General features: G+C 43.7%; 1 protein-coding gene across 3 annotated transcripts; it reads left to right on the top strand.

The window, feature by feature from the left end:
* The first annotated feature begins 1,522 nt into the window (after window positions 1-1,522).
* Window positions 1,523-88,014, top strand: CCDC124 (coiled-coil domain containing 124). 3 transcript variants are annotated; one of them, XM_069767769.1, is made up of 5 exons: window positions 1,523-1,610; window positions 5,657-5,822; window positions 59,668-59,836; window positions 59,911-60,031; window positions 87,497-88,014. In XM_069767769.1, the coding sequence occupies exons 2-5, from the start codon at window positions 5,664-5,666 to the stop codon at window positions 87,696-87,698; spliced, it is 651 nt and encodes a 216-aa protein (XP_069623870.1). In that variant the 5' UTR covers window positions 1,523-1,610; window positions 5,657-5,663; the 3' UTR covers window positions 87,699-88,014. The 3 variants fall into 3 exon arrangements, with proteins under 3 accessions (XP_069623870.1, XP_069623871.1, XP_069623872.1); XM_069767770.1 differs by having other exon boundaries at window positions 1,552-1,639; XM_069767771.1 differs by having other exon boundaries at window positions 1,604-1,660.
* The last annotated feature ends 56,165 nt before the right edge of the window (window positions 88,015-144,179 follow it).

Consider the following 144,179-nt stretch of genomic DNA (forward strand, 5'->3'; position numbering starts at 1 on the left):
CTCAATTCCAGCCAATTCTGTGTTGAAAAAGTAAAATGGCACTCCTTCCCTTCCGAGCTCTCCCGTGTGCCCAAACAGTGGTTTACCCACACATATTGGGTATCAACGCACTCAGGACAAATTTGGGGTCCAATTTCTCCTTTTATCCTTGGTAAAATAAAACCAAATTGGATCTGAAGTGATTTTTTGGTGAAAAAAAAAGTTAAATGTTCATTTTTTTTTTTTGAATATTCCAAAAATTCCTGTGAAACACCTGAAGGGTTAATAAACTTCTTGAATGTGGTTTTGAGCACCTTGAGGGGTGCAGTTTTTAGAATGGTGTCACAATTGGGTATTTTCTATCATATAGACCCCTCAAAGTGACTTCAAATGTGAGGTGGTCCCTAAAAAATATGGTTTTGCAAATTTTGTTGTAAAAATGAGAAATCGCTGGTCAACTTTTATAACTCCCTAACATTTTGGTTCCAAAATCATGCTGATGTAAAGTAGACATGTGGGAAATGTTACTTATTAAGTTTTCTGTGTGACACATCTCTGCGATTTAAAGGGAACCTGTCACCTGAATTTGGCGGGACCAGTTTTGGGTCATATGGGCGGAGTTTTCAGGTGTTTGATTCACCCTTTCCTTACCCGCTGGCTGCATGCTGGCCGCAATATTGGATTGAAGTTCATTCTCTGTCCTCCGTAGTACATGCCTGTGCAAGGTAATCTTGCTTTGCGCAGGCATGTACTACGGAGGACAGAGAATGATCTTCAATCCAATATTTCGGCCAGCATGCAGCCAGCGGGTAAGGAAAGGGTGAATCAAACACCTGAAAACTCCGCCCATATGACCCAAAACTGGTCCCGCCAAATTCAGGTGACAGGTTCCCTTTAAGGGCCTGAAAATTGGAAAGTTGGAAAATTGCCATTTTTTCACAAATAGACACAAGTCATATCAAGGAAATTTTACCACTGTCATGAAGTACAATATGTCACGAGAAAATGTCAGAATCACTGGGATCCGTTGAAGCGTTCCAGAGTTATAACCTCATAAAGGGACAGTGGTCAGAATTGTAAAAATTGGCCTGGTCATTAACGTGCAAACCACCCTTGGGGGTAAAGGGGTTAACTGCAGCGCCCAATAAAGTGATACATCACTTGAAGCAAGGCCTCTGCCTCTGAAACATGCTGCTCTCAGATAAGGTAGCAAAAACCTGGTGAGAGATTGCCTTGAACTCACAAATAGTAGATATCACCCCCTTTAGCAGACCCCACAACGAATGTGAAAATATACAACGGAGGCCACCACTCATAGGGTGCCCTGGAAGAAAGCTGCCACTTGTGATAACTGCCCAGCTCGGGGCGTCGTCAGGAGGGCACTACTAGAATGAGTGCGGCTACAAGGAGCTCCACAAATGACTGTGTGCCAGTGACTACTGTGCCAGCTCGGTCCGACTCCGCACCAGGGAACACTAGCCATCCCACGTGTCAGGCCTCTCACATCAATGCGCGGCACTGAGCGGCGGGAGCGCGCAGCACGCTAGGAACACCGGAAGTAGCGTACGCTTGGTCGCGGGGCAGTGACGTCACAGGGCGACCTGAGGTGCGGGCGGAAGTTGGAGTCCCGGGTGTGTAACTGGCTTGCAGGGAATGAGTGGTAATGGTGGCATGCTGCGGGGTAGGACGTGTAGTGTGAGCTCAGGGGGTTACGGCGCTACCTCTTGTGCGGCGACTTGGGCTGTTCATCTCCCCATGCTGCAGATACCTGGCACTGTGTGTCACAGGAATGTGATGGCCGCGCACAGTGTGCAGGATGCACAGGGGCCAGAGGTGCAGAAGGCTGGTTGTGCGGTGTCTGTAGCATACTGTAGTCCTACGGCAAGCTATAGATAAGAAGTCACCGTGTGTGGCCCCAAGTGCCTGGGTGCTCTGTGTGCACAGTGTGATTTGTGCCCCATAATAGGTGCCCAGGGGCCATGATGCCGTGGGATTGCTTGTTTCGGCTCTGTTCGCATCTTGTTGTGGTTTGCAGCAGGCGAGGATCAGAGAGCAGTGTTCGGTGATCCGCGCGCAGAGAGCAGTGTTCGGTGATCCGCGCGCAGAGAGCAGTGTTCGGTGATCCGCGCGCAGAGAGCAGTGATCTGTGCTCAGAGAGCAGTGTTCTGTGATCCGCGCGCAGAGAGCAGTGTTCTGTGATCCGCGCGCAGAGAGCAGTGTTCTGTGATCCGCGCGCAGAGAGCAGTGTTCTGTGATCCGCGCGCAGAGAGCAGTGTTCTGTGATCCGCGCGCAGAGAGCAGTGTTCTGTGATCCGCGCGCAGAGAGCAGTGTTCTGTGATCCGCGCGCAGAGAGCAGTGTTCTGTGATCCGCGCGCAGAGAGCAGTGTTCTGTGATCCGCGCGCAGAGAGCAGTGTTCTGTGATCCGCGCGCAGAGAGCAGTGTTCTGTGATCCGCGCGCAGAGAGCAGTGTTCTGTGATCCGCGCGCAGAGAGCAGTGTTCTGTGATCCGCGCGCAGAGAGCAGTGTTCTGTGATCCGCGCGCAGAGAGCAGTGTTCTGTGATCCGCGCGCAGAGAGCAGTGTTCTGTGATCCGCGCGCAGAGAGCAGTGTTCTGTGATCCGCGCGCAGAGAGCAGTGTTCTGTGATCCGCGCGCAGAGAGCAGTGTTCTGTGATCCGCGCGCAGAGAGCAGTGTTCTGTGATCCGCGCGCAGAGAGCAGTGTTCTGTGATCCGCGCGCAGAGAGCAGTGTTCTGTGATCCGCGCGCAGAGAGCAGGGTTCTGTGATCCGCGCGCAGAGAGCAGTGTTCTGTGATCCGCGCGCAGAGAGCAGTGTTCTGTGATCCGCGCGCAGAGAGCAGTGTTCTGTGATCCGCGCGCAGAGAGCAGTGTTCTGTGATCCGCGCGCAGAGAGCAGTGTTCTGTGATCCGCGCGCAGAGAGCAGGGTTCTGTGATCCGCGCGCAGAGAGCAGGGTTCTGTGATCCGCGCGGAGAGAGCAGGGTTCTGTGATCCGCGCGCAGAGAGCAGTGTTCTGTGATCCGCACGCAGAGAGCAGTGTTCTGTGATCCGTGTGCAGGTCTTCTAACCCATAAGACTTCGTATGCATGTATTAGGCTATGTGCACACGTTGCGGATTTGATGCTGCGGATCTGCAGCTGTTTTCCATGCGTTGTACAGTACCATGTAAATGTATGGAAAACAAAATCCGCAGTGCACATGCTGCAGAAAAAAACGCGCGGAAAGGCAGTGGTGTTTTTTCCGCTGCATGTCAATTCTTTGTGCGGATTCCGCAGCGGTTTACACCTGCTCCTCAATAGGAATCCACACAAAAACCGTGATAAATCCGCGTGTAATTCACAGTGCTGTTTACCTGCGGATTTTGCAAAAACAGTGCGGAAAAATCCGCACACTAATCCACAATGTGTGCACGTAGCCTTAGGGTGGGAGAGTGGAGAGAGAGTCGCCCCATGGTCAGTCCAGCTACACGGTCCATACAGTTGTGTCCAAAAGTATTGACACCCCTGCAATTCTGTCAGATAATACTCAGTTTCTTCCTGAAAATTATTGCAATCACAAATTCTTTGGTATTATCTTCATTTAATTTGTCTTAAATGAAAAAACACAAAAGAGAATGAAGCAAAAAGCAAAACATTGATCATTTCACACAAAACTCCAAAAATGGGCCAGACAAAAGTATTGGCACCCTCAGCCTAATACTTGGTTGCACAACCTTTAGCCAAAACAACTGCGACCAACCACTTCCGGTAACCATCAATGAGTTTCTTACAATGCTCTGCTGGAATTTTAGACCATTCTTCTTTGGCAAACTGCTCCAAGTCCCTGATATTTGAAGGGTGCCTTCTCCAAACTGCCATTTTTAGATTGCTCCACAGGTGTTCTATGGGATTCAGGTCTGGACTCATTGCTGGCCACCTTAGAAGTCTCCGGTGCTTTCTCTCAAACCATTTTCTAGTGCTTTTTGAAGTGTGTTTTGGGTCATTGTCCTGCTGGAAGACCCATGAACTCTGAGGGAGACCCAGCTTTCTCACACTGGGCCCTACATTATGCTGCAAAATTTGTTGGTAGTCTTCAGACTTCATAATGCCATGCACACGGTCAAGCAGTCCAATGCCAGAGGCAGCAAAGCAACCCCAAAACATCAGGGAACCTCCGCCATGTTTGACTGTAGGGACTGTGTTCTTTTCTTTGAATGCCTCTTTTTTTTCTCCTGTAAACTCTATGTTGATGCCTTTGCCCAAAAAGCTCTACTTTTGTCTCATCTGACCAGAGAACATTCTTCCAAAAAGTTTTAGGCTTTTTCAGGTAAGTTTTGGCAAACTTCAGCCTGGCTTTTTTATGTCTCGGGGTAAGAAGTGGGGTCTTCCTGGGTCTCCTACCATACAGTCCCTTTTCATTCAGACGCCGACGGATAGTACGGGTTGACACTGTTGTACCCTCGGACTGCAGGGCAGCTTGAACTAGTTTAGATGTTAGTCGAGGTTCTTTAGCCAACATCCGCACAATCTTGCGTTGAAATCTCTTGTCAATTTTTCTTTTCCGTCCACATCTAGGGAGGTTAGCAACAGTGCCTTGGGCTTTACACTTCTTGATGACACTGCGCACGGTAGACACAGGAACATTCCGGTCTTTGGAGATGGACTTGTAGCCTTGAGATTGCTCATGCTTCCTCACAATTTGGTTTCTCAAGTCCTCAGACAGTTCTTTGGTCTTCTTTCTTTTCTCCATGCTCAATGTGGTACACACAAGGACACAGGACAGAGGTTGAGTCAACTTTAATCCATGTCAACTGGCTGCAAGTGTGATTTAATTATTGCCAACACCTGTTAGGTGCCACAGGTAAGTTACAGGTGCTGTTAATTACACAAATTAGAGAAGCATCACATGATTTTTCAAACAGTGCCAATACTTTTGTCCACCCCCTTTTTTATGTTTTGTGTGGAATTATATCCAATTTGGCTTTAGGACAATTCTTTTTGTGTTTTTTTTCATTTAAGACAAATTACATGAAGATAATAATAACAAAGAATTTGTGTTTGCAATCATTTTCAGGAAGAAACTGAGTATTATCTGACAGAATTGCAGGGGTGTCAATACTTTTGGCCATGACTGTATATGAATCGTGACATGCGGCCATCTGAGATTGGCCTGCTGCAAACCATAACAGATGTGAACCAAGCTGTACATGTATACATTCTGTATTATGTTGGTACATAGAAATGGTTAACTCTGTAAACCTATCCTGAAAAATATGAATTATTATAGCGCCATTTATTCCATGGTGCTTTACATGTGAGGAGGGGTATACATAATAAAAGACAAGTACACTAATCTTGAACAATACAAGTCACCGACTGGTACAGGAGAAGAGAGGACCCTGCCCGCGAGGGCTCACAATCTACAGGGGATGGGTGAGGATACAGTAGGCGAGGGTAGAGCTGGTCGTGCAGCAGTGTAGTGGAATGAGGGTTGCTGCAGGTTGTTGGCTTGTCAGAAGAGGTAGGTCTTCAGGTTCCAATGTATATCTCCATAGCCTCTGGAATTAGACCCCGTAGATTGAATTATTGAATGATTAACATTATTACTAGAAAAGTCAGAGCTCATGCCCATATGCTCCCTGTAACTACTCATTAATCACTGGAATAACTTTATTTCAGCTAAGGGATGCCCAAAAAGTTCCAGAGTGAAAATACCAAGTCTGCTGCTGCCCGTGCCAGAAAGGCTGAGGCAAAGGCTGTAGCCGATGCAAAGCGTCAGCAGGCACTGGAGGATGCATACTGGCAGGATGACGACAAACATGTCCAGCGGAAAGAGCAAAGGAAGGTGAGTGCTAATGAGGGCAAAGCAGATTATTAGGTTTCTCCTCTCGTCATTCATCTATAGAAGTCAGCAATTAGTTGAAAGGCTTGTATGGGCGGGCTACTGCACCCTATCACTTCCCTTCTGTGAGTCCCTTAACGCTGCTCTTTTGAGCTCTAATGGTTCTATTAGGTCTCTATTGCCATCATGAGCAACTGAAGCCTAATGGAATAAATGGCTGATTCTTATGTAGGCATAGCAAGTAAACCAAGCCGGCTTCAAGAACGATAAGAGCCCAATATCAGTCTCATTCTTAAACGACCAAAGCTTTTTTTCACTAAATTAGGGAGCATTGTTTTTTTTTTTGTTTTTTTTTTTAATTATAAAACTGTTTCATTTACCAGTCATCTTGTATATTTCATCCCCCTCTTTTTTCCCTCTGACTAAGCCATATGAAGGCTCATCTTTTGTAGGACCAGTTGTACTTTCCAATAGCACCATCCATTTTATCATTCGGTGTACTGAAAAATGGGAAAAAATTCCACGTGAAGTGAAACACAATTCCACGATTGTTTTTCAGGCTTTCTTTTTCAGTGTTCATACTGCAGTAAAAATGACATGGAACTGTGACTCTTCAGGCCAGTATGGTTATGATGATACCAAACTTGCATGTTTTTTTAAGTTGTGAAAAAAAATTATAAAATGTGTAGAAACTAAAAAAAACTTTAGCATGAGCTGCTATTTTCCAAAATTGGGAACATTTTTATTTTTGGTCAGTGGAGCTGTGTGAGGTCATGTTTCTTTTATGCACTGTAAGCTGATGTTTTAATTGATACTGTTTTGGGAGTAGAAACTTCTTATTGCGTTTTTTTGTGGCATTGCGGCAACCAAAAATTGCGGCATTTCAATTTTCTTTTCTCTTTACAGTTTTTACAGATCAGGTTAATTCATTTTATATTAAGATAAATCAGACTTTTCTGGACACATTGATATCAAATGTTGTTTTTTTTTTCGTTTTACATTTGTTTATTGTTAGTTGTGAAAAAGGGGGGATTTTTAGATCTTATTTTATTTTCTTACTTTTTAAAAAACTTCTTGTTTTACTTTATTTGTTAGTTGCCTCTCTTGTATCATATACAGCAATACTGCAGGCTGGACGTCACATAAGAAATCACATGGCAGGCACAGTGGCGTTTAGCTGACCCCCGGCTGTCATAGCACCCCATCAGATCAGTGAGATTGCATCCAAGGGAAGCAATTGGCTGCCCAAATCAATGTCTGGGCTAGATCATGGCTCTAAATGTTGTGGTCCGCAATTAAAGTGGGATTTAAGTGGTTAACAGCAGCGATCGTTAGGCTGTTAAAGGCAGATGGTATGTAACATAGCTGACTTCATCCATGTGTCCCCGTGTGGAGCAAGCTCTGCTTCTGAGTTCATGACTGGAGCACATTTTTTGTGGTGGCGCACATCAGCTGAAAGAAGCGCCAAATTAAATAGGAAGCACTTGCATCTTAATAAATAGCAGTGCACTGTTCATCAAGAAGAAAGGTAAGAAAAGCCGCAATGTACAATCCTTCCAGCTTACTTCTAGGCTTATGATGCACTACAATAACAGTTTAACAGTTTCCCGCCAAACCAGTCAGATTGATTTCTTTTTTTGTTTTGTTTCTATAGCATATATAACATTTTTAGTTTCCCATTGACGGAGCTGAATGATTGCATGCTTTTTCCATGGTGAGCTGGAGGTTTTATTGATACCAATATGGGATACATCTGATATTTTGATCACTCAAGAGAGATGAGGTGAAACAAAAAGCCTGCAAACCTACAGTTTAAATCTTTCTGTGGTGTTAAACATACCGGTTAATTAATTTTATATTATAATAGATCAGACTTTTACGGATATGTCAATAGCAATTTTTTTTTAATATTTTTCATGGGGGAGCTCACAGAAAAATCCCCAGTGCTTAATGGATAAAAAGTTACCTTTTATTGATTAAATTTAAAAAATCTCAATTAGTGCACTACATAAACCATCACCATAACAACAACATACCATAGAAAAGACTACACTCCACTACATGCACCCTACCTGCCAGCGGAGAGTGGCACCCTATCACCTGCACAAATGGCGCCCCCGCTCACTGTCGACTATCCCTTCTACCACTAATGGGCCCTAATGAGATGGGATGAGACAGTCTTAATCATACATACTGCCAAAGTGGCAGTCTGCCAATGTGGACTAAACAAAATATGATTGGGGTACAGTATGTATGATTAAGACTGTCTTATCCCATCTCAAATCCACATGGAGAGAAGTAGAACCGGAGAATAGAAGCCGCGCAGACCACAATAAAGGTATCAGAGTTACACACACACTCTGTTTATTAGCCTACGCGTTTCGTGGCCAACAGGCCACTTCATCAGGGCATCAACATTCATCAGTAAAAACAGGTATATATACCTACAAATACCTATTTGTATTTGTAGGTATATATACCTGTTTTTACTGATGAATCTTGATGCCCTGATGAAGTGGCCTGTTGGCCACGAAACGCGTAGGCTAATAAACAGAGTGTGTGTGTAACTCTGATACCTTTATTGTGGTCTGCGCGGCTTCTATTCTCCGGTTCTACTTCTCTCCATGTGGATTTGTTCTGCTTGCCGGGAGCTTGCTGCGACCATACGTGCTGATCCAAGGGAGTTGTGACCTGTCACAACCAGACCAGGTGAGTCTGTTTTGTGGGGGTCCACGTGATTGCGACACCTGAAGGTATTACTCTATGTGCGCTTTTTTTTTTTCTTGTTTTTAGTTATCCCATCTCATACATTAGTGGTATAAGGGATAGTCGACGGTGAGCGGGGGCGCCATTTGCGCAGGTGATAGGGTGCCACTCTCGGCTGGCAGGTAGGGTGCATGTAGTGGAGTGTAGTCTTTTCCATGGTATGTTGTTGTTATGGTGATGGTTTATGTAGTGCACTAATTGAGATTTTTAAACTTTAATCAATAAAAGGTAACTTTTTATCCATTAAGCACTTAGGATTTTTCTGTGAGCTCCCTAATGATACATCCCCAAAGATATTATTTTTTCTTTTCTGTGAATTTTTCATGGGGGTAAAGGTAGGTGATTTGGATTTTTCTCTGTGTGTATGTATGTATATATATATATATATATATATATATATATATATATATATATATATATATATATATATATATATATATATATATATATATATATATATATATATCTATATAATTTTTATTTTTTTTTTAATTTTAAAAAAGGTGTACATTTTACCTTAAATATTGCAGAATATAGGCCCTGTCAGGATGTAACCCATTGCTAACCAGCCACTGCTCTGGTTGCGTCTGTTGCACAGATGTCGGCTGTGCAGGTGTGGATGGCATCTTCCACATTTGGAGGGAGCTCTTTCCCTGTGTTTCCATAATACTTGCAGACCCCTGCCAAGGACATTTATTCATATCCCAATGCATTTAAGGGTTAAATATACTCATTTCCTCCCTAGCCATCACAGATAATAAACATAGAGGGGGGTCTCCCACGAAAATACACATGTGGTTTCTATGTAATACTGCCATGTTTATATGTAATACTGCCATGTAATGCCTTGTTGGAAAGTCATTGATGCAATAATGCAAATTTGAATTTTGGCTACAAAGTCTTTCATCATTAAATGGAATACACATCAAGTGGCTGTCACCTTAGGGTGTCATTTGCTCCCTTCCTGCCAACCTGTCGGCTCCCACGTACCCAGTTCATTCCTGTTTTGTCATTGCACGTTTATTTTCTTTAGTTTTCCTGTAAGATATGTAAGAGACCTGCATTCACAGCTGAAGTAAAAGCTGTCTCCATCCATGAATAAAACTAGATCTGGGTGTAGTGGAATGACTACACCCCAATATTACTCACCTCTTTACTTCCCTCTGCTCTGATACAGCTCTGTGGATGTGAACTTGAAACGTGTTCTAAAAATTGCATTGGGTGCAATTATACTTTCATTGCAACAGGACCTATTATTTATTGGTTTTAGTAACTGGAATGGATGTGTGACACCCAGTCATATATTTTTATGAGAGTAGTTATTACTGTGAAATTGAATAGCTGCCACTGCAAATTACTCATAAAAACACCTGTCTAAGGCAGTGATGGGCCAATCCTAGTCATAGGGACAAAAACTAACAATCAGCTGCTGTGCCGTGATTTATTTCCATGTACTTGATGCATGTGGGTGTTTATAACTCTGGCTAAATGTGTGGTCCTCCTGAATGCTGTAATTTGTCACTGGTCTCTGCTGCGGAGTGGGGAGAACAGACAGTGGCCACAAGTCACCTGATGAGAACCGGTATATGCTGATCTGTTAGTATGCCCTAATGGAAAAATATCTGGTTTCCACGCACAAATATTGCAAAGATCTCCACTTTTATTACAAACTAGATGGTGGCCCGATTCTAACGCATCGGGTATTCTAGAATATGTATGTATGTATATAGCAGCCACATAGTATATAGCACAGGCCACGTAGTATATAGGAGTACTACGTGGCCTGTGGTATATACCATGTGGCTGCTATATACATACATACATATTGTATACAGACAGACAGAAGTGGACCTTAGACAATTATATATATACTAGATGGTGGCCCGATTCTAACGCATCGGGTATTCTAGAATATGCATGCCCACATAGTATATTGCCCAGCCACGTAGTATATTGACCAGTCACGTAGTATATTGCCCAGCCACATAGTATATTGCCCAGTCACGTAGTATATTGCCCAGTCACGTAGTATATTGCCCAGCCACATAGTATATTGCCCAGCCACATAGTATATTGCCCAGTCACGTAGTATATTGCCCAGTCACGTAGTATATTGCCCAGCCACATAGTATATTGCCCAGCCACATAGTATATTGCCCAGCCACATAGTATATTGCCCAGCCACGTAGTATATTGCCCAGTCACGTAGTATATTGCCCAGCCACGTAGTATATTGCCCAGTCACGTAGTATATTGCCCAGCCACGTAGTATATTGCCCAGTTGCGTAGTATATTACCCAGTTGCGTAGTATATTGCCCAGCCACGTAGTATATTGCCCAGTTGCGTAGTATATTGCCCAGTTGCGTAGTATATTGCCCAGTTGCGTAGTATATTACCCAGTTGCGTAGTATATTACCCAGTGGCGTAGTATATTGCCCAGTCACGTAGTATGTTGCCCAGTCGCGTAGTATATTGCCCAGTTGCGTAGTATATTGCCCAGTTGCGTAGTATATTGCCCAGTTGCATAGTATATTGCCCAGTTGCGTAGTATATTGCCCAGTCGCGTAGTATATTGCCCAGTCGCGTAGTATATTGCCCAGTCGCGTAGTATATTGCCCAGTTGCGTAGTATATTGCCCAGCCCGCGTAGTACATTGCACAGCCCACGTATTATATAGCAATGTGGGCATCATATCCCTGTTAAAAAAAGAATTAAAATAAAAAATCTATATAATTGTCTAAGGGTCACTTCTGTCTTTCTGTCACGGATATTCATTGATCGCGGCTTCTGTCTGTCATGGAATCCAAGTCGCTGATTGGTCGTGGCAAAACGCCCACGACCATTGCCACGACCAATCAGCGACGGGCGCAGTCCGGCGGCAACATGGCCGCTCCTTCCTCCCCGCGGTCAGTGCCTGCTCCGTACTCCCCTCCAGTCAGCGCTCACACAGGGTTAATGGCAGCGCTAATGGACCGCGGTGTAACGCACTCCATTAACACTGCTATTAAAGGGACTCTGTCACCTGAATTTGGCGGGACTGGTTTTCGGTCATATGGGCGGAGTTTTCGGGTGTTTGATTCACCCTTTCCTTACCCGCTGGCTGCATGCTGGCTGCAATATTGGATTGAAGTTCATTCTCTGTCCTCCATAGTACACGCCTGCGCAAAGCAATCTTGCCTTGTGCAGGCGTGTACTATAGAGGACAGAGAATGAACTTCAATCCAATATTGCAGCCAGCATGCAGCCAGCGGGTATGGAAAGGGTGAATCAAACACCCGAAAACTCCGCCCATATGACCCAAAACCAGTCCCGCCAAATTCAGGTGACAGGTTCCCTTTAACCCTGTGTGACCAACTTTTTTACTATTGACGCTGCCTATGCAGCCTCAATAGTAAAAAGATCTAATGATAAAAATAATAAAAATAAAATAAAAAATCATCATATACTCACCTTCCGTGGCCTTTCCCGCTCCTCGCGACGCTCCGGTGACCGCTCCATGCAAGCGGCAGGTTTCGGTGGCAAGGATGGTATGCGACAAGGATCTTCCATGACGTCACGGTCATGTCACCGCGACGTCATCACAGGTCCTGCGCTCATCCAACCTTGGGACCGGAAGCTGCCGCCTGCACCGCACACAAGTGACAGGACTACAAGGGCTCCCTCGGAAGGTGAGTATATGTTTATTTTTTATTTTAAGTCTTTTTTAACCTGTTGCATACGTGTCTGGGCAATATACTACGTGACTGGCCAATATACTGCGTGACTGGGCAGTATACTACGTGGCTCTGCTGTATACTATGTGGCCTTGTGCTGTATACTACGTCGCTGGGCAATATACTACGTGGCTGGGCAATATACTACGTGGCTCTGTGCTGTATACTACGTGGCTGGGCAATATACTACGTGGCTGGGCAATATACTACGTGGCTGGGCAATATACTACGTGACTGGGCAATATACTACGTGGCTGGGCAATATACTACGTGGCTGGGCAATATACTACGTGGCTGGGCAATATACTACGTGGCTGGGCAATATACTACGTGGCTGGGCAATTGCGAGACCGCTACGTCATCATCTCGCGAGATCGCAATGCATGGGCTGGTCACCGGAGCATCGCGAGGAGCGGGAAAGGCCCCGGAAGGTGAGTATATGATGATTTTTTATTTTATTTTTATTATTTTTATCATTAGATCTTTTTACTATTGAGGCTGCATAGACAGCATCAATAGTAAAACAGTTGGTCACACAGGGTTAATAGCAGCGTTAATGGAGTGCGCGGCATAACGCGGTCATTAGCGCTGCCATTAACCCTGTGTGAGCGCTGACTGGAGGGGAGTATGGAGCGGGCACTGACTGCTAGAGGAAGGAGCGTCCATGTTGCCGCCGGACTGCGCCCGTCGCTGATTGGCCGTGGCAGTGGTCGTGGGCGTTTTGCCACGACCAATCAGCGACTTGGATTTCCATGACAGACATTGGCCACGACCAATGAATATCCGTGACAGAAAGACAGACAGACGGAAGTGACCCATAGACAATTATATAGTAGACTAGATGGTGGCCCGATTCTAATGCATCGGGTATTCTAGAATATGCATGTCCACATAGTATATTGCCCAGTCACGTAGTATATTGCCCAGCCACGTAGTATATTACCCAGCCACGTAGTATATTGTCCTGTCACGTACTATATTGCCCAGCAACGAAGTATATTGCCCAGCCACGTAGTATATTGCCCAGCCACGTAGTATATTGCCCAGCTACGTAGTATATTGTCCAGTCATGTAGTATATTGCCCAGCGACGTAGTATATTGCACAGCGATGTGGTATACAGCACAGAGCCACGTAGTATATAACAGCCCTCGCACTGTACAACACAGCCCACGTAGTATATAGCACAGCCCACGTAGTATATAGCACAGCCCATGTAGTATATAACACAGCCACGTAGTATATAACACAGCCCACGTAGTATATAGCACAGACCACGCAGTATATAGCAAAGACCACACAGTATGTAGCACAGCTCACATAGCATATAGCACAGCCCACGTAGCATGTAGCACAGCCCACGCAGTGTATAGCACAGCCCATGTAGTATATAGTACAGCCCACGTAGTATATAACACAGCCCGCGTAGTATATAGCATAGCCACGTAGTATATAGCACAGCCCATGTAGTATATAACCCATCCCACACACTGTATAACACAGCCCATGTAGTATATAGCACAGCCCATGTAGTATATAACACAGCCCACACACTGTATAACACAGCCCATGTAGTATATAGCACAGCCCATGTAGTATATAACACAGCCCACGTAGTATATAGCACAGCCATGTAGTATATAGCACAGCTCATGCAGTATATAACACAGCCCACGTAGTATATAACACAGCCACGTAGTATATAGCACAGCACACGTAGTATATCACAGCTCACGCAGTATATAACACAGCCACGTAGCATATTGCCCAGCCACGTAATATATTGCACAGCTACGTAGTATATAACACAGGTCACGCAGTATATAACTGCCCACGTAGTATATACCACAGCCACGTAGTATATTGCCCAGCCATGTATATTGCACTGCTACGTAGTATATAGCACAGCCCACGTAGTATATAACTCAGGTCACGCAGTACATAACAGCCCACGCAGTATATAACACATCCCATGCAGTATATAGCAATGTGGGCACCATATCCCTGTTAAAAAAAATGATTAAAATAAAAAATAGTTACCGTATATACTCACCTTCTGGCGGCCCCCGGATCCAGCCAAGGCGTTTAGCGATGCTCCTCGCGACGCTCCGGTCCCAAGAATGCATTGCGGTCTCGCGAGACCGCTACGTCATCATCTCGCGAGACCACAATGCATGGCCCGGAGTGTCGCGAGGATCGGGAAAGGCGCCAGAAGGTGAGTATATAATGTTTTTTTATTTTTTTTTATTATTTTTAACATTAGATCTTTTTACTATTGATGCTGCGTAGGCAGCATCAATAGTAAAAAAGTTGGTCACACAGGGTTAATAGCAGTGTTAACTTAATGCTTACACCGCGGTGTAGCGCAGCCATGAACCCTGTGTGAGCGCTGACTGGAAGGGAGTAGGGAGAGGGCACTGACGGAGAGTAGGAAGGGGCGAATTTGCGGCCGCACTGTGCCCGTCACTGACCAGCGACGCAGGATTTCCGTTACAGACAATCACAGACATATAAACAGACGGAAGTACCCCTTAGACGATTATATAGATAGATATATAAAGGAGCACACAGGGGGCTATTACTACAATTTCTTTGCATAGAATGTAGTTTGTGACCATCTCTTGGAATAAAATGTGGTTAGCATAATAAAGAGAAGTTGGGGACGCCTGCTGTAGACCAGCTAATTTATAGAGACAGGCTTGTAGTGCGGTAGTTGTCCACTAGAGGGTACTACATGTTAACATTTCATAGTTTATAATCCATAACCATATGCCATGCATGCAGTTACACTGACAACACAAAAATTCTGTGCATAGAGCAGCTTTTGCCCTTGAAGACTGTTGCCACTGATGAAATACAAAGACACCTACCGTACTTTTCTGAGAGGATGCCAAGTGATGGCTTAGTTCTGCTGCAGTGTCGCTGCTTGGAAAATGATCACATGGAAAGCAGATTCCCCAGGAATAACAGGTGAACCGAACCAGGTGCTTGGTCTGCCCACCCAATCATCTCATTGCTATCAGGCATGGAAAGCTAGTAGTCTCCTACCAAGCAATCAAACACTCAATACTAAATACCATGAACAGGGTCGTAGACACTGGATGAAGAGGATAAAATTATTATTTTTTATTTACTCATGCATAAAAGCATTTTGGAGTATGTATCCCTTTTTCAGACCAACTGATCAATTGAAATTATTAGTTAAAGGGAACCTGTCAGCAGGATTATGCACAGTAACCTACAGACAGTGTCAGGTCAGTGCCGTTATACTGATTACTGTGATACCTGGGTGATGAAATCCATCTTGTGGGTGTTGTTTTCTGTTAATGATATGCTCGGGCTTCTAGGGCGGCATGTGTAGGGGGCCTTCATGTGGTGCTCTGATTAGGTATTCATCAGTATGGCTTCTGACAGGTCACTGATCTTAGTGATCTGCCCCCTAGTTTACATAATGAATGCTTATATATAATCAGTACAGACCAAAAGTTTGGACACACCTCATTTAAAGATTTTTCTGTATTTTCATGACTGTAAAAATTGTACATTCACACTGAAGGCACCAAAACTATGAATTAACACATGTGGAATTATATACTTAACAAAAAAAGTGTGAAACAACTGAAAATGCTCAATAATGTTGAGGTCTGGGGATTATGGGGGCCAGATGAGATGCTCAACTTCATTAGACTGTTCCTCGTGCCATGCTTTAAGGATTCTAGCTGTATGAATTGGTGCATTATCATCCTGAAAGATGGCGTTCCCCTCCGGGAACAATGCTTGAACCATTGGATGCACATGGTCGCCCAAAATGCCTAAATATCATTGGCCCGGGATATCATTGGCCCGGCGGATCTCCACGAAATAGCACCCCAGATCATCACAGAACCTCCACCATGTTTTACAGTTGGGAGAAGGCAGTTTGGATGGAATGCTTCTTTCGACTGTCTCCAAACGTACACTCGGCTGGATGTCGGAAATAGGGTAAATGATGATTCGTCTGAGAATATCACGGTTCCACTTTTCGAGGGACCAATTCTGGAGGTTTCTACACCACTCTAAACGCTTGGAAACATTTGTCATTGAGAGCAGCGGTTTTCTAATTGCAGCTCTTCATGGAATCCAGATTTGTGCAGCTCCCGACGAACAGTTTTCGTGGAAACTGGGCTCTGTAGGTGGTCACTGAGCTCAGCAGTGATTTTCGGAGCTGTGGTCTTGCGATCCTCTCACAATTCGCTTTAGAGTCCGACGGTCTCTCTCAGTCAACTTCGACTTTCGGCCGGACCTGTACTTTGCTGCGGATGTTTTTCCTTCTCTTTCAGACGCAGTCATTACTTTGGAGACAGTACCTCTTGACACGCCAAGCATTCGGGCACTTTCTGTTACACTAGCACCTGCCATATGAACACGAACAATTTGGCCTCTTTGAAAATCTGAGAGGTCAGCCATTGGTATCAGGTTCTCATCAATGTGCTTACAATTATGCAAAACAAACCGTTTATTTACATACACATCACATAACACAAATAATCAACTACAAAACATTACCATATGTCACAGTTTGCATGTTTATCACATGTTCGAAGATTATGATGCCAAAACGTTAGGTGTTTCCATTATTTGGTCCAACCCCTATATATATACAGTTAGGTCCATATATATTTGGACAGAGACAACATTTTTTCTAATTTTGGTTATAGACATTACCACAATGAATTTTAAACAAAACAATTCAGATGCAGTTGAAGTTCAGACTTTCAGCTTTCATTTGAGGGTATCCACATTAAAATTGGATGAAGGGTTTAGGAGTTTCAGCTCCTTAACATGTGCCACCCTGTTTTTAAAGGGACCAAAAGTAATTGGACAATTGACTCCAAGGCTATTTCATGGACAGGTGTGGGCAATCCCTTCATTATGTCATTCTCAATGAAACAGATAAAAGGCTTGGAGTTGATTTGAGGTGTGGTGCATGCATTTGGAAGGTTTTGCTGTGACGTAAACATGTGGTCAAAGGAGCTCTCCATGCAGGTGAAACAAGCCATCCTTAAGCTGCGAAAACAGAAAAAAACCCAGCCGAGAAATTGCTGCAATTTTAGGAGTGGCAAAATCTACAGTTTGGTTCTTCCTGAGAAAGAAAGAAAGCACTGGTGAACTCATCAATGCAAAAAGACCTGGGCGCCCAAGGAAGACAACAGTGGTGGATGATCGCAGAATAATCTCCATGGTGAAGAGAAGCCCCTTCACAACAGCCAAACAAGTGAACAACACTCTCCAGGAGGTCGGCGTATCAATATCCAAATCTACCATAAAGAGAAGACTGCATGAAAGTAAATACAGAGGGTTCACTGCACGGTGCAAACCACTCATAAGCATCAAGAATAAAAAGGCTAGACTGGACTTTGCTAAAAAACATCTAAAAAAGTCAGCACAGTTCTGGAAGAACATTCTTTGGACAGATGAAACCAACATCAACCTCTACCAGAATGATGGAAAGAGAAAAGTATGGTGAAGGCGTGGTACAGCTCATGATCCAAAGCATACCACATCATCTGTAAAACACAGCAGAGGCAGTGTGATGGCTTGGGCATGCATGGCTGCCAGTGGCACTGGGTCACTTGTGTTTATTGATGATGTGACACAGGACAGAAGCAGCTGAATGAATTCTGAGGTATTCAGAGACATACTGTGTGCTCAGATCCAGCCAAATGCAGCCAAACTGATTGGTCATCATTTCATACAACAGATGGACAATGAGCCAAAACATAAAGCCAAAGCAATCCAGGAGTTTATTAAAGCAAAGAAGTGGAATATTCTTGAATGGCCAAGTCAGTCAGTGATCTCAACCCAATTGAGCATGCATTTCACTTGTTAAAGACTAAACTTCAGACAGAAAGGCCCACAAACAAACAGCAACTGAAAACCACTGCAGTGAAGGCCTGGCAGAGCATCAAAAAGGATGAAACACGGCGTCTGGTGATGTCCATGAGTTTAATACTTCAGGCAGTCAATGCCAACAAAGGGTTTTCAACCCAAGTACTAAAAATGAACATTTTAGTTAAAATTATTGAATCTGTCCAATAACTTTTGGTCCCTTTAAAAACAGGGTGGCACATATTAAGGATCTGAAACTCCTAAACCCTTCATCCAACTTTAATGTGGATACCCTCAAATGAAAGCTGAAAGTCTGAACTTCAACTGCATCTGAATTGTTTTGTTTAAAACTCATTGTGGTAATGTCTATAACCAAAATTAGAAAAATGTTGTCTCTGTCCAAATATATATGGACCTAACTGTATATAGGCCGGCCGCTACCAATCAGCGACTGGCACAGTCCGGCCGCGAATTCACCCCTTCCTACTCTCCGTCAGTGTCCGCTCCATACTCCCCTCCAGTCAGCGCTCAAGGCGGGATTTCCGTGACAGACAGACAGACGGATGGAAGTGCCCCTTATATATATATCTCTCTATTGGGAAAAAAACCCTTCTTCAGGCTGGCGCCGGCAGTGGCACCTGTGTTGCAGCATAATCACATGTGTAATGTGTATATAATTCATTTGTTTAATGTTATCCTGATATTCCTAAAGAGAAAAAAATCCATTTGAAAATGCGCCAGCCGTGCCTGCGCAGTAGCAGCTATCAGTGATCCGAAAGCTGCTACTTCTTCGGTATAACAGCGCCAAGCTGACACTGTAGGTTACTGTGCACAATCCTGCTGACAGGTTCACTTTAATTTGAAGGGCTACACACCCGAAAGCCTGTGATTAAATAAAAAAATGAATTTTATCAACCGGTGATTCTTTTTGATCTAGGAGCACGGCCCTGTTGACTTTCCTTTTTGTATTTATTCTGACCCTGGTGATCTTGAATACCTGAAGACCAAGGAAAGGAAATGTTCGCAATTTCTGAGGCATTGATCTTATATAGTTAGGTCTAGAAATATTATGGACAGTGAACGAAACTTCGTGATTTGGGCCTTGCATCCACTACAGTATTTTTTTAAATTAAAAATGATACAACTGAGATGCAATTTAAGTGTAGACTTTCAGGTTTAATTACCTTCTTCACAACCATCGATCTATATGGATGTCGAAGGTCTTGTCCCCTGCCTTTGATGTGGGCTCGCAGGCGGAGCCCACATCTTTCCCTGCACATGATGACTGTGGCTGTTAATTAAATCCCTGTGTTAATCACAGACAGGGATTTAGCACGTACTGGCCAGAAGCCCGTTCCGCCCATCAGCACCCCTATGACGTGATCGCGGGCACTGATAAACTATCACGACAGCCAGGGGGTCTGCTGATGATTATACTGATAATTGGATTTGAAAAACACTACTGAATCGAAGACCTGACTCAAACTTCCATTTTATTCTCTCATACATTAAAAAAAACTACCATTTTCTTCAGTATGCCTGATATTTTCACTCATTTTTGGTTTGTTTGTAAAAATAAACACTCGGACCAAAAATAGATGAAATCGAGAGTCTGTGTTGCATCTCATATGCGTCTCTCCTTACCTTTTATACCTATTAAATAGTAAATAATGGAGCCATAGGTGTGTTTTATCCATGACATGGATTGAAATCAGACATGGCTCCATCATTTGCAAACCCTTGGCGCCTGATTCAGTAAGGTCTTTATGCCTGAATTGTAGCGTGAAACACCTAGGTAGCAATGTTTATTCACAATTCTAAAATTGTGCAAAAATATTGCGATGTTTGGTGTTTGCATGCCAGTCTCGGCCAGCTACACCAGTATGGGTGGGGTGTGGCTATGCTCCTCTAAAATATTTGTAAAGTTATGCCTTAGGCGTAACATCAGAAATGTATTCCATTCCCTGAATGGAGCACATTTCTGGCTGAGGCGCACGCCGGGTAGCAGATGCTCCAAAATCATTAAGCGATATGCATCACCTAATGAATTTGGTGCATCTTTCTCCTGTGAATTCCTACATTAAGACCCACATTTGTTATACCGGTCTTAATGATTCGGCCCCTTAGTCCACAAAAAAGAACAGATGTCTGAACATCCCCATAGACTATAATGGATCCGTATATAATCTAGAATGCATAGAAACTCTACAGTAAGTAAATAGTAACATATGGGGAAAATATAAGGTACTTAGATTTTTTTTTTCTAAAAAGCATAAAAACCAACCATTTCACAGCAACAAGTTGTGCTCAGTTAAGAAGGTACCTGCTCTACTAATTCACCATGTTATATGCCAGTAGGCCCCAAAATAGACGGAGACAGAGTTGGGCCTGGTCTGCATATAGAAATCTGGATATATAAAGTGCACAGCCTAAAAGGCAGTCACACCGCAAAATGTGCTGAGTACAAGAAACTGAAGCAAAACCATAGACATGGCCAGCGCACCTGTCAGTACAAGTATAATACGTAGTTACACATGTACTCTGTGGCCATTAACAGAGAGCTGTAACCTAGAATAAAACAATGTATAGTGATCCTACAATAAGTAAATAGTAACACGTAAAAAAACATAATGGCCACAGTGTGAATATGCACCTACATATTACACTTATACTAATGTGTGTTCTATCGTGTAATTAGAGATGAGCAGACCCCTGGATTTCTGGGTTCGGCCTAACCGTTACAAAAAGTTCGGGTACCAGAACAGTATCCAAAACTTGGACCCCATTCACTTGAATTGAGGGCCAGAACATAGAGTGTTTGCCATGCTGTCATGTGCACGACAGCGCGGCAAATACCGCTTCTGAACGGCGTTAAAATCATCACCGCCGGTCGGACAGCCGCGGTTCCCATGCTGTCAAAAGACAACATGAGCCCGCAGCTTTGGTCAGAGGTATAACATTTACCTACTGTCACTGGTGACAGCTGAAGGGACTACTGCTCCCATCAGTCTACGCCTACTGCCGCTCATAATAGCAGAAGCAGGAGTGACTAATGGGAGTATTCATCAGCCGGCGCCTGCTCTGTAAATAAATTAATTTAAAAAAACTGGCTTTGATTCCCCTGTATTTTTGATAACCAGCCAGGCAAAACTCACAAATGGGAGATGCAACCCTCAGCTTTCAGCTTCAGCAGGGTTGGATATGAAGAATAGAGGCGTCCTCACTTCAATTTTTTTTTTTTTTTTTTTAAGCCTAAAATTATCAACCCGCAGCCGCCCCGACAAGGCACATCTATTGGAAACACCAGTTCTGGCGCTTTGCCTGGCTCTTCCCACTTGCCCTGTAGAGGTGGCAAGTGGGGTTCATATTTTTGTGGGGTTGATGTCACCTTTGTTTTGTCTGGTGACATCAAGCCCACAGATTAGTAATGGAGAGGCGTCTATAAGACACCTATCCATTACTAATCCTGCATTTATATGGTAAATAAAGACACAGCCAGAATAAAGTCCTCTATTTGAAAAAAAAAAACAACAATTTTCCCGTCTCCCATGACAGCACACCTGAGAGAGGGATCCGCCCAGTCGGGACAGGAAACCTACTGAAATAAAAGGGCGGTACCTCTCCCTCGCTTCAGTTGGGTTTCCTGTCCTGATGGGAACCCTTGTGCTGAATCACGGCGGTACTTTTTTGTTTTTTATTTTTTTGTTGATTGAAGATCCACTTACCCACTCCCGTCCCGGCACTTGAAGCGCAGGCAGGACGCCTGTATGTCGGCCTTCGGGATGCTGGTAGCGCCGTCCGCAGATCCTTCGGGCTCTCGCGCACGTGCGGGCGTCGGTCCAGCGCAGTCCGGATCTCTGGAGCCAATCTGCGGCTGCCACGCCGCTCTCTCCCCCTCTGCTGGGCGACTTCCGGGTGCGCGGCTGGCGTTCAGCTCAGAGCACGCTGGGTATGGGCGTGCCTGCGTGACGTCAGAGAGGCGCGCCGGATCCAAGATGGCGGCGCCCATGGATTCAGAACGCCGGTAATAATCTAAACTTTCCGGCAGTATTCTGGAGGGGGAGAGGAGCGATATTGATACCGGAAGAGGCGGGGAGTGCTGCGGAAAGACCCCTTATTAAGGGGGTGGCCACACAAGATCGCTGCTCGTTTCCATACACCAGAGATGGAAGATATGGAGCAGCAGCAGCAGCTATCACAGCAGCAGCAAGAGCCCTTGTCAGGTGATACGCCTGCCCACCATCATGCTAAGAAAGACAGCCGCTCAGGTGGAAAAGGCAGCGGTCGTCGAACGTCTCACGACTCTTCGGCATCCAGGAGGAATGTTCCCCGTGCTCCCAGTCCGCCTCGGAATCCGGTACCCTTTTATGGTCAGCGGGTGGTGAGTGATCTACGTGAATGTCACCCTGGTGGTAATGGGCTACATTTTCTGTTTAATTGGCAGGCGCCGAGGAAGGCTAGCTCCAATGCAAAGAATAAGGAATGTGCCCTCTGTAGAGTTCCATTGTCAGTCCAGTGGCAGAAAAGTCTGTGTGCAGATTGCATTCAAAAGACTATCCAGGAAGAGACCCCTGACTTTGCCTCTAGTCTTAGTGCAATAATCAGAGCCGAAGTGCAGGACTCTGTTAAAGCAGCCCTTAAGAAAAAGGGTAGTAAACACCCTGAACCAGTTTCAGCTTCTGAAGTATCTCCTTCTGAGGAGGAATATCAAGAGGAACCGTTATCTCCCTGCTCCTCTTCCTCTAAATCCTCGGGCTGTTCTTCTGATAGTGATGTGGGGGGCCGTCCGTGCTTTCTTACTGAGAACACGGACAAGCTAGTAAAAGCTGTTAGAGCTTCAATGGGCCTCAAAGATGAGAAAGCGGCCAAGTCCCTGGAGGACATAATGTTTGGGGGTTTAGAGGAAAAGAGGAAGCGCACCTTTCCAGTGAATTCCAGAATAAAGGCCCTTATAGAAAAAGAGTGGAGGAAGCCAGAAAAATCGGGTAATCTTCCCTCAGCTTCTAAAAGACGTTACCCCTTTGAGGATAAAGATTCAGAGATTTGGGATAAGGTTCCGAAAATTGATGGTGCGGTCGCTAGATCATCTAAAAAGTTGTCCCTTCCCTTAGAAGACTCTGGGGTATTAAGGGATCCCTTAGATAAAAAAGCGGATGGATTCCTTTGACACACCTGGGAAGCTACCGCAGGGGGATTGAAACCAGCAATTGCAGGGACCTGTGTCTCTCGCTCCCTTATCGTCTGGCTGCAGCAGATAGAGGAGCAACTGAAGTCTAAAGCCCCGAGAGATGAAATTCTAACGAATGTAACTTTGGCTAAAGGTGCAGCTTCCTTCGTAGCAGATTCCTCAGCAGACTCCGTAAGGCTGGCAGCTAGGGCTGCAAGTTTATCCAACGCGGCTAGACGTGCTCTCTGGTTGAATGGGTGCCCGGGTGATTTACCTTCAAAAAATAGACTTTGTTCTATACCATGTGACGGCCATTTCCTCTTCGGTCAAAAGCTGGAAGACATTTTAGAAAAAGCAGTAGACAGGAAAAAGGGGTTTCCTCGTTTTCCTGTGGACTTTAGAAGGCCTTATTTTCGGAGGGGCAAATTTAATAGGGGCCGCCCCCCGGAGACAGGAAGGGATCTGGATATATGTTTAAAGGTCCCTCAACATCGGCAAAAAAACCCTCCCAATGACGCCAGGCCGGAGGTGGGGGGAAGGCTTTCATCTTTTCTCCCAGCCTGGGTAGACATCTCCCCCAGCCATTGGACTCTAAAAGTCATCGAACATGGCCTAAAAATAGATTTTGTTTTTCCACCGCGACAAACTTTTGTTTTAACACCCCAAAGAAAAACCCCGGAGGAACAGCTAGCCTTGGAGACAGAAGTACTGGAGCTCGTGTCAAAACGGGTTCTAGTGGAGGTCCAGGGGGAAGAGCAGGGAAAAGGTTTTTACTCCCCTCTTTTTTTGGTACGAAAACCGGATGGGTCTCTGAGAACCATTGTCAATTTAAAAAATCTAAATCGGTCAGTGGTAAACTGCTCCTTCAAAATGGAGTCGGTAAACTCGGCAATAAAACTTTTGTTCCCAAATTGCTTCATGGCAGCCATAGACCTAAAGGACGCCTATTACCACGTCCCAATTCATCAAGACTACCAAAAATTCCTAAGAGTGGCGGTTTATGTCCAAGGTTGTCTCAGGCACTATCAATATGCTGCTCTACCATTCGGCCTATCAATAGCACCGAGAATTTTTACAAAGCTGATGTCAGAGGTCATGTCCTTCCTCCGCTCTCAGAATGTAGTTATTGTTCCGTATCTGGACGACTTCCTTATTATAGGGAACTCGGCACCACATTGCCTGACACAAATAAAAGAAGTCATAGCGACGCTAGAGCGGTTGGGGTGGAAAATAAATCTTGCCAAGTCAAGGTTGACGCCGGAGCTAGTGCAATCTTTTCTGGGCTTAGTTCTAGACTCCAGGCGTCAGCTTTGTCTTCTACCAGAAAACAAGCTGGTCAAAATTCAAAATCTTGTAGAGTTGGCAATTCATCACCCCGTAATGACGTTGAGAAAGGCAATGTCCCTGTTGGGTTCTCTGACGTCCTGTATACCCGCAGTAAGATGGGCTCAATTCCATCTGAGACAGTTACAATGGGAGGTCCTGTCAGCGCAGAGGTGGTTAAAAGGGCATTTAGAGGGGAAGCTACGCCTTTCATTAGAGGTAACAAGTTCCCTAAAATGGTGGACCGTGAGAGATCATTTGGCGTCGGGGGTTCAGCGGATAACTCCAATAGATCAGATCATCACCACAGATGCAAGCGGTTCAGGATGGGGAGCTCATTTGGGGACACTCTCAGTTCAGGGATCCTGGTCCCAATCTGAATCTCAACAAGCATCAAACCTAAGAGAGTTATGGGCCGTAGAGAGAGCTGTAAAACATTTCCTTCCCATCCTTCAGGGCCATCATACCAGGGTCATGTCAGACAATCACGCAGTAGTTGCATATATCAATCACCAAGGGGGGACGAGATCCCCTTCCCTGATGAAGTCAGCGTCTGTCCTCCTACAACTAGCGGAGCGCCACCTACTATCCCTCTCGGCTCTCCACATAAAGGGAGTCGAAAATATGAAAGCAGACTACCTAAGTCGCAAGACACCGAAACAAGGAGAGTGGTCTTTGAATCCCCAGGTGTTTCAACAAATAGTGCAGGCCTGGGGCTTACCTGTGATAGATTTATTTGCCACCCTAGACAACAGGAAAGTAGAGAGCTTCTGTTCATTAAACCCAAGAGAAAAACCTTTCGCGGTAGATGCTCTCCAAATACAATGGAATTTCAGTCTCGCGTATGTGTTTCCACCAATAGCGATGATTCCGACAGTAGTAAGAAAAATCTGAATGGAGCAGGCGAGAGTAATTTTGATTGCTCCATTTTGGCCAAAAAGACCTTGGTTCTCCCTCCTGAGACAAATGTCAGTGACCGATCCATGGATTCTGCCAGAAATTCCGGACCTGCTTACTCAGGGTCCAATATGCCACTCTCAAGTGAAGGGCTTCCATCTTGCAGCCTGGAATTTGAGAGGGCATTACTGAGTAGGCAGGGGTTTTCACCAGGGTTAGTCTCCACCCTGTTGAAAAGTAGAAAACCAGTTACATCAAGGATATACGGCAGAACATGGAAAAAGTTTCTAGATTTTTCGGGGCAACCTTTAGGGGACAAGGCTCCTGTGGGTACTATTTTAGAATTTTTATAGGCAGGGTTGCAGTTGGGATTAGCAACTAATACGCTCAAGGTACAAGTGTCGGCATTAGGAGCCTTGTATAACTGTAATCTGGCCTCCAATAGATGGGTGTCCCGCTTTATTAAATCGTGTAGGAGGTCTAGACCAGTGGTAATTCAGAGGGTTCCTCCATGGGATTTAAATCTGGTGTTAGAAGCTCTGACTAGTGATCCATTTGAACCTTTGCAGGAGTCCTCAATAAAAATACTTACACTTAAGACAGTACTTCTGGTAGCATTGACATCAGCCCGTAGGGTGAGTGACTTGCAAGCCCTGTCCATCTCCCCTCCTTATACACAGATATTTGATGACAGAGTACTGCTCAGACCGGATCCGGCATATCTGCCGAAAGTAGTTCTTAAATTCCATAGGAGTCAAGAAATTGTGTTGCCCTCTTTCTGTAATAATCCCAAGAACCCAGGGGAAGATAAATTTCATACGCTTGACGTAAGAAGAGCTATTTTGCAGTATATATCTCTGACTAGTCAGTGGAGGAAGGATCAATCCCTATTTATAGCTTTCCAGGGTAGCAGGAAGGGATATGGGGTATCCAAGGGTACTATTGCTAGGTGGATTAGGGAGGCCATTTCCTTATCCTATGCTTCTCGTGGTGCCCCGATCCCTGAAGGCATCAAGGCTCACTCCACCAGAGCCGTGGCTACTTCCTGGGCAGAAAAAGCAGAGGTATCGATTGATCAAATTTGTAAGGCCGCTACCTGGTCCTCACCGTCTACCTTCTTTAGACACTACCGGCTAGATCTATCCTCCTCAACTGACCTTACCTTTGGTAGAAGGGTGCTGCAAGCGGTGGTCCTTCCCTAAGGTGTTTCTTCTCCAAAAATCTCTCAGGTGTGCTGTCATGGGAGACGGGAAAACACCAAGGTTACTTACTGGTAGCCGTTTTTTCCGGAGCCCATGACAGCACCTGTATATTCCCTCCCTTTTTTCACCCTTTGGTGTGCACTTTTAGTTGGGTGTTTTTGTTATTATTATGATGTGGTGGTGGTTTACCATGTGTACTAACCAAGGAGGCCTCTCATGCTCTGAAAACCAACTGAAGCGAGGGAGAGGTACCGCCCTTTTATTTCAGTAGGTTTCCTGTCCCGACTGGGCGGATCCCTCTCTCAGGTGTGCTGTCATGGGCTTCGGAAAAACCGGCTACCAATAAGTAACCTTGGTGTATCCCTCACATGTCCATCTTTCTGTCCCACGCCGTAATCCATGTCTGAGGGATAAACCGTTTTCAACCTGGACGGTGCCAAGATGCAACTGTCCTGGCTTGAGAACCACTGGTGAATGAGCTTTACTGTTCGGGTTTGCCCATCTCTATAATGGGTACGTGTTCCATCCGTAGATCACGTTTGTAAAAAAACAGACCTGTGATTGAGGTAAGAGTCACAGGATACGTTGTCGGCTTCAAGTTGTGCTGTTGCTGGTTTACGAAGCTGAATTGTGGAACTAGGATTGATTATTCCATAGCTTTCTTCCTAGCACTTAAGAGTTAATAGAATTTAGGACATTTCACAGCTCAAAATATTGAGGGTTTAACTGGGACACAGTCATCTGCTGCAGGGCACCATTATAGCAGACAAATTGGTATATTGTTTGTCAGACTTGTGTTCTAAGACTTTCTGGACTAGAGGCTAATGAATAAGCATATACTCTGGCCATTCAAGGGGACACAATTTAAGAGATGTTTTATCTCTAACCCCTTGGGGTGTTCAGTTTTAATCCATATAGCTTAATTTTCTGCATGGAGAAAGCTTTCAGGATTTCCCCATTGCCTTGTAGTTTTTAGATGTTGCAGATGTGTAAGACCCTTAGAGAAAGGACATTGCCTATAGCTCAATAGTTTATCCCCCACCATTTTTAAACAAGTTAGCATTTTTTCAGCTTCTGCGCGTGATGTTCAAGCCTCTAATGCAAGGATGTCAAACTCAAATACTCAGGGGGACAAAATTAAAAGCTTGGACAAAGTCGCAGACTAACCTTGATATTTATTCAAAAAAATGTCTACAATTTAAGTACCGGTATTTCCTTATCAAATATAACAATGAATATTTTCGTATGGAAACACGCTTAAAGGGACTGTCCCATGAACAAAGTACATTTTAATTACCGTATATACTCGAGTATAAGCCGACCCGAGTATAAGCCGACCCCCCTAATTTTGCCACAAAAAACTGGGAAAACTTAATGACTCGAGTATAAGCCTAGGGTGGAAAATGCAGCAGCTACCGGTAAATTTCAAAAGTAAAAATAGATACCAATAAAAGTAAAATCAATTGAGACATCAGTAGGTTACGTGTTTTTGAATATCCATATTGAATCAGGAGCCCCATATAATGCTCCATAAAGTTTGATGGGCCCCATTAGATGCTCCATATTAAAATATGCCCCATATAATGCTGCATAAAGGGTAATAAGGGCCTCATAAGATGCTCCATAGAGATATTTGCCCTATATAGTGCTGCACAAGCGTTATGGCCCCATAAGATGCTCCGTACAGTCACTTGCCCCATATAGTGCTGCACAAGTGTTATGGCCCCATACAGATGCTCCTTATAGTCACTTGCCCCTTATAGTGCTACACAAGAGTTATGGCCCCATAAGATGCTCCGTACAGTCACTTGCCCCATATAGTGCTGCACAAGTGTTATGGCCCCATACAGATGCTCCGCACAGCCACTTGCCCCATATAATGCTGCACAAGTGTTATGGCCCCATACAGATGATCCGCACAGCCACTTGCTCCATATAATGCTGCACAAGTGTTATGGCCCCATACAGATGTTCCGCACAGCCACTTGCCCCATATAGTGCTGCACAAGTGTTATGGCCCCATAAGATGCTCCGCACAGCCACTTGCCCTATATAGTGCTGCACAAGTGTTATGGCCCCATACAGATGCTCCGCACAGCCACTTGCCCCTTATAGTGCTGCACAAGTGTTATGGCCCCATACAGATGCTCCGCACAGCTACTTGCCCCTTATAGTGCTGCACAAGTGTTGTGGCCCCATACAGATGCTCCTCACAGCTACTTGCCCCATATAGTGCTGCACTAGTGTTATGGCCCCATAAGATGCTCCGCACAGCCACTTGCCCCATATAGTGCTGCACAAGTGTTATGGCCCCATAAGATGCTCCGTACAGTCACTTGCCCCATATAGTGCTGCACAAGTGTTATGGCCCCATACAGATGCTCCATACAGTCACTGCCCCATATAATGCTGCACAAGTGTTATGGCCCTATAAGATGCTCCGTACAGCCACTTGCCCCATATAGTGCTGCACAAGTGTTATGGCCCCATACAGATGCTCCGTACAGCCACTTGCCCCATATAGTGCTGCACAAGTGTTATGGCCCCATAAGATGCTCCGTACAGCCACTTGCCCCATATAATGCTGCACAAGTGTTATGGCCCTATACAGATGCTCCGCACAGCCACTTGCCCCTTATAGTGCTGCACAAGTGTTATGGCCCCATACAGATGCTCCGCACAGCCACTTGCCCCTTATAGTACTGCACAAGTATGGCCCCATAAGATGCTCCGCACAGTCACTTGCCCCTTATAGTGCTGCACAAGTGTTATGGCCCCATAAGATGCACCGCACAGCCACTTGCCCCATTTGATTTTGCTGCCATAAAAAAAAAATCACATACTCACCTCTCTTCGCTCAGGACCCCGGCACTTTTACATGCACTTTTTCCCCTCCCCGTATACTTACCTGGTCCTGGCGCTGCGTCTCTGCTTCTTCCCCGGCGCTGCATCTTCTTCCTGTATTGAGCGGGCAGCGTTACCGCTCATATACAGTAATGAATATGCGGTTCCACCCCTATGGGAGGTGGAGCCGCATATTCATTTCTGTAATGAGCGGTGCCATGTGACCGCTCTGTACAGGAAGAAGCTGCAGCGCTGGAAGAAGCAGGGGCGTCCAGGGACCGTGCCAGGAGCAGGTAAGTATAATTAGACCCCCTCCCCTGCCGACCCCCGGGTATGACTCGAGTATAAGCCGAGAGGGGGACTTTCAGCCCAAAAAAATGGGCTGAAAATCTTGATTTATACTCGAGTATATACAGTAATAGATCTTAGAATAAAGTATTGGAATAATATGTTATGTAAGAGCAGTAAAAAGCATATGTCCCAATGGCCTAATTTAAATATGCAATAACAAAGGATAAAAAACCTTGAATAATAAAAATAATAAAGTACAATGCAAGCAAAACTGCCCCCAAACATCGTATGATTCCTCCACAGTACCCTCGACGTGCAGTGTATGGCGACCCCATCACAGTATGATTTTCCATCTGTAATCCCCATTCAGTCATCCATACAGTATAGTGGTCCCATTAAGCCCTCCATACAATATAATGGCCACAGAAAGTGCTCTATACTGTATAGTGGCCTCCATGTAGTGCATTGTCTCTCCATACAGTATAATGGCCTACCTAGTGCTTCACACAGTATAATGGCCCCACATAGTGCTCCATACAGTATAATAGCCACACATAGTGCTCCATACAGTATACTGGGCATCATACAGTATACTGGGCAACACACAGTGCTCCATAAAGTATAATGGGCATTACACAGTGCTCCGTACAGTATAATGGGCGCCACACAATGCTTCATATAGTATAATGGCCCCACCTAGTGCTCCATACAGTATAATGGCCCCACATAATGCTCCATACAATATAATGGCCCCACATAGTGCTCCATACAGTATAGTGGACATCACACAGTGCTCCATATAGTATAATGGCTCCACAGAGTGCTCCATACAGTATAATGGGCACCACACAGTGCTCCATGCGGTATAATGGGCACCACACAAGATAATGGCCACACAGTGCTCCATACAGTATAATGGGCACCACGCAGTGCTCCATACAATATAGTGGCCGCACTTTAAAAAAAAATACTCACCTCTGCCCGTTCCCCTGCTGCTCCGGTCTCTTCAGTGTCTTCAGATGCTCTGCACATCTCTGTACAGCGGGTGCGTTATAATGATGTCATCGCGCCTGCCGCACTGAGTTGTCAGATACAGAAGGGCAATGATGGGTGAGGGAGTGTCACCTGACACCCCCTCCTTTATCATTGCTTTGAAGTGTACGGCATCTAGGATGTCAATCTACTATATAATTGTCTAAGGGTCACTTCCATCTGTCTGTCTTTCTGTCTGTCTGTCCCGGAAATCCCACGTTGCTGATTGGTCCTAAGTCATTAAGCGACATGCATCACGACGGCACAGTCTGGCCGAGAATTAGTCCCTCCCTACTCCCCAGCCATCAGTGCCCGCTCCATGCTCCCCTCCAGTCAGCGCCGACACTGGGTTAATGGCAGTGTTAACGGATCACGTTATGCCGTGGTGTAACGCAGTCCGTTAACGCTGCTATTAACCTTGTGTGACCAACTTTTTACTATTGATGCTGCCTATGCAGCATCAATAGTGAAAAGATCTAATGTTAAAAATAATAAAATAAAAAATAGTTATATACTCACCGTCTGTCGGCCACCCGGATCCAGAACAGGCCTTTCCCGCTCCTCGCGACGCTCTGGTGACCGCTCCATGCATTGCGATCTCACGAGATGATGACGTAGCGGTCTCGCGAGACCGCAATGCACTCTTGGGACCGGAGCGTCACGAGGAGCATCGCCTGGATCCGGGGGGACGACGGAGAGTGAGTATATAACTATTTTTAATTTTAATTCAAAGAAAAGAGCACGGTCCCTACAGTCAAACATGGCGGAGGTTCCCTGATGTTTTGGGGTTGCTTTGCTGCCTCTGGCACTGGACTGCTTGACCGTGTGCATGGCATTATGAAGTCTGAAGACTACCAACAAATTTTGTAGGGCCCAGTGTGAGAAAGCTGGGTCTCCCTCAGAGGTCATGGTCTTCCAGAGGTCTTCCAGCAGGACAATGACCCAAAACACACTTCAAAAAGCACAAGAAAATGGTTTGAGAGAAAGCACTGGAGACTTCTAAGGTGGCCAGCAATGAGTCCAGACCTGAATCCCATAGAACACCTGTGGAGCAATCTAAAAATGGCAGTTTGGAGAAGGCACCCTTCAAATATCAGGGACCTGGAGCAGTTTGCCAAAGAAGAATGGTCTAGAATTCCAGCAGAGCATTGTAAGAAACTCATTAATGGTTACCGGAAGCGGTTGGTCGCAGTTATTTTGGCTAAAGGTTGTGCAACCAAGTATTAGGCTGAGGGTGCCAATACTTTTGTCTGGCCCATTTTTGAAGTTTTGTGTGAAATGATCAATGTTTTGCTTTTTGCTTCATTCTCTTTTGTGTTTTTTCATTTAAGACAAATTAAATGAAGATAATAATACCAAAGAATTTGTGTTTGCAATCATTTTCAGGAAGAAACTGAGTATTATCTGACAGAATTGCAGCGGTGTCAATACTTTTGACCACAACTGTAGTTAAAAGTGCAATGCCGAGCAGGGGACCCAGCATGCATGGTATTCACATGGTGTGCGAGTGTTGTATCTCTGCCGTGCCTGATATCCCCAGGTGTTCACTGATGCGGTCTTACCTACATACTAGCATCCTTTTTGCTTGGGGAAGCTCCTTTCATATATAGAATCTTAATTATCTTTTTTGAACTACCGTAGCTCCTCCCTTTTGAGCTTATGCTGTTTGATCACCTGGGGATTAACTCCAACATCAAATATGGAGGTCCCCCACCCTCTTTTATTTGTTTTCTCTCCCTGTGCATAATTTTGTGCGTCAGGTCCATCTGTCTTTTTCTGCCCCATTATTTACATTTAATGGGGCGATATTGCCTTCTATGTGGGTGATGCATTGGTGCTCCATTAACCCCTTTCTGACATTAGATGTACTATCCCGTCGAGGTGGGGTGGGCCCGTATGCCCACCGACGGGATAGTACGTCATACGCGATCGGCCGTGCTCACGGGGGGAGCGCAGCCGATCGCGGCCGGGTGTCAGCTGCCTATCGCAGCTGACATCCGGCAATATGTGCCAGGAGCGGTCACGGACCGCCCCCGGCACATTAACCCCCGGCACACCGTGATCAAACATGATCGCGGTGTGCCGGCGGTACAGGGAAGCATCGCGCAGGGAGGGGCCTCCCTGCGGGCTTCCCTGAGACCCCCGCAGCAACGCGATGTGATTGCGTTGCTGCGAGGGTCTCCCTACCTCCCTCCCTGCTCCAGGCCCGGATCCAAGATGGCCTGCTCAGAGCAGGCGCTTGGTAAGCCTGCAGTGTTGTAAGTAAAATCGGTGATCTGACAGAGTGCTGTGCAAACTGTCAGATCATCGATCTGTGATGTCCCCCCCTGAAACAAAGTAAAAAAGTTTAAAAAAAAAAAAAAAAAGATCCTAAATAATGAAAAAAAATATATATATTATTCCCATAAATACATTTCTTTATCTAAATAAAAAAAAAAACAATAAAAGTACACATATATAGTATCGCCGCGTCCGTAACGACCCGACCTATAAAACTGGCCCACTAGTTAACCCCTTCAGTAAACCGTAAGAAAAAAAAAAAGAGGCAAAAAACAACGCTTTATTATCATATCGTCGAACAAAAAGTGGAATAACACGCGATCAAAAAAACGGATATAAATAATCATGGTACCGCTGAAAACGTCATCTTGTCCCGCAACAAACGAGCCGCCATACAGCATCATCAGCAAAAAAACAAAAAAAGTTATAGTCCTGAGAATAAAGCGATGCAAAAATAATTATTTTTTCTATAAAATAGTTTTTATCGTATAAAAGCGCCAAAACATAAAGAAATGAGAGGTATCGCTGTAATCGTACTGATCCGAAGAATAAAACTGCTTTATCAATTTTACCAAACGCGGAACGGTATAAACCCCTCCCCCAAAAGAAATTCATGAATAGCTGGTTTTTGGTCATTCTGCCTCACAAAAATCGGAATAAAAAGCGATCAAAAAATGTCACGTGCCCGAAAATGTTACCAATAAAAACGTCAACTCGTCCCGCAAAAAACAAGACCTCACATGACTCTGTGGACTAAAATATGGAAAAATTATAGCTCTCAAAATGTGGTAACGCAAAAAATATTTTTTGCAATAAAACGCGTCTTTCAGTGTGTGGCGGCTGCCAATCCGCCAATCCGCTAAAAAACCCGCTATAAAAGTAAATCAAACCCTCCTTCATCACCCCCCTAGTTAGGGAAAAATTAAAAAAAATGTATTTATTTCCATTTTCCCAGGGCTAGGGTTAGGGCTACGGTTAGGCTTGGGGCTAGGGTGAGGCTAGGGTTGGGGCTAAAGTTACGGCTAGGGTTTAGATTACATTTACGGTTGGGAATAGGGTTGGGATTAGGGTTACTGGTGTGTCTGGGTTAGAGGTGTGGTTAGGGTTACCGTTGGGATTAGGGTTAGGGGTGTGTTTGGATTAGGGTTTCAGTTATAATTGGGGGGTTTCCACTGTGTAGGCACATCAGGGGCTCTCCAAACGCGACATGGCGTCCGATCTCAATTCCAGCCAATTCTGCGTTGAAAAAGTAAAACAGTGCTCCTTCCCTTCCGAGCTCTCCCGTGTGCCCAAACAGGGGTTTACTCCAACATATGGGGTATCAGCGTACTCAGGACAAATAGGACAACAACTTTTGGGGTCCAATTTCTCCTGTTACCCTTGGGAAAATACAAAACTGGGGGCTAAAAAATAATTTTTGTGGGGAAAAAAAAAGATTTTTTATTTTCATGGCTCTGCGTTATAAACTGTAGTGAAACACTTGGGGGCTAAAAGTTCTAACAACACATCTAGATAAGTTCCTTGGGGGGTCTAGTTTCCAATATTTGGTCACTTGTGGGGGGTTTCTACTGTTTAGGTACGTTAGGGCTCTGCTAACGCAATGTGACGCCTGCTGACCATTCCATCTAAGTCTGCATTCCAAATGGCGCTCCTTCCCTTCTGAGCCCTCCCATGCATCCAAACGGTAGTTCTCCCCCCCCCCCCCCCCCCCCCCCCCACATATGGGGTATCGGCGCACTCAGGACAAATTGGACAACAAATTTTGGAAAATACAAAACTGGGGGCTAAAAAATAATTTTTGTAGGAAAATAATTTTGTTTTATTTTTACGGTTCTGCATTATAAACTTCTGTGAAGCCCTTGTATATCAGTCTGAATATCTGATATATGTGGTCATTTAAACTTTGAGGCACCCCCCTAGGTTATGGACATGCTGCTTATTGGATATTTTTCTGTGTATGTCCGGGATTGGCATCTGCACCGTCGCAGCTACAGCCACAAAATTTTGCACAGTCACACGTCTGGACCCCGAGAGCATCATAGGCTATGTTGTGAGGAAAAATTTATCCGCGCGTTCCAATTCACCGAACAATTTAGCCCCTATCTATATAATGGGGAAAAAGTGAAAGGAAAAGTGTTGGAGGCAAATTGACAGCTGCCAGATGTGAACAAGGGGGACTTAAAGAGTGAGAGTGATGGCGCCAAAGAGTATATACCATACAGTTGCTAAGGTGGGTCCCCGACATGGGATACTCAACACACACGGGGATATGAACACACACACAAAATGCGCCACACACTACCACGTGCTTAAAGGGACTCTGTCGCCTGAATTTGGCGGGACTGGTTTTGGGTCATATGGGCGGAGTTTTCGGGTGTTTGATTCACCCTTTCCTTACCCGCTGGCTGCATGCTGGCTGCAATATTGGATTGAAGTTCATTCTCTGTCCTCCATAGTACACGCCTGCGCAAAGTAATCTTGCCTTGTGCAGGCATGTACTATGGAGGACAGAGAATGAACATCAATCCAATATTACGGCCAGCATGCAGCCAGCGGGTAAGGAAAGGGTGAATCAAACACCCAAAAACTCCGCCCATATGACCCAAAACCAGTCCCGCCAAATTCAGGTGACAGAGTCCCTTTAAACACATATACCACCCTCAGCACACATTTCACCACACATACACCAACCTCGCCACATAAAAGTCGAAACACAAAAGCCGCCGCTCAAAACTCGCCACGCGCAGAACTCACCACATGCAAAACTAGGCTCACGCAAAACTCGCCACAAGTGCAAAACTCACCTCATGGAAAACTCGCCACACGCAAAACTTGCACACGCGGGAAAATTGCCACATGCACAAAAGTTGCAACACATGCAAAAGTTGCCTCACACAAAACTTGCACATACTCAAAACGCACCACACACAAAACTCGCCATGCGCATAACTTGCTGCACACAACTTGCTACACTAACCTGTCACATGCAACTCGACACAGAAAGTTGCTACACGCATGTCGCCACACAAAACTCAACACACACAAGTCTGGTATTATCCTTCAAAAATAAAAATCTGATTAATAAGCAGACAAACTACAAGAGCAACAACTGTACCATATAGGAAATACGGCAGCTGTCAGTCACATGACCTGTCTTTTATGTGTATGTGTGAGCTAATATATACTGCCAGGGGGGAGGGCTTCCTGTTGGCTTTGGATTTATCAGGCTGCCAATTTAGCTTACAAATACTGAGGTAAAAATACTGAGCAAATAACTTGTGAACGAGGTTTAATACAGGGGAGATGACACACAGGTATATACTATATACAGGAGGAGATGACATACAGGTATATACAGGAGGAGATGACACACACATATATACTATATACAGGGGAGATGACACACAGGTATATACTATATACAGGGGAGATGAAATACAGGTACATACTATTTACAGGGGAGATGACACACAGGTATATACTATATACAGGAGATGACACACAGGTATATACTATATACAGGAGGAGATGACATACAGGTACATACTATATACAGGGGAGATGACACACAGATATATGCTATATACAGGAGGAGATGACACACGTATATACTATATACAGGAGGAGATGACACACAGATATATACTATATACAGGAGCTGATGACACACAGGTATATACCATATAGAGGAGGAGATGACACACAGGTATATACTATATATACTATATACAGGGGAGATGACACATGTATATACTATATACAGGAGGAGATGACACAGATATATACTATATGCAGGAGCAGATGACATAGGTATATACTATATACAGGAGGAGATGACATACAGGTACATACTATATAGAGGAGGAGATGACTTACAGGTATATACTATATACTGGAGCAGATGACACAAAGGTATATACTATATAGAGGAGGAGATGACTTACAGGTATATACTATATACAGGAGGAGATGACACACGTATATACTATATACAGGAGGAGTTGACATACAGGTATATACTATATAAAAGAGGCGATGACACATAGGTATATAGAGGAGGAGATGACATACAGCAGGTATATACTATATACAGGGGAGATGACATACAGGTATATACTGGAGATGACCTACAGGTATATACTATAGGAGGAGTTGACATACAGGTATATAGTATATACAGAGGAGATGACACAGGTATATACAATATACAGGAGGAGATGACATACAGCAGGTATACTATTTACAGGGGAGATGACATACAGGTGTATACTATATATAAGGGAGATGACAAACATGTATATGCTGAGGGGAAAATGAGAAGTGTGAGGTGAAAATGAGGGGTGTGAGGTGAAAATGAAAAGGTGTGAGTGCAAAATGAGGAGTGAGGGAAAATAATGGAGTGATCGGAAAATGACAGATGTGAGGTCGAAATGACAAGTGTTAGGGGGGAATGAGAGGAGTGAGGGGGAAAATGAGAGGTGTAAGGGAGAAAATGAGATGTGAGGGGGAAAATGAGAGGCGTGATGGGAAAATAAGAGAAGTGAGGTGCTCATGTGACCGCGATGTCATCGAAGGACCTTCACTCACCGCATTCTAAGGAACGGAGGGAGACGCTAGCAGCGCTGTGAGCCAGGGCCCGTCCGAGGGTGAGTATATCCATGTTTTTTATTTTTATTCTTTATTTTACACATATCTTTATAGTACACATATCCTTATAATGGACTAGATGGTGGCCCAATTCTAACGCATCGGGTATTCTAGAATATGTATGTAGTTTACAGCCACGTAGTATATAGCACAGCCATGTAGTACAGGTCCTTCTCAAAAAATTAGCATATAGTGTTAAATTTCATTATTTACCATAATGTAATGATTACAATTAAACTTTCATATATTATAGATTCATTATCCACCAACTGAAATTTGTCAGGTCTTTTATTGTTTTAATACTGATGATTTTGGCATACAACTCCTGATAACCCAAAAAACCTGTCTCAATAAATTAGCATATTTCACCCATCCAATCAAATCAAAGTGTTTTTTAATAACAAACAAAAAAACCATCAAATAATAATGTTCAGTTATGCACTCAATACTTGGTCGGGAATCCTTTGGCAGAAATGACTGCTTCAATGCGGCGTGGCATGGAGACAATCAGCCTGTGACACTGCTGAGATGTTATGGAGGCCCAGGATGCTTCAATAGCGGCCTTAAGCTCATCCAGAGTGTTGGGTCTTGCGTCTCTCAACTTTCTCTTCACAATATCCCACAGATTCTCTATGGGGTTCAGGTCAGGAGAGTTGGCAGGCCAATTGAGCACAGTAATACCATGGTCAGTAAACCATTTACCAGTGGTTTTGGCACTGTGAGCAGGTGCCAGGTCGTGCTGAAAAATGAAATCTTCATCTCCATAAAGCATTTCAGCCGATGGAAGCATGAAGTGCTCCAAAATCTCCTGATAGCTAGCTGCATTGACCCTGCCCTTGATGAAACACAGTGGACCAACACCAGCAGCTGACATGGCACCCCACACCATCACTGACTGTGGGTACTTGACACTGGACTTCAGGCATTTTGGCATTTCCTTCTCCCCAGTCTTCCTCCAGACTCTGGCACCTTGATTTCCGAATGACATGCAAAATTTGCTTTCATCAGAAAAAAGTACTTGGGACCACTTAGCAACAGTCCAGTGCTGCTTCTCTGTAGCCCAGGTCAGGCGCCTCTGCCGCTGTTTATGGTTCAAAAGTGGCTTTACCTGGGGAATGCGGCACCTGTAGCCCATTTCCTGCACACGCCTGTGCACGGTGGCTCTGGATGTTTCCACACCAGACTCAGTCCACTGCTTCCTCAGGTTCCCCAAGGTCTGGAATCGGTCCTTCTCCACAATCTTCCTCAGGGTCCGGTCTCCTCTTCTCGTTGTACAGCGTTTTCTGCCACATTGTTTCCTTCCAACAGACTTACCATTGAGGTGCCTTGATACAGCACTCTGGGAACAGCCTATTTGTTGAGAAATTTCTTTCTGGGTCTTAAGGTACCGTCACACTTTAGCGACGCTGCAGCGATACCGACAACGATCCGGATCGCTGCAGCGTCGCTGTTTGGTCGCTGGGGAGCTGTCACACAGACAGCTCTCCAGCGACCAACGATCCCGAGGTCCCCGGTAACCAGGGTAAACATCGGGTAACTAAGCGCAGGGCCGCGCTTAGTAACCCGATGTTTACCCTGGTTACCAGCGTAAAAAAACAAACAGTACATACTTACATTCAGCTGTCTGTCCCTTGCCGTCTGCTTCCTGCACTGACTGCTGGCCGTAAAGTGAAAGCAGAGCACAGCCACAGCGGTGACTCACCGCTGTGTGACTCTCCGCTGTGCTGTGCTTTCACTTTCACTTTACGGCCAGCAGTCAGTGCAGGAGCAGACGGCAAGGGACAGACAGCTGAATGTAAGTATGTACTGTTTGTTTTTTTACGCTGGTAACCAGGGTAAACATCGGGTTACTAAGCGCGGCCCTGCGCTTAGTTACCCGATGTTTACCCTGGTTACCAGCGAAGACATCGCTGAATCGGCGTCACACACGCCGATTCAGCGATGTCAGCGGGACCTCAACGATCAAAAAATGGCCCAGGCCATTCCGACACGACCAGCGATCTCACAGCAGGGGCCTGATCGCTGGTACGTGTCACACATAGCGAGATCGCTACTGAGATCGCTGTTGCGTCACAAAACTCAGCGATCTCGCTAGCGATCTCGCTGTGTGTGACTGGGGCTTTACCCTCTTGCTTGAGGGTGTCAATGATGGCCTTCTTGACATCTGTCAGGTCGCTAGTCTTACCCATGATGGGGGTTTTGAGTAATGAACCAGGCAGGGAGTTTATAAAAGCCTCAGGTATCTTTTACATGTGTTTAGAGTTAATTAGTTGATTCAGAAGATTAGGGTAATAGGTCGTTTAGAGAACCTTTTCTTGATATGCTAATTTATTGAGACAGGTTTTTTGGGTTATCAGGAGTTGTATGCCAAAATCATCAGTATTAAAACAATAAAAGACCCGACAAATTTCAGTTGGTGGATAATGAATCTATAATATATGAAAGTTTAATTGTAATCATTACATTATGGTAAATAATGAAATTTAACACTATATGCTAATTTTTTGAGAAGGACCTGTATATAGCACTGAGACGTAGTATATAACACAGCCCATGCAGTATATAACCCAGGCCATGTAGTATAGAGCACAGCCACGTAGTATATTGCACAGCCACATGGTATAGAGCAGAGGTCCCCAACTCCAGTCCTCAAGGCCCACCAACATGTCATGTTTTCAGGATTTCCTTAGTCTTGCCCAGGTAATAATTGCATCACCTGTGCAATGCAAAGGAAATCCTGAAAACATGACCTGTTGGTGGGCCTTGAGGACTGGAGTTGGGGACCTCTGGTATAGAGCACAGCCCACGTATATTGCACAGCCCACGTATATAGCACAGCCACGTAGTATATAGCACAGCCACATAGTATATAGCACAGACATAGTATATAACCCAGGCCACGTAGTATATTGCCCAGCCACGTAGTATATTGCCCAGCCACGTAGTATATTGCCCAGCCGCGTAGTATATAGCACAGCCCACGTATATTGCCCAGCCACGTAGTATATAGCACAGCCACGTAGTATATTGCCCAGCCACGTAGCATATAGCACAGCCCACGTATATATCCCAGCCACGTAGTATATTGCCCAGCCAAGTAGTATATAGCACAGCCACGTAGTATCGGAAGGTGAGTATATAATGATTTTTTATTTTTTTTATTATTTTTAACATTACATCTTTTTACTATTGATGCGACATAGGCAGCATCAATAGTAAAAAGTTGGTTACACAGGGTTAATAGCGTTAACGGACTGCGTTACACCGCAGCATAACGCGGTCCGTTAACGCTGCTATTAACCCCGTGTGAGCGCTGACTGGAGGGGAGTATGGACTGCGGGCACTGACGGCAGGGAAGTAAGGAGCGGCCATTTTGCCACCGGACTGTGCCCGTCGATGATTGGTTGTGGCCTTTTTGCCGCGACCAATCAGCGACTTGGTATTTCCGTGACAGAAAGACAGACAGACAGAAGGACAGACAGAAAGACGGAAGTGACCCTTAGACAATTATATAGTAGATGGTTAAATAATGCAATAGTTGTCTAGGATTTACCGTATTTTTTTGGACCATAAGACGCAAAGGACCATAAGACGCACCCAGGTTTTAGAGGAGGAAATTAGGGGAAAAAAATCTAATTAAAAAAAAGTGGTCAGTTTTGTACTTAATATCCCCTATCCTGGTATATATGGTCCCCTCATCACTATCCTGATGCGCAAAGCCCCCTCTGATGGTGTCATGCATACCAGGATGAAGGTAGAGGGCAATTAGAAGGATGGGGCCATGCATACCATGACCGGGGTTGGCGGCCAATCATACCAAGACGCTAGTAAAGAGAAATTAATATTCATTACAGTCCACACCCATGGGCTTGGAATGCAGTGAATATTAATTTCTCTTTAGCAGCGGGCACAGGAGTTAGCTGCAGCCGCCAGATCCAGCCTCCTGTGACCCGCAGGTTCACCAATGCCGCCTCCCCACCACAGCCATAGCTGGTACATCCAGACTGTAAGATGCACAACCCATTTTCCTCCACATTTTTTGGAGGAAAAAAGTGCGTCTTATACTCTGAAAAATAGAAATTCAAGAAAGTACCCTTCTTGTCTAGCTGACTGCAAAGATCTACTCTTAGTTTTAGACGTCGCACTGCTGGCACTAAATGTATGGCTCTGACTCCAACAGTTCATATGGCTATCTAGGTATAACAGACGGCAATGAAATGACAAGTTTTCGTAATCTTTCCTTGAGGTGTTTCCTGTACAGAACTTCCATTGCTTTTTGTCTTTTTAGATTTGCGCACTGGCTGTGGACTAGTAAATTATACAGATGATAAAATACATTTATTAATCAGATGTAAGTTACTATTATTGATGTCCTCTGCTGGATGGTTAAGAGGGAAAACTTAAACCTGCTCTCATTGTAATGTTTCACTCCAGGTGATACTTGAGACATGGAAATTGTGCACTCACTGGGGTCTCTTCTTTCCACTATCTCATTATACATGGCAATTAATAAAATGGCTGGAGGATGAACTCCAGCCGGGCTCCTAAAAGACAAATCAGAACGTTCACATGACTTAGCATGAAAAAGCACTTCCGACAACTCTGGAGTCTGGACGAGTAAAGGATGTGTTTTTCTGCCGTAATGACTGGTGTTTGTGGCAAACTCTTGGTATCATGTTTGTCAAGACACTTGCTCCTGCCATTTGCCATTTTTTGCATGATATGTTCTCTTCTGCTTGGGCAGATTTTTTCCAGTATTGAACATTGCTTACCAGATTAGTCATGTCATCGCTTCCTTTGTCTTCTTTAGGAGTGGAGCGTTTATTAAACACTTGATCAGACAGCTATAGAACTGGCATTAATAATTCAAAGGGCACATCATTAAGTGTGCATAGCAATGTGACACCAGGATACAGAGGGAAGTTAAATCACTTTTGGTCTTCCAAGCACAGCATGCTTTACAAGTAGTAAAAACCTGTATGGATTTCTTGATGTTTAGAGTTTATGAAAAAGATGGTCTCATCTGTCTTTTTTCATTTTTGTAATCCTCAAAATAAGATCTTCTATTTAAAATATACATAGTACAGTTCTCCACACTTATTGCCATGTCACTTCTGTTTGACATCATGGTCATTAAGCTCATTTCTTGGCTTCTGCTTTTAGGATTATGTGGCCAGAATAAAGCCCATCCGTCAGGTGGTAAATGATACTGTGTCCACATTATACAATTGTATGCTGCACAAACACATTAAAGGCAACCTGCCACTCGGTTTTTCCCATATAAAGTAGGACCAGCAAGAGTAAGCCCTCATATATGCATTTTAGAATGGTGTTTGTATTTCCATAATGCACTGTGCATAATACAAAAAAAAGACCTTTTTATTCTACTCCCCTACGGTGCAGTTATGATCAGGCGCCTCCTCTCTTCTTGCGATTGCCATCCTCCTTTTTGCTATGTGTGGATGACTCATCCTACGTCATCATAACTGTGTCCTCCATCACGCTCCTGGGCATCAAATAATGCAAAAAAAAAAAAAAGTTCATAATCATTTAGAAACAACAATACTAATGTTTTAACTCGGGAAGAGTTCAGAAATCAATACATATGAATCAAGCCGCATACAAGGTTACCCTGAAAAAACAGTTGAATCCTTCTGCTCAGGCAATGTTCCCCAACTCTGAGGACTGTTTTTTTCCAGCAGGACAACTCGCCATGCCATACAGCTAGGCCAATCAAGGTGTGGATGAAGGACCACCACATCAAATCCCTGTCATGGCCAGCACAATATCCAGACCTGAACCCCATTGAAAACCTCTGGAATGTAATCAAGAGGAAGAAGATGAATAGTCACAAGCCATCAAACAAAGAAGAACTGCTTACATTTTTGTACCAGGAGTGGCATAAGGTCACCCAATAGCAAAGTGAAAGACTGGTGGAAAGTATGCCAAGACGCATGAAAGCTGTGATAAAAAAAATCATGGTTATTCCACAAAATATTGATTTCTGAACTCTTCCTGAGTTAAAACATAAGTAATGTTGTTTCTAAATGATTATGAACTTGTTTTTTTTCTTGCATTATTTGATGTCTGCAAGTAATGCATTTTTTGTTATTTTGACTATTTCTCATGTTCAGAAAATAAATGCAAAATGTATTGCTTGGAAATTTGGAGACATGTTGTCAGTAGTTTATAGAATAAAAGAACAATTTACATTTTACTCCAAAATATACCTATAAAGAGAAAAATCAGACAAACTGAAATTTTTACAGTGGTCTCTTAATTTTTGCCAGAGCTGTACATATACTGTATATACTCGAGTATAAGCCGACCCGAGTATAAGCAAAGCCACCTAATTTTGGCACGGAAAACTGGGTAAGCTTATTGACTGGAGTATAAGCCGGGTATGTATTGTCCCCTCATTCCTATCCAGGTATGTGTGGTTCCCACCATCCTGTCCAGCTGTGTGTCTCCCCCGTTGTATGCATGGCTCCCCTGGTCCCATCTTGTATGCATGGCTCAGCTCTCCCCCTTCCTCCCATCCTTGTATGCTTGGCTCCCCTGTCCCATCTTGTATGCATGGTTCGGCTCCCCTTCTTCCTCCCATCCTTGTATGCATAGCTCCCCTGTCCCATCTTGTATGCATGGCTCGGCTCCCCCCCTCCCATCCTTGTATACATGGCTCGGCTCCCCCCCTCCCATCCTTGTATACATGGCTCCCCTGTCCCATCTTCTATGCATGGCTCGCCTCCCTCCCTCCCATCCTTGTATGCATGGCTGGGCTCCTCCGTCCTCCCCCATCCTCCTCCATCATACTTACCCTTACCCTTAAAATAACGCAAGGAAGTGGTACTGATGTGCGTAATATAAACACAAAATTCAATTTATGCAACAATATAAAAATAAGTAAATATCCCTGTGGTCCAATCTATAGAAAAAATGTAATTACCATACATCTGGTATAAATACATAGGAATATGAGAAAAAGGTCCATTATATACAGCCTAAAACATACTTAAATCATGAAAAAGTGCTTGTGCAACAAATGGAATGATTATATGTACCTACTGAGATGCTGATAATAATTAGAGGTTTTGTACCAAATAGGACCAAATGAACATAGGCACTTGACCAGGAGGTAGTTCAATATATTGGACAAAACTCGATTACATGAGACTCAGATGCATTTTCGTGATTGTCATCCTCAACAAGAGCATCTCCTTCGTATCGGAGGGATTGATCTTATTTATCCAGGCAATAGGAGAGGAAATCTGACTAAAGGTACCGTCACACTAGACGATATCGCTAGCGATCCGTGACGTTGCAGCGTCCTGGCTAGCGATATCGTCCAGTGTGACAGGCAGCAGCGATCAGGCCCCTGCTGTGCTGTCGCTGGTCGGGGAAGAAAGTCCAGAACTTTATTTAGTTGCTGGACTCCCCGCAGACATCGCTGAATCGGCGTGTGTGACACCGATTCAGCGATGTCTTCGCTGGTAAACATCGGGTAACTAAGCGCAGGGCCGCGCTTAGTAACCCGATGTTTACCCTGGTTACTATCGTTAAAGTAAAAAAACAAACACTACATACTTACCTACCGCTGTCTGTCCTCGGCGCTCTGCTTCTCTGGTCTGGCTGTGAGCGCCGGGCAGCCGGAAAGCAGAGCGGTGACATCACCGCTCTGCTTTCTGGCCACTGTGCTCACAGCCAGACCAGAGAAGCAGAGCGCCGAGGACAGACAGCGGTAGGTAAGTATGTAGTGTTTGTTTTTTTACTTTAACGATGGTAACCAGGGTAAACATCGGGTTACTAAGCGCGGCCTTGCGCTTAGTAACCCGATGTTTACCCTGGTTACCGGCATCGTTGGTCGCTGGAGAGCGGTCTGTGTGACAGCTCTCCAGCGACCAAACAGCGACGCTGCAGCGATCCGGATCGTTGTCGGTATCGCTGCAGCGTCGCTAAGTGTGACGGTACCTTAAGAGACTGGCTCAGATTGAGTGTAAATGGATAATTGTTCTGAAGAGTATGACCCCTAGGGGGCTAAATGAACGATGGGGTTTGTCCATCTTTCCTAAGATCCTTTGCCTGTGCTGGTGCTCCCAGACGAGATAATATAAAATATGTATATATCCTCTGTACATATTTTTTTTCTTTTACTGATTCCACCCAAACTTTTTAATGGGGTTATGTTTTAATTATTGTACAAATAAAATGTATCTATTTTTAAAGAATATTTTTTAAATCAGTGATGTGACACTGCAAATGCTGCTCTGTTGATGCATATGTCATAAGACAGTCCTCTGCAATGTGCATCAATAAAGTAGTATTTGCAATTCCACATCACAGATCTCTCAGTAGAGGGCAACAAACAGCCCTCTACACAGAGCCCCATATTGCAGTATACCTCTCCTCTCTTTTCTGTCTCTATATACAGCCATTCCTGCAGTTTCTCTTATGTCCCCTGTACAGCCCATTTTGCAGTGTGGAGTTGGTAAGCCAATTTCTCTGACTCCGACTCCCTCATATACATGGCTCATGTTTAAGTGACACATTTACTGTAGTAAAATGGTAACATCAGGCTTCTAATCACCATTATGATACAATAATCAATCTATTTAGATACAACATAAAATATATTTATTGGAATACAACTTTAGAACACAAAACACTTTAATAAATTGTAAATATGCAATACACTATGCAGTAAGGGTAAAAACAGTTTTCAACAAAAGCGTACTGAATTACATTTGTGCAGTCTATGAATTTGTTCTGATAAATAGTATCACCTCCATCAGATCCTCCTTCATAGATTACCTCAAATTTGATCTAATTATTTTAAGGTTAGAGAACAACCTTCTACACTAACTTGGGTTGGTGGCAAAGCCGTAACCACACGGGCAAAACATTTCTAACAATTTCAGAGTGTAAAGGAATTGCCTCGTGCACAGTCAGTTTTGATGAAAGGTTGAACTCTTCTACTTCTTTGAGAACAAGTGAAAAATTTTACTGAAATATGGCCAATATGTGTGTGATTTAGGAGTGGAATCTTCTTCCCTTCAGCAACTGTCGTCCAAATGCTTTTCAAAATTAACCCTTTCATCTGATGAGGCTGAAGATATGGTAGCAGTAGCACTGACAAGACCTAAGTCCTCTTGTTCTTGGCAGAAATGTAACCCACTCATCCTAACTGCTACTTCATTCAGAGCTTCTTTTCCTTTCGTAAGCTGTTGATCATCCAGACAGTACTACACAGCGCAGGCGCCGGATTTCATATGAAAACAGCGTGGAGGGGGCTGCGCCCCTGAAGATTTGAGTGACAGCAGTGTAGCGTTTCAAGCAGGGGGGTGAGGACCTGCCTCCCTGGCTAATGACAGGTGTTTTGGAGAAGTTATAAAATGCTTTATTTTGGGAATAAATGCACCAAAAACTAAAAGAGCCACCTTGTTAGAATGCAGCATTACTGCTGCACAAGGTGGCTCTTTTAGTTTATAACTGCTGGAGGGGGGTGACAGTGGCCCTTTAAGGGCTTCTTCAATCATTAATTTTCTAATACTTTCCCTTAACTTACAAACCAAGTTTGTGGGCCATTTCTCCATTAAGAGATGTAAAAGCTGGTCGTTCAAATAATGATAATGGTACACTGTCTTCACAACAAGCTCGATGAACTGTCTTTTAAACATATCTGCTGTCATTGTTACAGTAACTTTGTCACTTACAAAATATCTTGTAACTGATGTTTCAGACTCTTTCCTCCTCCTTTGCATGGCGAGAAATACTGTGCTCTGGTTTCTTGGTGTCACTGTGCTCTTTCACAGTCACAGCTTTGAAAGCTGAGTGTAAGCGTTGTAAATGCCTTTTTAGATTGGGAGTTCTTGTAGGAACATTTTTATAACTACCTGAATATGTACTGATTTGAGCTCACATCATTTGTTTTAATCTGTCATACACTGACACACAATATTTTTTTATATTGAGTTAATGAGAAATGCTCAAATACGGCTGACTTCATAGGAAGCTTCTTAGGCATTTTGTAATCATATAAATTCGCTCTCAAAATAATTTTGTCCTATAGAAAAAATAGCGTATCTTGTAATTCCTAAAAGAATAGGGAATCATGTATAATTTGGGTTTGAAATAAAGCAAACTTTGCATAAATCATTAGTACAGATGATGACAGATAAAAAGTTTGTAATATGTGTGATTGATATGATTAGATAGCTTTACTCAGAACTTTCAATCTTAGGTGTTTCTCAACGTACAGCTCAGTAAATGTTATACATTCTATGAAGAGGGGAGAAGGAAAGGAGCAAGTGTGTGCTGAATCATACTCCACAAAGAAACTGAAACTGCTAGCATGGCTAATAATAGCATGGCTAATAAAATGGAAGAGCATCAGAGCTACTAATCTCAACAAACATGAGCTCAGCGGAAAAGCAAACTAAAATATAAGTTTATTGAAAGTTTAGATATGCTTCAAGAAGTACTTGCCTTAATACTGTTTTCCTGTTCACATTAGAAGATCTTGAGATAAGTGCAGGGCTGTGGGCATTCGTTATCAGTGTCTTCTTGCTCTGATCTGTAGAGGAGGAGTTTTACTACTGAGCATGTACATGAAGTGCAGCACAGATTAATCTCAACCAAAAGCCAAAATCATTACATCAGAAACAGAACACATTTATAGGACATTTACGGTAATACCTTTCCCAAATTATTATGGAAAAATACTCAGCACAAACTGCACGAATTACTGTACCTAATTTATAATATATTTTAGGAGTCGATTCATTTTATAACAGCACCAAAATGGACTCTGACTCACAACTCCACAGCCCTGCCTGTATGTACAGGCCATCCAGTGGAACAACACTATTTTTAGATACCAGTTCATAAGCACTGCTGCTGTTTGGTACGAGCTCTTTTGTGACATCTCTCTCATTAGAAGCTCTGTTTTAGACAGGCATAGTTATACTAGCAGGATGCCAGCTGAGAGATGCTGCCCTGTCCCTTGAAAAACCTGGACTACAGGGCGGTTCCAATGGCAACAGAAGGTGAATGGAGGCTTGGAGGGAAATCCTTAGGGTATGTGCACACGATGCAGATTTAGTGCAGAATTGGTGCAGAACTGCAGCAGATTTTTCTGCTGCAGAAACGCTGCAGAACTGCACTGTGATCACAGTACAATGTAAATCAATGTCAAAAGAAAAAAGCTGTGCACATGGTGCAGAAAAATCTGCGCAGAAACACTGCAGATTTCAAAGAAGTGCACGTCGCTTCTTTTGTGCAGTTCTGCAACGTTTCTGCGCAGATTTTTCTGCACCATGTGCACAGCTTTTTTCTTTTCACATTGATTTACATTGTACTGCATAGAAACTGCGCAGAAACTGCACAGAAACTGCATCAAATCTGCAGATGCAGATTTAGTGCAGAAAATTCTGCACCACATTTCCTACGTGTGCACATAGCCTCAGGGTCCTTATGGGTTATATGTGCAAAACGGGGCAGATTTATAAAATGGTTATATTGAATACGAATATATATGTGTATATTATTGTAAGATCGCATTGTTATAACCCTTTAGTATATTTATTTCATACAAAGGCAGTTACAAAATGCAGATATTATTTTTATGGTTTTAGTTTTAATCAAATCATTTAATAGGTCTCTGATCAGGAGGCTTATGCAATATGTCTTACCAGCACTTGTGTTGTAGTATTCGGTGAAATTCCCTGAGCAGTGTGACTTGCTGGAGACACTACTGGAGCTATAGGGAACTGCCATTCAGTGTCTGCCTAGTAAACAAAGTGCGTGTGTGGAGATTTTCCAAGCTAAACATCGGAATTTTGGCATAGTTTGTGCCAGTGGTACAGCTTTGTGCAAAACGGGACATAGTTTGAGATGCAACATTGCCTCAACATTTCGGCATGGAATTAGCCAGTAGTTATTGAGGAGTTATGTGTTTTAACAATTTACCAAATTTAACATCCATCCATAATTATACATTTGTCTTATTTTAACCCCTTCTAGCCGTTCTAGTACTGTGCATGTCGCTTCTATCCCTTTGATGTCTGCTCCGGCGGTGAGCCCTCATCTTTCCCAGGACAGGTCAGCTGTTTTGAACAGCTGACATGTACCCGGAACACCCATGGGTGGAATCACAATCTACCAGCGACTATTAACCTGTTAAATGCCGCTGTCAAACTGACAGCAGCATTTAACCCGCACTTCCAGCCATTGGGCCAGAAATCTGTCCACCGGTGACCCCCGTCACGTGATCGCGGGTCACCCGTGGGTTGGCATGACAACCAGAGGTCCCCTGGAGACCTCTATGGTTGTCACTTCTGGCTTGTTGTGAGTGCCGCCCAGTGGTTGGCGCTTAAAGCAAGTGAGGTATTCTGCTACATAGAGGCGATCTGATCATCGCCTATATGTAGCAGAGCCGATGGGGTTCTGGCAGCTTCGGAGACTATTGAAGCATGCCAAAAGTAAAAAAAAATGTTTAGAAATGTAAATATATATATATATATATATATATATATATTTAAATTGCCTCCCTTTTACCCCATTCAAAATAAAACAATAAAAAAACCAACATACACATATTTGGTATCGCTGCGTTCAGAATCGCCCGATCTATCAATAAAAAAAGGTTAACCTGATCACTAAATGGCTGAACTACATTTTTTTGGTTGCAAAGACATTGCATTAAAATGCAATAACGGGCGATCAAATGATCGTATCTGCACCGAAATGGTATAATAGAAACGTCAGCTCAGCACGCAAAAACTATGCCCTTACCCAACCCGAGATCACGAAAAGTGGAGACGCTACGGATCTCAGGAACTGGCGGAATTTTTTTTTTTTTTGGCAAAGTTTGAAAATTTTTTTCACCACTTAGATAAAAAAAAGAACCTAGACATGTTTGGTGTCTATCAACTCGTAATGACTTGGAGAATCATAATGGCAGGTCAGTTTTAGCATTTGGTGAACATGGTAAAAAAAAATTAAAAAAAACCCTGGAATTTGCATTTTTTGCAATTTCACCGCACTTGGAATTTTTTTCCCGTTTTTGAGTACACGATATAGTGAAACCAATGGTGTCGTTCAAAAGTACAACTTGTCCTGCAAAAAACAAGCCCTCACATGGCCATATTAACGAAAAAATAAAAAGTTATGGCTCTGAGAAGAAGGGGAGCAAAAAACAAACGCAAAAACGAAAATGGGCTGTGGCGCGAAGGGGTTCAAAAAAATATGAATGACTTTGACAAAGTTTTTTTTATATAAGCAATTCTCATTTAAAGATTTTTCTGTATTTTCTGTATTTTCATGACACACATGACAGTTTTGATGCCTTCAGTGTGAAGACACTGAAGGCATCAAAACTATAGATTAACACATGTGGAATTATATACTTAACAAAAAGTGTGAAACAACTGAAATTATGTCTTATATTCTAGGTTCTTCAAAGTAGGGTCCTTTTGCTTTGATGACTGCTTTGCACACTCTTGGCATTCTCTTGATCAGCTTCAAGAGGTAGTCACCGGAAATGGTCTTCCAACATTCTTGAAGGAGTTCCCAGAGGTGCCTAGGACTTGTTGGCCCTTTTGCCTTCACTCTGCAGTCCAGCTCACCCCAAACCATCTCGATTCGGTTCAGGTCTGGTGACTGTGGAGGCCAGGTCATCTGACGTAGCACCCTATCACTCTCCTTCTTGGTCAAATAGCCCTTACACAGCCTGGAGGTGTGTTTGGGGTCATTGTCCTGTTGAAAAATAAATGTTGGTCCAACTAAGCGCAAACCGGATTGAATAGCATGCCGCTGCAAGATTCTGTGGTAGCCATGCTGGTTCAGTATGCCTTCAATTTTGAATAAATCCCCAACAGTTTCACCAGCAAAGCACCCCCACACCTCCTCCTCCATGCTTCACGGTGGGAACCAGGCATGTAGAGTCTATCCTTTCACCTTATCTGCGTCGCACAAAGACATGGTGGTTGGAACCAAAGATCTCAAATTTGGACTTATCAAACCAAAGCACAGATTTCCACTGGTCTAATTTCCATTCCTTGTGTTCTTTAGCCCAAACAAGTCTCTTCTGCTTGTTGCCTGTCCTTAGCAGTGGTTTCCTAGCAGCTATTTTACCATGAAGGCCTGCTGCACAAAGTCTCCTCTTAACAGTTGTTGTAGAGATGTGTCTTCTGGTAGAACTCTGTGTGGCATTGACCTGGTCTCTAATCTGAGCTGCTGTTAACCTGCGATTTCTGAGGCTGGTGACACGGATAAACTTATCCTCAGAAGCAGAGGTGACTCCACCAATCCACCAAACTTCTGCTCAACACAACTGATCGTCCCAACCCCATTTATAAAGCAAGAAATCCCACTTATTAAACCTGTCAGGGCACACCTGTGAAGTGAAAACCATTTCCGGTGACTACCTCTTGAAGCTCATCAAGAGAATGCCAAGAGTGTGCAAAGCAGTCATCAAAGCAAAAGGTGGCTACTTTGAAGAACCTAGAATATAAGACATAATTTCAGTAGTTTCACACTTTTTTGTTAAGTATATAATTCCACATGTGTTAATTCATAGTTTTGATGCCTTCAGTGTGAATGTACAATTTTCATAGTCATGAAAATACAGAAAAATCTTTAAATGAGGTGTGTCCAAACTTTTGCTCTGTACTGTAGTCTAGCAATGCAACAGCAGGTTCCCCTTAGAGAGGTATTGGTTATTTCAAAAGGGTCTAGAGAAGGGCCTTTCAACCAGTACACTAAAAGTTCATGTCGCTGCCTTAGAAGCTCTGTTTGACCAAAAAATAGCTGGCCACCTGTGGGTGCATAATTTTATCAAAGCTTCTTTTCCGTTGAGATCAGCGAGGGGCCTTCAAGTAGCTCCCTGGGGCTTGAATCTAGTATTAAATGCCCTTATGCGGGATCCCTTTTAGCCAGTTTTATCTGCCATAGTTAGGGTACTCACCCTGAAAACAGTTCTTTTGTGGGCCCTAACCTAAGCTAGTCGGGTGGGTGAGTTACAGGCTATCTCCATTAATGCACCTTTCACAACCTTCCTGGAAGACGGGGTGATCACAAAAACATTTCCAGTTTTCATAGATTGCAGGAAATAGCTCTGCTGTCTTTCTGTGAGTATCTATACTCTCAGGGGGAATTAGTTTTTCATTTCTTTTGCTATCTTGAGGTGCCTGCTTAAATTCCTTTAAGACACGTGTCCCTGGGGTAAGTCCTTGCCAATGTTTGTATTGTTTCATGGTCCCAACAAAGCTAAGGGGGCTACAAAATCCACCATAGCTAGGTGGGTTAGAATAGTCATAATCTTTACTCACATCAGGTTAGAATCTTTCTCTGGAGATTGAGGCTCATTCTATAAGATGGCTACCATGGCTACCTCTTGGGCAGAGAGAGCTACTATCTTTAAACACTACAGGTTAGACCTCTAATCTTTCCTTTGGAATAAAGGTTCTTTCTGCAGTGGTTCCTCCCTAGGAATTTCTTCTATTTAACAAAACAAACCCAAATTGAAGAATACGCTTCCAAAATTCTCCACCATGCTCACAGTCTCTGTACAGTGCTGTCAGGGTGTAGGGAAAAGAGAATTACTTACTGGTAGTTGGATTTTCCCAAACCATGACAGCTTCGCACAGCACCTTATTTTATCTGGTGGTGGAAGGTCTTCCCCTTACTCACTTTGTGAAAAAAGATGGGATAGAAGGGGTATTTATATGGCACTTAGTTCCAAGTATGTTTTTTTGGTGTTTCTAACGGCGCAACTCCCTCTTATGCTTTGTAACCACACTGAGGCGCTTGGAGAGGCCCCCACTATTTATTCTGTAGGGTTCCTGGGAGGTGCATACTCTCTCTCCGTACGGTGCTGTCATGGTTTAGGAAAATCCAACTATAGGTTGCCATTTTCCATAAACACTTCTGACTTGGATGGGTCAAATTATATTGCTTATTTCCAGGCTTGTTCTTAAAAATAGCTGTATACTTTACTTGTCTACCGTACAACTTGAAATTATGAAATGAAAATAGATGGTAAGATATTCCCGGCCTACTTGGAAGTAAAGAAATCTACACAAATAGATAATGAAAGTGATGGGGACGATTTACCGTGTTCACCCTGTCGTGTTTGCTGCTGTATGTGTTTCTACTTTTCCTATTCATAGTATAATGATTAGAAACAGTTGTTACATTGAATATCTTATCGCTCTGATGGCAAACCTCACAACTTGCTTCCAGTTGTATCTCCTCCTTGAATCGTCCTTGGCCTTTCTGATTCCCTGAGAATAAACATCTGGCCTTGCTAAAACTGCTTTGCCTGCACTTCTTTTCCTCCTCTGCATTTTACTAACAATCGTTAATGCTACTATAAATATATATCACTCAAGGTTATTTACATTTTCCTTATATAATGCATCTGGTTCCACTGTCATTTTTAGGTTATTGGCAGATGATCCGGAACAGGCAGTGCTTTGGACCCAGCGCATGTTCGCTGCATCCAAAGTTATGCTATCTATTGAACACAGGTGAATCCGCATGTGTTAACTGAGCCGTGTGGATTCACCGCTTCCAATATATTGTACAACTAGCGTCTGCGCAAGACAAATTAACATGAGGTTTATAAAGACGCACCGCTTGTCTGACTCCGACATCCCATCCACTATGCTATAACATCTGGATGCTGCATGTTTGACGCTGCACAAGTACACAGCGTCCAACCCGCCGCATTGACTGATCATCTGCACATAACCTAATATGTTACATTACATTTTGTTTTACACATCATATGATCATGTAAACTTTTTTCATGAAGGAAAACTACATGACAATTTTCCTTCTTTTATTGTATATAGGTCCCATGTATTGTGCCATGTTGTGGTGGTCAATGATATGACTTGAACTGTGGGGAGATAATTCACTAATTTAATAAACAAAAAAGTCAAATTTATGACACTGAGAATTTAAACTTTATTTAAGTTTACACCACTATTGGCTGGCTTACTTTGTTAAAATATAAGCACAAATTTTGTCACACAGTGTCAGATCCCAAGCCATATCCCTCTTGTGTGTGAAGCTACCCCTATTTCCCACAGGGTCACAGCTGCTTGTCATGGTGCACAAAAAGTGTTTAAAACGCATAATAAATGTGTAGCAGGGTGCATTTAGCTTAGTAAATATCTCCCATACTACGGTAAGTGTTTTTAAGTATAAACGTCTACTATATAATTGTCTAAGGGCCACTTCCGTCTTTCTGTCTGTCCTTCTGTCTGTCCTTCTTTCTGTCACGGATATTCATTGGTCGTGGCCTCTGTCTGTCATGGAATCCAAGTCGCTGATTGGTCTTGCCAGCTGCCTGTTATGGCTGCCGCGACCAATCAGCGACGGCCACAGTCCGATTAGTCCTTCCCTACTCCCCTGCAGTCAGTGCCCGGCGCCCGCTCCATACTCCCCGCAGTCACCGCTCACACAGGGTTAATGCCAGCGGTAACGGACCGCGTTATGCCGTGGGTAACGCACTCCGTTACCGCCGCTATTAACCCTGTGTGACCAAGTTTTTACTATTGATGCTGCTTATGCAGCGTCAATCGTAAAAGGATCTAATATTAAAAATGATAATAAACAAATCATTATATACTCACCTTCCGCTGCCTTTCCCGCTCCTCGCGACGCTCCGGTAACTGCTCAATGCAAGCGGCAGGTTCTGGTGGCAAGGATGGTATGCGACAAGGACCTGCCATGACGTCACGGTCATGTGACCGCGACCTCATCACAGGTCCTGCGCGCCTGTGCGAGAAGGACCTGCCATGACGTCACGGTCATGTGACCACGTCATCACGGGTCCTGCGCTACCAACCCTGGGACCGGAAGCTGCCGAGTGCACCGCACACAGGCGACATGACTACAAGGACTCCCTCGGAAGCTGAGTATATGTTTATTTTTTAACCTGTGACATACGTGGCTGGGCAATATACTACGTAGCTGGGCAATATGCTACGTGACTGGCCAATATACTACGTCGCTGTGCAATATACTACGTGGCTCTGTGCTGTATACTACATCACTGGGCAATATACTACGTGGCTCTGTGCTGTATACTACGTCGCTGTGCAATATACTACGTGGCTCTGTGCTGTATACTACGTCACTGGGCAATATACTACGTGGCTGGGCAATATACTACGTGGTTGGGCAATATACTACGTCACTGGGCAATATACTACGTGACTGGGCAATATACTACGTGACTGGGCAATATACTACGTCACTGGGCAATATACTACGTGACTGGGCAATATACTACGTGGCTGGGCAATATACTACGTCACTGGGCATTATACTACGTCACTGGGCAATATACTATGTAACTGGCCAATATACTACGTGACTGGGCAATATACTACGTGACTGGGCAATATACTACGTCACTGGGCAATATACTACGTCACTGGGCAATATACTACGTCACTGGGCAATATACTACGTCACTGGGCAATATACTACGTGGCTGGGCAATATGCTACGTCACTGGGCAATATACTACGTCACTGGGCAATATACTACGTCACTGGGCAATATACTACGTGACTGGGCAATATACTACGTGACTGGGCAATATACTACGTGGCTGGGCAATATACTACGTGACTGGGCAATATACTACGTGACTGGGCAATATACTACGTGGCTGGGCAATATACTACGTGGCTGGGCAATATACTACGTGGCTGTGCAATATACTACGTGGCTGTGCAATATACTACGTGGCTGGGCAATATACTACGTGACTGGGCAATATACTACGTGACTGGGCAATATACTACGTGGGCTGTGCAATATACTACGTGACTGGGCAATATACTACGTGACTGGGCAATATACTACGTGACTGGGCAATATACTACGTGACTGGGCAATATACTACGTGGCTGGGCAATATACTACGTGGCTGTGCAATATACTACGAGGACATGCATATTCTAGAATACCTGATGCGTTAGAATCGGGCCAGTAGAATCGGGCTAGTTAGTAATAACAGTCCAAAACCACTTCACTTATAAGAAGTCGAAAAGGTTGACTAAAGGGAATATGAGGATTTTGGCACGCATGTACAGGGGCCCCCTTGCTGATTAAATCGACCTTGATTGCAGAAATCCGTTTAGCAGTTTCTCAGAAATCCAGCCTCCAAATTGTATGTAACATAGTAACATAGTTAGTAAGGCCGAAAAAAGACATTTGTCCATCCAGTTCAGCCTATATTCCATCATAATAAATCCCCAGATCTACGTCCTTCTACAGAACCTAATAATTGTATGATACAATATTGTTCTGCTCCAGGAAGACATCCAGGCCTCTCTTGAACCCCTCGACTGAGTTCGCCATCACCACCTCCTCAGGCAAGCAATTCCAGATTCTCACTGCCCTAACAGTAAAGAATCCTCTTCTATGTTGGTGGAAAAACCTTCTCTCCTCCAGACGCAAAGAATGCCCCCTTGTGCCCGTCACCTTCCTTGGTATAAACAGATCCTCAGCGAGATATTTGTATTGTCCCCTTATATACTTATACATGGTTATTAGATCGCCCCTCAGTCGTCTTTTTTCTAGACTAAATAATCCTAATTTCGCTAATCTATCTGGGTATTGTAGTTCTCCCATCCCCTTTATTAATTTTGTTGCCCTCCTTTGTACTCTCTCTAGTTCCATTATATCCTTCCTGAGCACCGGTGCCCAAAACTGGACACAGTACTCCATGTGCGGTCTAACTAGGGATTTGTACAGAGGCAGTATAATGCTCTCATCATGTGTATCCAGACCTCTTTTAATGCACCCCATGATCCTGTTTGCCTTGGCAGCTGCTGCCTGGCACTGGCTGCTCCAGGTAAGTTTATCATTAACTAGGATCCCCAAGTCCTTCTCCCTGTCAGATTTACCCAGTGGTTTCCCGTTCAGTGTGTAATGGTGATATTGATTCCCTCTTCCCATGTGTATAACCTTACATTTATCATTGTTAAACCTCATCTGCCACCTTTCAGCCCAAGTTTCCAACTTATCCAGATCCATCTGTAGCAGAATACTATCTTCTCTTGTATTAACTGCTTTACATAGTTTTGTATCATCTGCAAATATCGATATTTTACTGTGTAAACCTTCTACCAGATCATTAATGAATATGTTGAAGAGAACAGGTCCCAATACTGACCCCTGCGGTACCCCACTGGTCACAGCGACCCAGTTAGAGACTATACCATTTATAACCACCCTCTGCTTTCTATCACTAAGCCAGTTACTAACCCATTTACACACATTTTCCCCCAGACCAAGCATTCTCATTTTGTGTACCAACCTCTTGTGCGGCACGGTATCAAACGCTTTGGAAAAATCGAGATATACCACGTCCAATGACTCACCGTGGTCCAGTCTATAGCTTACCTCTTCATAAAAACTGATTAGATTGGTTTGACAGGAGCGATTTCTCATAAACCCATGCTGATATGGAGTTAAACAGTTATTCTCATTGAGATAATCCAGAATAACATCCCTCAGAAACCCTTCAAATATTTTACCAACAATAGAGGTTAGACTTACTGGCCTATAATTTCCAGGTTCACTTTTAGAGCCCTTTTTGAATATTGGCACCACATTTGCTATGCGCCAGTCCTGCGGAACAGACCCTGTCGCTATAGAGTCACTAAAAATAAGAAATAATGGTTTATCTATTACATTACTTAGTTCTCTTAGTACTCGTGGGTGTATGCCATCCGGACCCGGAGATTTATCTATTTTAATCTTATTTAGCCGGTTTCGCACCTCTTCTTGGGTTAGATTGGTGACTCTTAATATAGGGTTTTCATTGTTTCTTGGGATTTCACCTAGCATTTGATTTTCCACCGTGAATACCGTGGAGAAGAAGGTGTTTAATATGTTAGCTTTTTCCTCGTCATCTACAACCATTCTTTCCTCACTATTTTTTAAGGGGCCTACATTTTCAGTTTTTATTCTTTTACTATTGATATAGTTGAAGAACAGTTTGGGATTAGTTTTACTCTCCTTAGCAATGTGCTTCTCTGTTTCCTTTTTGGCAGCTTTAATTAGTTTTTTAGATAAAGTATTTTTCTCCCTATAGTTTTTTAGAGCTTCAATGGTGCCATCCTGCTTTAGTAGTGCAAATGCTTTCTTTTTACTGTTAATTGCCTGTCTTACTTCTTTGTTTAGCCACATTGGGTTTTTCCTATTTCTAGTCCTTTTATTCCCACAAGGTATAAACGGTATGTAATGAGCTGGAAGTGCTTCGGGGTGGGGCATTGCACTTAATGCTCTCCTGCCCTCACTTCCTATGTTCACCCCTAGGTGACCGCCTTCTGTGTCTGGCTGATAGGTCACTCTTGTTAAAGTGATCTACTTTCCCTACTGAGATCTCTAACCAGCGCTGTCAGTGCCTGTGGCGTAGTATGCACATATAGTCATGACATCGCAAGACTCAGTGTATTGAACTGTGTATGTGCCACCCCGAGCTCTGGCGGTGTTGGCAAAAGATCAAATTTTTTTGGGAGGTGCATATTAGTTTTAAGATGCACGAAATTTATTAAGCGGTATGTGGAATTTAGTGCATCTTACTCCAGCACTGCCTTCACAAAGACTGGCGTACAAAATACCATTCTTATTGATCTGGGGCCTCCATTGTTCTTTTTATTTTGCCTGGAATTTAAATGCTAATTTTTAAAATTGTCATGAAATATAAACCAAGTACTGCATGATGTGGCTCTTAACCATCAGTAGTTTTTGACACTTAACTTCATGCCATATGTCATCCATTTTGTTAGGAAGAAAAGGAAAAACGTCGCCTGGAGCTGTTAGAGAGAAAGAAGGAAAGCCATCGCTTGCTAGAAGAAGAGGATTCCAAGTTGAAGAGCAAACAAGCAAAACCTACACCGACAAAAGTGACACGAGCACAGATAGAAGAAACTCTGCAGAATGAAGATGTTCAGAAAGGTAAGCATGGCAGGTCATGTGTACTACTTAATCATGCAAACAATGCATTTAACTATGTGATTTTGTCTTCCTAGCTGTTGTTGAAAGCCCGAAGACACATCTAGAGCTGCCGCTGGAAGAAAACGTGAATCGTCGTGTGGTAGAGGAAGGAGAGATAGAAGCACGTTCAGTAGAAGAAGCTATAGCTGCTCTCAGGTTGGTAGTAGAAATAATGTTTCTTTACAGTTTTTAGGCAGTAAGTTTCTATATTCTTGTTGAAATGTCGACTTCAGAACCTGAAATAACAGTACATCTCTGCTATAACATAAAATTGCGATACAATAGCAAGGGGTTGAATTCTGTGCTGCCACGAATACCAATGGACACTGCGGAGAAAGAATCAGTATCCAGTATAAAGGAATGCGGTTTATTGTCGACGCGTTTCAAAGATATTTAAATCTCTATATAAATTGATCCTTTTAAGACATCTTCCCCATATGAGGCTCTTTGTTGCTTGATATGGCAGAGTCCTCCATCCTGGCTGCCATATCCCCTGATGAGTCCCGGTTGGGATGAAACACATCAGGAGGCGGTTAATTCTTAACTGGCACTTTCTTCTCATGATATGGATGACTGTACAGCGTCTTGATGTTCACAGCTCCACATGAGTGTCTGAAAACCTTTGCCAGAGATCCTAACGTTAACCTGAATTGGGTGAGATCATGTCATTGTATTACCGTATATACTCGAGTATAAGCCGAGATTTTCAGCCCAAATTTTTGGGCTGAAAGTGCCCCTCTCGGCTTATACTCGAGTCAAGGTGGGTGGCAGGGTCGGCGGGTGAGGGGGTGAGGGCGCTAAGGCATACTTACCTAGTCCCAGCGATCCTGGCGCTCCCCCTGCCATCCCACGGTCTTCTGTGCTGAAGCTTCTTCCCCTCTTCAGCGCTCACGTGGGACAGCTCATTAGAGAAATGAATAGGCGGCTCCACCTCCCATAGGGGTGGAGCCGCCTATTCATTTCTCTAATCAGCGGTGCCGGTGACCGCTGATAGAGGAAGAAGCTGCGGCAATGAAGACCAGCTGTGACAGGCAGAGGGAGCCGGACGTCGGGACCAGGTAAGTATGTAATATTCACCTGTCCCCGTTCCAGCCGCCGGGCGCCGCTCCATCTTCCCGGCGCCGCTCCATCTTCCCGGCGCCGCTCCATCTTCCCGGCGTCTCTGCGCTGTGACTGTTCAGGTCAGAGGGCGCGATGACGCATATAGTGTGCGCGGCGCCCTCTGCCTGATCAGTCAGAGCGGAGAGAGACGTCGGGATCGGACACCGGAACGAGACGCCGGGAGCTGCAATCAAGAGAGGTGAGTATGGCTTTTTTTTATTTTTTTTATTGCAGCAGCGGCACAGATTTATGTGGAGCATCTATGGGGCAGTATGAACGGTGCAGAGCACTGTATGGGGCACAGATATGGGGGCAGTATGAATGGTGCAGAGCACTATATGGGGCACAGATATGGGACAGTATGAACGGTGCAGAGCACTATATGGGGCACAGATATGGGGGCAGTATGAATGGTGCAGAGCACTATATGGGGCACAGATATGGGACAGTATGAACGGTGCACAGCACTATATGGGGCACAGATATGGGACAGTATGAACGGTGCAGAGCACTCTATGGGGCACAGATATGGGACAGTATGAACGGTGCAGAGCACTATATGGGGCACAGATATGGGACAGTATGAACGGTGCAGAGCACCATATGGGGCACAGATATGGGACAGTATGAACGGTGCAGAGCACTATATGGGGCACAGATATGGGACAGTATGAACGGTGCAGAGCATATATGGGGCACAGATATGGGACAGTATGAACGGTGCAGAGCACTATATGGGGCACAGATATGGGACAGTATGAACGGTGCAGAGCATATATGGGGCACAGATATGGGACAGTATGAACGGTGCAGAGCATATATGGGGCACAGATATGGGACAGTATGAACGGTGCAGAGCACTATATGGGGCACAGATATGGGACAGTATGAACGGTGCAGAGCATATATGGGGCACAGATATGGGACAGTATGAACGGTGCAGAGCACTATATGGGGCACAGATATGGGACAGTATGAATGGTGCAGAGCACTATATGGGGCACAGATATGGGACAGTATGAACGGTGCACAGCACTATATGGGGCACATATATGGGACAGTATGAACGGTGCAGAGCATATATGGGGCACAGATATGGGACAGTATGAACGGTGCAGAGCACTATATGGGGCACAGATATGGGACAGTATGAACGGTGCAGAGCACTATATGGGGCACAGATATGGGACAGTATGAACGGTGCAGAGCATATATGGGGCACAGCTATGGGACAGTATGAACGGTGCAGAGCACTATATGGGGCACAGATATGGGACAGTATGAACGGTGCTGAGCACTATATGGGGCACAGATATGGGACAGTATGAACGGTGCAGAGCACTATATGGGGCACAGATATGGGACAGTATGAACGGTGCAGAGCACTATATGGGGCACAGATATGGGACAGTATGAACGGTGCAGAGCACTATATGGGGCACAGATATGGGACAGTATGAACGGTGCAGAGCATATATGGGGCACAGATATGGGACAGTATGAACGGTGCAGAGCATATATGGGGCACAGCTATGGGACAGTATGAACGGTGCAGAGCACTATATGGGGCACAGATATGGGACAGTATGAACGGTGCTGAGCACTATATGGGGCACAGATATGGGACAGTATGAACGGTGCAGAGCACTATATGGGGCACAGATATGGGACAGTATGAACGGTGCAGAGCACTATATGGGGCACAGATATGGGACAGTATGAACGGTGCAGAGCACTATATGGGGCACAGATGGGACAGTATGAACGGTGCAGAGCACTATATGGGGCACAGATATGGGACAGTATGAACGGTGCTGAGCACTATATGGGGCACAGATATGGGACAGTATGAACGGTGCAGAGCACTATATGGGGCACAGATATGGGACAGTATGAACGGTGCAGAGCACTATATGGGGCACAGATATGGGACAGTATGAACGGTGCACAGCACTATATGGGGCACAGATATGGGACAGTATGAACGGTGCAGAGCATATATGGGACAGTATGAACGGTGCAGAGCACTATATGGGGCACAGATATGGGACAGTATGAACGGTGCAGAGCATATATGGGGCACAGATATGGGACAGTATGAACGGTGCAGAGCACTATATGGGGCACAGATATGGGACAGTATGAACGGTGCAGAGCACTATATGGGGCACAGATATGGGACAGTATGAACGGTGCAGAGCATATATGGGGCACAGATATGGGACAGTATGAACGGTGCAGAGCACTATATGGGGCACAGATATGGGACAGTATGAACGGTGCAGAGCACTATATGGGGCACAGATATGGGACAGTATGAACGGTGCTGAGCACTATATGGGGCACAGATATGGGACAGTATGAACGGTGCAGAGCACTATATGGGGCACAGATATGGGACAGTATGAACGGTGCAGAGCACTATATGGGGCACAGATATGGGACAGTATGAACGGTGCAGAGCACTATATGGGGCACAGATATGGGACAGTATGAACGGTGCAGAGCACTATATGGGGCACAGATATGGGACAGTATGAACGGTGCAGAGCACTATATGGGGCACAGATATGGGACAGTATGAACGGTGCACAGCACTATATGGCACAGATATGGGGCAGTATGAACGGTGCAGAGTGCTATATGGGGCACAGATATGGGACAGTATGAACGGTGCACAGCACTATATGGGGCACAGATATGGGACAGTATGTACGGTGCAGAGCATATATGGGGCACAGATTTGGGACAGTATGAACGGTGCAGAGCACTATATGGGACAGTATGAACGGTGCAGAGCACTATATGGGGCACAGATATGGGACAGTATGAACGGTGCAGAGCATATATGGGGCACAGATATGGGACAGTGAACGGTGCAGAGCACTATATGGGGCACAGATATGGGACAGTATGAACGGTGCACAGCACTATATGGGGCACAGATATGGGACAGTATTAACGGTGCAGAGCACTATATGGGGCACAGATATGGGGCAGTATGAACGGTGCAAAGCACTATATGGGGCACAGATATGGGACAGTATGAACGGTGCACAGCACTATATGGCACAGATATGGGGCAGTATGAACGGTGTACAGCACTATATGGCACAGATATGGGACAGTATGAACGGTGCAGAGCACTATATGGGGCACAGATATGGGGCAGTATGAACGGTGCAGAGCACTATATGGCACAGCTATGGGGAAATAATGAACGGTGCAGAGCACTATATGGCACAGCTATGGGGAAATAATGATCTATTTTTATTTTTGAAATTCACCGGTAAATGCTGCATTTCCACCCTAGGCTTATACTCGAGTCAATAGGTTTTCCCAGTTTTTTGTGGCAAAATTAGGGGGGTCGGCTTATACTCGGGTCGGCTTATACTCGAGTATATACGGTAATTTAATATGGATCTATAAACGCCCTATTAGGTTTATTCACTACATATCAGTGGTACTGGCATAGATACCGTATTTTTCGGACTATAAGATGCACTGGACTATAAGACGCACCCAGGTTTTAGAGGTGGAAAATAGGAAAAAAAAATATTTGAAGCAAAAAAAAAGTGGTAAAATTGAATAACATACCATTATATGTGGTGTTATTATATATACCGTATATACTCGAGTATAAGCCGAAATTTTCAGCCCATTTTTTTGGGCTGAAAGTACCTCTCTCGGCTTATACTCGAGTCAGATACCCAGGGGTCGGCAGGGGAGGGGGAGCGGGGGCTGTGTAGTTATACTTACCTGCTGCGGCGCGGTCCCTGCAGTCCCTGGCTTCCCCGGCGCTGCAGATTCTTCCTGTACTGAGTGGTCACATGGCACCGCTCATTACAGAAATGAATAGGCGGCTCCACCTCCCATAGGGGAGGAGCCGCATATTCATTGCTGTAAATGATCGGTAACTGTGACCGCTCAATTACAGGAAGAAGCTGCAGCGCCGGGGAAGCCGGGACTGCAGGGACCGCGCCAGGAGCAGGTAAGTATACGGGGAGCGCAGCGCTGCGCTATATTTACCTGCTCCTCGCTCCGGGGCGGATCCGTCTGCAGCGTCCTCTAGCAGTGACGTTCAGGTTAGAGGGCGCGGTGACGTAGTCAGTGCGCGCCCTCTGCTGAGCGTCAGTGCTGGAGACGGAGCCGCACGATGAGCAGGTAAATATTGAAAGCGCCGGGGGTCCTGAGCAAGAGAGGTGAGTATGTGATTTTTTTTTTTTATTGCAGCAGCAGCAGCAGCATTATATATGGCACAGCATTATATATGGAGCATCTATGGGGCCATAATCAACGGTGCAGAGCATATATATATGGGGCACAGCTTTATAAGGAGCATCTATAGGGCCATAATCAAAGGTGCAGAGCATATATATATATATATGGGGCACAGCTTTATAAGGAGCATCTATGGGGCCATAATCAATGGTGCAGAGCAATATATATGGGGCACAGCTTTATAAGGAGCATCTATGGGGTCATAATCAACGGTGCAGAGCAATATATATGGGGCACAGCTTTATAAGGAGCATCTATGGGGCCATAATCAACGGTGCAGAGCAATATATATGGGGCACAGCTTTATAAGGAGCATCTATGGGGCCATAATGAACGGTGCAGAGCATTCTATATAGCACAGTTGTATATGGAGCATCTATGGGGCAATAATGAACGGTATGGAGCATCTATTTTTATTTTTGAAATTTACCAGTAGCTGCTGCATTTCCTACCCTAGGCTTATACTCGAGTAAATAAGTTTTCCCAGTTTTTTGTGGCAAAATTAGGGGGGTCGGCTTATACTCGGTTCGGCTTATACTCGAGTATATACGGTAATAGTATGTTATTATATTGGAAGCTGCGGGTAGAAGATGGTGCTGCGGGACCACTGTGGTGTCTGTAAAGTATTCTATGAAGACGCTGGAGGGTGAGTATAAGGCTATGTGCACACGATGCGGATCCGCAGCGGATTTTTCTGCGCAGAAACACTGCAGATCCGCACTGTGATGTACAGTACAATGTAAATCAATGGGGGTTAAAAAATAGCTGTGCAGATGGTGCGGAAAAATCAGTGCGGAATTGCTGCGGATTTCAAAGAAGTGCATGTCACTTCTTTTGTGCGGATCTGCAGCGTTTCTGCACCCCTCCATGTTAAAAATCCGCAGTGGCGAAAACCGCAGAAAATCCACATCAATTCCGCATAAAAAACACACAAAATCCGCATAAAAACCGCGGCAAATCCGCCGCTGTGGATTCTGCCAGGAGATGTGGATTTTGTGCATAAAATTCTGCACCTCTTTTCCTACGTGTGCACATAGCCTAAGAATGAGGGCACAGGGCTTATATTTAAAGCACCACTCCTGAACTGAAAAATAACACTGGAGTGCTGCTTTAAGATCCCATTGGGAGAACTATAACTCCCAGCATGTCCTGCAGATCCTATGGCATGCTGGGAATCATAGTTCACCACAGGAGTGGCAGAGTGCTTTATTGTGTATTGTAAAGACTAACCTTTTAATTGTGCCAGCCAGCCAGCCACACTGTGGTGAGGTAAAAAGCTGGAGCATCCCATGACCGCACACACGGAGCCCTCCCTCTTGTTGCCTCTCCACAGCAAAGGTCTTGAGGAAGCCAGCAGATTCTAGTGGGGACAGCTTAGTATACATTTTTTGCAAAAAACGTATCAACCAAATACCCTGTTTTTTACATCTTTTACTAGCACTTGCGGATTACTGCAACATTTTTTTCAAACCGAGTGTTTTTGGTTTTACTATTCTCTTTTGTGTCTTCAGGTTTCTTGGTGGTGTGTGAACATGATCATACAGACTTGTTCACTGTGCAAGTAGCCCATGTGTTCCTGTTTCCATAATTGTTCTCTTGTGTCTACAAGACTGGGGAGTTCCACCACTCCTCTTGGGCTATCTGCACAAAAGCTGTTCTACCCTGTATGCACACATGGATTTTTCCTCTCTGAACCCTGTTCACACAGGTTATATACAGATGATCAGGTTTTTAAATACATCAGATAGGGATTGCATACATTAGTTAGGACTGCTCTGATAAGGGTATACCGTGAAGATTGGTAGAGCAGCTTAGTATACATTTTTTGCAAAAAACGTATCAACCAAATACCCTGTTTTTTACATCTTTTACTAGCACTTGTGGATTACTGCAACATTTTTTCAAACTGAGTGTTTTTGGTTTTACTATTCTCTTTTGTGTCTTCAGATTCTAGTGGGGAGTCTGAAGGACCTGTGATGACGACAAGAGGGAGGGCTCTGTGCTGCCATGTGACGCTCCAGCCCGCCCACTTCATGACATCACACAGGTCTTTATGTTCAGCACTCAGCATCCATCCCAGGCAGGTATGCAGCAATCTTGTCCCCTGGTTGGTTAACCCCTATCTGACCTCGGACGGGATAGTACGTCCGAGGTCAGATCCCCTGCTTTGATGCGGGCTCCGGCGGTGAGCCCGCATCAAAGCCGGGACATGTCAGCTGTTTTGAACAGCTGACATGTGCCCGTAATAGGCGCGGGCAGAATCGCGATCTGCCCGCACCTATTAACTAGTTAAATGCTGCTGTCAAACGCAGACAGCGGCATTTAACTACCGCTTCCGGCCGGGCGGCCGGAAATGACGTCATCGCCGACCCCGTCACATGATCGGGGGTCGGCGATGCGTCTCCATTGTAACCATAGAGGTCCTTGAGACCTCTGTGGTTACTGATCGCCGGTGGCTGTGAGCGCCACCCTGTGGTCGGCGCTCACAGCACACCTCCATTTCTGCTACATAGCAGCGATCAGCAGATCGCTGCTATGTAGCAGAGGCGATCGTGCTGTGCCTGCTTCTAGCCTCCCATGGAGGCTATTGAAGCATGGCAAAAGTAAAAAAAAAAGCTGAAAAAAATGTTAAAAAAATAAAAAAAATATAAAAGTTTAAATCACCCCCCTTTCGCCCCAATCAAAATAAATCAATAAAAAAAATATAAAATCTACACATATTTGGTATCGCCGCGCTCAGAATCGCCCGATCTATCAACTAAAAACAAGCATTAACCTGATCGCTAAACAGCGTAGCGGGAAAAAAATTAAAAACGCCAGAATTACGTTTTTTTGGTCGCCGCGACATTGCATTAAAATGCAATAACGGGCGATCAAAAGAACGTATCTGGACCGAAATGCTATTATTAAAAACGTCATCTCGGCACGCAAAAAATAAGCCCTCAACCGACCCCAGATCACGAAAAGTGGAGACGCTACGGGTATCGGAATATGGCGCAATTTTTTTTTTTATTTTTTAAAGCAAAGTTTGGAATTTTTTTTCACCACTTAGATAAAAAATAACCTAGTCATGTTAGGTGTCTATGAACTCGTACTGACCTGGAGAATCATAATGGCAGGTCAGTTTTAGCATTTAGTGAACCTAGCAAAAAAGCCAAACAAAAAACAAGTGTGGGATTGCACTTTTTTTGCAATTTCACCGCACTTGGAATTTTTTTCCCGTTTTCTAGTACACGACATGCTAAAACCAATGATGTCGTTCAAAAGTACAACTCGTCCCGCAAAAAATAAGCCCTCACACGGCCAAATTGACGGAAAAATAAAAAAGTTATGGCTCTGGGAAGGAGGGGAGTGAAAAACGAACACGGAAAAATGAAAAATCCCAAGGTCATGAAGGGGTTAAAATCAAATTTGCTATTCTGTATCGACACATTACAGAATATAACAGACTTTTTCCTCAGACAAACCACCAGTGCAGGACTGAACCCATGTGTGGGTTTAAATAAATAGTATTTCCCTACACATGAGTTTAGTCTTTCATTTTTATTATTCTTATTATTTGTTTATATAGCACCATTAAAGGGCCACTGTCACCTCCCTGCAGCCGTTATAAACTAAAAGAGCCACCTTGTGCAGCAGTAATGCTGCATTCTAACAATGTGGCTCTTTTAGTTTTGTGTTCAGGTATTACTAAAATAAAGCAGTTTGAAACTTTGCAAAAATACCTGTCTTTGTCCACGGAGGCGGGTCTGAAGCCTCCTCTGTGAAGTGCCCAACTGCCGTCACTCATCTCTTCTGGGGCGATAGTCGCCGCCCTCTCCGCGCTCTTTTCTTTTCAAATCCGGCGCCGGCGCTGTGTAAATATTTGTGGGGCAGGCTTGCAGACTGCGCCTGTGCGGGCAGTGCGGCCACCCATCTCTGTAATCCCTGCCCCGCACTGTGTTATGCATTATGCACAGTGCGGGGCTGGGATTCCTGGGCAAGCGCACTGCGTATGTCAGCGGGGGGACCTGGGTGAGTGGCTGACACACGCAGTGCGCATGCCCAGGAATCCCAGCCCCGCACTGTGCATAATGCATAACACAGTGCGGGGCAGGGATTACCGAGATGGGTGGCCGCACTGCCCGCACAGGCGCAGTCTGCAAGCCTGGCTGGGACGTCAGACGGCCAGAGCTTACTGCGCCTGCCCCACAAATATTTACACAGCGCCGGATTTGAAAAGAAAACAGCGCGGAGGGGGCGGCGACCATCGTCCCAGAAGAGATGAGTGACGGCAGTTGGGCGCTTCACAGAGGAGGCTTCAGACCCGCCTCCGTGGACAAAGACAGGTATTTTTGCAAAGTTTCAAGCTGCTTTATTTTAGTAATACCTGAACACAAAACTAAAAGAGCCACCTTGTTAGAATGCAGCATTACTGCTGCACAAGGTGGCTCTTTTAGTTTATAACGGCTGCAGGGGGGTGACAGTGGCCCTTTAATTCCATGGTGCTGTACATGAGAAGGGGTTACAGCAAAATACAAATATCACTTACAGTCAACAAAACTAACAATGACAGACTGGTACAGAGGGAAGAGGACCCTGCCCTTGCAGGCTTACATTCTACAGGATTATGGGGGAGGAGTCAGTAGGTCAGGGTTGCAGTAGCGCTGATGGTGTTAAGGTGGCCGCGCGGTCATTGCAGGTTGTAATCTTTTTTTTTGAAGAGATGGGTTTTCAGGTTCTGTCTGAAGGATCCAAATGTGGTGGATAATCGGACGTGTTGTGGCACAGAATTCCAGAGGATGGGGATATTCAGGAGAAGTCTTGGAGGTGATTGGGTGAGGAGCGAATAAGTGGAGAGGAGAGAAGGAGGTCTTGGGAGGACCGGAGATTACATGAGGGAAGATATTGGGAGATGAGTTCTGAAATATCCAGAGGAGAAAGGCTATGGATGGCTTTGTAGGTCAGTGTTAGTAGTTTAAACTGGATACGCTGGGAAATTGGGAGCCAGTGAATGAATTTCTGGTTTGTCCTGAGTAGAGATGGGCGAACCCGAATAGTAAAGTTCGGCGTCCATACCAAATACCTACTGTTCGGGCACGGACACTGAGCACTGACACGTACATCACCGGGAAGTCCGTATTACTGTTCGGGTTAGGCCCCACGAACATCGGGTGCTTGTCCAGCGCGGCAAACACCGCTTCTGATCGGCAGTAAAATTATCCCTGCTAAGACAACTGCGGTTCCCACGCTGTTAAGCGAGGTATAATGTTTACCTCCAGTCATTTGTGTCGACTGATGGGACTGCTGCTGCTAACAACAGTGAGAGCAGGAGCGGCTGAGCGGGAGTATTCATTAGCCGACGCTTGCGCTGTAAATAAATAAACGGTGTGAGTTCCCCTGTATTTTTGATAATCAGCCAGGCAAAACTCACAGCTGTGGGTTGCAACCCTCAGCTGTCCGCTTCTGCAAGGCTGGTTATTAAGAATAGAGGGGGTCCCTTCTCTGATTTTTTTTAAAATTATGTAAATAGACATTTTGACAACCAGCATAGCGTAAGCTGGGGGCTGGTATTCTCAGGCTGGTAAAGGGCCATGGATATTGCCCCCTTCCCCAGCCTAAAAATAGCAGCCCACAGCCGCCCAGAAAGTTATTAGATTTTTAGATACTATTAGATGCGCTAATTCTGGCACTTTGCCCAGCTCTTCCCATTTGCCCTGTTGCGGTGGCAAGTGGGGTTCATATTTGAGGGGTTGATGTCACCTTTGTTTTGTCAGGTGACATCAAGCCTACGGCATAGTAATGGAGAGGCCTTTATAAGACTTCTATCCATTATTAATCCTATAGTTGTGTGGTAAAAAACCCAAAACATCAGAATAAAGTATTTTATTTGAAATATTCAATATTCCATTGAATCCCTCTTCTCCTTTAATAAAACAAGGATAAAAAACCTACAATATCCCTAACCTGTCCGTCATTCTGTCCCACGCTGTAATCCATGTCTGGGGTAATAAACAGTTTTCAACCTGGACAGTGCCAAGCTGCGACCTTCCAGGCTGAGAACCACTGATGAAAGAGCTGCTGTAAGCGGAGCATCAGTGACCAATGAGATCACCGGTAGCACAGTGAGAAAAAGTCTCACAGTGCCGATAAACTGCAGTGAACTCTCCTCTACACCGGGAGTCTTCCTACTGTGCGAGAGGTGATCGCACCGATGTCGCTGCAGTTCATTTGCCCGGCTGGGTATGCAGCCTCAGTGACCAGCAGTAGTCAGGTTGCTAGTCAATGCTGCGCTCACAACAACTCATTCATCAGTGGTTATCAGCCTGGACGGTCGCATCTTTGCACCGTCCAGGTTGAAAACTGTTTATCCCCCAGACATGGATTACAGCGTGGGACAGAACCTCGGACAGGTAAGGGATATTGTTTTTTAATTTTGTTTATTACAGGAGACAAGGGATTCAATGGAATGGGCATTGACATGAGTATGGTTTAATTTAGTATCATTAACCCCCGAAGCTTTTTTCGGTTTTGCGTTTTCGTTCTTCGCTCCCCTCCTTCCCAGAGCCATAACTTTTTTTTATTTTTCCGTCAATATGGCCATGTGAGGGCTTATTTTTTGCAGAACTTTTGAACGACACCAATGGTTTTACCATGTTGTGTACTAGAAAATGGGAAAAAAATTCCAAGTGGGGTGAAGTTGCAAAAAAAGTGCAATCCCACACTTGTTTTTTGTTTGGCTTTTTTGCCAGGTTCACTAAATGCTAAAACTGGTTATGATTTTCCAGGTCATTACAAATTCATAGACACCAAACATGTCTAGGTTATTTTTTATGTAAGTGGTGAAAAAAAATTCCAAACTTTGCTAAAAAAAAAAAAAAAAATTGCACAATTTTCTGAGACCTGTAGAATCTCCATTTTTCGGGATCTCGGGTCGGGTTAGGCTTATTTTTTGCATTCCGACCATTTTGTTGTAGATATGTTCTTTTGATCACCCGTTATTGCATTTTAATGCAATGTCACAGCGACCAAAAAAACGTAATTCTGGCCTTTGGAATTTTTTTCTCGCTACGAGAAAAGGTTAATCCTTTTGTTTTATTGATAGATCTGGCAATTCTGAAAGCAGTGATGCCAGATATGTGTTTGTTTGATTTTTTTTTTATTGTTTTATTTTGAATGGGGCGAAAGGGGGGTGATTTGAGCTTTTATATTTTTTTATTTTTTTCATATTATTTAAAACATTTTGTTTTTACTTTTGCCATGCTTCAATAGCGTCCATGGGAGGCTAGAAGCTGGCATAGCCTGATCGGCTCTGCTACATAGGAGCGATGCTCAGATCGATCCTATGTAGCAGAATTACTGCATTGCTATGAACACTGACCTCAGGGTGGCACTCACAGGTCTACCGGAGATCTCTGGTTTTTATGCCAATGTACCGATGACCCCCAATCACATTTCCAGCCGGATGCGCTTGTTAAACGCCCCTGTCAGTGGCATTAAACTAGCTAATGGCGGTTGGGTGGATCACGATTCCACCTGCTGCTATTGCGGCCACATGTCAGCTGTGCCGATTTTGACATGCGTCAGGATGCGTTATGCTAATTTAAGTGTATGGGTGCTTTAACAAATCCGTTACATAGCGTTAATGCCGCTTAGAAACGGATCCGTTAAACGGATCGCCCTAACGCGATATGAACCTAGCCTTACCGGTAAGTAAGATTTTCCTTGCTATTGTATCATGGACAGTCATGCGGGTCTGCAGCAGCCATATCAAGCACATTGTATGTTGTGGTTTTACAGCTTGACCAGGTGAGCAATCCTTGTACCCCAATATCCTAGTCACCTGGATAATAAACTATTGCACCATTGTTTTTTCAACTTGTCCATATAACATAAAATTGACAGTCCTCTGAAATCTATCTAATATGCATGTTTAATTCTGTTTCTTTGAAACTGCTTTATTTCTGAGAGTTTTCCAACAGCAACTGCATTCCCTTGCATGGCAATCTTGTAAGTTTGGCAAATGCCCGCTGTGCTGCAGTAATAAACTGCAGAATAGGCCACCAGCCCTTTAAATCTTTTACATACTCTAACTGTGTGCAGGTTCGGTCACTGTCTGACTCTGGTCCAGGTACATTTGTTCCCTGGGCTGGTCCCTCTATTGGTCTTGTGCGGTATAGGGTATGTGCGCACGTTGCGGAATGGCGTGCGGATTTTTCCGCCCTGATTTTGGTAAATCCGCAGAAAAACCGCAGTGCAGAATTACTGCTGTTTTTCCGCGGTTTTTGTGTGGATTCCACCTGCGGTTTTACACCTGCCGATTCCTATTGAGGAGCAGGTGTAAACCGCTGCGGAATCCGCACAAAGAATTGATGTGCACTGCGGATTTGGTTTTCCATAGGTTTACATGGTACTGTAAACTCATGGAAAACTGCTACAGATCCGCAGCGTCAAATTCGCAGCGTGTGCACATACCCTTAAGGGCCTGAATGATATAAGTGATTTGGGTGGCTTCACAGGAGCCAAAGCTCTCGGAGGTCTTATGGCCACCCAAGTCACTCATCTTCATGCAGTGACAGGACAGGCCTTCCACAGCTGCAAACACTGAGCTGTGGAGGCTGCAGGTATCTTGAGAGGCAGGACTCTAGAGTCCCTCGGTGATGGTTTCCTAGAGCTGCACTGCAAAGCAAAGGAAATACTGACTCATCCTGACTTCCTGTTCCTGCTCCCCGCTGAGGCGGGGCTCTGGACTCTCCACTGTTAGTTGAGCTCCACTGGCTGCATGGAAAATATGCATATATGGTTCTGTGTGTATGTTACGCGTTTGTGTTTACCTGTGTGTGTAAGAGTGTCTGTGTTTGTAAGTATGTGTAAGGCCTGTGTGTGTATATTTGTCCGACTGCATATATCTATGCTTATATGTGTATATATATATATACAGTGCCTTGGCGAAAGTATTCTCCCCCCTGGAACTTTTCAACCTTTTCCCACATTTCATGCTTCAAACCTAAAGATACCAAATGTAAATTTTTGGTGAAGAATCAACAACAAGTGGAACACAATTGTGAAGTTGAAGAAATGTATTGCTTATTTAAAATTTTTGTGGAAATTCAAAAACTGAAAAGTGAGGAGTGCAATATTATTTGGCCCCTTTACTTTCAGTGCAGCAAACTCACTCCAGAAGTTCATTGTGGATCTCTGAATGATCCAGTGTTGTCCTAAATGCCTAGTGATGATAAATATAATCCACCTGTGTGTAATCAAGTCTCCGTAAACATGCACCTGCTCTGTGCAGGGTTCTGTTTGAAGCACAGAGAGCATCATGAAGACCAAGGAACACAACAGGCAGGTCCGTGATACTGTTGTGGAGAAGTTTAAACCAGATTTGGATACAAAATGATTTCCAAAACTTTAAACATCCCAAGGAGCATTGTGCAAGTTATCATATTGAAATGGAAGGACTATCATACCATTGCAAATCTACCAAGACCCGACCGTCCCTCTAAACTTTCATCTCAAACAAGGAGAAGACTGATGCAGCCAAGAGGCCCATGATCACTCTGGATGAACGGCAGAGATCTACTGAGGTGGATAGTCATAGGACTACAATCAGTCGTACACCTCACAAATCTGTTCTTTATGGAAGAGTGGCAAGAAGAAAGCCATTTCCCAAAGATATTTGAAATAATAATTTTCTCCTTCAAACTTTGCTTTCGTCAAAGAATGCTCCCTTGCAGCAATTACAGCATTGCAGACCTTTGGCATTCTAGCAGTTAATTTTCTGAGGTAATCTGGAGAAATTTCACCCCATGCTTCCAGAAGCCCCTCCCACAAGTTGGTTAGCTTTGATGGGCACTTTTTGTGTACCATACGATCAAGCTGCTCCCACAACAGCTCAATTGAGATCTGGTGACTGCGCTGGTCACTCCATTACAGATAGAATACCAACTGCCTGCTTCTTCCCTAAATATTTCTTGCATAATTTGGAGGTGTGCTTTGGGTCATTGTCCTGCTGTAGGATGAAACTGGCTCCAATCAAGCACTGTCCACAGGGTATGACATGATGTTGCAAAATGGAGTGATAGCCTTCCTTATTCAATATCCCTTTTACCTTGTACAGATCTCCCACTTTACCAGCACCAAAGCAACCCCAGACTCACATTACCTCCACCATGCTTGACAGATGGCTTCAGGCACTCTTCCAACATCTTTTCAGTTGTTTTGCATCTCACAAATGTTCTTCTGTGCGATCCAAACACCTCAAACTTGGATTCATCTGTCCAGAACACTTTTTTCCAATCTTCCTCTGTCCAATGTCTGTGTTATTTTGCTCATATTAAACTTTTCCTTTTATTAGCCAGTCTCAGATATGGCTTTTTCTTTGCCACTCTGCACTGAAGGCCAGCATCCCGGAGTCGCCTCTTCACTGTAGACGTTGACACTGGCGTTTTGAGTGTACTATTTAATGAAGCTGCCAGTTGAGGACCTGTGAGGCGTCGATTTCTTAAACTACAGACTCTTAATGTATTTGTCTTGTTGCTCAGTTGTGCAGCGGGGCCTCACACTTCTTTCTACTCTGGTTAGAGCCTGTTTGTGCTCTCCTCTGAAGGGAGTAGTACACACCGTTGTAGGAAATTATCAGTTTCTTGTCAATTTCTTGCATGGAATAGCCTTCATTTCTAAGAACAAGAATAGACTGTCGAGTTTCACATGAAAGTTCTTTTTTCTGGCCACTTTGAGAGTTTAATGGAACCAACAAATGTAATTCTCCAGTTTCTCAACTAGCTCAAAGGAAGATCAGGTTTATAGGTTCTCTAATCAGCCAAACTGTTTTCAACTGTGCTAACATACTTGCACAAGGGTTTTCAAAGGTATTCTAACCATCCATTAGTCTTCTTACACAGTTAGCAAACACAAAATACCATAAGAACACTGGAGTGATGGTTGTTGGAAATGGGCCTCTATACACCTATGAAGATATTGCATTACAAATCGGGCGTTTGCAGCTAGAATAGTAATTTACCACATTAACAATGTATAGAGTGTATTTCTGAATAATGTTAGCTTCATTGGAAAAAACTGTGCTTTTCTTTCAAAAATAAGGTGTTAGGTGTCGAGTTCCCGCCGCTGCACAGGGGGAATCTCGAACCATGTCCGCTGCGGTCTCCCATTCTCCTCCAGCCGCAGTGGAACCTGCTCAGCAGAGATCCCAGCATGTGGCTCAAGCTGATACTGTGTGCTTGTTGGTTACTGATGCCTTTCCAGGCTCAGCCCTTGTAGCCAGCACTGATAAGTGGCGAGCAGACGTTTCAAGGACTGTCCTGCTTTTCCCCTACTGAGCAGGCCCACGGGTCGACCTCTCATTGGAGGTCGGGGGTCACATGCTCAGGTCCTGTAACGGCTCCTATTGGATCACTAGGAAGGTCCTGGAGAGCTACAGCTATAAAAGGTTTGCACGGCCATGCGCTAGTATAAATCAATTATTGTGTGTGTGGATGTATGCCTGTTCTGGTGAAAGCTCCGAATCATTCCCATCCCTAGTGTTGATGAATGCTCGCGAATGTTGGAGCTGTCTAGCTCCAGTTAGTGCCATCCAGCACCGGGCACAATCTATAGCATCAATCATCAGCATTAGCCAGTGCGGCACCGTGCACAACCAGGGCGCATACCTGTCCCTAGTTAGGGCGGTTAGTGGTGTTCGCCAGAGCTTTGCTGCGCGCACCCAGTACGCTAAATCTATTTTTAGTTTACTCCTGACACCACTGTAGGGGTGTCGAGCGCAAGAGTTCTCGAGGGACTCTGACCCTGAGTCTTGGGGCAGAGTTCTGTGACTCCTTGCTTGCGCTCTATGTGCGGTATCACGGCCCTGTGACGGCGGATGAAGCTAACCTATGTGTGTCTTCTCTTAATACCGCCATTTAGTCCGCCATTACCGAGCAGCAGGTGTCTTCTGCACGGTGGACCCCGGACTGCGAACGCATCTTATATCGCCTCTTATTTATATTTGGTGCATTCCGCCAGTCCTAACATAAGAAAATTTCTAAGTGACCCTAAACTTTTGAACAGTAGTGTCCACTGGACAATACCACTTCTCCTGTCCTGTGTATATGCACTGCACAGTACCACTCCTCCTGTCCTGTATATATACACTACACAGTACTACTCCTCCTGTCCTGTATATATACACTGCACAGTACCACTCCTCCTGTCCTGTATATATACACTGCACAGTACCACTCCTCCTGTCCTGTATATATACACTGCACAGTACCACTCCTCCTGTCCTGTATATATACACTGCACAGTACCACTTCTCCTGTCCTGTATATATACTCTGCACAGTACCACTCCTCCTATATATACACTGCACAGTACCACTCCTCCTGTCCTGTATATATACACTGCACAGTACTACTCCTCCTGTCCTGTATATATACACTGCACAGTACCACTCCTCCTGTCCTGTATATATACACTGCACAGTACCACTTCTCCTGTCCTGTATATATACTCTGCACAGTACCACTCCTCCTATATATACACTGCACAGTACCACTCCCCCTGTCCTGTATACAGGTCCTTCTCAAAAAATTAGCATATAGTGTTAAATTTCATTATTTACCATAATGTAATGATTACAATTAAACTTTCATATATTATACAGTGGGGCAAAAAAGTATTTAGTCAGTCAGCAATAGTGCAAGTTCCACCACTTAAAAAGATGAAAGGCGTCTGTAATTTACATCATAGGTAGACCTCAACTATGGGAGCCAAACTGAGAAAAAAAAATCCAGAAAATCACATTGTCTGTTTTTTTAACATTTTATTTGCATATTATGGTGGAAAATAAGTATTTGGTCAGAAACAAACAATCAAGATTTCTGGCTCTCACAGACCTGTAACTTCTTATTTAAGAGTCTCCTCTTTCCTCCACTTACCTGTAGTAATGGCACCTGTATCAGTATAAAAAGACACCTGTGCACACCCTCAAACAGTCTGACTCCAAACTCCACTATGGTGAAGACCAAAGAGCTGTCAAAGGACACCAGAAACAAAATTGTAGCCCTGCACCAGGCTGGGAAGACTGAATCTGCAATAGCCAACCAGCTTGGAGTGAAGAAATCAACAGTGGGAGCAATAATTAGAAAATGGAAGACATACAAGACCACTGATAATCTCCCTCGATCTGGGGCTCCACGCAAAATCCCACCCCGTGGGGTCAGAATGATCACAAGAACGGTGAGCAAAAATCCCAGAACCACGCGGGGGGACCTAGTGAATGAACTGCTGAGAGCTGGGACCAATGTAACAAGGCCTACCATAAGTAACACACTACGCCACCATGGACTCAGATCCTGCAGTGCCAGACGTGTCCCACTGCTTAAGCCAGTACATGTCTGGGCCCGTCTGAAGTTTGCTAGAGAGCATTTGGATGATCCAGAGGAGTTTTAGGAGAATGTCCTATGGTCTGATGAAACCAAACTGGAACTGTTTGGTAGAAACACAACTTGTCATGTTTGGAGGAAAAAGAATACTGAGTTGCATCCATCAAACACCATACCTACTGTAAAGCATGGTGGTGGAAACATCATGCTTTGGGGCTGTTTCTCTGCAAAGGGGCCAGGACGACTGATCCGGGTACATGAAAGAATGAATGGGGCCATGTATCGTGAGATTTTGAGTGCAAACCTCCTTCCATCAGCAAGGGCATTGAAGATGAAACGTGGCTGGGTCTTTCAACATGACAATGATCCAAAGCACACCGCCAGGACAACGAAGGAGTGGCTTCGTAAGAAGCATTTCAAGGTCCTGGAGTGGCCTAGCCAGTCTCCAGATCTCAACCCTATAGAAAACCTTTGGAGGGAGTTGAAAGTCCGTGTTGCCAAGCGAAAAGCCAAAAACATCACTGCTGTAGAGGAGATCCGCATGGAGGAATGGGCCAACATACCAACAACAGTGTGTGGCAACCTTGTGAAGACTTACAGAAAACGTTTGACCTCTGTCATTGCCAACAAAGGATATATTACAAAGTATTGAGATGAAATTTTGTTTCTGACCAAATACTTATTTTCCACCATAATATGCAAATAAAATGTTAAAAAAAAACAGACAATGTGATTTTCTGGATTTTTTTTTCTCAGTTTGTCTCCCATAGTTGAGGTCTACCTATGATGTAAATTACAGACGCCTCTCATCTTTTTAAGTGGTGGAACTTGCACTATTGCTGACTGACTAAATACTTTTTTGCCCCACTGTAGATTCATTATCCACCAACTGAAATTTGTCAGGTCTTTTATTGTTTTAATACTGATGATTTTGGCATACAACTCCTGATAACCCAAAAAACCTGTCTCAATAAATTAGCATATTTCACCCATCCAATCAAATAAGTGTTTTTTAATAACAAACAAAAAAAACAACAAATAATAATGTTCAGTTATGCACTCAATACTTGGTCGGGAATCCTTTGGCAGAAATGACTGCTTCAATGCGGCGTGGCATGGAGACAATCAGCCTGTGACACTGCTGAGATGTTATGGAGGCCCAGGATGCTTCAATAGCGGCCTTAAGCTCATCCAGAGTGTTGGGTCTTGCGTCTCTCAACTTTCTCTTCACAATATCCCACAGATTCTCTATGGGGTTCAGGTCAGGAGAGTTGGCAGGCCAATTGAGCACAGTAATACCATGGTCAGTAAACCATTTACCAGTGGTTTTGGCACTGTGAGCAGGTGCCAGGTCGTGCTGAAAAATGAAATCTTCATCTCCATAAAGCATTTCAGCCGATGGAAGCATGAAGTGCTCCAAAATCTCCTGATAGCTAGCTGCATTGACCCTGCCCTTGATGAAACACAGTGGACCAACACCAGCAGCTGACATGGCACCCCACACCATCACTGACTGTGGGTACTTGACACTGGACTTCAGGCATTTTGGCATTTCCTTCTCCCCAGTCTTCCTCCAGACTCTGGCACCTTGATTTCCGAATGACATGCAAAATTTGCTTTCATCAGAAAAAAGTACTTGGGACCACTTAGCAACAGTCCAGTGCTGCTTCTCTGTAGCCCAGGTCAGGCGCCTCTGCCGCTGTTTATGGTTCAAAAGTGGCTTTAACTGGGGAATGCGGCACCTGTAGCCCATTTCCTGCACACGCCTGTGCACGGTGGCTCTGGATGTTTCCACACCAGACTCAGTCCACTGCTTCCTCAGGTTCCCCAAGGTCTGGAATCGGTCCTTCTCCACAATCTTCCTCAGGGTCCGGTCTCCTCTTCTCGTTGTACAGCGTTTTCTGCCACATTGTTTCCTTCCAACAGACTTACCATTGAGGTGCCTTGATACAGCACTCTGGGAACAGCCTATTTGTTGAGAAATTTCTTTCTGGGTCTTACCCTCTTGCTTGAGGGTGTCAATGATGGCCTTCTTGACATCTGTCAGGTCGCTAGTCTTACCCATGATGGGGGTTTTGAGTAATGAACCAGGCAGGGAGTTTATAAAAGCCTCAGGTATCTTTTGCATGTGTTTAGAGTTAATTAGTTGATTCAGAAGATTAGGGTAATAGGTCGTTTAGAGAACCTTTTCTTGATATGCTAATTTATTGAGACAGGTTTTTTGGGTTATCAGGAGTTGTATGCCAAAATCATCAGTATTAAAACAATAAAAGACCTGACAAATTTCAGTTGGTGGATAATGAATCTATAATATATGAAAGTTTAATTGTAATCATTACATTATGGTAAATAATGAAATTTAACACTATATGCTAATTTTTTGAGAAGGACCTGTATATACACTGCACAGTACTACTCCTCCTGTCCTGTATATATACACTGCACAGTGCCACTCCTCCTGTCCTGTATATATACACTGCACAGTACCACTTCTCCTGTCCTGTATATATACTCTGCACAGTACCACTCTTCCTGTCCTGTATATATACACTGCACAGTACCACTCCTCCTGTCCTGTATATATACACTGCACAGTACCACTTCTCTTGTCCTGTATATATACACTGCACAGTACCACTCCTCCTGTTCTGTTTATATACACTGCACAGTACCACTCCTTCTGTCCTGTATATATACACTGCACAGTACCACTTCTCTTGTCCTGTATATATACACTGCACAGTACCACTCCTCCTGTTCTGTATATATACACTGCACAGTACCACTTCTCTTGTCCTGTATATATACACTGCACAGTACCACTCCTCCTGTTCTGTATATATACACTGCACAGTACCACTCCTTCTGCCCTGTATATATACACTGCACAGTACCACTTCTCTTGTCCTGTATATATACACTGCACAGTACCACTCCTCCTGTTCTGTGTATATATACACTGCACAGTACCACTTCTCTTGTCCTGTATATATACACTGCACAGTACCACTTCTCTTGTCCTGTATATATACACTGCACAGTACCACTCCTCCTGTTTTGTATATATACACTGCACAGTACCACTCCTTCTGTCCTGTATATATACACTGCACAGTACCACTTCTCTTGTCCTGTATATATACACTGCACAGTACCACTCCTCTTGTCCTGTATATATACACTGCACAGTACCACTCCTCCTGTTCTGTATATATACACTGCACAGTACCACTTCTCTTGTCCTGTATATATACACTGCACAGTACCACTCCTCCTGTCCTGTATATATACACTGCACAGTACCACTTCTCCTGTCCTGTATATATACACTGCACAGTACCACTCCTCCTGTCCTGTATATATACACTGCACAGTACCACTCCTCCTGTCCTGTATATATACACTGCACAGTACCACTCCTCCTGTTCTGTATATATACACCGCACAGTACCACTCCTCCTGTTCTGTATATATACACTGCACAGTACCGCTCCTCCTGTCCTGTATATATACACTTCACAGTACCACTCCTCCTGTATATATACACTGCACAGTACCACTCCTCCTATATATACACTGCACAGTACCACTCCTCCTGTTTTGTATATATACACTGCACAGTACCACTCCTTCTGTCCTGTATATATACACTGCACAGTACCACTTCTCTTGTCCTGTATATATACACTGCACAGTACCACTCCTCCTGTCCTGTATATATACACTGCACAGTACCACTTCTCCTGTCCTGTATATATACACTGCACAGTACCACTCCTCCTGTCCTGTATATATACACTGCACAGTACCACTCCTCCTGTTCTGTATATATACACCGCACAGTACCACTCCTCCTGTTCTGTATATATACACTGCACAGTACCGCTCCTCCTGTCCTGTATATATACACTGCACAGTACCACTCCTCCTGTATATATACACTGCACAGTACCACTCCTCCTATATATACACTGCACAGTACCACTCCTCCTATATATACACTGCACAGTACCACTCCTCCTGTCCTGTATATATACACTGCACAGTACCACTTCTCTTGTCCTGTATACATACACTGCACAGTACCACTCCTCCTGTCCTGTATATATACTGTATATATACCCTGTACAGTACCACTCCTCCTGTCCTGTATATATACACTGCACAGTACCACTCCTCCTGTCCTGTATATATACACTGCACAGTACCACTCCTCCTGTCCTGTATATATACACTGCACAGTACCACTCTTCCTGTCCTGTATATATACACTGCACAGTACCACTCCTCCTGTCCTGTATATATACACTGCACAGTACCACTTCTCTTGTCCTGTATATATACACTGCACAGTACCACTCCCCCTGTTCTGTATATATACACTGCACAGTACCACTCCTCCTGTCCTGTATATATACACTGCACAGTACCACTCTTCCTGTCCTGTATATATACACTGCACAGTACCACTTCTCTTGTCCTGTATACATACACTGCACAGTACCACTCCTCCTGTTCTGTATATATACACTGCACAGTACCACTCCTCCTGTCCTGTATACATACACTGCACAGTACCACTCCTCCTGTCCTGTATATATACACTGCACAGTACCACTCCTCCTGTCCTGTATATATACACTGCACAGTACCACTCCTCCTGTCCTGTATATATACACTGCACAGTACCACTCTTCCTGTCCTGTATATATACACTGCACAGTACCACTTCTCTTGTCCTGTATACATACACTGCACAGTACCACTCCTCCTGTCCTGTATATATACACTGCACAGTACCACTCCTCCTGTCCTGTATATATACACTGCACAGTACCACTCTTTCTGTCCTGTATATATACACTGCACAGTACCACTTCTCTTGTCCTGTATACATACACTGCACAGTACCACTCCTCCTGTTCTGTATATATACACTGCACAGTACCACTCCTCCTGTCCTGTATATATACACTGCTCAGTACCACTTCTCTTGTCCTGTATACATACACTGCAGAGTACCACTTCTCCTGTATATATACACTGCACAGTACCACTCCTCCTGTCCTGTATATATACACTGCACAGTACCACTTCTCCTGTCCTGTATATATACACTGCACAGTACCACTCCTCCTGTCCTGTATATATACACTGCACAGTACCACTCCTCCTGTCCTGTATATATACACTGCACAGTACCACTTGTCTTATCCTGTATGTATACACTGCACAGTACCACTTCTCCTGTTCTGTATATATACACTACACAGTGCCACTCTTCCTGTCTTGTATGTATACACTGCACAGTGCCACTTCTCTTGTCCTGTATGTATACACTGCACAGTACCACTCCTCCTGTCTTGTGTGTATATATATATATATATATATATATATATATATATATATATATATATACGGCACAGTACTACTTCTTTTGTCCTGAGTGTATACATCAGTATGTGTAAGCCAAAACCAGGAATGGGTGATAAATACAGAAATGACATGTTTCCATTATACTTTTCCTCTGATTGTTCCACTCTTCGTTTTGGCTTACAAATACTGAGTGTGGTGGTTTGCAGGGGACAGGAGCGGACATGCCTTCACAGAGCTCCTGAACAATCCCCTATATTGAGCTACTTCTGGCTTATTAAAAGTGGAACTTTCAGACCTATGGGCGTGAGAATCCTTTGGTCCTTATCTACAACCACCAAAATGAAGATTACAATGGACATTACAAAGAAAATTACTAACACAGCTTCTCGGCCTGCAGCAAGACCTACAAACAAGATGGCCTCCACACAGGTAGATATGAGGAGAAAGTTCCTCAAGGCCCATGCCACACAAGAAACAGAGAGAGCTGGAGCTCAGAATTTCATGGTAAATGCCAAACAGACTGTTGTGAAAAAAGTCTCTTTTACTCCGGTGTCGGGGAGGGTCTCACATGCTCCCCGAGACAACACAGACTCGGGTCGGAAGAAGAACAATGGCCGTGCTGATTCATTGCTGGCTGAGGCGGGATCCCAGGTGATGTCAGCTCTGCCACTGGCGAGGAGGTCCGCGCTCACCGTGACACCAACACATGCTGACTAAGAGGTGAGGAGGAGCCGGGAGCTCGCGATAAGACTGGGAGCCGCAATGCTGCGAGAGGAAGGATCCCAGGACAGGTCCCCTACCGTGACAGCAGGCAGGTTCTATGCAGCTGATTCGATCCGTCGGGAGCTGGGAGGTGAGGCCGGGGGTGGCCCGGTGATTCCTCCGCTGGCCGCTTGCTGCATAGCGGAGAGCAAGGTGGCTGGTGTGACAGCGGTGGGGGAGTCCTGCTGCTGCAGGATGTTCAGATGTGCTGTGAAGCAGCGATTAGAACACCGCCACTGCTATATAGCGCCACACAGACTCTCTTAGCTTTTGAGACCTGTGCTGTCCCTAAACCTCCACATAGCTGCCGACAAATGACAGGGGAATCTAATAATGACCCCAATAATAAGGGGCAGTCGTGCAGGAGCTACGCCACAGAAGGCGAAGAGGATGATGAGGCGACAGTTAGGGAAGAGGGAGTCCTGCCAATAAGATGTGGTGGAATGGTGATTAGAACACCGCTACAATTATATAGCACCACACAACCTCTTCCTATATTGCAGAGATGTGCCACACTTAAACCTTCTTCTGACTCCCGAAAAATCATAGGAGAAACCTATGAAAACCCTGACAATAAGGGGCAACTTTGCAGAAGCCCATCTGTTATAAGGTTTTTATCAACAAAATGGCTGTGACCAGAAAATGACCTTTTTTTAAAAAAAAAAAATACGGTCACAACAAAATTCCATACTGAAAGAAACCAGGCATTTATGTTTTAAAAGCTTTGAAGAATGAATCTAAAAAATATGTCTTAATTTGACCTATTATTGGACCCAGCCATTAAAACAATAGTGACACAATAGATCAAAAAGAACAGCTGGATGTAAACCATGATACAAATAATTCTTCTAATTCATCAGAGGGGCTGGAAAGTGTCCACTCAGAAGAATTTACCAAAATGACGGATACGTCTGATTACAGAGACAGTGACTTTACTAATTTTACGGAGTCTGATGAAACCTCATCCCAAAATTCCTTCTCGGGGAGTTCTACTGATTGAGACTCATGAGCTCACAGAAAAATCCTGACCTCAGGCAAATAAAATTAATATAGGTCAAGGGAAATTTGATGCGGGTCCTGAGGACCATATCCCCAACGTTTCTTTAATAGATAACATACCAGCTTCTGATGACTACCCATCTGAAAGCTTTATGATCAATATCTGCAGAGCTCTTTTAACATCGGCAAACATCTTGGAAAAGAGTAATAATCTACTTGGATATAAACCTAAAATACCCGTTCTTCAAAAGTTAAATACAGTAAAAGCCTCTGAGTTCTTTATCAAGAAGCTTTTCAAAGATACATTACATTTCATAATTAAAGACTCTAATTTAAATTCTACCAAGGTCCCTGACGCCCCTCTTCAAGACCCAAAAATAATGGACTCTCGAGGCAAAAACTACCAGATTTCGCCCTTCATCCATGCTCATGATCCACATGTACTCTGACTCCCTGGAGAGAATACAAAAAGACATCATCTTTTTTAGAGACTACTTGGCTAACTAAAAAAAAACTTCAACAGAAAAAAATAATATAAAAATTAGAGGAATACCGGAGTCGGTCCAACCTTCACAATTTAAAAATTATATTTCTTCAATGATCTCTCACTTATTACCCCACAACAAAGGAAAAAATCTGATCAAAAGGGTTTCAGAATCCAAAGGCCACTCTCTCTTCCTACAAACATTGCTCATTATATCATTGTGTCCCTCTATCCTACAGGGGTTAAGAACTATCTCCTTATGCTGACAGGAGACTCAAAACACCTTCCATCTCCGTACAATAACCTATCTTTTTTGAAGGACTTGTCTAAAGATACCCTGCAAAAACAAAGATCTTTCTTCCAAACCACTCGGGAACTCCTACACGCCGGAATAACCTACCAATGGACAAAGACTTCCAATCTAGAAGTGAAATTTGCTTCAAAACTGTTCATTCTCTCATCTCCGGAGAAAGGAATTAACTTTCTGAAAAGAACAGGATTGACATCTGCAATTTCCTCCGACACCTCCTCTACATCAAAAGTACATCCTACTTGATAAGTTCCTTATTCCACTTGTCATCTTACTATGAAGAACCAGACATCGCCCTCCAACCAGTCTTAGGGTCACCTTAAGTTGTTCCCTGACTTGACAGGTCTATATACTGATTTTTATTTTCAGAAACCGATATTTAACATCATCTATCTTGGTGTTATGCAAATGTATACATGTACTGTTTAAGTTTACTGACTTTGATTTTCAGACGCTGATATTGAGCATACGCAATTGTATAGGTGTACTGTTTGAGGGTTTTTTTCAGGAGCTGATATTAAGCAACAGCTATTTTGTGTAAACCTACGAAAATGTCTGTATATATGTATACCTGTCTTTTTCTTTCCCTTTCCCCATTATTATATGGGGGTCTTTCCTTTTTTTCCCTTTACCCTTTTTCCCTTACCCTTTACCCTTCCTCCTGAATAAGTTGTTAAACAAATAAAGATTATAGGAAAAACAAATACTGAGTGTGTGAATGTGGCTTTATTCTGAATATTTACTGCACAGTATCACTTCTCCTGTCCTATTGTTTGAATGGCGGCATTGGACTTCAGGATTGTCATTATTGGCTTATTATTTTCTACATTTTTGTTGGCAAGTAAAAATACATTTTGAAAAACCTGTTTAAATGGGTTACCCACGTTTAGAAGTTATTCCTTTCTTTGAAATTCAATGACTTATTCTTTTTTTTTCCTGCCCAGTGTCAGCAAGGAACTTGACCGCCATCCTGAACGTCGAATGAAAGCCGCCTTTACAGCATATGAAGAACTAAACCTGCCACGCCTGAAACAGGAGAATCCAAACATGAGGCTTTCTCAGTTAAAGCAACTTTTGAAAAAGGAATGGATGAAATCTCCTGAAAATCCCATGAACCAGAGGCATGCTGTCTACAATTCTAACTAACCAATTATAATTTGGATTTTTATCTCCCGAGATGGGACAACAGCTCAGCTCCCATTACAGAAAGCTCTGAGAACATGTAGGACATCTAGAGTGTCAGACATTTTGTGAGGAGGTTGCTGTTCAGTTTGAGGGTGGGAATCTAACAATCCAAAACTCAGCATGTGCCAATGCCAGGCCGATAATTCAAAAACGCAAAAGTGGTAAACTTAATTGGACTAGATGAAATATGTATTTCTTTTTTTTGTGTAAGTGAAAGACGTCGGGATTCTCCATAAAAGTCAATAAAACATTGTGAGGACTTGCTTTATTTAACTGACATACTGTGCATGTTGTTTTTCAATAAATTTGTGGGTCAGAATTTTTACCGAACACCAGACACACTATAACAACCATTCCAAACTAAATTAAAGAGGTTTTCCAGCCCCATGAAGTATTTTACAAACAGGTTACAATGGTATAAAATAAGAAACCTAGTAATTCTCTCCTCACTAATCCACTGAGGCTGTCGTATTGACATTATTGAGATTACATGATTTCAAACCAAAAAAGCAAATTGGCTTACATTTAACTTTTATTAATATATTAAAAGTACAAATAGACAGGGATGTCCAGGGTTCAGAGACACATATATTTATTTATCATCAACATTAGCTGAAATAAACACTTAAAATAGATCACTCTGTTTGTAATGACTCTATATAATATACGAGTTTCACTTTTTGTACTGAAGAACTGAAATAAATTAACTTTTTAATTATATTCTGATTTAGTGAGAAGCACCTGTATTTGTTGAGGACGATAAATACCATATATTTCCCTGTCCATCACCCTACCTGACAGCAGAGGTTGACACCCTAGTATGTGCTATATGGCGCCCCCGCTGCACATTGTTGTTCCTGGACATCCTACCAATCCCTATACTACAAAACGGGCATAAACCAAAGGCAAAAAAGGTGTATATATACAAAAATACTGGAAAAAGGTACAAAATAAGCTCAATTAGTATTCTCATCTATTCGAGATAGGTGTATAGCTACAAAAAAAATTTTTGGGTGAATATCAGTATAGTTATAGTAATAGGCAAATGCAACATCTCTGCTCTAAAGATAATCTATTCAATATATGGGTTCTATTACGGTATTCCACTGAATCTATTTCTAGTAGGTGCTGGATAATGCCCAGAGCTACATAATGTCACAAAATAGCCACTGGTATAGCTGGTAAGCCACAATAAGCCCAATTTTATACGCAGTTTTAAAAGTCAAAGGCATATGTTTTGCTCGCAACTGCATATAATTCTAAACTCCCTTTGCAAATACCAATACATAAACATATAAAGAGCTAGTCATGTACCACAGTCAGGAATTATAAAGACCAGTCATGTCCCACAATCGGGAACACATATCAGACAAAACCAGTGTGGAAAAGATTCAAAAGTATGATACTTATCAGCCACGATGATTCACATGTGTTATTCCCTCAGCCCGAAGCGTTTCCCCTGTTAGTCTCAGGGTTTGTCAGGGGACCAATGGGGGATTAGAATATTTCTTACAAAAGGCCGCAAGGATGCTGTGTGCAGCACCTCACATATAGGCGCCGTCATTTATAGAGGTCAAATCTAGTCATTTCCGATTCCCTGGTGAGGCTTTAAACACTAGTGGCGTGTGGAATACACTCTGCGCTCCAAATGCCCGCACATCTGAAGTTACATAGGTGGTAGATGTGGAGCGCAAATACGCTCCACAACCAAATACCTACTCGCGCAACGGAAGTGACTATAGACTTCACTGAAAAGTCAAAAAAGTCTCCTGTGGCTTCAAATTATGTAAATATCAAAAATGGTGCTTCAGATGATGTAGAAATCACTTATGTGCAAAATTGAGAGGCTCAGTGGACAATGCCAATAGTGGATATCCGTATGGGAAAAGATAACCCCAAAGTACCTCAAGGAACAATGTGAAAGATGTCAAAACTGTGGGGAAAATAATATATAACGCTCTTAGATGCCCATATTAATACCCAATGCTAAATTTGTCTCAGGAGTAATATTGATGTAATACCCGGATCTTAAACAGCAAAAAATACCTAAAAACACCAAAGCAGCAAACTTTATGCAAACCAAAATTTTTTCAGTCTCAAAACTTTGGATACGACCATAGAAACGAAATTCACTAACTGAATAATAAACTTTTACAAATGTAACTGTGATCCTATTTTTAAGGCTAGGTTCAGATTGCGTTAAACGGATTGCACTAACGCAATATGTTTTAAAGGGGTCGTGTTAACGTCCCCGCTCTCACAGATCTCTGAACGGACCGTGGGCGCGCGTGGGGAACGGACCGTGGGCGCGCCACAAAACACCGGCACATCGCTAGCGCGTGCCGAAAATGGCACGCGCTAGTGATGCACGTCCCCATTGCTGTTAATGGGCGCTCTAACAGACGCATTGCACGGCGTTAATTTCGCCGTGCAACGCTGTCCGTTAGCGCGGTCCCATTAACGCCATGGGAACCTAGCTTTTGCAATTAAAAGCTGACTTGCTTAAATGGGAATGCCCTTTTCTATCATGAATAAGTCAAATTAATTTGGTGAAGATATGGTACTGCTTTCCTGGATTATATACTTGTTCAGAACCCTTTTAATTTCAGTCCCTAAAATTACTATCCCTGCAAAAACAAACCTTTTCATTTATATTGGCCAATAAACGCCCTAGAATTGCAAGAAATATGTATTTCCATAATAGAGTTGGTCGTCTTTCAGTGCCCTATGCTTTTAAATACAATTCGGCAGCTAGACTTGGCCTCCATGCAAGCTGGTAATAGCATCCCAGTATGGATGCCTCTTTCTAGTCCTCTAGTACTTGCCCTGCACCTCGAACCCTCTGCCTCCTCAACTGAATCAAAACTCACACTGTATTTTTCATGCAATTCTTTTATGGCATCAGGTGAGATTTAAATATAATATGCAGTCTAATCGATCTTTATTGACTCCATTATTTCTAAATCTGAAATTACATTTAAGATTATCCATGTGGGCAGTCTATTGGTATGCACTCATTAGATGACGTATTGCATTGTACATTGATGTCCACCTCCTGCTTTAATAACATTTATCAACCTCCTCCAGGGGAATGTTGGTGAAAACAACAGATTTTCACCTGCTATCCTCCCTTTATTAGCCAGTGCGATAAAATTGAACTCGACGCTAAGGAATCTATTTGCAAATTCCTCCCAACGTCCCCTGGAAGTTAATCCGGCTTCTATCTTTCATTCTCCATTGGGAAGCTGATCTTGCACCTCTTTGTCATTTGAATCCTGGCACCACGTACATAAAACTTTGCTAAAAATATTACACCGTGTATATATGGTCCCTGCCAGTATCAGATCAGGATTTAGCTTAGGGTATCAGACCTTTGTTGCCATGGCTCTATTGATTTTGGCTCTTGTTTCCCCAATGTGGAGCTTACTATTTGCTACATTGGATTTTTTTGCCTTCCTCAGGATCAACATGTTAGGGCATGTTAGGTTAGGCTATGGGTTGAACTAGATGAACTTAAAATCTTCCTTCAACCTTAATAACTATGTTACTAACCTCCTCCTATGGTGGATCTGCCCTATAGACCAGAGATTGTGGAAAGACATATCCCAACTAATTTTGACAGTCACATACATTCCAACCAACCTTTGTCCTTCTAGCCTGTTACTGGGGCATAAACCTCCCGAACTTACAAACACCGCCTTTAAATATGTTTTTCGTACTCATGTAGCTAAGTGGTGGAAGCAGCCTTCCCCTTTTGTTGGATATAGTGATAGTTCATGTGAATAAAGTCATGATATGTGAAAAATTATTAGCAATACGCTTGGATAAAATTGCCCAATTCGAGAAGATATGTATCCTCTGGATGTTCTAGTGCGTGAGAAAGCATTAAAAGTATAATTATAGACATCATGATCTTTCTGATCTAAGATTAAACATGGTCATTCATATTCCTTTGTTCATTCATGTTATTTTGTAAATTTGTTTCATTGCCCCTGTGAAGGGTAACAGGCAAGAGTATTGCCATATTGTGCTCATACTTCAATAAATACAGTTGTAAAAATCCAAGCGTGACTACAGTACTTCCGAACCCTGGGATCAAGTCATAGGGCCTGTACACACATTGCAGATTTGTCAGAAAACATGAAGGGTTTCCTGATGCCAGCAAAGTGAGTGAGAATCCTGAAATCTCAAGCACACATTGCTTATTTTTTTAGCGCGTTTTATTGAATATTAAACAACATAAAGATACAGCATAAAACAAGAGAACAAACTGCATTTTTCATTGCTGATTGATATCTCTTATTTGTGACTTGCTAGAGATACATAGCTGCACCAAATCTGCATGTCGATCCTTTCAGTGTTTTTGCTGCAGATTTCACTCATTGTGTGGGGGAAACTGCACCAGAAATAAATGTAACAAACACGCCTATTTCACACAGCTTTTTTTCTGCTAAGGCTTCTTTCACACTAGCGTCGGAATCTCCCCGTCGCAATGCGTCGGGGAGAGATTCCGACGCTAGCGTTTAACGCTTTGCACAATGGGTGCAGCGGATGCATTTTTCCGGCGCATCCGCTGCCCCATTGTAAGGTGCGGGGAGGTTGGGGCGGAGTTCCGGCCGCGCATGCGCGGTCGGAAAAAGCGGTCCGTCGGGAGAAAAAAACGTTACATGTAGGGTTTTTTTTTCCCGACGGTCCGCCAAAGTACGACGCATTCGTCGCAAGACGGATGCGAAGTGTGCAAATCCGTCGCAAATGCGTCGCCAATAGAAGTCTATGGGGAAAAAACGCATCCTGCAAGCACTTTTGCAGGATGCGTTTTTTCTGCAAAACGACGCATTGTGACGGATTTACAAAAAACGCTAGTGTGAAAGTACCCTAAGAGATGCAGAAATGGTGCAGAATTTTCTGCAAACACTTAATGTGTGCACATACCCATACAGTCATATCAGAATTTTACATTAGAGATTTTTATACCAGTCGCTGAAATTTTTTCAGTCTTGTGCCCATTTGAGTCCAGATTTAAAGCCAATAATAAGGGCATACCCATTAGGACTGAATAGATCAGCAATGACATGCTTGTCAGCACCATCAGCATTTCAAAATCTTCAAGTTAAAATCCATGGAACAGGGCTTGTAACCAAGAAATTGTTGGACTCTCGCATACGGCATACCCATCTAAACCTCTGGAAGGTACTCTATCAGCACAGAATCACTGTTCAAACCAAGTACAGGCGCTCTGCTCCATGGCGGGGCCAAACATTTCAGGGCACCTTCTCACCCGCTTGTTTTCCTTCTATCTCTGCCCTTCTCTGGCACTACTAAGGAAGAGCTGTCAATCAAAGAAGAGAGGCATGGTGGAGATAGAGGGACAAGCAGGTGGGAAGGTTTATGTAAATGATTGGCCCCGCCATGATGCACCTAGCTCCTGGACTTGGCTTGAGCAGTCATTCTGTGCTGAAAAAGACCCCTAAGATATGGTTATACATTGCTGATGGGAAATCACTGATCATGAGCACTAGGATAAAAATATAAAGGTTCCTAGGGTGTGTGGATGGATTTGTGTATTCTCTCACACAATCTCCTTTTATGTGATCCTAGAGATTGTGGGGATCAGGAAGCAAAATGTCTAGGTATTAAAGGGAATCTGACAGTAAGATCCACCCTCCTAAGCCGTCTATATGGGCACACAGATCATAGGCAGCTGAATAAAATGATACCTTGATATCTTCGATGCGATGTCTTGTTCCAGAGAAATCCAGGTTTCTATTATATGTAAATGAGCTGTTCAGATCTATGACATAGATTTCTCTCCAGAGCTTAGTTTCAATTAAATTTGGTGTTACTAGTCTGAGACATGTTCTGACTGACAATCTGCTCTCCTATGGCTCACACCGGTAATGTCCAGTTTTATTTATAATAATCTCTGGAGGCGGATTCTCCTGCAGATCAATGTGCGGCGCATAGTTCTGAACAGCTCATTTACATATAAGAAAAACAAGAATTTCTCTGGAATAAGACATCAGATCACAGATATTAAAGGTATTACTTTATTCAGCTTCCTATGACCTACATGCCCCTATAGACGGCTTAGAAAGGTTGGTCCTACTGACAGATTCCCTTTAATTCTCTTACACATCAGCAGTTTCATATAACGATTTCTCTTGGTATTTATTACAGAGAAACTTGCACTCTTTTGTCGGGATGACTACAGGAGTACATCAGTTTGATGTAAATTGATGGACTGGTAGGTACCCAGGCCTTACCAAACACCTATGTTTCTCATTAAAAGTAATGAAGGAGCAGGTGTTGGTCAGAGTGGCATGACCATGTGTGATGTATCATTAGTAATTTATGATGTATTTATTTACAGTATCTGGTGCACCTTGCATTCTGAGCACAGCCTTAGATCCAACCTAGTTTTCCCCTCATGATTCGCATAGGTACAAAATGGAGCAAAACTTCTTAGAGTTTTAGAAGAGTTTTAAAGTAGAAAGTGGCCACTAAAATAATAGAAGAAAAAGCATTCTGGAAAAATAAATGTGTGAAAGTAATGTTTTATTTGATCTGTTACCCCGCCACCTATTTAGTTCAGTTGGAAATATTTATTTCATCTTTCTTCATAGAGTGCAAACGTATATTAAATATCTCTGTGTGTGTTGTCGATGCTTTTTTATTTTTCCCATTGACATCAGAAAAATAGCAATTACATGTATATTTAAAAAATGTGACATTTTAAGTTCGTGTGTGTTTATTAACATGTACATCTCCTTTTATTTTTGGAAACAAAAAAGCAAAGTTGTCAGCTCATCAATACCAGTGTCGGTGTTCTGCATGGAGTATTTTCAAATCCCATATTTGAAGAAAAATAAATAACCATCACCTAGGTTCGTTTGACTTTAAAACTGCTTGTTTATTTCATCTTTTTACATTCATGGCATCTGCAATATGTATGCTTAGAAAAATCGTGTTTTAGACTCCGTCATAAATCATAGGAACTAATCCATCTTTTAAAGCCATTGTGTCCAATCCACAGGGTCCACATGGACTAAGCTAACTGATCAGCAGAAAGCAACACACTTGTCATGTCATTGTATTTGCCTACAGTGGGTACGGAAAGTATTCTGACCCCTTTAAATTTTTCACTCTTTGTTTCATTGCAGCCATTTGGTAAATTCAAAAAAGTTCATTTTTTTTTCTCATTAATGTAAACTCCGAAACCCCATCTTGACTGAAAAAAAAACAAAAATGTTATATTTGCAAATTTATCAAAAAAGAAAAACTGAAATATCATATGATCATAAGTATTCAGACCCCTTGCTCAGTATTGAGTAGGAGCACCCTTTTGAGCTAGTACAGCCATGAGTCTTCTTGGGAATGATGCAACAAGGTTTTCACACCTGGATTTTGGTATTCCCTGCCATTTTTCCTTGCAGGTCCTCTCCAGTTCCATCAACTTGGATGGTGAACATTGGTGGACTGACATTTTCAGGTCTCTCTAGAGATGCTCAATTGGGTTTAGGTCAGGGCTCTGGCTGGGCCAGTCAAGTTGTTCTGAAGCGACTCCTTTGTTATTTTAGCTGTGTGCTTGGGGTCATTGTCTTGTTGGAAAGTGAACCTTCGGCCAAGTCCGAGGTCCAGAGCACTCTGGAAGAGGTTTTCATCCAGGATATCTCTGTACTTGGACTCATTCATGTTTCCTTCAATGACAACCAGTCATGCTGTCCCTGCAGCAGAAAAACAGCCCCATAGCTTGATGCTGCCACCACCATGTTTCACTGTTGGGATTGTACTGGGCAGGAGATGAGCAGTGCCTGGTTTTCTCCACACATACCGCTTAGAATTATCACCAAAAAGGTCTATCTTTGTCTTGTCAGACCAGAGAATCTTATTTCTCATAGTCTGGAAATCCTTCATGTGTTTTTTAGCAAACTCTTTGTGGGCTTTCATATGTCTTGCACTGCGGAGAGGCTTCTGTCTTGCCACTCTGCCATAAAGACCCGACTGGTGCTGCAGTGATAGTTGACTTTGTGGAACTTTCTCCCATCTTCCTACTGCTTTTCTGGAGCTCAGCCACAGTGATCTTGGGAAAAACATTGGAGTCCGGCTCAACAGGACTGGATTTCCTTTTCTTTTTCAAAAGAAAATATAGTGCGTACAAAAGTAAAATATCATGACCAAGTCGACGCGTTTCGACTGCACTAGGCAGTCTTACTCATGAGTCAGAGTTTTATTGAAAAATAAAAAGAAAAGGAAATCCAGTCCTGTTGAGCCGGACTCCAATTTTTTCTATTTTCCTTGATGTGAGGCCAGGGCGAGGCCGGAGTCTGAGCCCCAGGTGGATGAGCATAGAGCTACTGGGTGAGCTGGAATGAAGTTTCTATGACCATGATCTTGGGGTTCTTCTTTAGCTCTCTCACCAAGGCTCTTCTCCCACGATTGCGCAGTTTGGCTGGACGGCCAGGTCTAGGAAAACTTCTGGTGGTGCCGAACTTCTTCCATTTAAGGATTATGGAGGCCACTGTGCACTTAGGAACCTTGAGTACTGCAGAAATTCTGTTGTAACCTTGGCCAGATCTGTGCCTTGCCACAATTCTGTCTCTGATATACTTGGCCAGTTCCTTTGACCTCATGATGCTCATTTGGTCTGTCACGCACTGTGGGCTGTGAGGTCTTACATAGACAGGTGTGTGCCTTTCCAAATCAAGTCCTATCAGTTTAATTAAACACAGCTGGACTCCAATGAAGGAGAAGAACCATCTCAAAGAGGATCACAGGGAAATTTAAGTGTCTTAAATATGAGTGTCTGAGCAAAGGGTCTGAATACTTATGTCCATGTGATATTTCAGTTTTTCTTTGCTAATAAATTTGCACAAATGACTACATTTCTGTTTTTTTCAGTCAAGATGGGGTGCAGAGTGTACATTAATGAGAAAAAAATTAACTTTTTTTAATTTACAAAATGGCTGCAATGAAACTCAGTGAAAAGGGGTCTGAATACTTTCAATACCCACCGTACCTCAGAAGTTAGTATATGAAACCTTTAATACATCTTAAAATCTTTCTGGTCTTTCAGAAGTCAGTAACTCCTGTTTCACTGTCTCTTATTTAAATGCCCATATAACAGTCTAGAGCAATGCAGTACATAACAGGTCTATAGCAGGAGGATGCAGCCGGGAAAACCCAATTATCAATGTCAGCAAAGAAGACTATTCCTGTTTAAGCCTATTAACCCCTTTCTGACCTCGGACAGGATAGTGCGTCCGAGGTCAGATCCCCCACTTTGATGCTGGGCTCCGGCGGTGAGCCCGCATCAATCCGGGACATGTCAGCTGTTTTGAACAGCTGACATGTGCCCGCAATAGCGGCGGGTGAAATCGCGATTCACCCGCCGCTATTAACTAGTTAAATGCCGCTGTCAAACGCTGACAGCGGCATTTGACTGGCGCTTCCGGCGGGCGGCCGGAAATGAGCGCATCGCTGACCCCTGTCACATGATCGGGGGTCAGCGATGCTTCTGCAAAGTAACCATAGAGGTCCTTGAGACCTCTATGGTTACAGATCCCAGGTAGCTGTGAGCGCCACCCTGTGGTCGGCACTCACAGCACACCTGCATTTCTGCTGCATAGCAGCGATTTGATTATCGCTGCTATGTAGCAGAGGCGATCGAGTTGTGCCAGCTTCAAGTCTCTTATGGAGGCTATTGAAGCATGGCAAAAGTTTAAAAAAAAAAAAAAAGTTAAAAAAATGTGAAAAAAATATAAAAGTTTAAATCACCCCCTTTTCGCCCCATTCAAAATAAATCAATAAAAAAAAAATCAAACCTACACAGATTTGGTATCACCGCGTTCAGAATCGCCCGGTCTATCAATAAAAAAAAGCATTAACCTGATTGCTAAACAGCGTAGCAAGAAAAAAAATTCGAAACACCAGAATTACGTTTTTTTGGTCGCCATGACATTGCATGAAAATGCAATAACGGGCGATCAAAAGAACTTATCTGCACCGAAATGGTATCATTAAAAACGCCAGCCTGGCACGCAAAGAATAAGCTCTCAACCGACCCCAGATCGTGAAAAATGGAGACGCTACGGGTATCGGAAATGGCGCAATTTTTTTTTTTGTTAGCAAAGTTTGTAATTTTTTTTTCACCACTTAGATAAAAAATAACCTAGTCAAGTTAGGTGTCTATGAACTCGTACTGACCTGGAGAATCATAATGGCAGGTCAGTTTTAGCATTTATTGAACCTAGCAAAAAAGCCAAACGAAAATTTTTTTTTCCCGTTTTCTAGTACACGACATGCTAAAACCAATGATGTAGTTCAAAAGTACAACTTATTTCGCAAAAAATAAGCCCTCACATGGCCATATTAATGGAAAAATTAAAAAGTTATGGCTCTGCGGGGCGGGCGGGGAGGCGCACAGGGGGTGGGAGGGGGCAGATTACCGGCAACTTTATTTTAAAAACAAAAATAAAAAAAATTATTCATTCCTTCTTTCCAGCAAACGTTGCTGGGAAGAAGGGATGAATACTGGCTTCAACACCGCACGCAGGGGACAGCGCTTAACTCTAGCACTGTCTCCTGCACGGTCCGTGTGGTCCTCAGTCGGCACATGGGCGGCACACGGCTGCCGCACGTGTGCCACACTGATGTTCAACGTAAGCACACGGACACGGATAATTCCGGTACCGATTTTTCCGGTACCGGAATTATCTGGACGTGTGAGACTGGCCTGAGGAGGATATCTGTTTGTGCAGGTAAGTATTACTGTGCAGAATTATTAGGCAATTTAATAAAAAACAAATATATTCCCATCTCACTTGTTTATTTTCACCAGGTAAACCAATATAACTGAACAAAATTTAGAAATAAACATTTCTGACATGCAAAAACAAAACCCCAAAAAATTAGTGACCAATATAGCCACCTTTCTTTATGATGACACTCAACAGCCTTCCATCCATAGATTGTGAGTTGCTTGATCTGTTTACGATCAACATTGTGTGTAGCAGCCACCACAGCCTCCCAGACACTGTTCCGAGAGGTGTACTGTTTTCCCTCCCTGTAGATCTCACATTTTATAAGGGACCACATGTTCTCTATGGGGTTCAGATCAGGTGAACAAGGGAGTCATGTCATTATTTTTTCTTCTTTGAGACCTTTACTGGCCAGCCACGCTGTGGAGTAGTTGGAGGCATGTGATGGAGCATTGTCCTGCATGAAAATCATGTTTTTCTTGAACGATACCGACTTCTTCCTGTACAACTGCTTGAAGAAGTTGTCGTCCAGAAACTGGCAGTAGGTATGGGAGTTGAGCTTCACTCCATCCTCAACCCAAAAAGGTCCCACAAGTTCATCTTTGATGATACAAGCCCATACCAGTACCCCACCTCCACCTTGCTGGTGCCTGAGTCGGAGTGGAGCTCTCTGCCCTTTACTGATCCAGCCTCTGGCCCATCCATCTGGCCCATCAAGAGTCACTCGCATTTCATCAGTCCATAAAACCTTTGAAAAGTTAGTCTTAAGATATTTCTTGGTCTTGAAGTTTTATCTTATGTTTCTTGTTCAAAGGTGGTCGTTTTTCAGCCTTCCTTACCTTGCCTTGGCCATGTCCCTGAGTATCGTACACCTTGTGCTTTTTGTTAATCCAGTAACCTTGCAGCTCTGAAATATTGCAAAACTGGTGGCAAATGGCATCTTGGCAGCTTCACGCTTGATTTTCCTCAATTCATAGGCCGTTGTTTTGCGCCTTTTTTGCCCAACACGCTTCTTGTGAACCTATTGGCTCTTTGCCATGAAACCCTTGATTGTTCCGTGATCATGCTTCACAAGTTTGGCAATTTCAAGACTGCTGCATCCCTCTGCAAGACATCTCACAATTTTCGACTTTTCAGAGCCCATCAAATCTCTCTTCTGACTCATTTTTGCCAAAGGAAAGGAAGTTGCTCAATAATTAAGCACACCTTATATAGGGTTTTGATGTCATTAGACAACACCCCTCCTCATTACAGAGATGCACATCACCTGATTTACTTAATTGGCAGTTGACCTTCAAGTCTTAACAGCCTGGAGTAGGACATGTATAAAAAGTAAGTGATCAAAATACAACTTGCCTAATAATTCTGCACACAGTGTATCTGATGGCATTCCATTGTACTACATGTTGTTTTTCTATAAAGCAGTCGTTGCATTGTGGGAGAATTCAGTGCATTTTGGGTAAGAAGGTCCTGGTGAAGCAGTCATTTTGTAAGAAGCAGTTTTTCTGTACAGTTGTGTAAAACTTTCTCCTGCAATATGTTGCTAAAACTCCGGCATCCTGGATAACATATATCTGGGAAGGGAACTCTCTCTTTTCTGTGGTATAGTGTATTCAGAAGTGTTATTAAATCAGATGTAATTGTTACAAGCTCCATCTTGCAGTGTGCTTTCACTGTTAATTGTAAATGTCATAGTTATATGACTTTCAAAGCTAAATACTTACACCTGTTATTTGTATTCTTGTAGTTTAACTACATTCATACATTGCTATTCTATACAACATCCATCTTTTTGGTCCTTTATTGTCAATAAAAATTTCATATTTTTGATTATAATTCGTTCTTGTGTGCATTTTTTCTTTTTTTGATCTTGTTATATTGTACTGAACCCTATTTTTTGTTTGGCATTTTACTATCATTTCTTATATTTGGTGTGTTTTAATTTTATGCCATAATTTCTGACCACACCCCTTTATACTGTATCTAATAAACAAGTTAGACTACAAAGAATGATCTGCTTATTTTGGCAGACACAGAAGGTTTGTGCTGTCAGATTGCACACTTTGAGAATGTGTAAGAAGACAATGTAAAGGGGATAACCGGACCGCAGGTACAGTGGGGCAAAAAAGTATTTAGTCAGTCAGCAATAGTGCAAGTTCCACCACTTAAAAAGATGAGAGGCGTCTGTAATTTACATCATAGGTAGACCTCAACTATGGGAGACAAACTGAGAAAAAAAATCCAGAAAATCACATTGTCTGTTTTTTTAAAAATGTATTTGCATATTATGGTGGAAAATAAGTATTTGGTCAGAAACAAAATTTCATCTCAATACTTTGTAATATATCCTTTGTTGGCAATGACAGAGGTCAAACGTTTTCTGTAAGTCTTCACAAGGTTGCCACACACTGTTGTTGGTATGTTGGCCCATTCCTCCATGCAGATCTCCTCTAGAGCAGTGATGTTTTTGGCTTTTCGCTTGGCAACACGGACTTTCAACTCCCTCCAAAGGTTTTCTATAGGGTTGAGATCTGGAGACTGGCTAGGCCACTCCAGGACCTTGAAATGCTTCTTACGAAGCCACTCCTTCGTTGCCCTGGCGGTGTGCTTTGAATCATTGTCATGTTGAAAGACCCAGCCACGTTTCATCTTCAATGCCCTTGCTGATGGAAGGAGGTTTGTACTCAAAATCTCACGATACATGGCCCCATTCATTCTTTCATGTACCCGGATCAGTCGTCCTGGCCCCTTTGCAGAGAAACAGCCCCAAAGCATGATGTTTCCACCACCATGCTTTACAGTAGGTATGGTGTTTGATGGATGCAACTCAGTATTCTTTTTCCTCCAAACACGACAAGTTGTGTTTCTACCAAACAGTTCCAGTTTGGTTTCATCAGACCATAGGACATTCTCCCAAAACTCCTCTGGATCATCCAAATGCTCTCTAGCAAACTTCAGACGGGCCCGGACATGTACTGGCTTAAGCAGTGGGACACGTCTGGCACTGCAGGATCTGAGTCCATAGTGGCATAGTGTGTTACTTATGGTAGGCCTTGTTACATTGGTCCTAGCTCTCTGCAGTTCATTCACTAGGTCGCCCCGCGTGGTTCTGGGATTTTTGCTCACCGTTCTTGTGATCATTCTGACCCCACGGGGTGGGATTTTGCGTGGAGCCCCAGATCGAGGGAGATTATCAGTGGTCTTGTATGTCTTCCATTTTCTAATTATTGCTCCCACTGTTGATTTCTTCACTCCAAGCTGGTTGGCTATTGCAGATTCAGTCTTCCCAGCCTGGTGCAGGGCTACAATTTTGTTTCTGGTGTCCTTTGACAGCTCTTTGGTCTTCACCATAGTGGAGTTTGGAGTCAGACTGTTTGAGGGTGTGCACAGGTGTCTTTTTATACTGATAACAAGTTTAAACAGGTGCCATTACTACAGGTAATGAGTGGAGGAAAGAGGAGACTCTTAAAGAAGAAGTTACAGGTCTGTGAGAGCCAGAAATCTTGATTGTTTGTTTCTGACCAAATACTTATTTTCCACCATAATATGCAAATAAATTGTTAAAAAAACAGACAATGTGATTTTCTGGATTTTTTTTCTCAGTTTGCCTCCCATAGTTGAGGTCTACCTAGGATGTAAATTACAGACGCCTCTCATCTTTTTAAGTGGTGGAACTTGCACTATTGCTGCCTGACTAAATACTTTTTTGCCCCACTGTATCTGCATGCCAGGTCTGGAACTGAAGAGGCTGCATCCCCTGTTTCTGGGAGGAACCTTGAGTGAGTAGGACCTTCCCCCATTGCCTGGGGAAAGCGCTAGCCAGGTGGACCTTCCTGCTGTCCCAGGAGGGTGGGGAGTGATAGGAGAAAAGTGCGCCCAGCAGTGGGGGGATAAAAGAGAAAAGCGCTGGAAGCAGATCAGTTGGGCGCGAGCGCAGAGTAGCGTACAGAGCAGTAAGCGGCACGCTCTTCTTCCCCTTCCCTCATCACAGAGCATCGGCGCCGCACTGACTGGGTCTCCCCGATGACTGCAGAGGGACCGCTGCACTGAGGAGAGTCTACAAGTTAGATTACAAAGAATAATCTGCTTATTTTGGCAGACACAGAAGGTTTATGCTGTATGTCAGATGGCACACTGTGAGAATATGTAAGAAGAAATAACAGGGAGGGGAAAAAAAACAGAAAATCGCGTGGAGGTGAAGTGGCAAAAAAACAACAAAATGTAAAAAAAAATTACATGTTTGGCACCGCCACACCTGACCTATGAAAATATAAAATAATTAACCTGTATGATAAAGAGAAAAAGAAACACCGCCAAAATTTTTTTTTTTGTCACCTCACCTCCCTAGTTAATTGCAATAAAAAGTCATCAAAATGTTGTATATACCCCAAATTGATATTGATAAATACATCACCTGACCCCACAAAAAATAAACTCACGCAGCTCCATGGGAGGAAAAATAAAGCGTTATTGGTCTCAAGAACTGGATATACAAACTAATTTTTTTTACAAAGCAAAGTGTATGAAAGTTTGCTATTGCTGTAATTGTGCTAACCTGAAGAAACATATTCACTGGTTATTTTTACCATACAATGAATACTATGAAAGCAACCCCCCCCCCCCAAAAAAAAAAAAAAAAACAATGACAGAGTTGTGTGTATTCAATGCAGGTTTATATTACACTGCAGGGAAGGCACCATTTGAACTTTTTTGGCAGCAGGAAAGCAATCATCAGCCCAGATTGCAGTATAAAATAGCACAGGAATTACCAGAAATGCAAATGCAGTATTTTGTGTGCAGCCTGTTAAAAGCTTTGATCATCTGAAAGAAATTATGGTGTAAAAAATTGCAATTATGTGTCTGTGCCAAGGCTAGGACTGAATCATGTGTACAGACTGTCCCCTGCTACCTGCCACCATCGCACTCTAACAAGCATCTCTATTCTTCCAACAGGTATGTTCATCCACCCAGCTCTGCTGCTGTCTGTCTATGAAGTGCACATAGTACATCACCCAGCTTTGCACATAGACTTCCCTCTTCTCCTAGCTTTCACATTGTATGCCTTTTAGCCAACCCCAGCTTACCCTGTGATATTGCTGACCTTGTTTACTCAGGCTTGATTCTATGCATCTGGTCCACTCTTAATTCTCTGGCCAAGATGAGCAGAGACCACTCCTCTCTGCTTCACACCTGAACGCACTTAGTTTTCCATATATTGCATAGCAAAAGTCTGCATACACTTCAGTCTGCAGTGTGATGCCTAGAAGTGTGTCCTAAAAGTGTGGATTACATTAGAATTAAAACCTGAATTGAACCTGAAGGAAACTGGCCAATCACTGTAAACAATGTTTCTGTTTGTTTTCACTTTCACCCCTATAATCCTTTACTTTCTGCTACCTCCCCCAATCCCCACACCAAATAAGGAACTGTTCATCTCCTCTTCAATCCTCCCCATCCATCTCACCTCCTCCTCTGAACTGTTCCTTAAAATACAATCCTCTGTCTCAAAGCACAGGCAGCCCCCTCATGTCCTCTCCTGCTCCCACCTGCTAACACTTTCTCTGCTCCTTCTCATTGCTGGTGATATCTCTCCAAATCCTGGTCCTCCTCACCATATTCCCACATCATTTCTACCTCCCATCCACGCTCTATCACAAACTTCCATAACCTCTCAAACCTTATACCCATTCACCCAGCCCCCGCTTCCCCAGTCCCTCTAATAGGAGCTCTGTGGAACGCTCGCTCTGTCTGCAACAAGCTTTCCTACATCCACGATCTTTTTGTTACTACCAAACTTTCCTTCCTCGCCATCACCGAAACCTGGCTCACCCCTTCTGACAAAGCGTTCACTGCTGCACTCTCTTACGGTGGCTTCCACCTTTCTCACACACCCCGCCCCAGCAGCAAACATGGCGGAGGAGTTGGTTTTCTCCTGTCAGATAACTGCTTCTTCACCCCAATCCCACTGCCACCCTTTGTTACCCTCCCTTCCTTTGAGGTGTACTCTGTGCGCATCTACTCCCCCTCCAACCTCCATCTAGCTGTCATTTACCGCCCCCCAGGGCCAGCCACCACCTTCTTTGACCACTTCACCACCTGGCTACTTCATTTCCTTTCTGCGGACATCCCCACTATCATCATGGGCGACTTCAACATCCCCATTGACACTTCCCTCTCAGCTGCCACTAAACTTCTATCTCTCACTTCCTCCTTCAGCCTCACTCAATGGTCTTCTGCAGCCACTCACAAAGATGGTCACACATTGGACCTCATCTTCACCCGCCTCTGCTCCCTATCTAACCTCTCTAACTCACCTCTTCCACTCTCTGACCACAACCTTCTCACATTCTCACCTCTCTCCACTCCATGTCTACAATCCCCACCCCACAAACTTTCACACCCTTGGAGAAATCTTAAACATCTTGACCTACATTCATTCTCTGAATCCCTCCTCCCTCTCACAGACATAAGTTCCATACACAATGCGGATGACGCTGCCGCTCTATATAACACCACAATAGCTGTAGCTTTGGAATCTGCTGCCCCACTTACACATGCCAAAATCAACAGACAGCCCTGACACACCAGCCTGACCAAAGAACTGAGGCGAGCTTCCAGGGCTGCTGAGCGCAGATGGAAAAGATCCCACTCCAACGAGCACTTCATCGCATTCAAACAGTCCCTCACTACTTTCAAGACCACACTCGCCACAGCTAAACAAACCTACTTCTCATCTCTCATATCCTCTCTGTCTCACAACCCTAAACAGTTATTCAACACCTTCAATTCTCTCCTCTGTCCCCCAGCACCTCCTCCCTCCCCACTTATCTCCGCTGAAGACTTTGCCTCATTTTTCAAGCAGAAGATTGATAGCATCAGAGACAGTTTTGGTCAACAACCCCCAGCGCCCTTCCTCCCGACTTCCCAGCCCTCCACCTCCAAAACCAACTTCTCCACCATTACAGAAGGTCAACTCTCCACTCTACTCTCAAGATCGCATCTCACCACCTGTGCACTTGACCCGCTCCCATCCCACCTCATCCCAAACCTCACCACAGTCTTCATCCCAACCCTAACCCATCTCTTCAACCTATCACTAACAACTGGTGTTTTCCCCTCAAGCTTTAAACATGCCTCCATCACACCTATCATCAAAAAGCCCTCTCTTGACCCATCCTCTGTATCTAGCTATCGCCCTATATCACTTCTCCCTTATGCCTCCAAACTACTGGAACAACACGTTTACCTTGAACTGTCCTCCCATCTCTCTTCTTGCTCCCTCTTTGACCGCTTACAATCTGGCTTCCGGTCACACCATTCAACTGAAACTGCCCTAACTAAGGTCACCAATGACCTCTTAACCGCCTAGAGCAAGCGACACTACTCTGTCCTCCTCCTCCTGGACCTGTCTGCTGCCTTTGACACAGTGGACCATTCCCTATTATTACAGACCCTCTCATCCCTTGGCATCACAGACCTGGCCCTATCCTGGATCTCATCATACCTAACAGACCGGACATTCAGTGTCTCCCACTCACACACCACCTCCTCACCTCGTCCCCTATCTGTCGGAGTCCCACAAGGTTCAGTCGTTGGGCCCCTGCTCTTCTCCATTTACACCTTTGGCCTGGGACAGCTCATAGAATCTCATGGCTTTCAGTATCACCTCTATGCTGATGACACACAGATCTACATCTCTGGACCAGATATCACCTCCCTACTAACCAGAATCCCTCAATGTCTGTCCACTATTTCATCCTTATTCTCCGCTAGATTTCTGAAACTTAACATGGACAAAACAGAATTCATAATCTTTCCCCCATCTCACGCGACCTCCCCAACAAACCTATCCATTACAGTAAATGGCTGCGCACTCTCCCCAGTCCCACAAGCTCGCTGCCTCGGGGTAATCCTTGATGCTGATCTCTCCTTCAAACCACATATCCAAGCCCTTTCCACTTCCTGCCGACTTCAACTCAAAAATATTTCACGAATCCGTTCATTCCTCAACAAAGAATCTGCAAAAACCCTAGTTCATGCCCTCATTATCTCTCGCCTTGACTACTGCAACCTCCTGCTCTGTGGCCTCCCCTCTAACACTCTCGCACCCCTCCAATCTATTCTAAACTCTGCTGCCCAACTAATCCACCTGTCTTCCCGCTATTCTCCGGCCTCTCCCCTCTGTCAATCCCTTCACTGGCTCCCGATTGCCCAGAGACTCCACTACAAAACCTTAACCATGACGTACAAAGCTATCCACAACCTGTCTCCTCCATACATCTGTGACCTCGTCTCCCGGTACTTACCTACACGCAACCTCCGATCCTCACAAGATCTCCTTCTCTACTCCCCTCTTATCTCCTCTTCCCACAATCGTATACAAGATTTCTCTCGTGTATCACCCCTACTCTGGAACCCTCTACCACAACACATCAGACTCTCGCCTACCACCGAAACCTTCAAAAAGAACCTGAAGACCCACCTCTTCCGACAAGCCTACAACCTGCAGTAACCACCGATCGACCAAACCGCTGCATGACCAGCTCTATCCTCACCTACTGTATTCTCACCCATACCTTGTAGATTGTGAGCCTTCGCGGGCAGGGTCCTCACTCCTCCTGTACCAGTTATGACTTGTATTGATTAAGATTATTGTACTTGTTTTTATTATGTATACCCCTCCTCACATGTAAAGCGCCATGGAATAAATGGCGCTATAACAATAAATAATAATAATAATAATAATCATGTCTTATGAGATCACTGAAACCTTTATTGGTTGGTTGAATAGCAACATTTAAGCTATATGCATACCCCCCATAGCTTCATCTCAAACTACAATACTCCTGATTTGCTGGTTCAGTTCAGTACTGTCTAGGGATTAGTTTAATTAATTTATACAATTAAAAGTAACACACCATTAGATTTATTCTCAAGATAGTAAACTATTCCCTATTCATAGGATAAGGGATACATTTCTCATAGATAGGGGCACAACAACCAAGGATCAGAAACCAGGCTCTGCAGACACCATTTCAGTGCAGCTGAGCTGCACATGTTCAACCTTTGCTCTATTCCTTGTCTAGAGAACTGCTGTACTGTGCTTGGCTTTTTCTGGGCAGTCCCATAGCCAATGGGTGGAGATCAACAATGCGCATCTTTGCTTTTTTTCGAGATTTAGTCTGTATAGCTTAGCTGCCAGGTTCCAAAGCCTTGTTTAGGGAATCACTGAGGATCCCAGCAGTCGAACCCCCAGAGTCCAGTAAATTATCCCCTGTCTTATTGATAGGGTATTACTTATTATTTTGGGAATTACCCATTAACTTTTAACAGAATTGCTGAGAGATATCCATTTACCTGCTTGTGTTTACCTTTTCATCAAAGAACATTGAATCCACAATCCACGTAGTTATAGCCACCCATGAAACACAGATTTTTGGATCCTAAAGTGGTTTCCACTTTTGCAATTCTTTGAGAAAATGAATATATGTTGACCACACATATAAATCTAAAAAATTGAAAGAAATGCGGCACTCACCCTTTTTGCTTGTGAAATCATGCTGTTTTTATTGGACCGACATGAAGAAATTGTTACATGTCCATGTAATACATCAGGCGTGCAGGAGGGTGCAGGGAGAGAAAGTGGACGACAGCCGTTTCGCACACAATGTGCTTCAACGGGTCCAAGAAAAAGACTAGAACATGCTTTGCAAAAAAGAAAAAAAATTAGCATGAACCGCACATCCCAAAATCATACGTTGATCTTGGACCAGCACTCCTCCCATTTGACACAGGTGATTTTAATTAGCAGGAGACTGCAAAGTAAGGGGTCTAGCCCATTTTGGCTCTCACTGAAGAGCTGGAGGAAGGTCAGTTTCAGTGCTCCTTTCATTTTGGTGTTGGTGCTGTGTGGCGGCCATTGTTGCTGTGGCTTTGTGCTGGTGGGGCGGCGCGGTCTGGAGTCATGGGGGCTCAGTCTTGCAGCATGGGTGCTGTGGGGCATCAGGCCGTCCGCCCTGCTGGTGCATTGCCGCTGTGGCGGTGGTCGCCCCACGGCTCAGCTCCGTTAGGGCGGTAGGACCCACTACGAGGTTTGCTGTGACGTGGCAGTGGGCTTCATACAGTCTGATCAGAATGTTAAACTGAAAACCTCATGTTCAGTTATAGAAATTTTTGCCTAGCGGCTTTAGATCAACGTATGATTTTAGGATGTGCGGTTCATGCTCCTTTTTTTTTCATATTTATTTCCTAAACTGCTCTGATAGAATGTTAACTGAGCTCTGATTGGCTGCTATGGGCAATAAATACAATTTTGTTGTAAGGCAGTTATGCTGAATGAGTCCCGATAAACATTATCCTGTCCAAAACCATGCACTGGAAATAGGTTTTCTTTTATTTATGGCCTACCCTTTACTTTCATCATATAACTACCAATACCTAAAGTCCCATTGCTTTGTGTTGTCAATTTGTTTAATTTGAATGTTCCTTTTTAAGGAAAGGACTTACTGTATAAATCAGTTGGAAAGCCCCAATATGAACAAAAAAAACGTCAAGGCAGTTAGTTGTGGGAATGTGGGATTGAGAAGAAGCTTCCAAAAGTCCAATGACCAAAAGTTGGGTAGTAGCATTGAGTCAAAGTCAGTTATCAGGAGGTGTGTGTGTCGTGTTCCTGCCCCTGAAGACAACAGTTGCATAAAGTGAAGTGTCATACGTTTTTGTACATGTATGTAACGGGCTAGGAGGTTTAACCACTGTGATGAAGCTCAAGGAAGACCTGGATGTGTGTGACTAGGAGCCCCACCTAATCTGACCAGGGATACCACAGGCTGGTATTCAGAAATATGAGCGCTGGGACCTGAGAATTGATAAGGATGTTAGGAACACACAACATTGCACGGGCACCCCCACCTTATGGAGATACCTTTAAATAATAAATGCTTCCCAGTCATTGGCTGGGGACACTTTAGGAAGTCGGGACCTGGCGTTCTAAGCACTGTGCCAGGGGATCTGAAACCAGTGCGCAGACATCGGGCAGCTGCAGGAGAATGAGAACATGGCGCGGAAACGTGGCGGTGAGTCTGTCAGCATCTCCCATAGGCAGACTATTTAGAGTATAATGCACTCCCCATAGGTCTCCATATAGTATACTGCACTCACCATAGGCAGTCTCTATAGTATAATGTACCCCCCATAGGCAGCCTCTATAGTATAATGCACTCCCCATAGGTAGACTCTACAGTATAATGCACTTCCCATAGGCAGACATTAGTATAATGCACTTCCCATAGGCAGACTGTATAGTATAATGCGCTCCTCATAGGCAGTCTCTACATTGTAATGCAGCCCCTAATATAATGCACCCACCATAGGCAGACTCTATAGTATAATGCAGCCCATAAATATAATACACGCCATTAGGCAGCCTCTATAGTATAATGCACTCCTCATAGGTAGACTCTACAGTATAATGCACTTCCCATAGGCAGACTTTATATATTATAATGCACTTCCCATAGGCAGACTCTATAGTGTAATATAGCCCCTAATATAATGCACTCCCATAGGCAGCCTGCATAACATAATGCACCCATATACGCAGCCTGTATAACATAATCCACCCCCATAGGCAGCCTGTATAACAATGCACTCCCCATAGGCAGCAGCCTCTATAACATAATACAGCCCTCTATAGGCAGCCTCTATAACATAATGCAGCCCTTCCATAGGCAGCCTCTATAGCATAATGCAGCCCCCCATAGGCAGCCTCTATAACATAATGCAGCCCTGCATAGGCAACCTCGATAACATAATGCAACTCGCCCATAGGCGGCCTCTATAAAAAATGCAGCCCCCCATAGGCAACCTCTATAGTATAATGCAGACCCCCCATAGGCAGCCTCTATAACATAATGCTGCCCTCCCATAGGCAGCCTCTATAGCATAATTCAGCCCCCCATAGGCAGCAGCCTCTATAACATAATGCAGCCTCTATAACATAATTCAGCCCCCCATAGGCAGCCTCTATAGCATAATGCAGCCCCCCCCATAGGCAGCAGCCTCTATAATATAATGCAGACCCCCTATAGGCAGCCTCTATAACAATGCAGCCCCCCTTAGGCAGCCTCTATAACATAATGCAGCCCCCTCATAGGCAGCCTCTATAGCATAAAGCAGCCCCCCATAGGCAGCAGCCTCTATAGCATAATGCAGCCCCCCCATAGGCAGTCTTTATAACATAATGGGGCCCCCCATAGGCAGTCTCTGTAACATAATACATCCCCATAGGCAGCCTCTATAACATAATGCAGCCCCCCATAGGCAGCTTCTATAACATAATGCACCCCCATAGGCAGCCTCTAAAAAAATGAATAAATAAATATATACTCACCTCTCTTCCTCCTGGTTCCTGTGCTGCTCTGAGCACCCACACATCTCCGGACCGTGGGCACTGAGCAGTGATGTCATTGCATCAGACACTGACAGGGGGAATGATGGGAGAGGGAGCATAACACTCCTTCTCCCATCAATGCGGTCAGCTGTATCAGCATCCAGCCGATACAGCTGAACCTGCGATGACAGGTGGGGGGACCCACTGCTGGCACCGGGTCCCCCACTGCCTCCTCAGGGGCCTCATAGCGGCCGGGCAGCAGTGCAGGGAGATCGAGTCTCCTTGCTCTGCCGCAGAATGTAACTCAGGGGTCCCCAACTCCAGTCCTCAAGGCCCACCAACATGTCATGTTTTCAGGATTTCCTTAGTCTTGCCCAGGTAATAATTGCATCACCTGTGCAATGCAAAGGAAATCTTGAAAACATGACCTGTTGGTGGGCCTTGAGGACTGGAGTTGGGGACCCCTGATGTAACTGTATCGGCGAGACGTGCACACCGATGCAGTTACAGTAGCCTAGCTCCGGGTAGGCCCCCTCAGAGTGCGAGGCCTGGGGCAATGGCCCTGTCTGCACCCCCAGTAGCTACGCTCCTGCATAGAGCAAAGAAAATGAGTTCTTCCAAGCAACTGAGATACGCTTCCCAAACGCATTGCACAGCAGGCTACCAATCAAGGAGCCAGGGCGTGATTACAGCCAAGCTACTTTATAGTGAGTGGTGACTTTATATGGCTCCCTGCATTTTCCCGATGACTGGAAGCAAGCGGCTACAGAGAGAATATAACTTAACTAGACGGTGGCCCGATTCTAACACATTGGATATTATAACACAGCTCACGTAGTATATAGCACAGAGACGTAGTATATAACACAGGCCACGCAGTATATAACACAGGCCGTGCAGTATATAACACAGCCCACGTAGTATATAGCAATGTGGGCACCATATCCCTGTTAAAAAAGAAATAAAATAAAAACTAGTTATATACTCACCTTCCGGCGGCCCCCGGAACCAGCCCAGGCGTTTAGCGATGCTCCTCACGACGCTCTGGTCCCAAGAATGCATTGTGGCAATAACACGTGATGATGTAGCGGTCTCACAAGACCGCTACGTTATCTCCGGTCATTGCTGCAATGCATTTTTGGGACAGGAGCATCGCGAGGAGTGGGAAAGGCGCCGGAAGGCGAGAATATAATGATTTTTTATTTTTTTTAACATTAGATCTTTTTACTATTGATGCTGCATAGGCATGCAGCATCTGGACTGCGTTATGTGGCGGTGTAACGCAGTCCGTTTAATGGACTGTTAGCCGCATTGGGGGCACTGACTGGAGGGGAGTAGGGAGGGGGCACTGACTGGAGGGGAGTAGGGAAGGGCGAAATGACCCTTAGATGATTATATAGATAGATTTTCTCTGTGTTGCAGCTGTAGCAGTAAGGCTGCCAGACATGATTTAAATCCTATTAGCCTGCATTTTACCACTATATCTGCAGGTAAATTGCTTTTCTGGAGGTTACAGGTACCCTTTAACTTTAATGTTACTAAAATCTGTCCAATTTCACGCTTGCGGACCTGAAGTCTGCTGTCAAGAAGTATATTGTATTATAGACGAAAAATGGGTAATGATCCCGGCACAACCATCCAGGGATAAAATGGATTCTTTATTCAAATGTAGTAAAACATTAAAAGGCGAGGCTTCGTACCTGACTGGTCTCAGGTGTATACCCACCCTTAGTCATAGGCAGTGAGCCTATGAGTAAGGGTGTGTATACACCTGAAACGCGTCAGGTACGAAGCCTCGCCTTTTAATGTTTTACTACATTTGTGATTAGCAAATCACAATCGTTTTCTTTAGGGAGGTAATCACCATTGAATTAAAATGGATTCCACATTATTACATTGACAGCAACCTGTCCTAGAATGTTATTTATTTACTTCTGTTCCTGGAAAACCCCTTTAAAGGGAACCTGATACTGGATTCATATTGCCCAAACAACAAGCAGCATGAATCTGAGCCTTGCTGAACGATTGCAGCTAGGTATATCTTTCTATGCGGCATTTTAAAAAATATATAGTTTGAAGAGGTTTTCCTAGGGCCACTTCCACTACTATCAATCACTTAAAGGGAATCTGTCAGCAGGTTTTTGCTATGTGATATGAGGACAGCACAAAGTAGGAGTTAAACACAGAATTCAAGGATGTCAAGCATGTCAACTGGTGTAGTACTCTTTACTTAGACTGAAGGCTTTATTACCTTATGATTATGAATGATTGCTGGATTACAGCAGCTACAGCAGTGCGTGCCTCCTGGTCTGAACGTCCCCTTCTGTGATAAGCAGCTTACTGTCTATTATGTGGGTGGAGTTAGCTTTCTCAGCTCTGCTGCATTGCTAAATCTAAAAACTCTGATGTGTCAGAACGGCTGCACCCAGTAATCTAAGTGGTACATCTTTGGATTCAGCTTCTCTTTGCCTGCATCATGCTGCTCTCAGATGAGGCAGCAAAACGCTGCTGACAGAATCCCTTTAAAGCGGAGCTGGGAAATGCCCGTTTTGGCATTTTATTTTCTCTGTGGAATCAGGGTTTTTATTACAGACCATGGGCAGCCGGGTTTTGATTCATGCTGCAAATAGTTTGGACACCGTGATTCAAGTTACAGGTTCCCATTAAGATCCAGGGAGACATGTTGGAGTGGGCTGAGCACACAATAAAGCTGGAGGTCAGTAAGAGTCAGGTGTGGAAGACTAGACAGTCCTATGGTACGTTAAAGCACTTCGAATACACTTGCTGTTATATGCCATTACAGACCTTACAGCTATATAAGATCATTTCTGGCCAAAGCCCCTAGAAAATAATTTGGGCCTTGCACTCTCACAGTCCTTTCCATTTCCATATTGGTGTATTATAATTAGATCATCTAACTGGACAGAAAATTAGAAAGCAAATATGTTGTATCAGTTCTTCAAAGGTTAAGATTGTTCATTTTGTGGCGTTCTGTACTGCAGTGCAATGTGTGACAGACATGTCTTTCTGTGGAAGGGGTGAGGGCTGATTGAGGAGTGGGCCAAAGAACAGCAATTCTCTGGAGTGTAACTAGTAATTAACCTTTAAACTGCAGATAAATAGGGCATTTCAGTATCTCAGCAGCTGCTATAGAGCATTCATTAGTTTACCGCATCACACTGGCGAGGCAAGAAAATGGGGAACAAGGGATGTGAGGCAAGAAAATGGGGAACAGGGGAGGTGAGGCAAGGAAATGAACAGGGGAGGTGAGGCAAAGAAGTGTGGAACAGGGGAGGCGAGGCAAGGAAATAAGGAACAGGGGAGGTGAGGCAAAGAAGTGTGGAACAGGGGAGGCGAGGCAAGGAAATAAGGAACAGGGGAGACAAGGCAAGGAAATGGGGAACGGGACGTAAGGCAAGGAAATGGGGAACGGGACGTGAGGCAAGGAAATGGGGAACAGGGGAGGCGAAGCAAGGAAATGGGGAACAGTTTAGCTGGAAGGAAATGGGGAACAGGAAGGATATATAAACTATGGTGCTTATGGAGTGTTTATGCTGGATGGCATGTTTGCATCTTGGCACAGATTTGTGCAACATTATTAACTCTTTATGCTTTCACATCCCTGTTAGATCTATTACCCAAAAGTGTATGTTTTCCTTTGTCATGACTTTTAGGAAGCGTTAGAGGATTTTACATTCCTTCATTTCTTCTTGTCACTTGCACTTTGTCTTGCTATGTCGCTAGGTTGCCCTTTGTTGTCGCCTGTTTCACTGCAACGTTTCACAAGCTTTTTCTACATCTTCTCTTTGATATTAAGGGTTAACTATTATTACAAAGCTTTATTGACAAAACACCTGACAGACTTTGGCATACGAGCTGATGGAGGGAAGATGGCCAATTGCCATAGCAACGGTAGAGCCTGAGCACAGTCTTTGATGTGGAAAAAAGGGATGCTGAGGGAGGGAGGAAGAGAGAGGGGATTCCCTGAGTCTGCAGGCGATGAAGGGGGAGGGTTGGGAACTGCAATAGCTTTAACCCTATCTTGGTATTTCTCTCAGCCATTAGTTTGATTCAGTGTTATATTTAGTCAGGTTCGTGAATTCAGCCAGCGTGTTCTATGTAGAAGCTGTGCATGAATATCACCACATCGCTTTTTTCTAAGAAGATTTTCTCTCATCGACTTTATCTCTTCCCTGTCTGTCTTAGTTACTCACAAGCTTGACTTTGTACCTTCCTCATCATCCATCTTTCCCTTTTACTGTGTGCTTTCATTCATTTGCTGCTTATCAGCTCTTCTCTGATCTCTATTTCTTTTGGCCTCAACCCCCCACTCAATCTCCATTTTTTTCACTTATTTCCCCATCCTCATCACCCCCAGAAACTGAGCAGCTGTCTTCTTCTTCACTGCATCCTCCAGCTTTTATTGTTCTGCATCATCATACTGCCTCGCCATGTTAGCAAATATGAGATATTTCTTGTTATGTATACAGTATATGTATTATGTATATATATATATATATAGGCATACTCCATACTCCAGTCAATAAGCTTACCCAGTTTTCCGTGCCAAAATTAGGTGGCTTTGCTTATACTCGGGTCGGCTTATACTCGAGTATATACAGTATATGTACAGCTCTGGCAAAAATTAAGAGACCACTGCAAAATTGCCAGTTTGTCTGACTTTTCTCTTTTCTATTTTTGAGTAAAATGTAAATTGTTCTTTTATTCTATAAATTACTGACAACATGTCAGTTAATTTGTGTTGCAAATCTATAGTATTGAATATATGATGTGAAATGCTTTTATATGCAATATAATCATTATACTTTGTTGTAACTAACCCCACAGTTAGTTACTGTGCCCAGGCAAATGGCAGCTAATATATATATATAGTCCCCAAGGCATAGACCAAACCTCAATTATAGGAATCCAAAATATGGAGACAGCACACCATTCATAGCTCATCTCAGCAACATTTTGGTTTAAGTAGATGTGAACCTTTTTCAAGCTTGACAGGCCACACCTGTTAAGTGAAAACCATTCCCGGTGACTACCTCTTGAAGCTCATCAGGAGAATGCCAAGAGTGTGCAAAGCAGTCATCAAAGCAAAAGGTGGCTACTTTGAGGAGCCTAGAATGTAAGACATATTTTCAGTAGTTTCACACTTTTTTGTTAAGTATATTATTCCACATGTGTTAATTCATAGTTTTGATGCCTTCAGTGTGAATTTACAATTTTCATAGTCATGAAAATACAGAAAAATCTTTAAATGAGAAGGTGTGTCCAAACTTTTGGTCTGTACTGTATATATATATATATATAGATATAGATATACAGTTGTACTCAAAAGTTTACATACCCCGGCAGAATTTTTGCTTTCTTTACTTTTTTTTCAGAGAATTTGAATGATAACACCAAAACCTTTTCTCCACTCATGGTTACTGGTTAGATGAAGCCAAATAATGTCAAACTAATTTGTTTTCCGTTTTTAAATCATAATGACAACCCAAAACATCCAAATGACCCTGACCAAAAGTTCACATAGCCTGGTGATTTTGGCCTGATAACATGCACAGAAGTTAGCACTGTACTTAGCAAATATAAGCTACTCAATGCATAGCATAACAGTATAAAATTCTCCCATTTTCTTTCTGCATCAATGACTAAGGTTTCCAAGATCTCTGCTTGCCATCATTCAATAGGAACCTTCTTATAATTGTTCACTTCCAGTAGAATAAAATCTGTCCTAGTGTGTTAGAAACAGAGGTTTTAGCAGCTCAATTGACTTTTTCAGTTTTTATCTGTTGTATACATTAAAAGACTGAGAATAGAGATCTTGAAAACCCCAGAGAATTGATATAGAGATTATACTGTTAATAGAAGCTATAACATTGTCTACATAAAGGGGTATGTCCATCTCATACATGCATTAACTGTGGGTGTGGACCCCACTAGTGGGACCAGTATTTATCTTGAGAACAGGGCCCCCATTCTCAGTGTTTTCAGTGAAGTGTTCGTTGGGAATTCCAGTAAATATGCTATAAATGTAATACTCCTTTGAAAGTCATGTCTTAAATATCCGTTTCCAAGCTTCACTGCCACTGCATCGCAAACTAGAAATAATTCAATTAAAAGTATTCTGTAGGTAACTTTATATCTGTGCAACTACATGTAATATCAAAGAATGATGCTGTGACACAGATTCCGTATTTGTGCTTCCAGATTTTGATAAGAGGAAGACACGGCTAAAATACACGCATAAAGAAACACAAAGATCATGTTTGCTGCACTAGAAGAATAGGATTGTCAAATATAGAATGTCGAATAAATCCTAATGTGTATAATGAACATTGTTCTTTAATGAGAAAAAAAGAAAACATTTATAAACAAAGCTACAAGCATCATAACACATAATAATACACAGAATTACTGGTAATAAAAACTTTTAGGAAAAAGAAAAGCAGAGTTAGGGTCTTATCTCACGATTTACAAGTATCATATTAGCAAGAGCTGCTCACCTGATCGTAGTGTAATGAAAGCGTGTATATGCCAGCTACCGCAGATCCACGGGTCGACACACGACCATAATAGGAATGTTATAAAGGAAGATTTTTGGATTATGTCCGCGTTGCTAACCAAACCAATTTGAAGCCATACGTAGTGAAGGAATGAATTATGGTGGTTTATTCAACGCGTTTCAGAGTCTATATGACTCCTTCTTCAGGATGCAAGGACAGTACTATTATGTTGTTTAAATAGGTTCAGAATTAAAAAACGGCGCCAAGATGCCACCTGACGTCAGAACTCATCATGATTTTCTAACAAGATGTACATAGATCAAGTAATATAAAAATTACAATTTACAACTTCTCTGCTTATTTCCAATTTCTCTGCTTACTATATATCTCATTCTTTTTCAGAAAAATAAAACAGAATTTTCAGAAGAAATGTATATATAAGAGAAAACGGGAAAAGGAGAAAAGAACCAACAACAACATGTGATTCTATTCCTCAATCTGCCTCCCGGCTGTACAAGCCATGGACTCAGTCAAAGAAACCATCGGAAAAAATAAATCCTGCGTAAAATCCTGTGGAAACCGCAATATCTTTTACTCACCATGGATGTATTATCATTGTATTCTAATATTGCACATGACATCGGATTAATATGTTTTAATTATTTTCTTTGAAATAATACTAAGCTATGCAGAGCCCATAAAAAATTTTATTGAAAGGGTTGGATTTTATTTTAATTAAAGAATAATTATTTTACATTTGAAAATGAGTTTTATCATCAGCAGAAAGGGACTGCAATGGGCTCGAAGTTAGCACCAACCTTTGCCAATCTTTTTATGGATTTTTTTGAAGAATTATTTACAGTTAACGATTAATGGCAAAAACAATTAGTTTTTTTATAAAAGGTTCATTGACGATTAGATTTTTTTTTGGGACAATAGGAATAATGATATTGATTTTTTTATTGAACAAAATAATAATGACTGAGGCTTATCCTTTTGTGCACTCTTTGATTCTAGTACCATTAATTTTCTTGATATTACTATTTTTATTAAAGTAATAATATTTGCAACAAAACATTTTTTAAGGATATTGACACAAACAGCTATATTCATTTTAATAGCGGACACTACTCGAAATGGTTGACTAATATTCCAAATAGTCAGTATCGAATAATTAGAAAGAATTGTACTTCAGACAAGGATTATATAGAACAAGCTGCTGTTTTAAACAGAAGGTTTTTTGAACAAAATTATCCATCTGACCTTGTCAAACGAGCATTTATGAACTCTGGGAATTTAAGTCAGGATTCATTAATAATGGATAAATTTGCAAAAAAATTCAACATTTCAGTTAGTTTTTTCAGTCAAAGTGGGGTTGCAGAGTGTACATTAATGAGGAAAAAATGAATTGAATTTACCAAATGGTTGCAATGAAACAAAGAGTGAAAAATTCAAAGGGGTCTAAACACTTTCCATATCCACTGTATATTGTGACCCACAAGCTTCACTGACAGTTTAAGAAAAACTCGACATTCCAAGGTATTTTATTTATTATGCATTTCTTATATAGCGCTTTACAGAAATTATCATCCCTGTCCCCGATGGGGCTCACAATCTACATTCCCTATCTGTATGTCCTTGGAGTGTGGGAGGAAACACATGCAAACATAGGAAGAACAAACAAACGTATTAGTAACATATTAGTGAAAATAGATGCTTTAATAGATAGGCAATCCAAATATACACATGACGTTTCAGTCAATCAGACCTTCATCAGACATGCTTATATGTGATTTCTAAAGTCTGGGAAAGCTGCTATACTTGCTTGATCCCAGGAAAAGAGACTTTTAACTGATATCAATATGAATAAGAAAAAATCAGATCCAGCAGAAATAATTGAGATAAGTAAAACTTTAGAAATCACATGCTATCACATGTGATGAAGGTCTTATTGATCAAATATCATGAGTACATTTGGATTGCCTATCTATTAAAGTATCTATTTTCATTAATATGTTACTGTGGAGTGTTGGATTCTTTTTAAATTCTGCATTATTATTATGTTCACTTATATAGCGCCATCATATTCCACAACAATGTACACACATTATCATCACTGTCCCCACTGGGCTCACAATCTAAATTCCCTATCAGTATGTCTTTAGAATGTGGGAGGAAACCGGAGTACCCGGAGGAAACCCACGCAAACATGGGGAGAACATACAATCTCCTTGCAAATGTTGTCCTTGGTGGGATTTGAAGCCAGGACTCCAGCGCTGTAAAGACACAATGCTAGCCACTGTAATACCAAAATTTAGCGTTTTCATGCGGTCGACGCACACGTCAAATTGCCGCATGCGGACACATCCGCTTACAACGCATGTCCCTACGTACCCAATGTTACAGATAGGTAGCAGGGAAACACAGGACACATACAGAAGTAGGCGAAGCTTCAGGGAGGAAGAAGGGAGGAAGTACGCAGCCATCCGCAGCCCTCCTGAACGCAAATGTGAACCCGGCCTAACTTAAATGGAAATTACCCATTCAAAATGTCGCCTCGACCCCACACACAAATCCCAAAGTTACAGCTCGTCATGGTGAGTGCTGCTTCTTTTAAATTGAGGACAATCTCTTTAAATATACCCTTTAAATAAATACTGATATAAAGGAGTATTAAAATGAGTGCGTCAAGTTTATTTGGGCTGCTCTCACACATTATCGTACTAGATATGCTATACGCGGCCTAAGCTTGGCTCACACACTACTTAGCTACCATGTTTGGCTGGCTAGTTTCACCAAATGTGCGCCCCAGACCTCTGCGTCTATATTCCGGGGCAGTTGCAGGCTTCTTCCCATTATAACCAAATGAGAAACCTGCAGCAATTTTATTATGTGTACAACTGAATTGAAAATAGTCGCTGTCTGCTGAATGTACATACATATATACATATATAATTAATATACATATAATGTGGATAACAGAATCTAATTGTAACATATTTCTCAGTCGCAGCCGTTGCAGAGTGCAGACATTGCTGCTGTTTATTATGGATGCTGATCTCGTCTCTGACAGTATTTATTATGGTGTCTTTTATCTCTTTATACGTAAGTAAATGATCTCTCTTCCATTATTCGTCACTGCCCATACGCTGTATTTTGTCATTTTCAATATCCTTTGGTGTCATTCTAATCTCTTCTCCGACAGTCTTTTCTTCAGCCATGCCTCCTGCCTGCCCGCACACCAGAGCTATATACCTTACACTTTACATTGCCTTCTTTTTCTTCCGATGTGCACATCGCTCTGCCGGTTATCTATTCCTGACACATAGTGTTGTCACAGTTGACTGCCTTAATTTCCAATAACAGGTATGTATAAATGGATTTTACCAAGGTCATGCTGAGCTGGGTGTGACCAATATCTTGCGTATGGCATGCCAAGCTTTCAGCAATGAGCTGGTTAAGATTCAAGTGCCCACTGTAATCGATTTTTCTTGCAATTTCCATATTTCATTTATGCCTGTACCTTTATTACTGATTTGTTACTTATAGGTTTAAGTAAATACAAGTGTAAAAATAAATGCATTAACAACCATGCTCATTTCATATTTCAGATGTCTACATTAATTAACATTAGTAGCCAATTATGTCAGTAGAAGGCTACTTACAGTATAGTCACGTTTATTCTTTAAGGGGTTAAATTTGAGTTTCCCCGAAAAAAAAATGCCAACGTGGTTGAAATCGTTTTTGAAAGAGTCAAGCATCCTTGTATTCCTACAGCATGTAGTGGTACCCGGTCTCTTAACCATTACAATGCCCCTGGAGCTCCGTCCTCCTGATTTATCAGCTTCATTATTTCGCACACTTACTTTCCAGTTCTTCCTCTTCTGGTTATTTTTTTCTTGCCCTTCTCTGGTGCTTTCCACTATTCTCTCCTTTGTCTCCACCACACCTGCTCTTCCAATTCCCTCTCTGCATCCATCCCCCTCTTCCTCTCCCCCTCGTCATCTTTTTCGCTGGCTGGGTATTTCCTCTCTGTCTCTGGGTTTGATGTGCAGGAAAATTGATGCTAAAAATAGTTTGTTGTGATGTATGTGATTGGGGAATAAGAAATCAGACCTTCCGGGGATCCCGGACTGAGAAATACATTACTACACTAATTCTCCAAGGACAGAGTGTTGAAAAACACCAAAGCACATTCTAATAACACTCGAAGTAAAGATATATTTCATAATAAGATATATATAAACCCAATATATCTGTCCAAATGATCTAATTCTTATGGTAAACCTCGTATCAAATTGGTGCAAAGAAATTTGGAAAGCTGGCTGTCAGTAGCTACACAGTTATTCACTGGGGCCAAAGAATAATTTGGGCAACCCAGACTAGGTTATTTTTTTTTTGCTCTCCCCGGCATATGCCCCTTCCCACTAGGAGAGAAAATACACTAATTAAAAATCTGAAATTGTTTACTCACTTTTTTTTCTAAACTATGATATATCCCCTGGGGTTGCATTGTAGACTAGTCGGACTGGCGGGTCACTGGGGGCTTCTTCCCACCTACTGCCATGGATTGACAGATCTCTGCCTACATGTGCGTATAGGCAGAGACCTTTCACTCCAAGTCAGAAGGTGGGAATAAGCTGCCAGGAGACCCATTTGTCTGACTACTGTCCAATGTGGATCAGTCCCTGGCAGTTAATAAAGTATCCCTTTCTCTGAAATGCTGCAGCATTTCATAGTCAAACATACCTGGCTTAGTTCATACAGCCAGTGTCTGATACATGCTGCCCACGGATTGGGCAGCATGCTTAAGCTGTCAGGTTCACTTTAAAGTGAAACTGTCACATGACAAAAATACTATGAACCTACAGGAGTTAATTAATAGCGTTCTGACACCATGTGGCCAGTGCACTAAAAGCCCGACACTGCCTGAGAGCCAGCTCTACAGTGCATATCTATAGAGTGGGTTGTCAATCAGTGCTTAGGGAGCGGTTACAGTTGCCAGTCATTATGCACTGAGCAGTGACTGTAAGTGCATCGGCTGCACCTCTGTGGCTGAAAGTCCGAGGCTGCTGGGAAGAATAAAGTTTATTTTCTCATGCTAGCTGAGCTTTTAGTGCGATAGCTGCGTCATAGCACTATCAACCTGCCGATTAACCCCATATCTGCAGGCTAATAGTGTTTTATCACACAACATGTTCGCTTTAACCCCTTTACCCCCAAGGGTGGTTTGCACGTCAATGACCAGGCCAATTTTTACAATTCTGACCACTGTCCCTTTATGAGGTAATAACTCTGGAACGCTTCAACGGATCCTGGTGATTCTGACATTGTTTTCTCGTGACATATTGTACTTCATGATAGTGGTAAAATTTCTTTGATATTACATGCGTTTATTTGTGAAAAAAATGCGAAAATTGTGAAAATTTTGCAATTTTCCAACTTTTAATTTTTATGCAATTACCGTAAATCACAGAGATATGTCACACAAAATACTTAATAAGTAACATTTCACACATGTCTACTTTACATCAGCACAATTTTGGAACCAAATTTTTTTTTGTTAGGGAGTTATAAGGGTTAAAAGTTCACCAGCAATTTCTCATTTTTACAACACCATTTTTTTTTAGGGACCACATCTCATTTGAAGTCATTTTTAGGGGTCTATATGATAGAAAATAACCAAGTGTGACACCATTCTAACAACTGAACCCCTCAAGGTGCTCAAATCCACATTCAAGAAGTTTATTAACCCTTCAGGTGTTTCACAGGAATTTTTGGAATGTTTAAATAAAAATGATCATTTAACTTTTTTCACAAAAAATTTACTTCAGCTCCAATTTGTTTTATTTTACCAAGGGTAACAGGAGAAAATGGACCCCAAAAGTTATTGTACAATTTGTCCTGAGTAGGCCGATACCCCATATGTGGGGGTAAACCACTGTTTGAGCGCATGGGAGAGCTCGGAAGGGAAGGAGCGCCGTTTGACTTTTCAATGCAAAATTGACAGGAATTGAGATGGGACGCCATGTTGCGTTTGGAGAGCCACTGATGTGCCTAATCATTGAAACCCCCCACAAGTGACACCATTTTGGAAAGTAGACCCCCTAAGGAACTTATCTAGAGGTGTGGTGAGCACTTTGACCCACCAAGTGCTTCACAGAAGTTTATAATGCAGAACCGTAAAAATAAAAAATCATATTTTTTCACAAAAATCATCTTTTTGCCCCCAATTTTTTATTTTCCCAAGGGTAAGAGAAGAAATTGGACCCCAAAAGTTGTTGTACAATTTGTCCTGAGTACGCTGATACCCCATATGTGGGGGTAAACCACTGTTTGCGCGCATGGGAGACCTCGGAAGGGAAGGAGCGCCGTTTGACTTTTCAATGCAAAATTGACAGGAATTGAGATGGGACGCCATGTTGCATTTGGAGAGCCACTGATGTGCCTAAACATTGAAACCCCCCACCAGTGACACCATTTTGGAAAGTAGACCCCCTAAGGAACTTATCTGGATGTGTGGTGAGCACTTTGACCCACCAAGGGCTTCACAGAAGTTTATAATGCAGAGCTGTAAAAATAAAACAAAAATTTTTTCCCACAAAAATTATATTTTAGCCCCCAGTTTTGTATTTTCCCGAGGGTAACAGGAGAAATTGGACCCCAAAAGTTGTTGTCCAATTTGTCCTGAGTACGCTGATACCCCATATGTGGGGGGAACCACCGTTTGGGCGCATGGGAGGGCTGGGAAGGGAAGGAGTGCCATTTGAACTGCAGACTTAGATGGAATGGTCTGCAGGCATCAAATTGCGTTTGCAGAGCCCCTAATGTACCTAAACAGTAGAAACCCCCCACAAGTGACACCATTTTGGAAAGTAGGCCACCTAAGGAACTTATCTGGATATGTGGTGAGCACTTTGACCCACCAAAGGCTTCACAGAAGTTTATAATGCAGAGCCGTAAAAATAAAACAAACATTTTTTCCCACAAAAATTATATTTTAGCCCCCAGTTTTGTATTTTCCCGAGGGTAACAGGAGAAATTGGACCCCAAAAGTTGTTGTCCAATTTGTCCTGAGTACGCTGATACCCCATATGTGGGGGGGAACCACCATTTGAGCACATGGCAGAGCTCGGAAGGGAAGGAGCATAATTTGGAATGCAGACTTAGATGGATTGGTCTGCAGGCATCACATTGCGTTTGCAGAGCCCCTAATGTACCTAAACCGTAGAAACCCCCCACAAGTGACCCCATATTGGAAACTAGACCCTCCAAGGAACTTATCTAGATGTGTTGTAAGAACTTTGAACCCCCAAGTGTTTCACTACAGTTTATAACGCAGAGCCGTGAAAATGAAAAAAAAAATTTTCCCCCAAAAATTATTTTTTAGCCCACAGTTTTGTATTTTTCCAAGGGTAACAGGAGAAATTGGACCCTAAATTTCGTTGTCCAATTTGTCCTGAGTATGCTGATACCCGATATGTGGGGGGGGGGGACCACCGTTTGAGCGCATGGCAGAGCTCGTAAGAGAAGGAGCATCATTTGGAATGCAGACTTAGATGGATTGGTCTGCAGGCGTAACATTGCGTTTGCAGAGCCCCTAATGTACCTAAACAGTAAAAAAAAACACAAGTGACCCCTTATTGGAAACTAGACCCCCCAAGGAACTTATATAGATGTGTTGTGAGAACTTTGAACCCCAAAGTGTTTAACTACAGTTTATAAAGCAGAGCTGTGAAAATAAAAAATCTTTTTTTTTCCCCCAAAAATGTTTTTTTAGCCCCCAGTTTTGTATTTTTCCAAGAGTAACAGGAGAAATTGGACCCCAAAAGTTGTTGTCCAATTTGTCCTGAGTACGCTGATACCCCATATGTTGGGGTAAACCCCTGTTTGGGCACACGGGAGAGCTCGGAAGGGAAGGAGCACTGTTTTACTTTTTCAATGCAAAATTGGCTGGAATTGAGATCGGATGCCATGTCACATTTGGAGAGCCTCTGATGTGCCTAAACAGTGGAAACCCCCAATTATAACTGAAACCCTAATCCAAACACACCCCTAACCCTAATCCCAACGGTAACCCTAACCACACCTCTAACCCAGACACACCCCTAACCCTAATCCCAACCCTATTCCCAACCGTAAATGTAATCCAAACCCTAACCCTAACTTTAGCCCCAACCCTAACTGTAGTCTTAACCCTAGCCCTAACCCTAGCCCTAACCCTAGTCCTAACCCTAGCCCAAACCCTAGCGCTAACCCTAACTCTAGCCCTAACCCTAACCCTAACCCTAGCCCTAACCCTAATGGGAAAATGGAAATAAATACATTTTTTTAATTTTTTAATTTTTCCCTAACTAAGGGGGTGATGAAGGGGGGTTTGATTTACTTTTATAGCGGCTTATTTAGCGGATTTTTCGGCGCTTTTATACGATAAAAACTATTTTATAGAAAAAATAATTATTTTTGCATCGCTTTATTCTGAGGACTATAACTTTTTTATTTTTTTGCTTATGATGCTGAGTGGCAGCTCATTTTTTGCGGGACAAGATGACGTTTTCAGCGGTACCATGGTTATTTATATCCATCTTTTTGATCGCGTGTTTTTCCACTTTTTGTTTGGCGATATAAGAATAAAGCGTTGTTTTTTGCCTCGTTTATTTTTTAACGGTGTTCACTGAAGGGGTTAACTACTGATATAGTTTTATAGGTGGGGTCATTACAAACGTGGCGATACTAAATATGTGTACTTTTATTGTTTTTTTAATTTAGATAAAGAAATGTATTTATAGGAACAATATTTTTTTTTTGGGGGGGGGGTATTTTTTGGGAATTTTTTTTAAAAATTTTTTTACACATTGGTATATTTTTTTTTACACTATAACATTGCCCCCCCGGGGGGAGGAGCGGGGGGCATCATGTTATAGTGTAAGATCACTGATCTGACACCTTGCTGTGCAGTGTGTCAGATCAGCGATCTGACATGCACAGCTCCAGGCTTCACAGTGCCTGCTCTGAGCAGGCGCTGTGAAGCCACCTCCCTCCCTGCAGGACCCGGATGCCGCGACCATCTTGGATCCGGGCCTGCAAGGAGGAGGAGCAGGAGGTAAGAGACCCTCGCAGCAACGCGATCACATCGCGTTGCTGCGGGGGTCTCAGGGAAGCCCGCAGGGAGCCCCCTCCCTGCGCGATGCTTCCCTATAACGCCGGCACACCGCGATCATGTTTGATCGCGGTGTGCCGGGGGTTAATGTGTCGGGGCGGTCCGTGACTGCTCCTGGCACATAGCGCCGGATGTGAGCTATGATAGGCAGCTGACACCTGGCCGCGATCGGCCGCACTCCCCCCGTGAGCGCGACCGATCGCTATGACATACTATCCCGTCGAGGGTCAGATAGGCCCAGTTCACCTCGATGGGATAGTACGTCCAAGGTCAGAGAGGGGTTAAGCTTCTTGCAGGTCTATTCTATAGATGTTAGTTTCAGTAGCTAAAAGTTTTGTGTGTTCACAGGAAACCATGCCAAAAATCAATAATTTCTTCACATGAAATTTTATATAGTATATGCCACACAAATGTGCTGAAAGAGGTAGTGTTTATTACTGAAATGCATTGCTATTCAGAAAACTGGTTTTTTTTTAAAAGGAGCCTGTCACCAGAAATAACACTGTTAACAAATAGATATTGGGTTGTGGAGACACAGGGGGTCCTAGTCCCTAGTCCGCCAGTTGAAACCGCATGGACCAGGGATCATCCCACCGAACGCCAGCTCTCCTTTAACTATGGGCGTAATACTACTCAGACAACTCAGGGGGAGGGTAAAACAGTGTGGCAATACTTTATTGAACTAAAAAACAGGCAACTAACACATAGAACAGTCCCAGCAAAATACCCATGATAGTGCAAAATTACCAAGTTACCCTTTCGCTGACTTGCCGGGATATGAGCAGCTGTTATTTCAAAGCTTCCAGGGCCGACTATCCAACTTGTGGCACACACAGAGAGAAGAGGTAATGACAAGCTTAGGAAGATGACAAGACCAGTTGACCGGAGGGTCATAACCTGGCTTCTCCGAACATCTCCATGGAGCCAGGCGACTGGTGGGTCCCATTTCTGGCCCCCACAAACATATCCATGGGGCTCAGGTGACCAGTGGGTCCAAATCCTGACTACCCTAAATATATCCAAGGATTAGTGATGGCCAATGGAGCAAATTTGTATTCTTTCAGCCAGGGCTGTGGTTCCCTAAGCTGGCATCCTGTAGAATAACAAATCTGTGTCCCTCATGATGGAGCCATGATGTCTTGGCTGCTGTCCTGTAGTGTAGAAAGTCTCTGGTTATTTTGGATGTTTGAATGTCTGGATGTCTTGGCTGAATCTCTGTCTCTTGTTACAGAGGCAGATAACCTATTTTTATAGTTAACAACTGTCCATCATCCAGTATTCACAGTTAAAGGGGAAGAATAGTGATAATACACTGGCTGTCCTGGACAATGTGTAATCAATGTATCAGCAAGCATTATTGTTCTATAACTCTGTGTCACTAGTCTTCCAGGATAAGAGCACAATGTTCTACAATAACTTGTCAACTTACAAGTCAATATTACAGGCTTACAACAACAGAAGTCTGTTTTCTTGACCAACAAGAAACAAACACGTCAATTCAAAAGTTAACATATAGATAACAGACTATTCTCCCTGGCTTGTTGAAAATAGACATCTGCTAAATAAGATAAAATGCTGTGCCATCACAGGGGTTAATCTGCAGGTTAATAGAGTTATAATGCCTGCCGGCGCTTGCATGTAACCTAACATTCCAGGGACAAAATGAACTTTCTTCTCCCAGGCAGCTTTCCATTTTCAGTAACAAGGGCAGCGCTAGCACTGGTTCAGTCGCCCCTCTAAGAATAGAGAGCGGTAGCTATAATCGCACGCTGGCCCTGATTAACACTCCCTTTGCATTTGGGTTCAGCTGTTAGTCAGGGCCAGGGGCGCAGTTACAGCAGCCGCTCTTAAAGTGGTGTCTGATCCAGCGCCGGCGATGTCCCTGTGCCTCAAATGGGAATGCTGCTTTGGAGAATAAAGTTAATTTTCTCCCCAGAACATTAGGGCCAGCATTATAGCGCTATTAAACTGCAGATTAACCCCATATCTGCAGGTTAATGGCGGTTTATCTGGTGACAGGTTCCCTTTAACTGTTTTCTGTGTACCATACATATTGTAACCTATCACCATACTGCAGTATACATTGATGAAGATTGAATTTAAAAGGATTATTTGCTCAATAAAAGTGAAGTGTACATGTTTGTATCGGCATGTAGGTCTGTTTAAAATGTCAGTTACGAGGTTTGCTTGTTGCCTCGGTCATATTTTAGGAACAATGAGGAAACATGGCACGATGTCCATTCTGCTGACTACATTAGTTATTTTCATGCTAGCCACGTTCTATGACATGGAATGTCATTTTTGACTTGGCCATCTGAGGAGGTGGTGGGGCTAGCATGTCATCTAGATTCCTCTTGTAATTGGCCGGATTGGATGACTGTTTCCTTCACGCAAAGGCACATTGTATCTGTTATTTTCCATGCTCCATCTGATGCGTGGCGGTTAGCAGCAGAGTAACCTATGTGATCGTCACGTGGGACATATAGCTCTAGCTTGTTGAGCCCACAAGGACCTACTACCGACTCCTATGATGTAATTCTGGCCGTTACTTTAGTAATGGTTGTTGGGGATGAGTGAATCTCTCCAAATTCTTATCAGGCAGATTCTCTTGTGTGTGTCAAAAGATGTGATTCAGTCCAAATAAAATCTGTCCGAAACCCCTTACGTTCTTATGCTGCCAAAGCTGCCGGCCCTCTGCATGTATCTTTTGTTTTTTTCCAGCATTCATTTTCGGCTCTGTGGTCAGTGATTAGCCTCATGCAATCACATGGGAGATGATGCTCATCATTCCCCTATATGACCACAGGAGCCCAAGGTGGAAGACAGAAGAGCTGCTGCAATGTCAGAGGCAAAGTGAGGATAGCTGAGTATAATGTATTTTATTATTTTAACCCCTTCTCAGCCACCAAAAAAAGACAGCAAAATGGCCGGTATCTGGATTTGTGTGAATCGAATCTCAAATATTTTGGTTTTGCTCGGGTCAGATATCATTGTAGAAAATTTGTAACAAATTTGATTTGTTACTGATCAATTTTCTGATCTCTAACGCCCACACAAACGTTTAATATTTTGTTTTTGGTAAGTAGAAAATTTCTTTAGGTTTGGGAGTAACAGAACTACAGTGGGGCAAAAAAGTATTTAGTCAGTCAGCAATAGTGCAAGTTCCACCACTTAAAAAGATGAGAGGCGTCTGTAATTTACATCATATGTAGACCTCAACTATGGGAGACAAACTGAGAAAAAAAAATCCAGAAAATCACATTGTCTGTTTTTTTATCATTTTATTTGCATATTATGGTGGAAAATAAGTATTTGGTCAGAAACAAACAATCAAGATTTCTGGCTCTCACAGACCTGTAACTTCTTCTTTAAGAGTCTCCTCTTTCCTCCACTCATTACCTGTAGTAATGGCACCTGTTTAAACTTGTTATCAGTATAAAGAGACACCTGTGCACACCCTCAAACAGTCTGACTCCAAACTCCACTATGGTGAAGACCAAAGAGCTGTCAAAGGACACCAGAAACAAAATTGTAGCCCTGCACCAGGCTGGGAAGACTGAATCTGCAATAGCCAACCAGCTTGGAGTGAAGAAATCAACAGTGGGAGCAATAATTAGAAAATGGAAGACATACAAGACCACTGATAATCTCCCTCGATCTGGGGCTCCACGCAAAATCCCACCCCGTGGGGTCAGAATGATCACAAGAACGGTGAGCAAAAATCCCAGAACCACGCGGGGGGACCTAGTGAATGAACTGCAGAGAGCTGGGACCAATGTAACAAGGCCTACCATAAGTAACACACTACGCCACCATGGACTCAGATCCTGCAGTGCCAGACGTGTCCCACTGCTTAAGCCAGTACATGTCCGGGCCCGTCTGAAGTTTGCTAGAGAGCATTTGGATGATCCAGAGGAGTTTTGGGAGAATGTCCTATGATCTGATGAAACCAAACTGGAACTGTTTGGTAGAAACACAACTTGTCGTGTTTGGAGGAAAAAGAATACTGAGTTGCATCCATCAAACACCATGCCTACTGTAAAGCATGGTGGTGGAAACATCATGCTTTGGGGCTGTTTCTCTGCAGAGGGGCCAGGACGACTGATCCGGGTACATGAAAGAATGAATGGGGCCATGTATCGTGAGATTTTGAGTGCAAACCTCCTTCCATCAGCAAGGGCATTGAAGATGAAACGTGGCTGGGTCTTTCAACATGACAATGATCCAAAGCACACCGCCAGGGCAACGAAGGAGTGGCTTCGTAAGAAGCATTTCAAGGTCCTGGAGTGGCCTAGCCAGTCTACAGATCTCAACCCTATAGAAAACCTTTGGAGGGAGTTGAAAGTCCGTGTTGCCAAGCGAAAAGCCAAAAACATCACTGCTGTAGAGGAGATCTGCATGGAGGAATGGGCCAACATACCAACAACAGTGTGTGGCAACCTTGTGAAGACTTACAGAAAACGTTTGACCTCTGTCATTGCCAACAAAGGATATATTACAAAGTATTGAGATGAAATTTTGTTTCTGACCAAATACTTATTTTCCACCATAATATGCAAATAAAATGTTAAAAAAACAGACAATGTGATTTTCTGGATTTTTTTTCTCAGTTTGTCTCCCATAGTTGAGGTCTACCTATGATGTAAATTACAGACGCCTCTCATCTTTTTAAGTGGTGGAACTTGCACTATTGCTGACTGACTAAATACTTTTTTGCCCCATTGTACAGTGTAGATTTCTTTCACAATGATATGAATAACCCAGTGATAGTTTTTGTCCAACTATGTGATGTGAAACTGAGATGATCAGTTCCCCCCACACATGATCACAATAACAATGCTCCATCAGCCATTTTGCACTGACAGGTTGGCATGGAAACCTATTGTATCATTGTGATGGTGAAAAAATACCTGAGTCACTGAGTCACTGTGGCTGCAGAGGAGACCCAGTCTGTGTCTTCTCTGTGGTTCCCTAAGTGTACATTATTGTATATTCTCTTATTGCTTTAGCGTGTTTATCTGTTTAAATGAGCAAAATGTAAGATGTTTATTAAAACTATTATGATAAATCTTGCTGGTCTTTCATTGTACATGATGACAAATAAGCTTCTATGTCCAAAGCAGATGAAAATCCTGTTGGCTAAACCCAGTGGGCTCAGTCTGATCTTTATAACCTGTAAAACAAGGATGCCTTGTAATGTTGCAAGGGGCGTCATCATTTCCCATGTCATGGCACCCAACATGAAAATGGGCGTCCTGGCTGGGTGTATGGACTTTATCCACGAGGGCGCTATTCTCTTGTAGGCCGCATGATAGCGGTGACTTCGGCTGGACAGGACCAGATATTGAAAAGTTCAATGAGGTAGACCACCACTTAATAAGGAAATTTTGTAAATTATACCCTGCCAAATGTGAACGCTAAAGTTGGTATATGCACACTGGGACTCAGAAGGGAGGGGGGCATTTGGATTTGGGAGCGCAGAATTTGCTGAATTTCTTTTGGTGGGTGAGGAGCCATTTCGCTTTTCCAGAGCCTTTGTGCTGCCAGTAAGGTGGAAGCCACCTATATTTCCGTTAACAGATGAAGTACCTTAGTAGGGACTTGCTTTTTCTGTGGATTGAGTTGAAGGTTTAATTGGGAACATTTTTCATAACGTTTGTGATCACATTTATCCGGCTCTCTACACTGAGCACATACTTTGGCGTTTCCATCTAAATCTCCGAGCTACGTAACAAATGAAACCCACAATGGATCCATTCTCTATAATGAGGCAGCAGAGTTACTCTGGACTCCATCTGGCCTCTGTTCAGCGTTGTCCTTTCAGAGGTGCACGAAACTATGGTGGACCATGTTTTTATGCACGCCAAAAAAGACGGACATCACCAGATCTCAGGTCCTATGGCGTTCACAGTGCCCCCTTCTGCCTCATTATAGGGAATCTTGCGCCGGAAGTTGTGTCTCAGTGTAGAGTGTAGGATAAATGTGCGCTGAGCCTTACTGCGATCTTTGGGAGGCAGAATTAACAAATCCACAGCAGGTGAAGAATTGGTTTTATTTCTTTTTTAGGCCGTTCCTCATGCGGTGTAAGTGATTAGGTGACTTTATTCTTTGGGTCTGTGCAATTACAGCGATACCAGATTTATATCTGCTTTTTTTCTGTTTAGCTTCTGTCACACACTAAAAACGCATCTTTTTGCAAGAAGAAGTTTTGCATTGCCATATTTTGAGAGCTATATTTTTCCATATTTTGGCTCACAGTGTCATGTGAGGTCTTGTTTCTTGCAGGACTTTTTAATTGGTACCATTTTCGGGCACAGGACATTTTTTGATTGCTTTCTATTCTGATTTTTGTGGAGGCAGAAAGAACAAAAAACAGCAATTCAGTAATTGTTTTTTTTTCTTCTCCATTCTGCGTGTGGTAAAATTTACAAGGCAGTTTTATTCTTCGACTCAGTCCATTATAGCGATGCCACATTTATATTGTTTTTTATGTTTCGGCGCTTCTACACAATAAAACCTTTTATAGAAAAAATTATTTTTGCATTGCTTTATTCTGAGAGCTATAACTTTTTTATTTTTCCGCTGATGGAGCTGTATGGCGGCTTGTTTTTTGTGGGACAAAATGGCGTTTTCGGTGATACTATATTTATTTACATTTGTCTTTTTGATTGTGTTTTATTCGACTTTTTCAAAGCGGTATGATGAAAAAGCATAATTTGCTACTTTTCTGTGTTTTTATTTACGGCGTTCACTGTAGGGGTTAACTAGTGTAACACTTTTATAGATCAGATTGTTCCAAACACAGCAATACCGAACATGTGCACTATTTTTGTCATAATATCTTTTTTTTTTACATATTTTACATTCTTTTTTTACTTTTATACCTAGTCCCTTTATGGAACTTTCACTTATTTTACTTTGATTGAAGGTGTAATACATTGCAATGCACTAGCATTGCAGTTCATTATACCTATACTAAAAGCTGGCAGAGTTAAGCTGTTGTACTGAACTGGCAGGAAGTGCTGATATTTCAGCATCTCCTGTGTGATCATGCTGTGATCGGTCAGTCAGAATAACTGAACCGTCATAGCGACCTGCGTGCAGGGACTGACAGCATGGGTCCTTGCACCTCTCCCCGTGCCTCTCAGCTGTCACAGACAGCTGTCAGCACTGAACCGTCACTGCGTGTTTACACACAGTGATAGCTTAAATGCATGACGGACACAGTCCGTCCTGGTGTTGGAACTGACACCCGGCCATGTTGGACTGTGTCCATCATTGGACTTTAAGGGGTTAAAGGGAATCTGTCACCCCCAGGACATATATCACCTATTAATATGGGTATACAGGTAATAGAATTGTTACACTCTATGTATGTATGTCTCATATGTATGTCTCATATTGCTGTGGAAAAATGTTATATTCGTTCTTTATGTTAATTACTTCTTCCAGTCTCTGGGGCGTATGGGGCCTGGAAGAAAATTCTGCCTCCTGTCTTGATTGTAATACTACCCCCCTCCCATCAGCATCAGTTATGGCCCCGGAATCCTGAACCCTCAACTCCCTCAGAAATACATACCTCATCCTCCCTCCTGTGGGCACTGCATTCAGGGATCTTCTGCGCATGCTAGTCACTGTGACCTCCGGTGTGCACGCTGATAATATAATCTCCCCACTTCCTCGCTGTATAGTAAATGTAGCGACCGCTAGGACCATGGGTACTCGGAACCGGGCCGGTTCTTAAAGTGGAAGTCACAGTGGCAGCGGTGACCTGGTCCGTGGCCTTGGACGTCCATTTGAAGGGGAAATAAAGTGTATTGGGAAATGAAGTCTAAAGTTTGTGACGCCACTTGTGGTATTCGGCAATAAAGGTGTTAGCCGACGCTGCTTAAAGAGACCGCTGGGGCTGATGGTGATGCAGCAGAGTTGGTACAGCTCTCCACAGGTGAAGCTTTAGTCCCAGGGCACTCAGGTTGTAATATGGTGGTGTTGGCAGTTGTGGTAGTTGTAGTGCTGGATGGATGGCACAGTAAATAAGTGTGAGTACACAGCAAGGTGCAGTTTCCAAAGCTTTACTCGCAGTTCTTAGTTGCCCTAGCCGAGGTGCTGTGTCCTCCGAGTAGGTGGTCCAGCCAGCTCTCAGGCAATTTTGGTGCACTTTCCAGAACCCTCTTTCATATACTCTTTCCTGGCCATCTCTCTGCACTGGCTTCGCCTCTCCTGCCCTGCGCCTGTCACACAGTGTCCCAAGCCAGCAGCCTCAGATCTTGTCGGGCGGTGTGCACTAAATTCCCCCTGGATCCTATATGGCTGCCTTTTCAGCGAATGTGTGCAGATGTGGCTGTGCTTCTTACAAAAGCCACAGACTCCAATTATTTAGCTTATTTAGAGTCCTTAGTTTCTCCACTAGAACGGGGCCGGTCCCCTGACTGCAACCTGGTCCCTCCACCAACCTCGCCGGCGGATACGGGACCCTTGGATGGATCTCCCATTATCTATGCCCCTAGGACCCCGTCTGTCCTTCTGGGAGCTTCCTTCTGCTTCTCCATCTCACTTTTCTCTTCTGTCTGTCTGGAGCTGCAGGCCCTCATGTCTGCTCTGCTTCCCTGCTCTCACAATCTCCCTGACTTTCCTTCCTTATTAGCTCCTCCCCTACTCTACCTACCCCACCCACTCCTCCAACACCCTTTCCTATCCAGACTGTCGATTACCTTAGGGTACGCCCAGGTGCCCTGACTGAATTGTCTAGTGTTGGATGTAGGTGTAGGGTTCTGTGTCGTGCCCCCTCCTCACCTGAGAGCAGAATACCACACCTCTGGATGAGGTGCAGTACTCTGTGGCGACTGGACCCCAGGGGCGCCACATAATCACTATGTACACATAGTTCCTGGCGATGACAGTGCAGGGAGAAAGTGGGGAGAGCATCTTATCGGTGCGCACACCGAAGGTCACAGTGAATTGCCTGCGCAGAAGATCCCTGAATGCAGCACCTACAGAATGGAGGATGAGGTGTGTATTTCTGTGAGAGTGAAGGGCGCAGGCATAGGCTTCCAGGGCCATAACTGATGCGGAAGAAATGGGGGTAGTATTTCAATGAAGACAGGAGGCATGGATTTCCTCCAGGCACCGCACGCCCCGAAGCCTGGAAGAAATCATTAGCATAAAGACAGAATACAACATTTCTCAGCAACAGGACCATTAATATGAGCCATACAGGTAGGCAGGTAGGACTAGTGTAACATTTCTATTACCTGTATGCCCATATTAATAGGTCATATACGTCCCGTGGGGTGACAGATTCCCTTTCAGGGAATCCAGCTCAGCGAGTGGGAACTGGGTGAGTGCCCACTAATACAAACAGCTGAGCTCTTTTTCTCATCTGAAAATGCACCCTGGTCTTTTTTCAGCGTTGCAGTTCTTAAGTTTTCTCGACCTTTTACATACCCTGCTCTAAGTGTTTGCATACACTGTAGGTGTTGCCTTTGCATGAGTCTGGAGCGCCCGCTAGGACCATGGGGTACTCGGTACCAGGTCGGTTCCTAAAGGGGACATGTCACGGCAGCAGTAACCCGGTCCATGGCAAAGGGCGTCCAGTGAAAGTGGAATTGAAATGGGAATAAAGTTTATGGGATTAAATGTTCGTGACGCCACCTGTGGTATTCGGCAAATGTGAGATGTTAACCGACGCTGCTTGAAGAGACCGCTGGGGCTGATGGTGATCAGTGTGGTGCAGTTTCCAATGCTTTACTCAAAGTTCTTAGTTGCCCCAGTCGGCGTGCTGTGTCCTCCAGGTTTGTGGTCCAGCCAGCTCTCAAGCAATTTGGGTGCACTTTCCAGAACCCTCTTTCATATGTCCGTTCTCTGGCTGTCTTTCTGCATTGGCTATCGCCTCTCCTGCCACACAGTGTCCCAAGCCAGCAGCCACAGATTCTGCCAGGCGGTGAGGGCTAAGTCCTCCCTGAATCCTATAAAAGCTGCCTTTTCTGCGAACGTGTGCAGATATGGCTGTGCCTCTTACAAACGCCATAGCCTCCGGTTAGCTAGCTGAGTTCTTAGCTTCTCCACTAGTACGAAGGCCGGTCCCTCACTGTGACCTGGTCCCTCTACCCGACGATGGTCAGCTGTTGTGAATTCTGTGGCCAAGCTCCCTCCTGTGGTCGAGAGTGGTACTTCGGCTGGTTCTGTCTATGAGCTTCCTTTGGTGGATGAGAGTGGTACTGCGGCTTCTGAGTTTCCTTCCTCAGGTGATGAGGGTAAGTCGTTAGGTGCTGCTCTATTTAACTCCACCTGGTGCTTTGATCCTGGCCTCCAGTCAATGTTCTAGTATTGGTCTTGCTTCCTCCTGGATCGTTCCTGTGGCCTGTCTATCCTGCATAAGCTAAGTTTTGCTTGTGTTATTTTTGCTTGCTATTTTTTCTGTCCAGCTTGCTTTATTGGTTTTTCTTGCTTGCTGGAAGCTCTGAGACGCAGAGGGAGCACCTCCGTACCGTTAGTCGGTGCGGAGGGTCTTTTTGCCCCTCTGCGTGGTTGTTTGTAGGTTTTTGTGTTGACCGCAAAGCTATCTTTCCTATCCTCGGTCTATTCAGTAAGTCGGGGCTCACTTTGCTAAATCTATTTCATCTCTGTGTTTGTATTTTCATCTTACTCACAGTCATTATATGTGGGGGGCTGCCTTTTCCTTTGGGGAATTTCTCTGAGGCAAGGTAGGCTTATTTTTCTATCTTCAGGGCTAGTTAGTTTCTCAGGCTGTGCCGAGTTGCATAGGGAGCATTAGGCGCAATCCACGGCTACCTCTAGTGTGGTGTGTTAGAATTAGGGATTGCGGTCAGCAGAGTTCCCACGTCTCAGAGCTCGTCCTTTGTTTTTGGTAATTGTCAGGTCACTTTGTGTGCTCTGAACTTCAATGTCCATTGTGGTTCTGAATTACCTGTTCATAACAGTACTGGAGGCCCAAAGTACTAATGCTTCTCAATAGAGGGAAAAGAGAAGTTCTGAGACCATTTTTTTTTCTTTGCACTGTGTTCTGTCTTTCTTTTCCCCTTTACATCAGGGTGGTTCAGAACACAGGTGTGGACATGGACATTCAAGGTCTGTTCTCTTTGATGGATAATCTCGCTATAAATGTACAGAATATTCAAGATTTAGTGGTTCAGAATCCTATGTTAGAACCTAAGATTCCTATTCCTGAGTTATTTTCTGGAGATAGAGCAAAGTTTTTGAATTTTAAAAATAATTGTAAACTATTTCTGGCTTTGAAACCCCGCTCCTCTGGTGACCCAGTACAACAAGTTAAGATCATTATTTCTTTATTACGTGGCGACCCTCAAGACTGGGCATTTTCCCTTGCGCCAGGAGATCCTGCATTATGTAATATTGATGCGTTTTTTCTGGCGCTCGGATTGCTGTACGACGAACCTAATTCAGTGGATCAGGCAGAGAAAAATTTGCTGGCTCTGTGTCAGGGTCAGGATGAGATAGAGATTTATTGTCAGAAGTTTAGAAAGTGGTCCGTGCTCACTCAATGGAATGAATGTGCGCTGGCAGCTATTTTCAGAAAGGGTCTCTCTGAAGCCCTTAAGGATGTAATGGTGGGATTTCCTATGCCTGCTGGTCTGAATGAGTCTATGTCTTTGGCCATTCAGATCGGTCGACGCTTGCGCGAGCGTAAATCTGTGCACCATTTGGCGGTATTATCTGAGCATGAACCTGAGCCTATGCAGTGCGATAGGACTTTGACCAGAGCTGAAAGGCAAGAACACAGACGTCAGAATGGGCTGTGTTTCTACTGTGGTGATTCCACTCATGCTATCTCCGATTGTCCTAAGCGCACTAAGCGGTTCGCTAGGTCTGCGACCATTGGTACGGTACAGTCGAAATTTCTTTTGTCCGTTACTTTGATCTGCTCTTTGTCTTCCTATTCTGTCATGGCATTTGTGGATTCAGGCGCTGCCCTGAATTTGATGGACTTGGAGTTTGCTAGGCGCTGTGGGTTTGTCTTGGAGCCCTTGCAGTGTCCTATTCCATTGAGAGGAATTGATGCTACGCCTTCGGCCAAGAATAAGCCTCAGTATTGGACCCAGCTGACCATGTGCATGGCTCCTGCGCACCAGGAGGATATTCGCTTTCTGGTGTTGCATAATCTGCATGATGTGGTCGTGTTGGGGTTGCCATGGCTACAAGTCCATAACCCAGTATTAGATTGGAAATCAATGTCTGTGTCCAGCTGGGGTTGTCAGGGGGTACATGGTGATGTTCCATCTCTGTCTATCTCATCATCCACCCCTTCTGAGGTCCCAGAGTTCTTGTCTGATTACCGGGATGTATTCGATGAGCCCAAGTCCAATGCCCTACCTCCGCATAGGGATTGTGATTGTGCTATCGATTTGATTCCTGGTAGTAAGTTTCCTAAGGGTCGACAGTTTAATTGATCTGTACCTGAGCACGCCGCTATGCGGAGTTACGTGAAGGAGTCTTTGGAGAAGGGTCATATTCGCCCGTCATCATCGCCATTGGGAGCAGGGTTCTTTTTTGTGGCCAAGAAGGATGGTTCGCTGAGACCTTGTATTGATTACCGCCTTCTAAATAAAATTACGGTCAAATTTCAGTACCCCTTGCCGCTGCTGTCTGATTTGTTTGCTCGGATTAAGGGGGCTAGTTGGTTCACCAAGATAGATCTTCGTGGTGCGTATAATCTTGTGCGTATTAAACGGGGCGATGAATGGAACACAGCATTTAATACGCCCGAAGGCCATTTTGAGTACCTGGTTATGCCATTCGGACTTTCTAATGCTCCATCAGTGTTTCAGTCCTTTATACATGACATCTTCCGAGAGTACCTGGATAAATTCCTGATTGTATACTTGGATGATATTTTGGTCTTCTCGGATGATTGGGAGTCTCATGTGAAGCAGGTCAGAATGGTGTTCCAGGTCCTGCGTGCTAATTCTTTGTTTGTGAAGGGGTCAAAGTGTCTCTTTGGTGTTCAGAAGATTTCATTTTTGGGGCTCATTTTTTCTCCTTCTACTATCGAGATGGACCCTGTTAAAGTTCAGGCCATTTATGATTGGACTCAGCCAACATCTCTGAAGAGTCTGCAGAAGTTCCTGGGCTTTGCTAATTTTTATCGTCGCTTCATCGCTAATTTTTCTAGCATTGCTAAACCGTTGACTGATTTAACCAAGAAGGGTGCTGATGTGGTCAATTGGTCTTCTGCTGCTGTGGAAGCTTTTCAGGAGTTGAAGCGTCGTTTTTCTTCTGCCCCTGTGTTGTGCCAACCAGATGTTTCGCTTCCGTTCCAGGTCGAGGTTGATGCTTCCGAAATTGGAGCAGGGGCTGTTTTGTCGCAGAGAAGTTCTGATTGCTCGGTGATGAAACCATGCGCCTTCTTTTCCAGGAAATTTTCGCCTGCTGAGCGAAATTATGATGTTGGCAATCGAGAGTTGCTAGCCATGAAGTGGGCATTCGAGGAGTGGCGTCATTGGCTTGAAGGAGCTAAGCATCGCGTGGTGGTCTTGACTGATCACAAAAACTTGACTTATCTCGAGTCTGCCAAACGGTTGAATCCTAGACAGGCTCGTTGGTCGCTGTTTTTCTCCCGTTTTGACTTTGTGGTTTTGTACCTTTCGGGCTCTAAAAATGTGAAGGCGGATGCCCTGTCTAGGAGTTTTGTGCCCGATTCTCCGGGTTTGTCTGAGCCGGCGGGTATTCTCAAAGAGGGGGTAATTTTGTCTGCCATCTCCCCTGATTTGCGGCGGGTGCTGCAAAAATTTCAGGCTAATAGACCTGACCGTTGCCCAGCGGAGAAACTGTTTGTCCCTGATAGGTGGACGAATAAAGTTATCTCTGAGGTTCATTGTTCGGTGTTGGCTGGTCATCCTGGAATCTTTGGTACCAGAGAGTTAGTGGCTAGATCCTTTTGGTGGCCATCTCTGTCGTGGGATGTGCGTTCTTTTGTGCAGTCCTGTGGGATTTGTGCTCGGGCTAAGCCCTGCTGTTCTCGTGCCAGTGGGTTGCTTTTGCCCTTGCCGGTCCCGAAGAGGCCTTGGACACATATCTCTATGGATTTTATTTCGGATCTCCCCGTCTCTCAAAGAATGTCGGTCATTTGGGTGGTTTGTGATCGCTTCTCTAAGATGGTCCATTTGGTGCCCTTGTCTAAATTGCCTTCCTCCTCTGATTTGGTGCCGTTGTTTTTCCAGCATGTGGTTCGTTTACATGGCATTCCAGAGAACATCGTTTCTGACAGAGGTTCCCAGTTTGTTTCGAGGTTTTGGCGAGCCTTTTGTGCTAGGATGGGCATTGATTTGTCTTTTTCCTCGGCTTTCCATCCTCAGACAAATGGCCAGACTGAACGAACCAATCAGACCTTGGAAACATATCTGAGATGTTTGTTTCTGCTGATCAGGATGATTGGGTGTCCTTTTTGCCTTTGGCTGAGTTCGCCCTTAATAATCGGGCCAGCTCGGCTACTTTGGTTTCGCCGTTTTTCTGCAATTCTGGGTTCCACCCTCGTTTCTCTTCAGGGCAGGTTGAGTCTTCGGACTGTCCTGGTGTGGATACTGTGGTGGATAGGTTACAGCAGATTTGGACTCATGTAGTGGACAATCTGACTTTGTCCCAGGAGAAGGCTCAACGTTTCGCTAACCGCAGGCGCTGTGTGGGTCCCCGACTTCATGTTGGGGATTTGGTTTGGTTGTCATCTCGTTATATTCCTATGAAGGTTTCCTCTCCTAAATTTAAGCCTCGTTTCATTGGTCCATATAGGATTTCTGAGGTTCTTAATCCTGTGTCTTTTCGTTTGACTCTTCCAGCTTCTTTTTCCATCCATAACGTGTTCCATAGGTCATTGTTGCGGAGATACGTGGCACCTGTGGTTCCATCTATTGATCCTCCTGCTCCGGTTTTGGTTGAAGGGGAATTGGAGTATATAGTGGAGAAGATTTTGGATTCTCGTGTTTCGAGACGGAAACTCCAGTATCTGGTTAAGTGGAAAGGTTATGGTCAGGAAGATAATTCTTGGGTCTTTGCCTCTGATGTTCATGCTGCCGATCTGGTTCGTGCCTTTCATGTGGCTCATCCTGGTCGGCCTGGGGGCTCTGGTGAGGGTTCGGTGACCCCTCCTCAAGGGGGGGGTACTGTTGTGAATTCTGTGGCCAAGCTCCCTCCTGTGGTCGAGAGTGGTACTTCGGCTGGTTCTGTCTATGAGCTTCCTTTGGTGGATGAGAGTGGTACTGCGGCTTCTGAGTTTCCTTCCTCAGGTGATGAGGGTAAGTCGTTAGGTGCTGCTCTATTTAACTCCACCTGGTGCTTTGATCCTGGCCTCCAGTCAATGTTCTAGTATTGGTCTTGCTTCCTCCTGGATCTTTCCTGTGGCCTGTCTATCCTGCATAAGCTAAGTTTTGCTTGTGTTATTTTTGCTTGCTATTTTTTCTGTCCAGCTTGCTTTATTGGTTTTTCTTGCTTGCTGGAAGCTCTGAGACGCAGAGGGAGCACCTCCGTACCGTTAGTCGGTGCGGAGGGTCTTTTTGCCCCTCTGCGTGGTTGTTTGTAGGTTTTTGTGTTGACCGCAAAGCTATCTTTCCTATCCTCGGTCTATTCAGTAAGTCGGGGCTCACTTTGCTAAATCTATTTCATCTCTGTGTTTGTATTTTCATCTTACTCACAGTCATTATATGTGGGGGGCTGCCTTTTCCTTTGGGGAATTTCTCTGAGGCAAGGTAGGCTTATTTTTCTATCTTCAGGGCTAGTTAGTTTCTCAGGCTGTGCCGAGTTGCATAGGGAGCGTTAGGCGCAATCCACGGCTACCTCTAGTGTGGTGTGTTAGGATTAGGGATTGCGGTCAGCAGAGTTCCCACGTCTCAGAGCTCGTCCTTTGTTTTTGGTAATTGTCAGGTCACTTTGTGTGCTCTGAACTTCAATGTCCATTGTGGTTCTGAATTACCTGTTCATAACAGTCAGCATGGATACGAGCCCCACGGGTGGACTTCTCACTACCCATGCCTATAGGACCCCTTCCTTCGGTTCTTTCTGTTGTTTCACTTTTCTTCAGTTCCCTCTCTTTGGGAACTCCTTTCTGTCTACCAGGAGTTGCAGACCCCCACATCTGCTCAGCTCCACTTCTCTCACAATCTCCGCCTAAGCTGATGTTTCTGTAAGCTCCTCCCCTATTCTATTTACCCCACCCACTCCTCCAACACCCTTTCCTATCCAGCCTGGCCCTGACTGAATTGTCTGGTGTTGGCTGCAGGTGTAGGGTTCTATGCCATGCCCCATCCTTACCTGAGAGTGGAATCCCACACCTCAGGGTGAGGTGCAGTACTCTATGGCGACTGGACCCTCAGGGGCACCACAAGTCTTCTTAAACTTATAGCCAATTAAGATTACGAGAAAAGGTCTGAATGCGGGGGCAGATTTATAACATTTCTTATAGGGGTTTTCCTGGGTCAGACATGTTTTTCTGCAGTCAGTCTATAAGGCAAATCCTGTCAAGTGTGTAATATGCACAATGTCAGGATGCTGCTGTTTGCCTGTTGAAGCGGTATTGATATACTACTTGAATACTAGCAGTCATATGCTGATTAGTCATTTTCCTGATACACTCAATGTTCCATGTTTATTCGATTGCAAGACATAAGATTTTAGATTAAAGTGTAATATACTTGGTCATGCTCTGAGCAAGTTGCTGTTTACTGCCTGTTGTCAAGGCTGATCTGTCTATAATTGGTGATGTGTTTTTACTAAGTTGATGCATTAGGAAAGCTGCTGGATTTTTAGAATGCCTGGATCTGTCTATAACTGTTTTTTTTTTTTTTTTATCACAAAGAGTGTTTGAACGTCCTGCACTGATATTGGCATAGAGGACTTGGCTCAAATCTCCATTCCAATTCATCCAGAAGGTGAATCATGGGTTTGGGGCAAGAGCTTTGTGCAGCCAGTCAAGTTCTTTCACACCTAGCTCACTTAGGCTACGTTCACATTAGCGTTGCGCCGCCGTGCTAAAACGCGCGCAAACGCGCGCAAAAACGCGCGCGTTTTGCGACGCGTGCGTCGTTTTCCGACGAAAATCGGACGCACAGAAAATGCTACATGTAGCGTTTTCTTGCGTCCGACGCTAGCGTCGGAAACGACGCACGTGGCGAAAAACGCCACCAAAACGACGCACGCGTCCCCTATGTTAAACATAGGGGCGCGTCGCCGCTGCGTCGCCGCTGCGTCGCCGGCGCAACAGCGACGCACATTGGCGGAACGCCAATGTGAACGTAGCCTTAATCATTCCTTTATGGATCATGATCATTTTGTGCACTGGAGCACATGCAGGAACAAAAAAGGCCTTCCACAAATTGTTTCCACAAAGTTAGAAGGAAACAGATGTCCTAAATATCTTGGTTTGCTGCAACATTAAGATTTACCTTCATTTGAACTAAGGGGCCTTGTCCAACCCCATAGCATTATCCCTTTTTAACTAAACTTTACAGTTGGAACAATGCAGTCAGGCAGGTGACATTATCATGTAATTTGCCAAAACCAGACCCATCCATCAGACTGTCAGATAGAAAAGAATTATTTATCTCTTCACAGAACATGTTTCCACCACTCCATAGTCCAATGACAAGGTGCTTT

The sequence above is a fragment of the Ranitomeya imitator genome, chromosome 1 (genome assembly GCF_032444005.1).
Source record: "Ranitomeya imitator isolate aRanImi1 chromosome 1, aRanImi1.pri, whole genome shotgun sequence".
Lineage (NCBI taxonomy): Eukaryota > Metazoa > Chordata > Amphibia > Anura > Dendrobatidae > Ranitomeya > Ranitomeya imitator.

Coding starts and splice junctions, on each gene's coding strand:
- CCDC124 (XM_069767769.1), top strand. CDS start 5,664: ATGCCCAAAAAGTTCCAGAGTGAAAATACCAAGTCTGCTGCTGCCCGT. Junction 59,837..59,910: donor GAATGAAGATGTTCAGAAAG/GTAAGCATGGCA, acceptor TTGTCTTCCTAG/CTGTTGTTGAAAGCCCGAAG. Junction 60,032..87,496: donor GAAGCTATAGCTGCTCTCAG/GTTGGTAGTAGA, acceptor TTTCCTGCCCAG/TGTCAGCAAGGAACTTGACC.